Here is a 119,871-nt window from a genome sequence, read left to right on the forward strand (position 1 = left end):
CTCTGTCTCTATCCAATAATAAATAAATTAAATATATATGTAATATAATGTAAGATATTTTAACATTTCCATATCAGAAAAATCTACTAAATCCTTCAAAAATCAAATAAAAATCAAATCACATTAGCACACAGACCGCAGGTGTGACATGATACATGCTTTGGGAAAGTGGAAAGGAAGCTGAGTGCAGCCACGCTCACTGCTCAGGACGCCACTGTTTCCGTTACAGCTGCCCCAAAGCCAGGGCTGCATTCTCTCTGAACTTGACACCTTTTGTTCTGAAAGTGAAAATCCTCACCGCATAGCTCTCAGTTCAGGACAAGAAGTACTTGTGGGGATCTGTTTATTTATTTATTTATTTTAAAAATAGACATCCTAGCTTCTTTTTTAAATTATTTATTTATTTTATTTTTGAGAGAGATTCAGAGAGAGACAGACACAGAGAGAAACACCAGAGCACTGCTCAGCTTTGGCTTATGGTGGTGCAGGGGATTGAACCTGGGACTTAAGCGCCTCAGGCATGAGAGTCTGTTTGCATAACCATTATGCTATCTCCCCCACCCTATTTATTTATTTTTAATGGAAGAGAGATATACAGAGGGAAAGATACGGAAAGAGTCTGGAGAACTGCTCAGCTCTGGTTTCTGGTGGTACTGGGACTCAAACCTGGACCCTTTGGTACCTCAGGCAAGAAAGTCTTTTTGTGTAATGTTATGCTGTCTCCCCAGCTCCAGTGGAGATCTATGAAAGCATGGGCTCCCTGCACATACAGAGTGCCTGATATACAAGGACTCAACACATGCAGACTCTCTTCCTCATGTTGGTGTCATCTAGTTGTCCTGGAAACTCACTCCTGCTGTGGGCCGGGTGGGCGCGCCTGGTTAAGTGCACATAGTACCATGTGCAAGGATCCTGCTGTGGGCCGGGTGGGCGCCTGGTTAAGCACACATAGTACCATGTGCAAGGATCCTGCTGTGGGCCGGGTGGGCGCGCCTGGTTAAGCGCACATAGTACCATGTGCAAGGATCCTGCTGTGGGCCGGGTGGGCGCGCCTGGTTAAGTGCACATAGTACCATGTGCAAGGATCCTGCTGTGGGCCGGGTGGGCGCGCCTGGTTAAGTGCACATAGTACCATGTGCAAGGATCCTGCTGTGGGCCGCGTGGGCGCCTGGTTAAGCGCACATAGTACCATGTGCAAGGATCCTGCTGTGGGCCGGGTGGGCGCGCCTGGTTAAGCGCACATAGTACCATGTGCAAGGATCCTGCTGTGGGCCGGGTGGGCGCGCCTGGTTAAGCGCACATCGTACCATCTGCAAGGACTTGGGTTTGAAGCGCAGCTCCCCACCTGTGTGTAGGGGGGATGCTTCACAAGTGGTGAAGCAGGCCAGTGGGTGTCTACCTTTCTCTCCCCCTCCTTTCGTAATTTCTCTCTGTCCTATCTAATGAAAAGTGGAAAGGGTGGGGGAGGAACAAAAATGGCTTCCAGGAGCAGCAAATCTGTAGTGCTTGCACCGACCCCCACTGCGAACCCTGGTGGCTATAAAATAATTTTTAAAAAAATCATTCCTTCTGCCACATGATTGCAGTCAATAAAATTCATTAAAATTCATAGTTTTTACTTTACCTCCCAGCCCACACCATAAAGAGGTACCGTAGAGGACTCTGGTCTGGCACTCTTCAGTCTGGGTCTCATTTGATCAGTCAGTGGTGATTGCTTTCCTTATCTACGCTTGTTTTTCTTGGGGGTGGAGGGGCTGCTGTTGTTCTTCTGTTTTCTCTGTCAAGGATTCACTTCTAGATTCATGTTCTTCATGTGCAAGTTGCCTAGAGAGCTCTCAGAGAAGGCGATTTCTTATTTTATTAGGCAACAGCCACTCATCTCAACCCCGCTCAGGACTCCTTGTCCTGAGAGCCACACACACACTCTCCATCTCTCTTTCTCCTGTCTCTCTCTCCCTCCAGGTCTGTTGTTGCTTTGTTTCCTTTTTACAACTCCACACATGTCTCCCCACCGCCATGCTCTTTCACTCTCCGGGAAACAAAGCCATTCCCAGCATTCTGCCTCAGAGCCAGTGTTCAGCAGACAGCTTCTTTCAGCTCCAGATCTTTTTTTTTTTTTTTTTTTAATTTCTCTATTGGGGAATTAATGTTGTACAGTCGACAGTCAATACAATGTCAGTTTTCCACATAACAATACAACCCCCACTAGGTCCTCTGCCATCCTTTTCCAGGACCTGTACTCTCCCCACCCCACCCACCCCAGAGTCTTTTACTGTGGTGCAATATGCCAATTCCAGTTCAGGTTCTACTTGTGTTTTCTCTTCAACTTCTGTCTGAGACAGCTCCAGATCGTCTTTCTCTGGGCCACAGTCCTTGCTTTCAAATGACAGTGGGATTAACTGAAACACACACACATCACACTGACCAGGGTCTTAGGGATGAGCAATGTCTCCATTCCAGACGGACCTTTTCTTTTTCTTACTTTATTTTATTTTTAAATTTATTTATTCATTCCCTTTTGTTGCCCTTGTTGTTTTATTGTTGTATTTATTATTGTTGTAGTTATTGATGTCGTTGTTGTTGGATAGGACAGAGAGAAATGGAGAGAGGAGGGGAAGACAGAGAGGGGGAGAGAAAGACAGACACCTGCAGACCTGCTTCACCGCCTGTGAAGCGACTCCCCTGCAGGTGGGGAGCCAGGGGTTCAAACTGGGATCCTTATGCCGGTCCTTGCGCTTTGTGCCACGTGCACTTAACCCGCTGTGCTACCGCCCGACTCCCCGGACCTTTACTTTTTTAAAATTTATCTTTATTATTTTAATATTGTGTTTATTTTTATAGAGACAAAGAGACTGAAGGAGAAGGTAAGACAAGGAGGGTGAGGAAGACCTGTAGCACTGTTTCACTACAGGTAGAAACTGGGGGCTTGAATCTGGGTTTTTTTTTTTTTTAATTGGCCCTCCAACAAACATTCATTCATTCATGAAGAATGATCCACAGAAAGAGAAAGAACCAGATATCACTCTGGTACACGTGCTGCCATGTCGGGAAATTGTTAAGCCAGCTCCCCCTGCTCCACCCTGCATTCCCGATACTATGGCCTATCTACATAATCATTGTTTTGCCTGAAAGATCCCCACCCACTCCATTCCTTTGATCTATCTTTCAAGACCCTCCCTGCCTCCAGGGTATCATTAATCCCACCAGTTAAAACCCTTGCACAGTTGCTAAGGAAGTTTCTACCTTCCCAGCGCTCTTTCTCCACCCCTTTCCTAGCCATTTCCATTTCTGACTTGTCACTTCCGGGTCTGGCCTTTAAAAGCGTTGCTCTCTGATCAATAAAGACATTGCATTGCCACTCCATCACGAATTCGAGTCATCTCTCCAGCATCGCTGAGTGAGTAGCAGCCCAGGCTGGCTCCGGTCGAGTTCTCTCCAACCCAGAGAGTACGTGCCAGGGAAGAGGCATCCCCACGCTAGCCCAGCACTGCCAGGGATTGAACTCAGGACCTCATGCGTGAGAGTCCAGTGCTTTATCCATTGCGCCACCTCCTGGACCATGAATCTGGGTTCTTGAGCACTGTTATGTGTGCATTAAACCAGGCATGCCACTGCTGGGCCCCTATCTATTTTATTTTATTTTTTATTTTAGTAAGAGAGAGATATCAACCAGAGACTGCTCATCTCTGGTTTATGGTGGTGTGGGAGATTGAAACTGGGTCTTTGGAGTCTCAGGCATGAGAGTTCTTATTACATAACCATTGTGTTATCTCCTCCACCCCAGGTTGACTTTTTCATTCAAGTAGAGACAGACAGATAGAAAGGGACAAACACCACAGCACTGCGGTTCCTTCCAGTGCCATAGAACCTTCCTTGTGGTGTTGGGCTTGAACCTGGGCCTACCCGGTGATTCCTTTCTCCGGCGAGTTCTAAATACATTTATTGTGAGTGCTTTTTTTGTTGTTGTTGTTACTTTTAAACAATTCTTTTGCTTTTCTCTATGTATGTCATAAGGAGAAAAATAGAGTGTACAGATAAGCACAAAGAATCCCAACATCACTACCTGAAGACTCCCACAAAATGCTCAGTGGGATCACCTCTCCCCCTCCCATTTGTTTTCCTGGAGGATACCCTTTGATCAAAATCAACAGTAGGAAGGCCTTGATGTCAGTCCGTGTCGGGCTGAGCTTCATTGACGGGAGACAGATGACCAGGGACTCATGGTTGAGCTGTACGCAGTATCTCTTTATTCATGCAGGACGCAGCACAATCTATACCAAGCTAGACTAAACTAACAACTAACTAAAACAAACAATGTTGTCTTTATATATACTTCCCAAGTAGGGTGTGAACAGGATGTGACGCAGAGAGGGTGGAGAGAAAAGTGACTGGTGAAAATCAGGGTGTGACAAGGAGAGGGTCAGGGTGTGACAAGGAGAGGGGGTGGAGCAGGTGAGAATTCTACCACTAAACCACCAATGCCCTGGAGGGAAGGTGGTGCTTTATGTAAATGTAAAAGTGATTTATGTAAATAGACGGCAGTGGTTATGTAAATAGAATACAGTGGTTATGTAAATAGAATGCAGTGTTAAGCAGGGGGGATTTAAACCAAATGAAACAGAAGGGGGTTTTAAAAGCAGAATTAGAAGATACCAACAAGTCCGCATTATGATTTGTTTTCATTTAGCAAGACGAGACTACAAGCCTCTTAGTCAAGTCCATGTTCACACCATGACTCCCAGCAAGGAATCCAGTGTTGATTGTCACTCAAGGGGAGGGAGCTGTGCCTCTGGGAAGTTTCTCCTGTACCAGAAACACACCGACTAGGTGGGTGCAGAATGTTTTGAAGCAGCTCATAGTCACGAGTGTGTCTGACCAGGACAAAAACTTGCCTCAACCTGTCCTTTTAAACAAGACGAAGAAGGGGGGAAAAAAAGCATCAGAACAGGCCACAGATACTAAATGTTCAGTAGTGGCCAGTGGATAAACTTACCACCTTGTTCATCTGTAGCACATTGACTGTTACTTTTTTTTTTTTTCCTCCAGGGTTATTGCTGGTGCTTGGCGCCTATACCATGAATCCACTGCTCCTGGAGGCTCCCCCCTTTTTGTTGCCCTTGTTGTTTTATCATTGTTGTGGTTATTATTATTGTTGTTATTGATGTCATTGCTGTTGGATCAGACAGAAATAGAGGAGGGGAAGACAGAGAGGGGAGAGAAAGACAGACACCTGCAGACCTGCTTCACCGCTTGTGAAGTGACTCCCCTACAGGTGGGGAGCCGGGGGCTCGAACCAGGATCCTTACGCTGGTTCTTGTGCTTAACCCGCTGCGCTACCGCCAATCCCCAACTGCTACTTCTTTATAAACTTGTGGGACCACCGTGGCTCTGCAGAAAGGCCTTCATGCCTGAGGCACCAGAGGTTCAGGTTCAAACCCATTAGAAGTGGTCTCTGGTCAAAGAAAAAAGAAAAGAAAGGAAAAATAAAAAGAAAAAAAAAGAAGAGAAGACAAGAGAAAAGAAAAGAAAAAAGAATACACGATACTGTAGGGGGCTGGACAGTGGTGCCCCCAGTTAGCACACACAGTACTAAGCGCAAGGACCCAGGTTTGAGCTCCCCCTCCCCACCCACAGGAGGAAATCTTCATGAGTGCTGAAGCAGGTCTGCTCTCTGTCTCTCTCCCTAGCTCCCTCTCCCTTCTCAATTTCTTTCTGTCTCTATCCAATAATAAATACATTATTAAAAAACTTTATAAAACCCTTTTTTCATAAACCAGGAGCATCTTTAATTGCCAACAGACATTCATTTCAATTTCTCATTTTAAAAATTAGATAGTGTTGGGCAGGGGTAGATAGCGTAACGGTTATGCAAAGAGACTCTCATGCCTGAGGCTCCAAAGTCCCAGGTTCAATCCCCTGCACCACCTTAAGCCAGAGCTGAGCTGTGCCCTGGTGAAATATAAATAAATAAATATTTTTTAAAAGGAAGGAAAGAAAGAAAAAAGAGACCACAGCACTGAGCTTATTGTTGTACGCCCTGTTGTACACGGAGAAGCAGGGCGCTGTCAGTGAGCTACTTTGCTGGCCCATCCAGGTGGCCATTTCTCTTTTCAGGACAGAGGATGACAGAGAAAGGGAGAGACCGAGAGACCAGGCAGGTCACTGTGACACTGCTCCCCACTCGTGAAGCTTCCGTGCTGCAGACACGCCCACAAGCGTCTGTGCTTCACTGGCGGCCATTTGCCAGCCCCACTCACCTCATTTTTAATGCACTAGAATTTAAGAGAGAAAAGAAGAGAACCTAAACGACCTGAGGACGTGTGAAATGTGTGTCCTGCAGCGGGTCGCAGCTGGAAAGAAAGAAACAGAGAGAGAAGTCTGAGATCGGCTGAACTAGCCCAGTCCTCTCGTTTCACGGTGAAGGACTAAGCTCAGTGTGCAATTTTGCAGTGTGCAATTTTTTTAAAATTTATATTTATTTATTCCCTTTTGTTGCCTTGTTGTTTTATTATCGTAGATATTATTATTGTTGTCATCGTTGTCGGATAGGACAGAGAGAAATGGAGAGAGGAGAGGAAGACAGAGAGGGGGAGAGAAAGAGAGACACCTGCAGACCTGCTTCACCGCCTGTGAAGTGACTCCCCTGCAGGTGGGGAGCCAGGGGCTCGAACCGGGATCCTTAAGCTGGTCCTTGCGCTTTGCACAATATGTGCTTAATCCTCTGTGCTACCACCTGACCCCCCAGAAAGTGCTTGTTAAAGTAAGAGAGGACCTGTATCAGAACCACCAGGATGCTGTTAGGAGACTTAACTCTCAGCACGTTCCCACCTGCAGGACAGGGAGAGAGAGCCCAGCTCTGTGGCCATGCTCAGCGCCCCATGACTTCTGGCGTGGGGTTTCCTAGCACCTGTGCATTCCCAGCTGGCTCAGTCACGATGCGGGGTCCTCATGGACATAGGTGAATGTCACCCTCCTGTGCACAGAGTCTAAACACACCCTCCCTCCCTTCTTCCTTCCTTCCTCTCCTCCTTTCTTCCTTGCTTCTCTCTCTCCTCCTCCTCTTACTCCCCCTCCTTTTAAAATATTTTTTTCTATTGATTCAAGTTCCAGAATCAAATAGGAGCACCACAGTGCCAGACAAAGTCTCACAGATGGTGGAGTCGTGCTTCACCCTTTCCCTATCTCTCTCTCTCTCTCTCTATCTAAAATAAAAAGGAGTGAAAACAAAACAGTTGACCAAAGAGTGATAACATCATTCACATGTGAGGTTCCAGCACCACCAAAAAAGAAAGTAACAATGAGATGAAAGAAAAGAATGAGAAACTTGCCAGACTGTGCGCTTGTTTTATTGCTTTGTATTTATTAACTGTTTAAAAACAAAGTTAGAGAGCGACTTGCCCAGACCACACACATGTTACACGTTTCTGGGCCTGATGCACATGCATGTACACGCACACACACACACGCACACACACGCACACACTCTCTTCTCCCCCTCCCTGTCCCCCTCCCCCTCCCCTTTTCCCCCTCTTACTCTCTCTCTCTCTCTTTCTCTCCCTCTCTCTCTCTCTCTCTCTCTGTCTCTCTCTCTCTCTCTCTCCCTCTCTCTCCTTGGCCAGGATCATTTCTCACCCAGATCGGCCCTGTGAAAGTGACCTCCGTGCTCGCACGCCCCTTAGCAGAGAATTGGTATCCTATGCAGTCTCTCTTGGCGCTGAGAGATCCGGCAGGTCATCAGAACATCAAATACTGAGACAGGGGCTGACCCCTCCTTCTGAAACCTCTTTGAGCGCACGGCCACCATTCTATGAATCTCATCCCCTTCGACTTACTGACTGGCGTTTTAATTTGAAAGAGGGCTGCAGGCCTGAGAAACTTCCAGAATGGAGTAAATAAAACAGAGCTTGACATTAAACTTTTTTTTTTAATTTTTAAAAATATTTATTCCCTTTTGTTGCCCTTGTTTTATTGTTGTTGTAGTTATTGTTGTTGTTATTGATGTCGTCATTGTTGGATAGGACAGAAAGAAATGGAGAGAGTAATGGAGGGGGAGAGAAAGACAGACACCTGCAGACCTGCTTCACTGCTTACAAAGTGACTCCCCTGCAGGTGGGGAGCCGGGGCTTGAACCGAGATCTTCACACGGTTCTTGCGCTTTGCGGCACCTGTGCTTAACCCGCTGCGCTACTGCCTGGCTCCCGACATTACACTTTTTTTTCCCCCTCCAGGGTCATTGCTGGGGTTTGATGCCTGTATTACGAATCCACTGCTCCTGGAGACCATTTTCTCCCTATTTTTGTTGCCCTTGTTGTTTATTGTTGTTGTTATTGCTGTCGTTGTTGTTGGATAGGACAGAGAGAAATCGAGAGAGGACAGGCATACAGACACCTGCAGACCTGCTTCACCGCTTGTGAAGCGACCTCCCCCTACAGGTGGGGAGCCGGGGGCTCGAACTGCGATCCTTAGGCTGGTCCTTGCATTTTGCGCTATGTGTATTTAACCTGCTGTGCTACCGACCAGCCCCAGCGTTAAACTTTTAAAAATGCTGAAAAATCTGTCTCGCTCACGATGGCAATAGCACCGGAAGAGTGGCCTGGCATAGGGCGAGCAACAGCGGACAGAGTTTCATGGCGAATTAGGTGAATCAGCAATTGTGACGTGAAATGCTCTCACACACCTCTGTGGTCAGACATATGTTAAGAATGAAGGCAGTTAGAATGGGTAATCAGCTGTACATACCATGTTGCACATACAGACATTTCTGAGCTACGTCACATCCAGAATAATCAAGTGGCCCAGACAGAAAGTTCGCCACTGTGCAGAGTGAGGACCAGGCTTTGAGCCACCACAAAAGGATGCCAAGCAAGGCTGAAGTGGTGCTGTGGCAGCTGGTCTCTTTCTTTTTTATCCCTCTTGGTTTCTCAACCTCTAGCTGGGAACAACAGCAGCAAAGCAAGAGTCCCTAATTCCAGACTCCTAGTGACTTGGAGACAAAAAAAAAAAAAAAGTAGTTTATTGCTATCTTTAACCACTGAGTTTGCTCTTGCTCTTACCACCTAACAATAGATAGTAAGATGGCTTTGAGTGGTAGAGGCGTAATTACAAAAAGAAACAGACAAATCTCTAGGCCTACCAGGAGATTCTCTAAACCTATACCGTGCATTAAGATATGTAAACTCAAAGATAATGATACTGTTAGTTCTTTTTAAAAAATCATAGTTTTAAAGTTATTTAAAAATCTAGTAGTTAGGGGTCCAGCGGTAGTGCGGAGGGTTAAGCACACGTGGCACAAAGCTCAAGGACCGGCATAAGGCTCCTGGTTCGAGCCCCCGGCTCCCCACCTGCAGGGGAGTCGCTTCACAGGCGGTGAAGCAGGTCTGCAGGTGTCTTTCTCTCCCCCTCTCTGTCTTCCCCTCCTCTCTCTAGTTCTCTCTGTCCTATCCAACAACGGCGACATCAACAACAACTACAATAATAACTACAACAATAAAACAACAAGGGCAACAAAAGGGAAAATAAATAAATATAAAAAAATTTAAAAAACACACCTAGTGGTTATTAAAATCTTAGGTACCATGCACTTTGCTAAATATTTTGATTACCTAGAATATTGTGCCAAAAAAAAAGAGAGCATATATATTATTTCTAATGTAAAAGAAAGATAAAATATACTGATTAGCTATAAGGTAATAAAGCAAATCTCAATGTATTTTGAATAGTCTCTTATGCTAATCACTAGCTCTACTAAACACAGTGCAATTGAGTTAAAACCCAACAATAAAAGTGTCTTAGTCCAGATTAAAAAATTTAGGGGGCCAGGCAGTAGCGCAGTGGGTTAAGTGCACATGGCACAAAGTGCAATGGCTGGCATAAGGATCTCGGTTCGAGCCCTGGCTACCCACCTGTAGGGGGGTCACTTCAGGCACAGTGAAATAGGTCTTCGGGTGTCTGTCTTTCTCTCTCCCCTCTCTGTCTTCCCCTCATCTCTCAATTTCCCCCTGTCCTATCCAACAACAACAATAGCAGTGGCAACAATAACAACAACAAGGGCAACAGAATGGGGAAAATGGCCTGCAGGGACAGTGGATTGGTAGTGCAGGCACTGAGCCCCAGTGATAACCCTGGAGGCAAAGAAAAAAGAGAAGAAAATTTAAATATTTACTAATAAACAAGTCACGATTAAAATATTTATGTAGAACTGAGCCATGAGAGTATTACTAATTGTTACCAGAGGCTTCTAAAGTTTTATGTGAGGGAAATTTGTAATCTTAAATGTATTTATTCAAGAAAAAAATGAAAATCAACAAATCATATTCAGTTCACAAAGCAAAAGAGATATGTATGATAGACCCAAAGAAGAACAAAGGAGGAGACAAGAAGTTAACAAAATAGAAAGTAATGACACAAACAAAAATAGGAAAGAAAGGATTGACAAACTTCAAAGTTAGTTATCTGAAAAAGGTAATTTTAAAACTAATGAAATTCATCTAAGCTGAAATTTTCTGCAGTTTGAAAAACATTGTTGGAAAGGTAGGGAAAAATGGAGAGTAACCATATGCAAAATACGTATCTGAGAAAGGACTTGTATCCAGAAACAAAATCACTTTCAAAATAAGAAGACAAGCAAAGCTCTTTAATGAGGAAGATAAATGGATGGCAGATACGCGAGTGAAAAAAGTCAGCAGCAGCATCACAGTTGGAAACAATCGGAATACCCTCCCTCACATTGGTGGGTGAGTACACAAACTGCCTCCTCCACAGGGAAGAGTAAATACTATTCAGTCATAAGAGTGCAGCACTGGGCTTAGGCGGTGGCGCAGCGGGTTAAGCGCACATGGCACAAAGCACAAGGAGCAGCATAAGGATCCCGGTTAGAGCTCCCAGCTCCCCACCTGCAGGGGAGTCGATTCACAGGTGGTGAAGCAGGTCTGCAGGTGTCTGTCTTTCTCTTCCCCTCTCTGTCTTCCCCTCCTCTCTCCATTTCTCTCTGTCCTATCTAACAACGACATCAATAACAACAACAGTAATAACTACGACAACAATAAAAAAAACAAGGACAACAAAAGGGAAAATAAATAAATATTTTTTAAAAAAGGGAAACACTTACACACACCAATATGGTGCAAGTCCTGAGCACTTTACTGTGTCTAAGAAGCTAGACGCTAAAAGCTATGTGACTACAGCACTATATGTTATCCTGTAAAAAGTGTAACTATGAAGGCTATGTGACTACGGCACTATATGGTATCCTGTAAAAAGTGTAACTATGAAGGCTATGTGACTACGACGCTATATGCTATTCTGTAAAAAGTGTAACTATGAAGAAGGAATGTGGGGGCCAGGCGGTGGCGCGCCTGGTTAAGTGCACACATTACAGTGCGAAAGGATCCAGGTTCAAGCCCCTGGTCCTCACTTGCATGGGCTTCATGAGTGGTGAAGCAGGGCTGCAGGTGTCTCTCTGTCTCTCGCCCTCTCTATCTCCCCCTCTTCTCAATTTCTCTCTATCTCTATCCAATAATAAATAAATAAATAAAACAAAAATATATAAAAAGAATGAATGAAAACAAATCAGTGGTTGTCAGAGGGCTGGGAAAGGGATTAACTACAAAAGAATTGAGTGTGTGTGTGTGTGTGTGTTTGTATGTAGGAATAATTCTACTTATATATCCTGATCATTGTAGTTCCATGGCTGTATGATCATTTAATACTGAGAATGTGAATTCTACTATATGTAAGGGTTTTGTTTGCTTGCTTGTCTTTTTTTTTTTTCGTCAGGACTTTACACAATACCATCATTCTGGCCGACTCTTTTATTTCTTCAGGTGGAGGGGCCAGGTGGTACACACCCTGTTGAGTACACACGTTACCAAGCATAGGGGCCTGGGTTCCAGCACATATTCTCCGCCTACAGGGGCATACATCATGAGTGGTGAAGCAGAGCTGCAGATGTCTCTTTCTCTCTCTCTCTCACCCCTCCTCTATCTCCCACTCCCCTCTTGTTTTTTTTCTTGCTCTCCCTCTCTTATCTCCCACTCCCCCCTCACTTTCTCTTTGTCCTATCAGATAAAATAGAGAGGGGTGGTGGAGGGATGGGGGAATAGCTGCTGGGAGAGTGGGTCTGTAGTGTCAGCACTGAGCTCCAGCAGTAACCCTGGTGGCAGAAAACAAACAAAAAACAAGTGAGAGAAAGGAGGAGAGACACCACAGAACACTCCGCCACTTCTGAAGCTTCTCTGCCTGGTGCTCTCATGTGGTGGTCCCTGAGGGCTTGAGCCCAGGTCTATGAGAGACATAGCTGTAGTCACCCCATTGGGTTTCCTGGTTCTCATTGTCACCAGGGACGTGCTGTAGAAGCCGTGTGTGTTACGTATTCTGAGGTTGTTTCAAGGCAACACGGTCCTGGTCTGAACTGGGTGCAGTCAGAAAGGGATTTGGTGGAATGTTTTTCTTTCTTAGCTTGGAGACACCTTCCTCACGGCCTCTGTCCCTAGACGGTGATGACACCCAGAGTGTGCTTTGAGACCTTTCAGGGTGCCTTCAACAGCCTTTCACCACAGAGCTCCAGTCTCCACACCCCTGCCAACACTGCCTCTTCTCCAGCTCGTAGAACTGGCCGAGATCACAGCCCCTTCACATCCGTGATCATTGCACAGGCTTTAAGTCAGTCTGCCTCCCCCTCTCTGTCTCTCTCTGTCTCTGTCTCTCTCTTTCCCCCCCCTCCCGTGGCCTGGCAAACTCGACTGCTTCAAACTCTACTGTTTCAAGATTCGGCTCAAATGTCACTTGCTCTGCAAAACTCAAGCCAACAATAATGCCATAGCTTCCTCCTTCCCTGGGGTGTCTCCCTCCTCCTCACTTGCACAGTTCATCTCTCTTTCTCCTGCCCTTCCTCTGTCCTTCTTCTATGACTAGACAAAATGCTGAATCTCTGCTGGGTTTGAGAAACCCAGGGTGACCCATGAGGCCTCAGTTCAGTGACAAGATCATGAAAGATCTTATCTTGAGGACCTCAAGGACTAAGCAATGGCTCTATTTCCAATGATCCAATGATGCAAGCCCAGCCCCCAGCCCCAGCACAGACCCAAGATTTTGAAATGCTCAAGGAATATCTGTCTGCTGGAATCAGTTATGTCCCCCACTCCTGCCAAAATATACAATCAGGTCCTAGCCCACAACGCCTGTGAATGTGACCTGATTGGAAGTAATGGCTTTGCCGACATAAACAAGTTGAGGTGAGGTCACCCTGGTCTATCCTGATCCAAGTGTGGCATCCTCAGGACTAGTGGGAGCTGTGACACAGACACTCAGGGAAGATGGTCTCATGAAAACCGAGGCAGATGGTGGGTGTGTCTGGTGGGAGTGAAGTCAGCCACCAGAAGCACAAGAGGCTACGGGAAATTCTCTCCCTGGAGCCTCAGAGGGAGGACGGTTCTCCTGGCTTCTTGATTTTGGACGTCTTATCTGTAGCGCTTTGAGAGAATACAATTTTGTTACATCATCATCATCCTCATTACCTCCAGGGTTATCGCTGGGGCTTGGTGCCTGCACTACGAACCCACTGCTCCTGTGGCCATCTATTTGATTTTTGAGAGACATTGAGAGGGAAGGAGAGATGGAGAAGGAGAGAAAAAGATAGACACCTGCAGACCTTCCTCACAGCTTGTGAAGTGACTCCCCTGCCCCCCGCAGGTGAGGTACTAGGGGCTGGAGCTGGGATCCTTGCCTTGTGCAGGTCCTTGTGCTTCATCCTATGTGCGCTGAATCCAGTGTGCTACTGCCTTCCCCCCTCCATTGCTTTCTTTCTTTTTCTTTTTTTAAAATTGTTTCTATTTATTGGATAGAGATAGCCAGAAATCAAGAGGAGAGGGGAAGATAGAGAGGGAGAGAGACACTTGCAGTCCTGCTTCACCACTTGTGAAGCTTTCCCCCTGCAGGTGGGGACCAGGGGCTTGAGCCTGGGTCCTTGTGCACTGTATGTAATATGAGTGCTTAACCAGGTGCGCCACTGCCTGACTCCTCTCTTCCTCTCTGTCTTCCTCTTCCTTTCTAGATTTCTCTCTGACTCTATATAAAATAATAAATAAATAAATAAATAAATAAATAACATCTTAAAAATAAAATCTAAAAAACCCAGCCCCCCCGGAGCAGTGGAGTTGCAGGCACAAAGCCTCAGGGAATTCCTAATGTCAACATAGACAAATCACCTGGTTCGTGGCGGCCTGGTAGAGCAGTCCTGCGAGTCTAGTACAGAGCCCAGGACTCAGTGCTCCTCAGTTCTGGGTGACATTCCTCCTCATCAATTAGGGGCCACATCTAGTCCAAATTTCAGTTTTCCTTTTAACAACCCAGAGACCCATGTATCCAGCCACCTATGGGTCAAAGCCACCCTTCCCGGACTGACAGAGGACCATCGCCTCATCCAACACTAGGTGGCGTCCGAGGGTTGAGCCAGCTTGGCTCTGTGTGCTGACGTGGTGTGTGTGTGTGTGTGTGTGTGTAGTGTGTGTATGAGTGTGTGTAGTGTGTGTAATATCTGTGTGTATGTGTGTGTAGTGTGTGTATGTGTGTAGTGTGTGTATGTGTGTAGTGTGTGTAGTGTGTATGTGTGTGTAGTGTGTGTACTGTGTAGTGTGTATAGTGTGTGTAGTGTGTGTATGTGTGTAGTGTGTGTGTAGTGTGCGTGTGTAGTGTGTGTATGTGTGTAGTGTGTATGTGTGTAGTGTGTGTATGTGTGTGTACTGTGTAGTGTGTATAGTGTGTGTAGTGTGTATAGTGCGTGTATGTGTGTGTAGTATGTAGTGTGTGTAGTATGTGTATAGTGTGTGTATGTGTATAGTGTGTGTATGTGTGTGTAGTGTGTATAGTGTGTGTAGTGTGTGTAGTGTGTAGTGTGTGTAGTGTGTATAGTGTATATATGTGTGTGTAGTGTGTGTATAGTGTGTATATGTGTAGTGTGTATAGTGTGTGTAGTGTGTAGTGTGTATAGTGTGTGTAGTGTGTGTAGTGTGTGTGTAGTGTGTGTATGTGTGTGTAGTGTGTGTAGTGTGTGTGTAGTGTATAGTGTGTGTAGTGTGTGTATGTGTGTGTAGTGTGTGTAGTGTGTGTAGTGTATAGTGTGTGTAGTGTGTAGTGTGTAGTGTGTGTAGTGTATAGTGTGTGTAGTGTGTGTAGTGTGTGTGTATAGTTTGTGTATGTGTGTAGTGTGTGTACGTGTGTAGTGTGTGTAGTGTGTGCATGTGTGTGTAGTGTGTGTATGTGTGTGTAGTGTGTGTGTAGTGTGTGTGTAGTGTGTGTAGTGTGTCTATGTGTGTGTAGTGTGTGTATGTGTGTGTAGTGTGTGTAGTGTGTTTGTAGTGTGTGTGTATGTGTGTGTAGTGTGTGTAGTGTGTCTATGTGTGTGTAGTGTGTGTAGTGTGTCTATGTGTGTGTAGTGTGTGTATGTGTGTGTAGTGTGTGTAGTGTGTTTGTAGTGTGTGTGTATGTGTGTGTAGTGTGTGTAGTGTGTCTATGTGTGTGTAGTGTGTATAGTGTGTATGTGTGTGTATGTGTGTGGTGTGTGTGTAGTGTGTATGCTATTTAATATTTACATCAATGACCTCCCAAAAACTTCTTCAAGGAGGTTCATCTACGCTGATGACATCTGCTGTGCAACTCAGGCATCCAAGTTCGACATCCTCGAGGAAACACTCACGAAAGACATGTCTCTGATATCTGATTACTGTAAAAAATGGCGACTAATCCCTAGCACTGCAAAAACGGTATCATCTGTTTTCCATCTACACCATGCCTCGGCCTCGCGTGAGCTTAATGTGCAGCTTGGCGATACGAGAATCCAGCATGAAGCCCAGCCAGTCTATCTTGGCGTTACTCTCGATCGCACCCTGTCATTTCACGAACATCTCATAAAAACTGCAGCAAAGGTGGGCGCGAGGAATCACATCATTGCAAGACTGGCCAGCTCCTCATGGGGCGCGAGCGCTTCCACACTACGATCATCCTCTCTGGCATTCTGCTATTCCACTGCAGAATACTGTGCCCCAGGATGGTTCCGTAGCCCCCATGTCCACTTGGTCGATTCCAAATTATATTCCTCCATGAGGATCATTTCTGGAACCATCCGTTCCACCCCGGTTCCATGGCTGCCAGTTCTTAGTAACATCGCCCCGCCAGATATTCGTCGGGATGCGGCATCATCTGAGTTCATTTCCCACGTCTATGCTCGACCGGATCTGCCAATATACGCGGAGATCTTCGCCCACCCTGTCCGACGCTTGACGTCTCGTCACCCAATCTGGTCCCCTACGCCTACACTGAACTTCTCTTGGAAACAGAGTTGGCGGTCAGCTGAGGTAAAGAACAAACACCTCATCACAGACCCCTGCGAGCGTCAACCCGGCTTTGACCTAGCACGTTATGATCGGGCCCTCCTCCATTGCTATTGAACAGGCCATGGCCGGTGCGCCGCTATGTTCCATCGCTGGGGAGCCAGAGATGACCCGAACTGCCCCTGCGGCTCCAGACAGACTATGACCCACATAGTCAACGACTGCCACCTCTCCAGATTCAAAGGAGGTCTCGAAACTTTACATCAGGCTCAAACTGACGCTTCTTCTTCTAGCGTTTGCCCTTCTTCTGTAGCCAGTCAACAGTGTCAGGTTGAGCCTGATGTCAAGTTTCGAGACCTCCTTTGAATCTGGAGAGGTGGCAGTCGTTGACTATGTGGGTCATAGTCTGTCTGGAGCCGCAGGGGCAGTTCGGGTCGTCTCTGGCTCCCCAGCGATGGAACATAGTGGCCTGACGCTGTTGACTGGCTACGGAAGAAGGGCAAACGCTAAAAGAAAAAGAAGTGTGTGTGTGTATGTGTAGTGTGTGGTGTGTGTGTGTGTGTGTAGGGATGGGGCTTGCCCACCCCCACTACCCCAGATCCTGTGCGCTCTGGGTCCAACTAAGGGGACTTCAGTGTGTGTGTGAGATGGGCTTCCCCACCACTCCTAGCCAAGATCCCAAATCCAAGAATCAGACACGCAATGCCTTTCAGTTCTTCCCAGAGAAAGTGCCTTTTGCTCTGTCAGAGAACAAAGATCGGGGCCTTTCCCCTACTGTCACCTAGTAACTTCAGTGGCTTCGGAGTTGGCTGGCATGTTATAGGTGGCCATTATTTTCTCCTTTCTATTTAAAGGGTAGGACAGAGAGAAACTGAGAAGGGGGGAGATAGAGAGGGAGAGAGAAAGACACCTGCAGACCTGCTTCACCACTTGTGAAGCAGCCTCCCTGCAGGTGGGGCATGGGGGCTCGAACCAGGATCCTTGTGTGGGTCCTTGTGCTTAGTACTATGTGCACTTAACCAGGGGTGCCACTGCCCGGGCCCCCTCCGATTCTTTATCATGATCCACTTGACTCTGTCAGCCCACACCTGTAGAACCATCTCATTCTTCTGGCTGCCAGTTGCTTCCAAACGCATTGTTCTGACTCCGTGACTTTTTAAACAAACCCTCCTTGCGTGACTGGCTTTTAAAAATCTTAGACATCCTTCCTTTAATGTACTACTTCCTGATCCATCTAACCAAACTGGTTTCCACAGACAAGAACCAATCCCACTGGCTTTCAGTTTCTTGAAAGCTTCATTGTATGAGAGAGATGCCAGAACACTGATCCAGTATGTCAGGTGTCAGGGATTGAACCTGGGGCTTCACACATGCAAGTCCTCTTCTCTGTCTGCTGAGCCACCCCCCCCCCCCCCAGCCACAGCAGCATGGATCTTGCTCCTTTCTGTATTTTCCTTTTTTAAAAAATTGTTTATTTATTTATTTATAATTTCTTTATTCGGGAATTAATGTTTTACATTCAACAGTGAATACAATAGTTTGTACATGCATAACATTCCCCAGTTTCCCATATAACAATACAACCCCCACTAGGTCCTCTGTCATCCTTCTTGGACCTGTATTCTCCCCACCCACCCACCCCAGAGTCTTTTACTTTGGTGCAATACGCCAATGCCAGTTCAGGTTCTACTTATGTTTTTTTTTTTTCCTGATCTTGTTTTTCAACTTCTGCCTGAGAGTGAGATCACCCCATATTCATCCTTCTGTTTCTGACTTATTTCACTTAACATGAATTTTTCAAGGACCATTCAAGATGGGCTGAAAATGGTGAAGTCACCATTTTTTACAGCTGAGTAGTATTCCACTGTGTATATAGACCACAACTTGCTCAGTCACTCATCTGTTGTTGGACACCTGGGTTGCTTCCAGGTTTTGGCTATTACAAATTGTGCTGCCAAGAACATATGTGTACACAGATCTTTTTGGATGGATGTGTTGGGTTCCTTAGGATATATCCCCAGGAGAGGAATTGCAGGATCATAGGGTAGGTCCATTTCTAGCCTTCTGAGAGTTCTCCAGACTGTTCTCCACAGAGGTTGGACCAATTGACATTCCCACCAGCAGTGCATGAGGGTTCCTTTGTCCCCACAACCTCTTCAGCATTTGCTGCTGTTACCTTTTCTGATGTCTGACATTCTCACAGGAGTGAAGTGGTATCTCATTGTTGTCTTTATTTGCATTTCTCTGACAATCAGAGACTTGGAGCATTTTTCATGTGTTTCTCAGCCTTTTGGATCTCTTCTGTGGTGAATATTCTGTCCATGTCTCCCCCCCGTTTTTGGATGGGGTTATTTGTTGTCTTGTTGAATCATTCATTTTTTAACTTTATTTTATTTGATTAGACAGAATTTTTGAGCAGAAGGAGAGATAGAGAGTGAGAGAGACAGAGAGACACTCGCAACCCTGCTTCACCACTCGTGAAGCTTTCCCCCTGCAGGTGGAGACCGGGGGCTTTGAACCCAGGCCCTTGCGCACTGAAACGTGCTCTTAACCAGGTGCGCCACTACCCAGCCCCCTTTCTGTATTGCTAGTATCTAACACAGAGCCAGCACAGGGGAGGCGCTCAACACACTCTAACTGCTGATGCGGACGGACGCATGAGCGTGTAAGTGTTCTTGCTTCCAGGAGTGTTGTGAGTCTCCCAGACCCCAGGAGCATCAAGACCTGGCAAGGCCGTGGTGCTGTGCCCTCGGAGACACTGGAGCGCCTCCCCTGCAAGCAGTCCCACCAGTCCAGTTCACGCTTTGCACCTTCAGCATTTGAATTGCTCGGGGAAGAAATAAACGAAACTGAATCTCTTGGGCTCTGCCCTGCGGCTCTTGAAGATGCCTTCTGTCTTTCTGTGGGTGCCCGAACACTTCTGTTCTCACCCCAACAGCAGTTCTCTAAGATGAGGTGAGATTTGGTTCTTCCCCAACACCAAGCAAAATAACAAACCCTCCCCTGAGCCTCTATGTGTTTTATGTTGCCGTCTCTGCAGAGATAGCCTCGTCTTTCACCCTTCCCGCTCCCTAATGACTCTGCAAACAGAAACTTGAGAGCTCTGGACCAAAATGACCTTGAACAAGGAAGGGCTGCTGCCTCCCCAGTTGGCCGCAGTGCTGTCTACCCATGTTTTCACTCCAACCCATCATTCAACCAAGTCCTTTTCCTTCCTCCCCCTTCCTCCCCTCCCTCCCTCCCTCCCTCCCTCCCTCCCTCCCTCCCTTCCTTCCTTCCTTCCTTCCTTCCTCCTCTTTTTTTTCATTTCTTTCTTTTTATTAACACATTATAGGGAAGGAGGGAGAGAGGGAGAGAGAGAGAGAGAACCAGAACATCGGTACATAGCGGATGCCAGGGTTGACCTTAGGACCTCACACTTTATTTATTTACTTATTTATTTATTTTTAATTTATTTTCCCTTTTGTTGACTTTGTTGTTGTTGTTGTAGTAATTGATGTCGTCGTTGTTGGATAGGACAGAGAGAAATGGAGAGAGGAGGGGAAGATAGAGAGGGGGAGAGAAAGACAGGCACCTGCAGACCTGCTTCACCACTTGGGAAACAACCCTCCTGCAGGTAGGGAGCCGGGGCTCGAACCGGGATCCTTACTCAGGTCCTTGCGCTTTGCACCACGTGCGCTTAACCGGCTGCGCTACTGCCCGACTCCCCAGGACCTCACACTTTCAACCAAGTTTTTTTTTTAGTTTATTTAGAACTTACCATTTTTCTTTTAGAAAATCTCTCAACGCAGTTCTCCTCTGCCTGTGGCATCACATCCACTTGTTTAGCATGTCACCCACAGCCCCGTGGGCTGCCCTCCTCCCTTCCTGGCTAGTCCCCTCACTGGCTCCCTCGCAGCTGGGCTTCTGCCCACACCATGGAGAGTCACCAGGGTGGGAGGGAGCCGGGGCTCGAACCGGGACCCTAAACTGGTCCTTGTGCTTCGCACCACTTGCTCTTAACCCACTATGCTACCACCTACCTTTTAAAATGCCCTGTCACCAAATAGGATCATATTCTGAGGGGTGGGAAGCAGAAACATCTGCATTACCCATTTGGGGAGGGGCTGGGCATCATCCTTCAGTTCATAGTACTGATGATTCTGAGAAACAGCTTTTTATTTTCTCCAGTCAGGCAGATGGAAATGACAATTAATACTTCGTTGTTCTTAAAAAAAGGCACCGTGAGGAACTGACTGTTCCTTCTCAGAAGGCAGATTACAAGTTCAGAACAAAAGATCATAACATTTATACAGCTCCTTGTGCTGCAGCCGAGGGGATGACTCAGCATGACTCAGCAGCCAGAGCACAAAGCTTGCTCGCCTGGGGCCCTGGGTTTGATCCCTAGCACTACCAGAGCCAGAGCTGAGCAGTGGCTTCTCTCCCACAAGATCAAGACATGCATTCTAAATTTCCTGGTGACTACTTCCTCCGAGTCTGGGGAAACTGTGCTTTAATTTAAAGAAATCTCTAGTTTAGTGAATAGGGAACACGTTACTTTTTAGACTATTATTATTTTATTGGGTTGAGACAGAGAACTTGAGAGGGTAAGGGGACATAGGGAGAGAGAAAGCCGCATAGAGCACTGGCCCACCACTTGTGAAGCTTCCTCCCTGCAGGTAGGGGCCGGGGTCTTGAACCCAGATCCTTGCACTTGGTAACATGCACTCAACTGGGTGTGCCACCGCCCGGCCCCTCTGAACAGGGTATATATTGATTTACAAACAAAGTAACAGGTACGATTCCACGCCATTCCCACCACCAGAGCTCTGTGTCCCAGTCCGTACATTGGAAACTACAGTAGTTCTCCCAAGGTCACAGATATGGGTTGACTATTATTTCTAGAAGTATTTGTCTGCCTATATATTTTTCTCAGATTTTGTTTTATTTTATTTTTTTAATTTTTGGTATTATCTTTATTTGTTTACTGGATGGAGAGAGCCAGAAACTAAGAGGGAAGGGGGTGATAGGGAGAGAGCAGGGAGACACCTGCAGCCCTATTTCAACAGTTGCAAAGCTTTCCCCCTGCAGGTGGGCCCAGGGGGCTCAAACCCTGGTCCTTGTGCATTATAAGAAATGTGCTCGGGCTGTAGCGCAGCAGGCTAAGCACACGTGGTGCAAAGCACAAGGACCGGCGTAAGGATCCCAGTTCCAGCCCCCGGCTCTCCACCTGCAGGGGGAGTCGCTTCACAGGCGGTGAAGCAGGTCTGCAGGTGTCTGTCTCTCCCCCTCTCTGTCTTCCCTTCCTCTCTCAATTTCTCTCTGTCCTATCCAATAAAATGGACAAAATGACCACCAGGAGCAGTGGACTCATACTGCAGGCACCAAGCCCCAGCAGTAACCCTGGAGGCAAAAAAAAAAAAAAAAAAAAAAGAAGTGTGCTCAACCAGGTGCACCACTCCCCGGCACTTTTCCTCATTTTTCCCTATGGTCTTAACTTCTCTTGCTAACTCACACCTACATCTGTTACTACTTCCAAGTGTCCTTCCTATTTCCCTCTTCTCTCTCTGGGTCCTAACAGAATTGGAGTTCAGGCCCTCTGGTCATCTTCTCCTAACATTTCTTCCCCTCTGGGAGTAGGGACCAAGTTTCTTTTTGGGGAGCAGAAGGTGGGAGTTCTGGCTTCTGTGACTGCTTCTCCCCTGGACACGGGCGTTGGAAGGTGGATCCACACCCCCAGCCTGAATAGGTAACATAATGACTTGCTTCCCAATACGGAGTGTGTAAAAGGTGACCTTTCCTCCCATGCCTGTCCCCGCCCCAGATGCACCAATGCTGTCTATCTGGATCTACTCTCAGCACAGGACAGAAAGTACATTGACACTGTTCTTATCTCTTTTCTGCACACACCTTGCTCTGCACCTTATTTTGTCAGTACAGCAATGTAATTTCAGATCGGCCCATACTGCTTGAATCTTTTTTTTTTTTTTGCCTGCATCCATTTTATGCTTGAATGAGTCATACATAATCATCACATATTGGTTATTTAGATTAATTTCAAACTTTGGTTTAAGACAATTGCAATGAGTAGTTCATATACATGACACTTCATATGCCCAAAGGAATGTGATCAAAACCAGTGACCAGATGAGGGACAATTAGAGCATTGAATTAAACAGTGATGACTAAGAGACCACATAGATAAGCTGAAGTCTGAAAGGCATTACTTTATCAAGCAAGACAAATAAAAAATCATATACCATACCACCAGATGGAAAGTAACCAAAGAAGACACAAGAAAAATGCTCCACATCACGTGTTAAAGAAAGGCAGATTCAAAGGACAGTGAGATACCAGCTCACACCAGTGGGAGCAGTCTACATCAAAAGTCAGAAACAAGTGCTGGTGACATGACGGTGAAAAAGAAACTGGCATACCGTTGATAGGAAGGGATGTCAAGTGGTGCAGACACCGTGGAAATTGGTATGGCTATTCCTTAAAAAAAAGAAGTGGGTGGGGTGGTGATGCACCTGGCTGAGCACACATATACCATGCACAAGTAACGGGGTTCAAGCCCCCGGTCCCCATCTGCAGGGGGAAGCTTCCTGAGTGCTGAATCAGGGCTGCAGGTGTCTCCCTTGTCTTTCTCCTCCTCCCCTCTCAATTTCTCTGCCTCTGTCTGAAAAAAATGAAAAGGCCATGAGCACCAGGAGTGGTGGATTTTCCTTGCAGGCACCTAGCCCCAGCAATAATTCTGGTGGCAAAAAAGGAATAAATATAATAATAACACCGTATGACTCAGCAACACCGCTCCTAGCTGTCTATCTGAAGAACATGAAAACACTAATTTGAAAAGCTCTATGGAACCCTATGTTCATAGCTGTGTTATTCACTATGGTTAAAATATGGAATCAACCTGAATATCCAACAACAGATGGCTGGATAAAGAAGTTGCTTTCAAGTTCAGAATCTACTCACTGGAGAACCTACCTGGTCCCCACGTGTTTTTTTTTTTTTTTTCCTAGTACATTCAGAACATACCATATGTAGCCAGTGGAATACTATTCATGCATCAAAGAGCATCTCTGTGTTATTCAGAACAAAATAGGGGTTGGGGAGACAGCATGATGGTTATGTAAACAGCTTTCATGTCCAAAGCTCTTTCAATCTCTAGCATACCACTATACACCAGAGCTGACCAATGGTCTGGTTAAAAAAAAAAAAAATTTAGATGGGAGGTGATTAGGTTAAGTGGAGAAGTGAATTAAAGGGCTGGGTGGTGGCACACCTGGTTGAGGGCATATGTTACAGGAGCCAGGCTTGAGTCCCTGGTCCCCATCTACAGAGGGTTAGCTTCATAAGTGGTGAAGCAGGGCTGCAGGTGTCTCTGTCTCTCTCCCTCTCTATAACGCCCTTCCTCTCAATTTCTGGCTGTCTCTATCCAATAAATAAAGATTAAACATTTTTAAAAAAGCGAATTAATGGTTTCATTAATTCCATGAGATTCCTTGCCTGAGGGGACTTGAATATATACATATATATGGAAAATTTCACTGGGAATTTCTAGGGCAAAAGTAATTTGGATTTGGGCAAGATAAGACATCTCCAAGACAGGCATGGGTCCCTGCAAAGTCTTTGATGCCAAAAGTGCATTACAGGAAGGACTTGCAAACCATCCCTTTCCACACGGAGAGGTTATTTCAGATTCCCATGACATCCCAGCACCTCCTGAAAAGGGAATTTCCTAACACAAGAATGCCCAGAGGCCGCTTGAACTGTCTGAGCCTGGCGTAGCAGAAGACTCTTGACTTGGCAGGGCCCGGAGAGGATTTGCTAAATGTGGCCTTCCCCACAGTGCGACTGTGCTGGGCAAGCAAGTACTGACTCTAGCAAATGCAGCTTGACTGCAGGATAAGCACTCAGTGAGCTACCTCTTAGCCCCTAAAAGGTAATTTCTTTACAGGAAATAGAGCATCTGGAAAAAAAAAAAAAAAGACTGGGGAGCTAGCATAATAGTGCAAATGACTTCCAGGCTTGGAGGTCCCAGGTTCAGTCCCCAGCACCACCGTAGGTCAGAGCTGAGCAGGGCGCTGGTTAAGAGAAAAAACAAAGCAACTACTATCAGTAGAAGGTAGAATATAAGTTTCTTTCTAAAAATTTAGAAGTGAATATGTATTACTTGAGCAGTGTGGTATTTTTTGCTATTGTCCAGGGAACTCAACTTTCCAAAAGGTGAGGAGGGAGTTACTCAGGCCCAGGTGCTCTGGCTCTTGCCTCCAACCTGAGGCTAGCAGAGAGATTCTCCCAGCAGCTTTGCAGATTTTTAGTCTTATTTATAAAATGGAAACAATGACAAGACCATAGGATAAGAGGGGCACATTTCCACACAGTGCCCACCCCCAGAGTTTCATATCCCATCCTCTCGTTGATAGCTTCCCTATTCTTTAACCCTCTGGGAATATGGACCCAGGGTTATTGTGGGATGCAGAAGGAGGAAGATTTGGCTTCTGTAATTGCTTCCCCGCTGAACATGGACAACCATACTCCCAGCGCGTCTTTATACTCCCTGCTTCCCTCATCTGTCATGAAAATGGAACCACCCCACAGCTGACCCCATGCAGTCCACTGAATCTGCTTATCTTGTATTTTCTTTTCTTCTTCTTTTTTTAGGTTTTTTTCTTAATGTGGAGAAACAATTCTTGTCTTTTTGTTTTGTTTTGTTTTTTACCAGAGCACTGTTCAGCTCTGGTTTATGGCAGTGCAGGGGATTGAACCTGGGACTTCAGAGCCTCAGGCATGAGTCTCTTTGCATAACCATTATACTATCTACCCCTGCCTTCTTGTGACTTTTTGAACTAGGCCACTCTGCATAGTTCAAATGCCTCCTCCTCCCCGCCCCAGGAAGTACAGGGCTACTGATAATAATGGCACCTGCTTTAAGAAGTTACTGTGGTTACACAAGCTTATCCACACAAAATATGCAGAACCCAGGAAGGAACTTCAAAAGTATGAGTTATCATCACCGTTTTTTCTTTTTAAAATTTTATTTAATTTATTTTTTTTATATTTATTAATTTTCCCTTTTTGTTGCCCTTGTTGTTTTATTGTAGTTGTTATTGATGTCTTCGTTGTTGGATAGGACAGAGAGAAATGGAGAGAGGAAGGGAAGACAGAGGGGGAGAGAAAGACAGACACCTGCAGACCTGCTTTACCGCCTGTGAAGTGACTCCCCTGCAGGTGGGGAGCCGGGGGCTCAAACCGGGATCCTTATGCCGGTCCCTGCGCTTTGCGCCACCTGCGCTTAACCCCTGTGCTACCGCCCAACTCCCCGTTTTTTCTTTTTATCCCACCAGGTTTGTTGCTGGGGCTCAGTGTCTACATGAAGAATTTACTGCCCTCTAGGAACCCCCCTTTTTTGAGGTGAAAAGGAGAAAGGAGATAGTATAATGGTTATACAAAAGGACTTTTATGTCAGAGGCTCCAAAGTTCCAGGTTCCATTGCCAGCACCATATGACAGAGCTGAAGAGAGCTCTGGTAACAAGAGAAGATGCTACTGCTACTACTATGCTGCTGCTACTACTACTACTACTACTACTACTACTACTACTACTACTACTACTAGTATACCACTATACTACTACTACTACTACTACTACTAGTATACCACTATACTACTACTACTAGTATACCACTATACTACTACTAGTAGTATACCACTATACTACTACTACTACTAGTATACCACTATACTACTACTACTACTACTAGTATACCACTATACTACTACTACTACTACTAGTATACCACTATACTACTACTACTACTACTAGTATACCACTATACTACTACTACTACTACTACTACTACTATACCACTATAATACTACTACTACTACTACTAGTATACCACTATACTACTACTACTACTAGTAGTATACCACTATACTACTACTACCGCTACTAGTATACCACTATACTACTACTACTACTACTAGTATACCACTATACTACTACTACCGCTACTAGTATACCACTATACTACTACTACTACTACTAGTATACCACTATACTACTACTACTGCTACTAGTATACCACTATACTACTACTACTGCTACTAGTATACCACTATACTACTACTACTACTACTACTAGTATACCACTATACTACTACTACTACTATTAGTATACCACTATACTACTACTACACTATACTACTACTACTATACCACTATACTACTACTACACTATACTACTACTACTACTACTATACCACTATACTACTACTACTACACTATTACTACTACTAATACTACACTATTACTACTACTATACTACTACACTATTACACTATACTACTACACTACTACTACTATAGTACTATTATACTACTACACTATACTACTACTACTACTAGTATACCACTATACTACTACTACACTATACTACTACTACTATACCACTATACTACTACTACACTATTACTACTATTATACTACTACACTATTACACTATACTACTACTATAGTACTACTATACTACTACACTATACTACTACTACTAGTATACCACTATACTACTACTACTAGTATACCACTATACTACTACTACTATACTACTACTACACCACTATACTACTACTACTACACTATACTACTACTACTACACTATACAACTACTACTATACCACTATACTACTACTAGTATACCACTATACTATACTACTACTACTAGTATACCACTATACTACTACTACACTATACTACTACTACTACTACTACACCACTATACTACTACTATACCACTATACTACGACTCCACTATACTCCTACTACTACTATACCACTATACTACTACTACTACACTATACTACTACTATTACTATACCACTATACTACTACTACACTATACTACTACTACTATACCACTATACTACTACTACACTATACTACTACTACTACACTATACTACTACTACTACTATACCACTATACTACTACTACACTATACTACTACTACTATACTATACTACTACACTATACTACTACTATACCACTATACTACTACTACACTATACTACTACTACACCATACTACTACTACTACTATACCACTATACTACTACTACACTATACTACTACTACTACTATACCACTATGCTACTACTACTACACTATACTACTACTACTACTACTATCCCACTATACTACTACTACTACACTATACTACTACTATTACTATACCACTATACTACTACTACACTATACTACTACTACTATACCAGTATACTACTACTACTACACTATACTACTACTACTATACCACTATACTATTACTACACTATTACACTATACTACTACACTACTACCACTATACTACTACTACAGTACTACTATACTATACTACTACTACACCACTATACTACTACTCTACTCTACTACTACACTATTATACTATACTACTACACTACTACTACTATAGTACTACTATACTATACTACTACTATAGTACTACTATACTATACTACTACTACTATTTTATTACTATTACTATACTACACTACTGCTACTATACTACTACTACTCTACTATACTACTACTACTATTTTATTACTACTACACTGCTACTATATACTACTCTACTATACTACTACTATTTTATTACTACTACTATATACTACTACTATACTACTACACTACTACTACTATACTACTACACTACTACTACCACTATTACTACTACTAAGTGGTCCAGGAGGTGGCACAGTGAATAAAGCACTGGACTCTCAAGCATGAGATCCTTGGCAGCCCATGTATCAGAGTGATGTCTGGTTCTTTCTCTCCTATGTTTCTCATTCGTAAATCAAATCCTACCCCACCGCTGGTGAGGACTTAAACCGGGTCCCAGCACCACACTGTGAGGTTAGCCATGTGGAGAAAGCTGAATATGTCGAGGTGGAAAGGTTGCTGCCAATAAGACAGGCCGGCAGAACAGAGCAGCTACAGTGGTGCAGGTACGGGAGGGTGTGCAGGTTACTGTAGAATAAAGAATAAATCAGCCTGGGCCCTGGGCTGAAAGTCAGGTGTTTCTCTACTGCTACTTCAGTAGGAAAACGTCTTACGATCATCTGGGCTCAGTACAGGCACCAAGAATCCACCATTCCTGGTGGTTTTTTTTTTGTTTTGTTTTGTTGCCTTTGTTGTTTTATTGTTGTAGTTATTATTGTTGTTGTTACTGATGTTGGATAGGACAGAGAGAAATGGAGAGAGGAGGGGAAGACAGAGAGGAGGAGAGAAAGACAGACACCTGCAGACCTGCTTCACCGCCTGTGAAGCAACTCCCCTGAAGGTGGGGAGCCGGGGGCTCGAACCAGGATCCTTACGCCGGTCCTTGCGCTTTGTGCCAAGTGCACTTAACCCGCTGCGCTACCGCCCGACTCCGGATTTTTTTTTTTAAATAGAAATTGAGAGGGAGCCAGGTGATGGTGCACCTGGTTGAGCACATGATAGCAATGCATAAGGACTCGGGTTCAAGCCCCTGGTTCCCACCTGCCGGGGGGAAGCTTTGTGAGTGGTATAGCAGGGCTGGCAGGTATCTCTCTGTCCCTCTATCTCCTCTTACCCTCTTGATTTATGGCTGCTTCTATGCAATAAAAATTTAAAAAAATTGAAATTGAGAGGCATACGGGGAGTTAGAGAGAGAGACCTGGGGAGTCGGGCTGTAGCGCAGCGGGTTAAGCGCAGGTGGCGCAAAGCACAAGGACCGGCATAAGGATCCCGGTTCGAACCCCGGCTCCCCACCTGCAGGGGAGTCGCTTCACAGGCGGTGAAGCAGGTCTGCAGGTGTCTGTCTTTCTCTCCTCCTCTCTGTCTTCCCCTCCTCTCTCCATTTCTCTCTGTCCTATCCAACAACGACAACAACAATAATAACTACAACAATAAAACAACAAGGGCAACAAAAGGGAATAAATAAAATAAATATTAAAAAAAAAAAAAAGAGAGAGACCTGCAGCTGTACTTCACTGCTGATGAAGCTACCCCTCCGTAGGTGGGACTGGGGACTTGAACCCAGGTTCGTGGTAGTTTGTGCCGCCACCTTGGCGGCAGCAGCCCACAGGAGCCTGCAGTCACTGCTGCTAGTACACAGAAGGGGAGGGGAGGAGTATTTTACCAGCTTGGAAAAGCAGTGATGGGGCCGAGCAGTGGTGCAGCCAGGGTCATTTCTGGCTGCCCCTACCCCGCCCCCACCCCCAGCTACACTTGCACTTCCAGCATATTTCAAATCCCCCGGAAGCCCTGACCACAAGGTCTGTTCACGACTGAATCTCAGCAGAAGCACAGCGGTTGGCACAGAGAGCACCTGATGTGAGAAGAAGAGCAGGTCCGCTGGCACGCAGCTTGTACCGGCCCTTCCTGCCCTGGAGACGGGCTCCCTGTGCCAGCTTGTCTGGTCTTTAGCAGGAAGCCCCTCTCCCCAGAACACACACATTACCCCGCCGTTGGACTCTGTCCCACCTGGAGTTTCTGCAGAAAGGCAAAGATCACGTATTTCACAACTGCCTTCATAAGAACTTTTTTTATTATTATTTTTAGAAATGCAGTTATATACATAGATTAAAATTAAATTAAACTTTGTACAAATATTAAAATACTATCTTCACACCCACTGCAATGTACAGGATACCAGAAAAAACATATAAGATAAAGCAAACCCAAATGATTGTGACATCCTGCAGTCGATGTGCCATTTAAAACCATTTTGAGTACCATTCTGCAGAGGATTCATGGCGGTGTGTTAGAAGCTAGGGCAGGGCATGGTGGGCCGCCCTGCTACCTATCCTCATCTGTTTCCTCTTGCTGCCGGGCAAGTGCTTTGCCACGCACCCCTCCAGCTAACTGCTGCCGGGCAGAGGACTCCATCTCGGCTTTTTCTCCACAGTGTGACCAGGTTTAACGGGATTCAGAGGAGTTGTTTCCCAGCAAAGCTGAATTTGCTGCCTTTCTCGCTGGGGAGCCAGCTACTGTACCACTCAGTCTACCCAGCTGCCAGGAGAAATCCTCTCTGCCCTCAGTGGCCACCAGTGACGACTGTCCCCGCCATGAGCCGTGAGGACCCCAAAGACCAGCTCCCCACTCGTGTCTTCCGCATCTCCCCCCACCCACCTCTGGCCCTTCATTCCCTCTAAGGAAAAAGAAAAAAGGATGTGGAAGTATCTGCAGCATGTTCCACTCTGTCCGTGAAGGTGTTCCTTGTGGAGGGAAGTGACAGTGTTATGTGAAAAGCTAGTGGTCTGGGAGCTCAGCTGGGAACAAGAGGCTGAAGGCTGGATGTCATCCTTCCCCACGCCACCATCAACTAAGCAGGAGAAATATCCCTTTGTCTGTCTTGCCATCCAGTGTCTCCACTTTAAACATCTTTAAAGCTGGAGCAGGGAGAAAAGAGGGCAAGAGGGGTGGGGAGACAACATGAGGTTAAGCTGTCTGCAAGCGGAGTGTCAGTGGGACGCAAGATGAGATGATGAGATGAATGCCTCGCCAAACGGAAGGACTCCCGAGAGCCACTCCATTCACAGCCCATCCCCAGTGACACGGGCAGAGAGCACGCAGAGCTGAGAGATGGCAGAATCTGCTAGCTAACGTAAGGCATTGCAAGGGACACACATTTTCAAGGGATTTTCACTATAACGGCCCTTTGGAAGTCTCTGGAACGTGACTCCTAGTTGCCAGGATATAAACCTTCACTGAGTCAGCTTGTGTGTGTGTGTGTGTGTGTGTGCGTGGGGGGGATGTAAAAAAATGAGCCCAACCCTTTTTGTGACAGAGAGAAATGGGGTGAGGGGAGACACCTGGAGTACGGCTCCGCCACTTGTGAGGCTTGCCCCGCGGGTGCAGACGATCTGACACGTCCCCCAGCGCTGGAGTTCACTGCTGGGCTTTCTCAAGAGGCAGCAGGGAAGGCAGGCTGTGGGCGGCTCCCACCTGCATCGGCGCCTTTGGAAGCCCCATCCAGCAGCCTGCTGCCTCACGCCAGTCTGTCTCTCAGCCAGGCCCCACCTCACGGCAGCTGGAGGCCCTAATTCCCGGCGAGGGACAAAGCCCAGAAGCCTGGGAAACCAGCACATGACTGATGGTCTAACAAGTTGCTTTTTGGGGGCTGGGGGTGGGGAGGCTTATGAGATGTGAGAAGTCTGAGGAGAAGTCCGCAGCAGCGGGAGGGAGGCCTGGAGCAGGGCAGGGGGGTCCCATTTAGCCTGACTTCTGCCATGCGGGCAAGTCTGGGCTTGTGTCCCCCAGGGCGGTGTCAATGGCAGGCAAACTGGGAGAAGAGCTCAAAAGGAAAGCTTTCCATTTTCTTTCTTTCTTTTTTTTTAAGGGCCAAGTCAACCACTTGTGTGGCTAAAATAAACCCAAAACAAAAAGCATTTCTCCTAGAGGGGAAAAGAAACACCTAGAGTGATGACATAAAAAAGGGTTAGGTCTCCCATAATTTTTTTTTTCTCGAATAGAGTTCAGGTTTCAGAATTTCTAGAAGATTGGAAACAAAAGCTGCAGGCTCAGCAGTGAGACTCGGGATACCCCACCATGTGTCTTTTTTTTTTTTTTTTTTTCTGAGCAGGAAGGGAAGTGCACGTCTGTGGCTTGGGGTGGGGGGTGAGGCCCGGCTGGGCTCAGTGCCAGCTGCAGGCGCACCCAACAGACGGGCTCTCCTGGGGCCAGAGCACAGCCCCGTGCTTCCCCTCAACACGTGAGACTCCAGCCGTCTATTCTCCCGCACCACCTCTGCCCCTGCTCTAGTCTTTGGGCACAGCATGTGAGGGCTCCTGGGTGGGGAGGGAAGACACGGGAGTGGCCAACGGGCGTGGCAGGCACTTCCCTTACTTACCCTGAGAGGAAGACTACTTGTGACAGCAAGAGGCCTGGGAGTGAGCAGTAAAGTGCTTATGTGAGAGTGGAGGCAGGAAGCTGTGAGGCCGTCTCCCTCCCCGCTGAGGCCACCATGCTGAGGGCTACCCTGTTTAGGTCTGGTACTGAAAATAGACTGGGATACTTATTGGCTTTGCCACCCCAAACAGGCTGGGAGGAGCAGAGGGCAGAGGTGCAGCATAGGGTCAGCTTCAAGTTTCCTAGCCCCGGTACCTCCAAAAAAAAGAAGAAAAAGAAAAAAAAAAAAAAAAAAAAAACTCCTTAATGCCACATGTACTGAAGGTGCCAGTAGCCTGGCTGGGCTCCTTCGCCCCAGTTGTGCCAGCGTTCTGCTGGGGGCAGAGGGTCTAAAGCACCGAGACACTCCAACGCCAGGGCCCCGTTGACCCGCTGCGGGCCAGCAGGGTGGGGTGCATGCCAACTACCCCTCAGCCCCTGCCCGGGGTGCCAGGCAAGAGCGGGAAGTTGTCTGTGAGCTGTGAAGTGTGGAGGCGAGGGGGGCAGAAGTGGGGAAAGCAGTGCAGCAGGATGCTTCCTGGCACAGGTACTAAGGCACGTGACTGTGGTGAGGACTCTCGGACTGGCATGGAGCTGCCTGCAGCTGCCCAGGGGCTCGGCCTGTGCCTCTCGGGCCCCTCGGTTGCCATGAGCCTGTGACGGGGTGACTTGCCCTGACCGCCAGTCATCACGTGGGCTTCTGCAGCATCACAACAACCCTCCTGCGGCAGGGATCAGCTGCTTCAGACCCTGGTGGGAGCAGAGCCCGAGCTGCCCAGGCTGAGCAACTTCCCCTTACATTTCAGGGGGCAGAAAACACCCCAAGCAGAAAGCCGATGCCGGGAGGAGGAAGTCAGGACTTGCATGTGAGGAAGATGATCACCACCAGCCGCCTGGCTTCCCTCCCTCTTGGGATCCTCTGCTGTGTCCTGGGAACTCAGCTGTGTCAGGAGCTGGCTGGTGCCCGAGGTACGGGTGGGGGCTGTGATGGCTTTGGCATGCTCCTGTTACGTGCTCTACCCGCAGCGAGGAGATGTGCTACTGGCGTCATCAAAGCAAGGCCCAGGGGCCTGCTGGCCCCAGAGTCACTCTTGGCTCCACGGCTCTCAGTTCTGGATCTGCTCCTGCTAGTGGTGGTGGTGTCAGTCCTCAAAGGACAACGGCCAGCCCCAGGCTTCGCCCGTGAGTGGCAGGAAGCGGCAGTGCGGTCACTCAGGTCTGCAGGACTGCACTGAGCCTGCATGTCAGGGAAACTCTGGGGCTGGGGAAGGCACAGGTAAACACAGAGGTTCTCAGGTCTATAGTGGGGGCTGCCGCCAAAGCGCCGGCTAGAGGGGACCCAGAGGGTGTAGGGAAACATGGGTTCGATCCAGCACATTCAAATATTTCCCCAACACAGATGCAAAGGCTGGGCCAGCCAGAAAGCCAACACCCCCAGCTTTCCAGAAGGTAGATGGTGAGAATCTTCCTTGAGTTTCTAGCAAGTTGTACCTGAAAGCCATCTGAGATACAAAGATACACAGACACACAGGTGGCAGCTCAGGTATCCAGGTAGGGTGGCTGGCGTACAGGGTGCTCGACCCACAGGAGAGGAAGGAAGGGTGAGGAAGATCACTGTGGAGAGGAGAGCGGCCGGTGACGATCCTCCTCATGCTTCTTTCAACAGCGGGATGTCTGCAGGAAGAGGAGGGAGGGAAGCACAGTGGTTAACTTCATGAGGTCTGTGCCCGTGGCAGGGGTCCCCTGCTGTCTTGCTGTGCACTCATGGGTGCTGGAGATTCAACTCCGGGACTCATGCCACCTTGCTAGCTGAAAAACACAGGTTTTACCGTGACAGTCTCAATATTAAACTCTCTAGACCTGAGAAAGGCGGAGGTGCCGGGAGTGTCGATTTTATTCTCTGATGCTTTGCCAAAAAGGACGTGGAGTCACCAGGGCGCGCGCCTCAAGGCGCTGTGGGACACACAGGGCTGCGGAGCCAGGTTATCTGGTCTCGGATCTTAGCTCTGCCACTTACCAAGGGCTCTGACCTCCTGAAGCCTCAGTGTCCTCATCTGCCACTGAGGGTGGTAAGGCAGTGACCCTGTCTACTTCTTAGAATCACTGTGGGGTTTGACCAAGGCAGGGCAGGAAAGTCAACCAGCACAGCGCCGGGCTCTTTAAAATGAAGTGGTAGAAGGCTCTACAAGTGAGAGAGGCTCATTTTCTCTGTAATATGACCCATGTCTCCTTGTCTTTCCTGTCCTTTCAGAACATAAAGATCGTAAAGAGAGAGATCCACCCTCGTCTCCAACCAGCTGCCACCCTTTGATTTAGTGGCCCCGCAGCTACAAATAGTTGCAAAGACTCCAAAGTGTCAAAATTCAAGCTGTCATAATAGTGACTACCCTGCCGGGAGGCCTGAGGGTAAAATCCCATTTTCTGGAGCAGCAGCTCAGGTCCTCTCCTTCCCTGCATCCAAATCCAGCCAACATTGGAGAGGCTCACAGTCCCTTCTCACTCCCAACAAGGATCCCGGGCAGTGAAACTTTCACAATCAGCAGAGACCACCTACCGTCTGTGTAGTCTTCTGACGCGAGGGATAAGAGACTCTGTATGTCGCTGTTTTCGGAGTCGGGGCCTTCTTTGTGCGCAAGTCGGCTGCTCCCTGAGCCGGCCACCCAGGAGGAAGCGGCTGCCTGGTGCACCATCACAGTCTCTGAGTGCCGGGAGCCCCGGGCTTCACACAGTCCAGACTGTGCTGGGACCTCCTCCTGCTCACCTGCCGAGGAGCAGGCCCCCTGGTCCTGCAGCTGCGGCTCCCTCGGCTCGCTCCTTCCACTGGGCCCAGAGCCTTCTGACAGCACGATCTGCACTCGGGGGTCGGCAGGTGGCACACAGTGGCCAGAGCTGCCGTAGACGGCCTCCTCGTACGACGGCAGTGCCACCTGGACCCCGTCCACCACGATGGAGACCTGGTCCCCAGACACTCCCTGGTCACGCCTACACCGAGGAGAAGAGAGAGGAAGAGTGAACATAAGGGCTAAGAGCACGATGCAAACAGCCGTCACTTCTGAGCATCTCAGACGCGTCAGGCACAGCACTAAGGGGAGTATGCAGCTTCCCCACCGAATCCTCACCGGAACCCTGCCAGGCGGGCACCAAACCGCAGGTCAGATTCAGACACTGGGAGGCATGTGTAGCCTCTGCTGCCCAGAGAAATGGTGCACGTGCTATGAGCACCACGGCTGAGGGGCCCGTGCGGGGGCTCAGAGGTCATGGGAAGTGGGGAACTGGTGGCAAAGGGCGCAGAAAGCAGTGTGTGCTCAACGATTACTTCAAAAAGGAAGTCTATGTTTTTTGGTGTATACATATGACATTTTAAAATTTTCACTCAAGTCCGGTGAAAATCAGCCAGTTCTTTTAACAGACATACTAGTTTAAGTGCAAGGGGCGGGATACTCCCTAACTCAGATGAACTGACAAGTGGAACCACTTGACTTTCTGTGGAACAAGCTAATTCTTTAAACAGCCTCATTTAAAATCTTCTTCAGCCTGGTTTTTGTCTATAAATTCCAAGCCCGGAGCATCTCCCCAGGGCAGTTTAATTGGTTCCTTTGTGCCTGCGACTGACAACAGTGAGTGATTACGAGCTCCCAACCAACGAACATCCACTGTTCTTTCCCAGGAGCTGACAGAGTGAGAACAGCCGTGTGAGAGAGAAGCCCTGAGCACCCCCAGGGCCAGCTGCTCATCACTTCCCACCTCCCTCCAAGCTCCCCCGCACTCCGGGGTGATCTGTGGCTAAAGCACCAAGCTGGTCAGAGGCGAGTCGAGCCGTCGCGTCTGTCTGTGTGGGGCACAGTGCAGCAGGGGCCGCGCCAGACGCATGTCAGAACCACTTGGGAAGGTTTCTGTTTTTCTGTCTGTTTTCACTAACGCCGGGGTACCACTAGGAATAAGTCAGAAAGTCACGTGTCCGGGCTACCACCCCAGAGGTTCTCGTTCAGCTGGGCCGGGGTAGGACATGCAAGTCTGGACTCCTGACAAGTTCCCAGGTGGTACTGCTGTCACTCCTGTGTGACTGAGGTTCAAATCCAAGTTCTGTCATCAGCTAGAGGGAAGGATGATGTTGAGTGGACGGCATGACTTCCCTGAGCCTCAGTTTCCCTCTCTGCACCTATATTGTGAATACTGAGACAATTCTGTGCAAAGCCATAAGCACAGTGGCAAGCACATTCTGAAGTTTAACACATGGGCGTCTCCCCTCCCCCCGCCCCACCTTTTTTCTGGACACACAGACCAGCAGAGGCTGCAGGGTCCACCAACAAGGCCTGCGCCCTTCCAAGATGCCCGCCTCCCAGCACCCTGGACTTACCTGCTGTGGTGGAAAGATTTCAGCTTGGGCTGCAGCAGCACAAACAGCACGACAAGGAGGAGAATGAGCGCCACAGAGCTGGCGGTAGAAGCCACTATGGACAGGGTGGGGACCCCGAGAGACGCGTGAGGATCTTTATCTGCAGAGAGAGATCGCCACAAGTCAGGGGGGCTGGGAGGCAGTTCATCAGCTAGATGTAGGCCATGAGGCCCTGGGTGAGTCCGCAGCAGACAGTGCTAACGAGAACTCCAGAGACGGTGAGTGGTGATGCTTGGGCACCCCTCCCCTTCTCCCTCCCTCCTCCATATCTCTAGGTATATAAAATATAAAAAATGGGCCGGGGAAGTCATTCAGGCCCTTGGTTCATTCTCCTGTGTTGCACTAAAAGTGCTTTGTGCCAAGACAACTGAGACATGAACCCCAAAGATGATTTGTCAAAGACGGCCCCACCCCCCCCGACACACACACACACACACGCACACGCATACACACACACACACACACACACACACACACGCACACACACACACACGCTGCCATGCGGAGACGCACTGTACCCCGGACAAGTCTTAGAGTAAAAGTGTAGGTTTCTTCCCCACTCAGAAAGGGGTCATTCCCTTTGTCTTATTCCTGAACCTCAAATTCCCTTTACCTCAAGCTGTAGCAGAGCACCTGGCACCTAAACTCACCTATTCTGTGCATGACAAGCACCAGATGGTTTCACTTTTATGTGGAACCTAAAGAACTGACAGCGGCCTGGGAGGTGGCAGAGTGTATGAAGCACTAGACTCTCAGGCACGAGGTCCTGAGTTTGGTCCCTGGCAGCACGTGGACCAGAGTCATGTCTGACTCTTTTTCTTGCTGCTATCTTTCTCATTAATAAATAAAATCTGGAAAAAAAAAAACCTTTCTGTAAAAAGAAAAGAAGACAGAATCTGAACTTGCAAAACAAACAACAGAAACAGTCAACTATCTCTAAGACTGAGCACTGTGGTGGTTTAGTTGGGAAGGTGGGCGCACAGATCTTTGCTGGGACTGGGGGGGGGGAGGACTAGATCCTGCCGCCACCTTACAATCTTATCCTGTAAACCACCATGAAATCATTAATACAAAAGTTCAATCAAGTCAGCTAGTCCTGAAGGCTTTGCTTTTGGAAACTGCTCCTGATGCTGTTCTAAACAGGTGGTTAGGAGACATCCACCATTAAAATGAACACAGCAATTCAGGACCACAAGCTCCACGCACACTGTCTCCACACGGCAGGAGAACTCTTAAGAACCGGGCTGTGATAACTCCCTTGTCTGCCTAAGGTCCTGTGGCTCTAGCTGTAAACTCCTGGCCGGTCTCCATCCTTCTCTGGGGCATCACTGTCGTCAAGTCCAAGTGAAGCTCAAAGATGGCTACACGGCACACACTTTCCTGCAGGCAGCTGCGTCTTCCTGTCATGCACAACAGGAAGACGGAGGCCAGGAAGAGATGTTGTGTAGCTGGAAAGTGGTTCCAGAACACGAGTCTGCTGTCATGCAGAGAAAAGGAACAGGAGCACTGGGCTCCAGGCCTAGCACAGCGCAGAGGTCCCCAGCACATAGGCAAACAGGAGATCCCCAAAGCCAATGGGACTTCATAGAGCAGCACTGGCCTCTCAGCAAAGCTACTGGGTCCTCTAGGGTCTCAGCAACCCCAAATGCCTTTCACAGGGCCAGGGAGACAGCGTACAGGGTAGGTGTGTGACTCGCCGTGCATGCAGCCTGGCGTCTTGCCCTGCACACGTGGGCGCAGCATGGCACAGGGAGCAGCTCTGATATGTCTCCCCACCCCCAGCCCAGGAGGAGTGAAACCGTGCATGTGCATGACTGGTTTCCATACAAAACAAAACAAAACAAAACAAAAAAAACAAAGCAAAACAAAAGCACAGTCTCTTTAAAAGAAACATGAAATCCCAAAAGGAGGGGAAGCATCAAAAGAACTACACTGTCCCCAGAGCACAGAATGTTCTGGAAGAAGCAGAACCATTTTCTCAGTTCACAGGAATCGGACACCCAGCAGCCCCCTTCGCAAGTGTTAAGCTGACCCTCGTTGAGATGGCAGCTGATCTCCATGGCCGGCTTCCATTCACCATCCTTACACGTCAGGTACTTGTAATCGCCTTTCAACATGTAGCCTTCGGCACACAGGTACTCGATGACACTGCCAGAATTCAGGGGGTCTCTGCAGGGTCGGGGGTGGCAGATGTAGCCACCATTCTCTGGCTCCGGGGGCAGGGCACACACTGCAGAAACAGAAAGGGCATCAGTAGAGAGGGGAGGTTTCCAGACGGAGTCCTTGCCACCAGAGGAAGATGGATCTGAGCACACTGGCGGGAAACACAGGAGCAGAGAGTCAGCCCCCTGGGAAGGCTGTTCGCTGACAGAACTGAGCGTGTCGCTGACAGAAAGGGAGGCTTACTAGCAACAGAGAACATCTGTCTCGTGCTCTCCCTGCTGTGCATTGGAGCTACATCCATGTTCAAACAGAGGACTGGCAAGGTACTGAGTCTACAGTAACCTAGCACGTAAAGTGATTCTACAGAGCCCTACGAAGGGCCTGGGGTGTGGCCCGCAGGCAAAGCACACGCTTTACTGTGCGCGAGGTCCTGGTAACACGTGGGAGCGCCGGCCGTGAGCAGCACCCATGGAGCCCCACGGAACGTGGAGCAGTATTCTGGTGCCTCTGTTTCCCTGTCCTCTCCCCACAGCCCCTCTAGAAACAGAGAAATTGGGCCGGGGAGACAACTCAGTGGCACTGCTTATATGCAAGACCCTGAGCCTGTTCCCTGCACCACACAGAAAGTCTAGTGAGAGACAACACATCAGAGTGAAAGGCACTAAAATACTACTAGCCTGCCCAGGAGAGCTCTCAGCCTTTCCCAGTGTCAGTACCGGACAAGTCAAATGACAAGCACACGCTTTCGTGGCCTCTGAGGGAATCCCTAACAGGTTCCAGGGAGAACGCCAGGGCCCCAGCACACTGTCACTTCTTGATTAGTTACTACTGGCATCCTTGCCTCCACCCCACAGTATCTATTTTCTGGGTATATCCCCCTTCTGTCTCATGGCAGATCTGGAAGCAGAGCCGGGCCTTCCGATTCTTAAAGCCTGTGCTCTTTCCTTCAGAACATACTATTTATACTCCAAGAACAGTGTGAGGATAAGAACTGCCATCTCTTTATCACTTCCTCTGCAAAATTTGAGTGACTGGGAGTCAGACCACAGTGCCTCTGTGAGATCAGGGGCGCCCACCACTCTCAAAAGACATGCCCTTGAAGCCTCTCACCAAATACCACCGTTGTCAACCTGCACACTGCTAGCAAACTAGCTGACCGCAGGCCAGGGGAAGGCTCCCTGTCCTCAAGCTGCTTATTGCTGAGATAGTGAGAAGGGGTTCCATTTTCAAAGAGCCTTAAGACAAAGCTGGGAAAGATGTGGGATCCAGAAGTCTGGGCAGCTTTTTGTGGAAAGTAGATGAGTCCAAATAAGCCTCTTCCATCTCCTCTTCAATCTACTCACCTCACCCAAAGTCTGAATAGGAGGGAGGGACACAGGCATAAACACTCTTTCTGATCCCCCCCCCAGCCCCCCAGAGCACTGTTCAGCTCTGGTTTATGATGGTGCAGGGGAATGAGGCTGGGACTCTGGAGCCTCAGGCAGGAGAGGTCGAAAACACTGGGAAAGGTGCTGTCAGGCACGAGCTGCTCATTCTAGAATCACCCCTTTCCTGGGCATGTCTACCCAGGAAGCCCTGCAAGATCTACAGAGCAACTTAGCACTCAGTTTCATTTCAGTTCAACCACTCCTCAGTGGGGTTGATTTAATTCAGGAACACTGCTAAGCTCTGTAAAGGGAAACAAAGATAGCCCCTCAGACAAGTAGCCCAGAGACACAGCAGGCGGCACAGCTACATTTCAAAATTCACCTTATGGTGACTGATTTTGGTTTTACATATTTTGACTAAGAACATTTGCCCTTGTAATTCTAGTTATAAATATATTTTTCTATGGGGGCCGAGAGATGGCGCATCAGGTTAAATGCACATAGTATGAAGCCCAAGGACCTGCACAAGGATCCTAGTTGGAGCCCCTGGCTCTCTACCTGTAGGGGGGGCGGGTCACTTCATAAGTGGTGAAGCAGATCTGCAGGTCTCTCCCTCTCTCTCTCTCTCTCTATCTCTCTCTCCTCTCTCAATTTCTCTCTGTCCTATCAGGAGCAGTGGAGCCTAGCACTGAGCCCCAGGGATGAACCTGGAGGAGAGAAAAAAAAAGAAAAAAGGCTACTCCAGGCACAAGGGAGAAAATACAGGGAGGCTTCAGAAAGGAAAAAAAGGCACAATTATTTTGATACTAAGAACATCTTTAGAGCAAAACAAAACCCTCGCTCGCCCAGTCAAATAGCAGAGTGGAAGTCCTGGCAAAGGGCAGGCATTTCAGCGGATGTTCACGGTGATGCCCGGGGTTGACAGGAAAGGGAAGATGAGATAAATCATTTAGAGGCTTCCGGAAGCCACGACTCTGGCAAGAGGCTGATCTCATCTGTGCAGCAGGCTCACTCTCTGACAACGCCAGGTCCACAGAGGGAGATTCAAGCTGTGTTCTTGACCCCAAGAAAACAGTGAGCTCATTTGATTTGGCAAAGGTTCCTAATTGTAAAAAGAGGGAGCAAGCCAGAAGACAGAAATTTTTCAGGAAAAAAAAATCAATTAGTTTTCTTTCTGTTTTCCATTATCCATCTCAGCCACTTAGGTCTCCAGGAAACATTGTAAGCAGTGAGGTCACTCTGCAGAGCCTCTCAGGGAGCCTGGCTCAGCGCCAGGCACACAGTAGTTACTGGGCGAAAGATCGCCCAGCCAACTGGCTGAGAGTGCAGGACAGAGCGGCACAGGCCCTAGAGCCAGGTGACAGCCCCACCTCTGAGCTGCCCCAGTGTAAAGCTCGCAGTACAAGCAAACAAAGACCCTCACCCAGCCCTCCTAAACATGTTTCAGACTGTTGTTCTAGAGATCAGTCTTTCAGGAGAAAAAGACAAATTAAAAGCCAGCAAACCTTAAGAGTCCGCAGAAGGCAAATCAAAACAATGTCCGGGAAAGGCCATGGGGCCACAGTGTTCAGTTCAATTCAAGTAGCTGAGCCCTTTCAAAAGGAGGTGTGGGGAGCAAACAATTAAGCACCCAGTACATTTTAAAAGGCTTTCAACAAAAGAGGTTTCTGGATGAGGATAGTTATCAAGAAAATCCAACACTTCCCAATCATAGTGATCAAGAGTTTTAAAAAAAGCAAGGATCTGTCAGTGTTTACTTACAATAACGCAGTTTGTGGACTGAAACAAGTGGGGCAGTATTTATAATACAAGCAGGCACAGAAAGACAGGTAACTAAGGCACTGAAAGAAAGGATGATGGGAGAGGTAGGGAGAACAAAGAGGCTCCCCTACACCACACCAGAACAGCAGCTCTAGTTCTTAGGGACACAGATGAGGCAGTTCATAAACGCTCCTGTCTGCTGGGTAATTTCATAACACAACCTGAGCAGATGTTACAAGGGATATTCTCTAGGAGAACCACATAGGACTGTGCTGTCAGCAAGTCTAAAATCTAATGAGGACACAATCAACTATTCATGTAAATTAATGTTCAAAGGTGCCCGCGATTTTTTTTGCCTCCAGGGGCTCGGTGCCTGCACTACGAATCCACTACTCCTGGAGACCATTTTTGTTGCCCTGGTTGTTATTATTGTTACTGTTGTCACTGTTGTTGTTGTGGCTGGATAGGACAGAAATCGAGAGAGGTGGGGAAGACAGAGAGGGAGAGAGAAATATAGACACATACCAAAAGTAGACCTGGAGAGTTTGGGACGTCTAGCTAGTCTATATGTGAAAGGAACAAGTCACGCGACCTATGAAGAAGATACTAACTCAAATGAGAACTCAAAGAAAGAAGTGGTTCTTCTCAAGAAAACTGGTTTCTATTGAGTTCCCAAAAAATGTCAGTAAGAACAGTTCGTATTTATTGATCACTTACTCTACACCAAGCACCAATCTAAGCACATTACATGAGTAACTCATTTCAGCTTCAGAAATAACCTATAAAACATAAACATTTGTTGGGGCCTGGTGGCTCACCTGGCAGAGCGCACAGGTCACCATGCACCCAAACCTAGCTTCAAGTGCCCAGTCCCCACCTGCAGGTGACGGGGAAGCTTCTTCAGCAGTGAAGCTTCTTCAGCAGTGTTGCAGGCGTCTTTCCTGTGTCTCTCACTGTTTATAAAAGAAAAAAAGTCACTGTTCAGAGCAGGGGGTTCACACAAGCTCCAAACCCCAGCTATATAAATCCTGGTGGGAATAGAAATGATAATACAAATAAAAATGCTTGTTTACAGTCAGCCAAGCAAGCAAGGGTCAGAGTTAGATTTTGGACTCAGGAAGGCAGACTTCCTAATTCATAGCTCTGAGGAGTGAGTGAGTGAGTGAGTGAGTGAGTGAGTAAGAGAGAGAGAGAGACAGACAGACAGACACAGACATGTTCAGAGAGGGAGGGGAGAAAAGGTAGCTTATCTTTTCATATCTACACCTCAGGCAAAGAGGGGAGCCTAGTGACAGATCATCTGAGAGCTGAGCTGCCTGAAGACAGAGGTCCCTGGGTCTGCTTTTAGCATGTGAAAGTACTGAACTAGATGACTTGAGGTCTTGTGACGTTGGTAAATCTGTCTAGAACCGGTTGGATGGTCAGCCTCAGGACTTCCTTCCTACTCCAGGCTCCTAGATAGATTTGTTCTACTCATAAGGTTCTGCAGATGTAGCGGTTTTGAGCTGAGCACAGGACGTGAGATTGGTGAAGCCTCCTGTCTGTGCAGCAGCTACTGGCTCAGGGGGGCATCTTCTTTGGTTTTCTTCTCAGCCAGGACTTCACGACTCCAGGCTGATTTTTCAGGTGGAGGAGAGAAACACTCCAGCACTGCCGCTGCCTCCAGTGCAGTGCCATGGAGGCTAAGGTTCGAACCTGGGTCCTGGGCATGACTAAACAGGTGTGCTCCCACATGAGGGAGCACTGCAGACCCACGTGTGCGGAGGAGCAGTTATCTGAGGGCTGCTTCTGCCCACGGCTCTCACAGGCCGTCTGCCTTCTGACCCAGACTCAAAGAGTCAAAGTCTAAAACAGGCTGCAGTGAGAGGGATGAGATGATTTCTCACGCCGTTTGCAACCTTCCTCTCCTTTAAGGCAGACCTTCCCAGCAGTCAAGACAGGAAGCCCATTGTCTAACCAGAAACCTTTTTCTCAAGAAAACTTCCCACACTCTGGGAGAGGGCCAGCCACAGACAGTTCAAGCTTTTCCCAGGGTGTGGTTCTGGAGCTGGGAGGGAGAAAACCCATGGCTTCGGCTGCCCCCACACCCCCCTCAGGTCCCCACTGCCTTTTGCCTGAGAGGTACGTTCAACAGCCTGCCCATCTGGTCTTACGTCTGAGTGGCTCCTCTGCCTGCCGACCAGGGAAATGTTAGCCATCAGCTTCCGCACTGACCGTAAGGAGGAACATTAGGCAGAAACCAAAGTTCTTAGTCATCCAGCAAGAAGAACTGTTGTCTCCTCTGCATGGGAACCTTGAGTGGAACCCACCCACCTCTCAGCATTCAGTCCCACGGCCACCCAGTCCAGAAGGTTTTCCCAAAGAGAAGTGTCTGAGGGAATCCGGCAGCACAGGGTGAGGTCTCCAGGCATGAGTCTACGTCAGAGCAACTGGTCTGTGAAGTGACTTTATTCAACATGTGAGCCTGGACCAGCTCTGGCTGTACTGTTGCCCTCACAGTCAGCACAACTCTGCAGGTAAAGCAGCGGATGGGTCCATCACGCTGTCCAGCAGCCGCAGCTTTGTAACCCCACTGTGTGCTCAGGAAGCTCTCGCCCTCTCTGTACATCTTCACCATGTGGCTGTCTCTGCAATTACTTCCTCACAGGTCAGCCCTTCCCCCGTCTCCCCATGTCCCTACCCACTCACTCAAGCTGCAGGGCAGGCATTTGTTCTGCTCGTTTTTGAAGCCCCAGTTCTTGGCACAGAATCTGGCAGATTTGTACATACTTAGTAAAAAACCGACTTGACTTGCAAAAAATTGCCCACAAGTCAAGGCAGTTTTGTTTTTAACTGCACAGGGCAGTAGGATTTCTGATTTCTGATGAGTCAAGAACAGATATCCCTTGGCATGACACCACTCCCTTTCTTCAGACTGATCTTTAATCAAGGAAATGTTCTCCTAACGTACAGGATCAGGGCCTCGAGGAGGTCTTGGGGGTCACACCGCTCAACCAGGGGCCACTGTGCGACTTTCTCAACTACCTTAACTTCTGAGTCTTACTCCACACAGCCAAACCTACCTCTGCAAATGGTTTGAGGAGTAATACAATTGCAAATTTAAAGTGTCTTGATCATGGCTGGCATCATATCAAGCCCTGGTGAACTTTTCAAATAGCAAACAAAATCCCTACACCTCTGATTTTTCGAATGGGGTGCGCCTAGGCTTTGTCTAACAAAAGAACAGGGATGATTGCAGCAACTTCTGGACATCTGGAGGTAGAACAGGAGAGCACTGAGGGGCCCTGCTGTGCACACCCCCACTGCTCAGCTCACTCCTACTCCAGCTTCTTTGCCCTCTGCTGACAAATGGCCCCCATCTGGCCTGTTACCCTTTCACCTCTTATTCTAGCTGCTTAGGGACCCAGGGGCACAGGCTGACAGCTGCGGCTGCGGCTCGCCCACTGTTAGTAACTGCTAAAAGGAGGGCGTGCAGAGGATCACTCCACTTTATCCTCCTGGTGCAAAGGTCTCACACAGCACAGTGACCTCCAGAGCAAAACCCAGGGCCGCCTCCACCCTCCCCGGCCCTGATACAGTGGGAAGACAGCAGAGCTAGCAGGCTCCATGTACAGAGAGAACTGTTACTCTGTGCCCTCTTGAGAGTGACAGTTTAAAGGGCTCAGGGAAACCAGATGGGCAGGGAGATAGCAATAACGTTACGCTGAAAGGTTTTCATGTGTGAGGTTCTGAGGTCCTAGAAGACAGAGGTAAGCAGTGCTCTCTCTCTCTCTCTCTCTCTCACACAAAAGCAATAAATAAGATAACAATAACAGTAAGAAAAGTGGGTGGCGTTTATTTCTTCATCAGCAACTGCTACATGCTGTTGTCATTACCTCTAACGAACCTGCACATGTTTTACGTCCTCTTCCTCAGAATTCCCTGCCTCCAGGGGGATGCAGGCTGGTCCTCCACACGGAAACCCCTAGAAGCTGCTTAAGGCACTGACCGACGTCAGAAAGGGAAGTGATTACAGGTAATGATTAATGCCTTTTATTTTTATTTTTTGTCTCCAGGGCTGTTGCTGGGCTCGGTGCCTGCACTACGAATCCACTGCTCCTGGACGCCATTTTTTCCTTTAGTTGCCCCTGTTGTTTGTTTACTGTTGTTGTTATTATTATTGCTGTTGCCACTGCTGTCGTTGTTGGAAAAGACAGACAGCAAGAGAGGAGGAGAGGACAGAGGTGGGGAGAAAGACAAGACACCTGCAGACCTGCTTCACAGCTTGTAAGGCGACTCCCCTGCAGGTGGGGAGCTGGGGGCTCGAACTGGGATCCTTGCACCGGTCCTTGTGCTTCGTGCCATGTGCACTTAACCCGCTGCGCAACTGCCTGGCCCCCATGATGAACGTTTTTAAGTTTGACGTTTCAAATGGTGTTGGTCTCTTGGGTACAAAGGGCAGAGTTCTAGTTTCAGTTCCAAGAATACCATCTAATAATTAAGGTCTGATGCCAAGTCCAGTGTCATACACATATGTAGAGGCCTTTAAGAAACAGTGAAAACAAATACAATGATCTCCACCCTTAAGGTCAGAGTCGAAGTGAAGCAATTAATGTTTATCACCAGGTACAACACTGGATGGACTCAACTCCCCTGCCCTATGAGGATGGTGGTATATAAAACCCAGTTTGTTCTGGCGAAAGAACTGAGGCTTTGAAACATGCAGTAATGGTCTGAGGTTACACAACTATTAAATAGTGTTAGAGTCTGGATTTAGATGCTGATTTAGATGCCTTTCTCCCTATTATAGGGAGATGCTGATTACAGATGCCACTGGAAGATTTTACCTACAAACCTAGAAAACCTTAAACAAACGTGGTGGTGAGGTAGACAGAGCGCATGTGGACAGAAGCTGCAGTGGCTCCTGCTTGGGAGGTATGCCGACTGCGGACTTTATTTAGGCCCAGAGGACTCAGCTCCTATCTTACGTGGGACCAGGTTTTCAGAGGACTCAGCTCCTATCTTACGTGGGACCATGTTCTTTCCAGAAGGGGGAGTGGGGTGGGCTGGGTAAGTAAGCACTAATCTGAGTGCCACAAACAATGGAACTATTCAAGGATCACAGTTACAGATTACAAGGGGGAGGACATGGGGGGCATTTTCAGCTAAGAAGACAAGTCTCTCAAGAGGAATATGGACAGGGAGACTGTCACTGCATGTGGAACGGGGGTGGAGTCTAGAGTGAACCTGCTTATCTGCCAGTTACTCAGAATAAACAGGGTCCCCAGGGCATCACTGGAAAAGTCCAAAATGAAGCTCTGTTGTTCACCTCCAAATGCTGAGTCAGGTAGTTTTTTTTCTTCTCCTAGGTGCTTAGCGATCCACTGCTGCTAACTAAAGCAAGCACAACTGCCAAGAAGGAGAAGCAGTAACTGGGGAGCACTAGGTATGGACACAGCCGGAAATATGCTGAAGAGATGGCCTACTGCCAGCAAATGCCAGTAACTGAGAGGCAGAGGTTAGAATACTTCCATCTCTTTCTCTCTCTCCCTTTCCCTACCTCCCTCCCCTTCGTTATTCCTTCAAATCTTACTTAAAAATATCTTTTTTGGTCTCCAGGGCTGTTGCTGGGCTTGGTGCTACAAATCCACTGCCATTTTTCTCTCTCTTTCTTTCTTTTTTTGCCTCCAAGGTTACTCGGTGCCTGCACTACGAAGCCATCGCTCCTGGAGGATATTTTTCCCTTTTTGTTGCTCTTGCTGTTGGATAGGACAGAGAGAAATGGAGAGAGGAGGGGAAGACAGAGAGGGGGAGAGAAAGACAGACACCTGCAGACCTGCTTCACCACCTGTGAAGCGACTCCCCTGCAGGTGGGGAGCCGGGACTCGAACCAGCATCCTTGAACCTTGGCCTGAGAGTGGTGGGACTGCACACGAGAGGCCCAGCCCCCGTGTCGCACCCACAAGAGAAGCTGTGCTCCACAGAGGACTCCTAGCAGGCCCACTCCTCCCAGGCGGCAGGGAACATCGCAGACGCCCCATGCTCCCCTCCCGTGCACTCTTCCTTCCTACATACCCCTCCCTGAGAAAGTCATACTTAAGATCCTCAAGGATGTTTGGAAGAACAGCAGTTCTCTAGCCAGCCTGTGGTGGGTCCAAAGCAGGGTGCCTGATGCTCATCTCCAGAACTGGCTTCCACTTGGTTTCGGCCAGTGTCGACTTTCAGCCCGGCTGCAGTGCACCACCTCCTTGCCACCTCCATTACTCAGTGCACAGACGGGTGAGGGCGGCCTACGCTGTGCCTTCATCTGTCACCGAGGCAGGTCTCTGTCCCACTGCCTCCATGAGCCTTTCTGACTGCTGGACCTTTAACTCTGGACACCACTTTTCACTGAACAGGGTCCAAGATCCCCGGCCAGCACAGGCACCTGCAGCACCCTGCTCATTCGGCCTGTTAAAAGACATCTCTGTCCAAATGCTACAGAGGGAAACAGAAAATGCTGTCTACTTTTCTGTTTTCCAAATAGTGGATTTAATAACCTTCACCAGGAAGTAAAGAATATTTGCAAGTTTGATTCTTTTTATCTCTGACTTTTGCTCTTCAAAAGAAGGTCCTTGCCTTAAATATCAGCTATGCACCTGTCATGTGCCAGGTTGGTGATAGAAATTTAAGAACCATTAATGATTTGTTTCTGTCTCTGGGGCAAATTTAGGCAGACAGATAAGAAATCCCAGTCAAGAGAGAAATATAAACATATATATTTTTATTATTAAAAATACTAATTTTCCTTAATGTCTCTGTGCTGTGGATAGCTGGTGGTAGGGGGTACTGGGGGCCAAACCCAGTCTAATGAAGTATTGTTATTAAATGTCTTTTTAAAGAGAGAAATATAAAGAAATCCCAGTCAGGTTACCATAATAGTGAAATCTAATATTTTCATTATTTTTTATATTTATGTACTGGATAGAGACGAGGTAAATCCGGGGCGGGGGGGAGATAGAGAGGAAGACAGACAGAAGGACACCTGCAACAGTGCGTCACCACTCGTGAAACTTTTCTCCTGCAGGTGGGGGCTGGGGGCTTGAACCTGGGTCCTTGTGCTTTTTGACATGTGTGTTCAACCAGTTGTGCCACTGCCTGGCCCTCATGAAATCTACTATTTATTTCTCCAAGTTCATATAGGATTATATTTTCCTATTTTTTTCAACAAGTTTTTATCAAATACCAAAGTACGATGATAGCTGATGGGAGGAGGAGAGGAAGATAAAAAAACAAAAGATACAAGTCTATTTTCTGGAAGCTTAGCTGTCTACTAAGTGACCGTAATAACCGTGTGCTAGAAATCTCCATGGGCTGCAACGGGAGGTTCCCAAGAATCCAGTGGGGAAGGTCAGAAAGGACGGGAGAAATGGTACTGAGGACTCCAGTTCTGGGGTTACTAAGCTGGAGGCCATAAAGATTAAGGCTGTGAGGTTTTGACAAGGATAAAGGGAAGCAGAGCACCATGGGGCAGATTACACGTGAGGAAAGCGCAGAGCACAGGCAGGCACCATGGAAGTAGTGTGCTTCCAGAGCTAGGACATGGCCGAACATTTAGGGACTTGGGCTGGTTCCGGAGGGCGAGGGTCCTGGCTACAACACTAAGGGGAGGCAGATGGAGGGCTTGTTCTTCCTTATAATGAGACTGGAAAAATCTCTCTAGGCCTAAAATGAAGTCTTACTATTTATAACAAATGCAAGTGCTGATCTGCCCGGACAAACCAACAATACAACCTGCCTGCTTCCTCTGAAAGCCACCGCTAAGGGGACCGCGTGTGCTGACGTGTTGGCACAGACCCGGGAGGATGGGGGCAGGTTTCAGGTGATTCAGCATGGTCTTCAAGCTCGCAGAGGTAGGGATGGCAGGAGGAGGGGGGACGGAGGGACTGGAGGGACTGGAGGAGAGGAAAGAAACACAAAGCTATCCTGTAGTGGGTCTCTTCCCAGGGTGCTCTCACGTGGCGGCAGATGGCCTGTGCCCAGAGGCCTGGCTCTCAGAAAGCAGCTGCTCCCAGGTCCTTGTTCTAACAGCTGGGGTCACAGCACCTCTCTGCACAAGCGGAATGCCAGGGATCAATGGGCTTCATTGTGGCCGCATGCATGAGCTCTTACGTCCAGGCATACGCCCCATGCTGGCCTGGACAGGGGTGGGGAGACTAACAGCACACGCTCTGAAAGACTGTACTTGCAAATTAATGGAGAGACACGGTATTACAGCTCCATTTTATTTCAGTTACCTTGAATTTGCTAGGGAAACTACCAAGATGTTAGTTATTTGGGGAGATAAAGGATCTTTCAAAAATGAAAGTCAACTATGGGTGGGAGCATCAAATCATCAAATGAAAATCACTGTCTTCCTCCTCTTCCTGCACAATGCATGGAGGAATCTGGCTCCATCATTTCATGCAAAAACAGGAGGCATGTTTCATGTAGCAGAAAAAGCAGATAAAATGTATAAGCCGTTGTGTGTGTACACAGAGGAGTGTAAGTATATGATTACATAACTAGGCACACTGAAGTATTTATCTTGCTGAGACTGAAGGCTCTCCACTCAAAGACATTCCACCGAAGTTGAACGGGGAAAAGGAAAACAGAAAATAAAGCATCTAATTGCAATTGTCCACACAGCCAGACAGCCCCAGCTGGTGCCCCAGCTGAGTCCTTAATCAACACGCGGTGACGGCACGTATGAAAGATGCTAGATGCTTACCAGTGCCACGCCATGGCCAGCTAACATGGAAAAGGCCCACAGCACTGCCAGAATTGGAGCTGTTTTTCCTCTATTATTCAGTATAACAATATCCTGGTGGGAGAGGTTGGTTTTCCCTCCTTGAAAAACCTTAACTGCTTAAAGTACATACCCACAGAGTTGAGAATTAATATTGAAGGGAGGAAAAAAGTTCAGTCTAGGAGCTGGTTTATTTTTTGGTGGTTGCTTTTAATCTCCCCTCCCTTTCCCCTCTCAGCCCCTGACTTGGGGTGTCACCAGTCAGAGAGGCTAGCGATATTTGAACAACCTGTACTTTAAAATTTAGAGAAGCTTGTCAGCTTGTCTGACATCTTAAAGGTCTTAGGTTAAATTTCTCTAAATGCAAAGAAGATGTCAAATTATTATAATAAATGAATATAATGGCGAGTGAAGGCATCCAGATTATAGGTTAACAAGGAGTATATTATAAAGTAATAACTCCCACAGTTCTGGAAAGGTGTCTTACACTTACAATGGACTTTTTTTTTTTCTTTTTCTTTTCTTTCTTTTTTTGTCCCTGGGGTTACTCTGGGGCTTGGTGCTTGCACCATGAATTCATGGGGGACACCCTCCCACAACCCCCTTTTTCCCTTTCCTTTCTTTTGTTATATTAGATAGGACTGAGAGAACTGAAAAGGGAGAGTGAGAGGAGGAGAGACGCCTGTAGACCTACTTCACTTGGGAAGTTTCTCCCCTGCAGGTGAGGCGTAGGGGCTCAAACCCAGGTCCTTCTGCTTGGTGACAAGTGTGTTCAATTGGGTGTGCCACTGCCCAGTCCCCTACAAAGAGGGTATTGCTTTCACATGGTGTTTAGTCACATCAGAACCTGGGTATAGGCAGTTCCTTCATTTCCCTGAAACGATTCTCCTGGAATCAAGTAATGGGCTTACTTATTACAAGTCACATTCTCTGTCAAACAAGACCATAAAATACCTAGCAGTATTCTCTCTCCTAGATGTGAGTTTTGGATAATAAAACTAGGGTATTTTGTATACTACCCTTTAATTCTGTACATTTTTTTTTTTCTCCACATAACTAATCAGGGTCGTTGACTTAAATAAGAGTCAGGGACATTAATAATCTCCACTTCTGGTACACTCACTGAATTTCAAAGTCCTTTGCCTGATTATATTACCTTCAGAAGCACTACACTTCTTATATCAACAATTAGCAGTGTTATTTTCAACCCATCCCTAAAAAAGATTTAATTTTTGTGCAGTGGCAGCATCATAGTCAGTGAGACTTATCTGAGGCACAATTATTGCTACTTGAAGAAAAAAAAAGTTCAGAGGTGTTGAGTCAATACAGCTGAATAGGCTGGGTTTCCCCTAGACAGACAAGGAACAATGCATGGAAAAACATGCATAGAAGCAATCTTTTTAAAGCAAGAGACAAACAGCTCTACATTCAGAAACTGTGATACAGAAAGGCACTCCCCACGAAGAAGATACCCTGCCCAGACCTAACAATAAAATAACAAGCAGAAGAGATCTATGTATGTGAGCTCTGGTCCAGTGAGCTGGTGGCAGGCTGTGCCAAATTACTGGCATCCCGATTTTATTTCTATATTTTTCTAACACCCTAAGTTGGGAATTTAAGTGTCATAAAGAGGCCACAGAAGCTTGCCGGAACTCTAGTGAATGCAGTCACACTGGCATTCAGGTGGAATCTCAGTGCTCAGCCTGTCAGAATCTGCATCCCAGCACACCCAGGGCCCCAGAGCACGTGAACCAGTGTCATAACCTAGTCTCAGACTTCTGCTGCATGTTCAGTCTGAATCCTGACCAGTAATAACCTAGTGACTGTTGAGTACTTAAAACTCAGAGCTTCTTGTTGATACAGATTCAGGTTCAAACAGCAACCCCTGCCCACATCCTCAGAGATTCAAACACAGTGAAAAAAATAGAGGAAATTATCTGCAATTTAGACAAAAACTGAAACTGGAGGGAAGCCCAAATCCAACATCTATCTATGCAAACATCCTAAAGAGAAAGTCATAACTGTGGCAGTGATGGGGCTCACCAAAATGAGTTCAGTGGAAGAAAACTTTAACGAAGTCAGAAAAAGTATAGGAAGTCATCATAGATCAGAGAGCTAAGGAGTACTGCAGCTTAAGCTAACAAACACAGAGAAGAGTCCACTGGCATAAAGACAGAAGCCAGAGATCACAGGGGTTAATTGGAGGACAGGAGAAAGGAAACCAAAATAAATTTAAAAAATGACTGAAATAAGTGAAGGGAACAGGAGAGTTAGGGACCAGCATAGAGGAGTGGCATTTGCGTCATAGGGATGCCGGGGGAGCAGAGAGTAAGGACCATGGTTCGTTTTGGAAGAAGTACTAACTGAGAATTTCCCCAAGGGGAAGGAGACAGACCCTCAGATCCAGAACGTTCTAAGAGTTCCAAACAAAACAAATGCAAAGCCCACTAAGGCATGTACTGGCAAAGCTCAAACAAAATGAGAGCATTTTAAAAGCAGCAAGAGAAATTCCTGCAGTCCCTTATAAAAAAACTCCCAAAAGACGAACAGCTGATTTCTCAACAGAAGCTCTGAAGGCCAGGCAGAACTGGCAGGACACTCACGTTCTGAGCAGACAAAGCTCTCACTTGTGAATACTCTATCTAGCTGAGCCACCATTCATGTTTGAAGAAGTGGTGGAGAGCTTTCCAAACAGTTAAAGGAATTCATTACCAACAAACTAGCCCTATGAAAAATACTAAACAAAAATATAGAATGAGTTCACACATAGCTTGTAAATAAAGACATAAAGCAAGCAAAATAAACGGGATCAAAAGAAGATAATTTTGGACTGGGCTGCAGAGCTGTGGCTACCAGAGGGAACTCGGGAGGCGAGCTGGCACACGGGTGGAATACTGGTACTTTGCTGATGGGTGTGGTGCAGTAACATTTTTTGAAGAGGTGTGAAATTGTTCTTCTGAAACATTTATCGTCTTGTAAATCAAGGTTACCTCAAAAGCAAATTACATGATTTAAACACACACACACACACACACACACACACACACACACACACACACACCCCTCCAAATATGAAGGGGCTGCTCCAGCATAGATGGGTACACAGATGGGGCCGGCAACAGTGCTCAGGGCAGGCTGCTGGCTGGCATGCAGCCACCCCTCACAGCTGCTTTTGAGGCTCTTTCTCAGCTGCTGCATAAAAGTCTGGATTCATTACACAAAGGTGTTTGGGGTGTTGAATTACAACATACCAGAGGACAGGTTGTTCCTAAAACAAATGTTTAAGAGTTGACTGCTCAGCACTACTTCAGAACTACCACATGAGGTATCAATTTTGAACCCCTTACACCCTGACTTCTCCAGCCCCAAAAGGTCAAGAATCATTTCAGTTAGCCTGTATAAAATATGTTCTTAGGTAAACTCAGATATACACAAGGAATGTGTCCAAGACCAAGGATCTTTGGCACTCAACAACAAACACACACACCTGCACTTTACAAAGAAATCAAGACTACATAAAGAGCTCAGAAGTTTGCAAGACACAGAAGGGAAGTCAAGCCAGTCAGCACCTGGCACAGGCCTGTTACTCAAACTGACAGCTCATCTTGGATTTTCCCAGTCTACATGCCTTGTTTTAGAAAAGGCTTGTCATTCACGCAACCACAGATCCTTGGGAGTCTTCACAGACGCCTCTAGACAAACCTGACAGTGGAAAAATGTTAATAGCACAGTAGTTCCTTCCCAACTGGTGAGCAACTTGGTCCATAGCGAACAGATTCAATGAGCTTCACAGACCTTGCAGACAGACAACCTCCTCTGGGCTAGTCCATTTGTACTTGAGGCCTTTCTGCAAAACCAGACACAACCACACAAAAGTTGCAAAGCAACTGATTCTTAACGCTGACCTGACACCTTCTCCCCCAACCCACCCCCATCAATTTCTCCATCCAGCCTCGGTCTTGAGAAGGACTGAGTACATGAACAAAGGATGCAAAGACCAGGACCTTCTACAAATGTGATCAGAGTCCTGGAAACTCAAGTTTTATTAATCAACTGTGACTATGTAGTTACTATGAATGTTTTTGCTTTTCTACAGCAGTTTATCTACAAGCAACCCCAAACAGAATATCTGGGGCCTTGCAATCTTCAAGAAAAGAAGGAAATAGCTCTGATATATATATATATATATATATATATTTTTTTTTTTTTAAAGTTCTGATATTTAAAAGCAGTAACATGAGGTAAAAACTGAAGGCTTACGATGGCAAGCTAAGTGTTCTCCCTGGCATCTCTCCTGCAACCCCTGAACGCAATTCTCAGTGGACAAACCAGTGCTGGCAGTAAAGCATTTTCCCTGTCTGTACCTTAGCTTGGCAACGGACTGGGATAACCCCCAAAGAGAAAATGCTCATTTCCCAGGAAAGCAAACCTAAACTTTCCACTGTCCATGGCATGGGACTGTCCCAGAGGGTTTGGGATGGGGGTCATCAGGGAGTGGCTGGCAAGCCCGAGCAGAAACTGGTATGAAAACTGCTGTTTGGGGGCTGGGTGGTGGTACACACAGGTGAGTGCCCGTATCACCGTGCAGAAGGACTGAAGCTCAAGTCCTCTTGCTGGGAGGGGAGGGGGATGGGAGCTTCATGAGTGGTGAAACAGTATTGCAGGTATCTCCCCTCACCCCTCTCAGTTTCTCTCTTTCCATCAAATAAAAGAAGGGAAGAAAAAAAAAAAAAGAAAGGGAAAAATGCTGCCAGGAGCAGCAGACCCATGGTGCAGTCACCAAGCCCCATTGACAAGCCTCGTGGCAATAAAAAAAAAAAAATTAAACTAAAAAATAAAGAAAGAAAACCAGGCAAAGCACTGTCATTAATTTCTGCCTTCAGAGAAACAGGCTGCACCATCCTTGGCAACCATCACTTCTCTCCTTCTACTGGAAACTGATGGAACTTGCCTTGTGCGTGACATGTCTATGCTGGTTTGTTTCCACTAATAAAATCTTAACAAAAAATGAGTTTTCCCAGTTTTCATTTTTCACACCCAGCAACTACTAGACAGATTAGTCCATTAGGAGAAGCACTTCTTGATTGGCGCTCTTTGATTTTACTTACAATCCCAAATTGCCTTGCTTTAAAAACTGCTACAGGGCACAGGGCACAGGGCACAGGGCACAGGGCTACAGGGCACAGGGCACAGGGCACAGGGCACAGGGGAAGGCAGTCAGTGTTGCCAGGGACTTGGGAAACAGTGCTCTACCTTGAAGCGGGCATGACGTGACTGGTGTGAACTGGGCCCAAGAAGGAGTTCCTAGTCAGTCTCATTCTACCATGACCAGCTGCATACTCACCCCAGTGACCCCTGGGGAGATCAACTCCGGTTTGAGCAGGGTCTGTCCAAGAACCCAGTAAGTGGTGGGTCCAACTTAGCCAGTAACAACTTGAGGACCTAAGTTTTTGTGCCTTGCCTGGGGGAGCTGCTGAGGGCCACAGGCCACAATCTCTGGGGAGCCAGGCTCACACAAGTCCTCCTTTCTTCCTAGATCCTAACCGTGCGACTGCCTCCCAAGCACCAGGGATGAAGCCACCTCTCCCTCTTACTCTCCACCTGGAAAACTGTTCCTATTTACCACTGCAAGTTAATCTTCCCACATTTTCCCCATTATTCTCTTTGGAAAATATCTGAAAGTCTGCCAATATTGTAGAAATGTCTAAATGTTTATGCTGAAGATGCAAGCTTCTCCCATAATTTGGCTTATTCCATTTCTTCAATACCAAGTCCCAATGGACTCAATCAGTCATGATTATGGGCTCAGTCCAGCCCGCTGACTCTCTTCTCTTTGTTCTTCTTCTTGATATCCTCCACTTCTCCCTCCATCCACTCAATCCTCACTCAAAATACAAGGTCTGATCTTAGTGTACTCTTCTACAGGTAATTCCCTCCTCTGAAATCTAAAGAGTGCCCATGGTTACACAACCTAGCACTCAAGATTCCGCTGAATGAGTGCGACATTTAAATTGGGTCTGTCTCTTCAGAGTCCACCACATCCTTCATGAACACATGTGAGGCCCTGGATAAGTGACCTGGAGGGGCCTGAGTCCAAAAGGGCTGGTCCCCTTTCAGCATGAACTGATGAAATGCATCACAGGACCCCAGCTCCTCCTTCTGAGATGACTTTCTCTCTCCCGCATTCTACTCTTGAATCTAGTCTTGGCAAACACTGAGATTGTGCCTGCAGATAGCTAGCATTTTAGTTTGCATCAAAGCACTGAAGGCAGGGTTTCACAACACCCACACCCCCGCTTCAGGCTCCAGAGCTCTTCAAGGGCACCCTATTTAAACAAGAGACGTGGTGTATTTTTGGGAAACGATGAAGCAAATTCCCGTAAGAGGAAAGCAGAAATTCCCCCAAGTGCAGAAAGCTTCTTGGAAGACAAATATTAACAGCTTCCCTGCCAAGGAAGAGAATAAGGATCTGACATCTAGGCTCTTTAATCTTGGCAAAAAGAACAGTAAAGAGGAGAGGTAGGGGTGTGTGTGTGTGTGTGTGTGTGTGTGTGTGTGTGTGTGTACACACCAACAAGAATTCCGCAGTTCTCAGAACTAGAGGCTAGTCTCGTGCTCCATATGATAATGCCCAGAGTGCTGTAGGGAGTTTCCCACTTTCTCTTACCTTAAACTACAGGAGTGATTCTAAAAATCTGACTGTGAGCACAATACATTTTGCATATAACAGGAACACTACTATTAGAAAACAAATACACAGAAACGCCTCTGTTGGATAGTAAACCTTTTTTAAAATAACCATACTTAAAATGAGTGTGTGTGTGTGTGTGTGTGTGTGTGTGTGTGTGTACATACAGACTGGCACATGCAGACAGCTCAGTGCTATAACAGAGGCAATGCATGCCTGAGGTCTGTAACAGGTTCAATCTTCTGCACCGCCATGTAGGGTTGAACAGTTTTTTGGTTCCTTTCTCTCCGTCACAAATATAAATAAAAAATAAAATTTTTAAATGGGGAATTTTGTATTCGTATAGTTAGCTTTAGTATAAGAGTTAGTTTTCTCATTTATTCCAGTGTAGGGTTGATAGTTGGAGGCACTAACTAGAGCAGGAGAAAATTCTTATCATTTTGCTTGATCTAAGTACATCTCATATTTCACTTTAAAAAACAAGAGCACAATGGTTATGCAAACAGACTCTCAGCCTGAGGCTCTGAGGTCCCAGGTTCTATCTCCCACACCACCATAAGCCAGAACTGAGCAGGGAAAAAAAAACACCCCAAAACCAAAACCTACTATTAATCAAAGATAGCAACATCAGTTATGTAGTCAAGTAAGAAAGCAAAGAACCAGCCACAAAAGTAATCTCTTGGATCCCTGTCCATCTGGTCTAATGCTTCTATATACTAAAGCAGCTTTGGTAAGTAATCAAAACTCACTTCAGTTTGTCTTTTCTGAACTTGCAAATTGTTGAATACTGCCTGTTTGTCTAGAGCAGAAGAAAGTGTGCAACAGTTAAAATCCTAGCTCTGCTCACATCTGCAACACGAATCAGAGAATGACTCTTCCTTTTTACTGCTGCCTTACCTGCTAGTGACTTTTCTCAGGAACTGATGCAGAGATCTTAAACAAGCTGCCACGACAAGTCGGTCCACTCAGATGCAGTACTGCCGTGAACCTGCCTGGCCAGCCCGGCCCCGGCTGCACTGCACAGTTCCTTCCTGTTCTCATGCCCTTCGCCTGCTGGCAGTCTTTCAGGCAGAAAGAAAGTCTCTTTTCTTGGCACCCAAGCAGATTCCTGCTATAAAGTTCTTTTTGAAAAGAAGTTAACTCTCTCTAATTTGCATCACTCATTAATTTCCAGGGTTCATAAAATCTTACTTTTTAGGCTACTGACGGCTATGCAGGAACAGGTGCGACTAAATAGAAAGAGCGCCATGCACACGTCTCTCCTGGGCAGGCGCTTTCTGCTGGCAGCATTAGTGCACAGCTGCAGCTCGGTCCCACCTGTTAAATGTGCCAGTTTAACAATAATGTTGACTTAATGTTTCTAAAAACAAGCAGGAGCTAAATTGAGGGACCAGGCACTGTCATCCACCTGTACAGTGTGCTGCTTCCTAGCAGGTAGCACATATAAGACGACAATTTATCAGGTAGGCTGGGAAGTGGCTTAGTGGCAGATTGATTCGCTTGCACGAGGCTCCACGCTCAATCCTGATCTCCAGCGTCACATCTGGATGGAGTGGTGTTCTGGTCTCTCATAAAATAAACACAACTTTTTAAAAAAAAATCTTCTTTTCTTGTAGCTACTAAAGAACTGGGCTGGCAACATGGTTAAGAGGCAGTTGTATAAGTACAATTTATGGAGAAGGGAAGGCACTGGTGAGTTAGAAGGCCCCAAATGAAACTAAGACTCATGGAAACGAACTGAGTCTTCATTTGGAAAGGCTGGAACAGTGGAGACTTAAGATGAAAAAGAAATCGTCCTCGGGCAGGAGTAGATGGCATAATGGTTGTGCACAGAGACTCTCGTGCCCGAGGCTCCAAAATTCCAGGTTCAATCCCCTGCACCACCATATGCCAGAGTTAAGCAGTGCTCTGGTAAAATAAATAAATAAAAATTTAAAATAATTATTTTAAAAAAAGAAAAAGAAATTGTTCTCCAAGAATATGGGTTTCGGCTTTTGGGGTCCAAGAGTCAAATGGCCTCCTCCCAATAGATGGAAAGTGACATCTGAGAGGGACAATGCAGTGTAAGCAAGGCACTGGGGCACTGCCACGGTGTGTTATGGGAGTGCTAAGATAGGCAGGTTTCAGGGCAAGACAGGAAAGGAAGGTGCCGGAGAGAAAGCTGAAAGCATCGACAGGGGTAATATTTGCTTAGTAGCAGACTTTACTACATGCTTTATAGCAAATCTTGAGTTCCTACTTCATTTTCTGGGGGGGAGGGTGGGGGATATCATGCCAAGCCTGAGATCTGGAGAGTTATTCTAGCAGCAAGGCCTGCTATTTATATTCCTGACAGCAGTCAACTAGCTGGCTATTTACCTGCCCAGCCCAGCCCAGCACGGCCAGGAAGAAGAGGCTGGTGCTTCTGTGCTAACTAGAAGTGTGAGGTGAAGACTGGGGGCCCTTGGGTCTGTGTGTGGGGGGGAGGTGTGTGCTTCCAGAACCTGCTACTTACCAGGTTCCTGGTCACCTGGACAACAGATTACAAAGAGCAAATGAGCCCAAGGATAAGAATGACAGTGTATATCATCTCCAGGACAGAGTGCTTGCTTTTATAAAATGCTTGGAAACTCTCTAGAACAAAAGAGGCTGATGATGGTGCCTAAAATTCCTGCCAGCCTTACCTATCTCCCTTCCTTATCACTCACTCTTACCCTGGAACGTACCAACAACAACAACAAAACCCTAGTATAGTCATAGGCCCTTTGGAATATAACTAAAATAGGCCTACTATCTACAGAATGGAGACCCCCCCCCCATCTCGTCATTTGAACTGTTCAGCCTTTGGGTTCATGATTAGTCAATTTGTTTGGCTTTATATGTTGACTCTTTTTTCAGCCACCAGGTTCCAGATGCTAAGATGATGCTAATTGGACTTCCCTGGGCAGATGACCCCACCAATGTGTCCTGGAGCCCCGCTTCCCCAGAGCCCTGGCCCACTAGGGAAAGAAAGAGACAGGATAGGAGTATGGATCCACGTGTCAACACCCATGTTCAGCAGGGGAAGCAATTACAGAAGCCAGACCTTCCACCTTCTGCATCCCACAATGACCCTGGGTCCATGCTCCCAGAGGGATAAAGAATAGGAAAGCTATCAGGGGAGGGGGTGGGATGAGTTCTGGTTGTGGGAATTGTACCCCTCTTTATCCTATGTTTTTTTTTTTTGTCAGTGTTTCCTCTTTATAAATAATAATAATAATAATAAAAAGCTGCAGAAGATTAGATGTGAAAAATGCTCCATTCAGGCAACACAAATATTTCTGGGATGCAATGCCAACCATAAAAATACATTTCAAAACTTCTGGGGGAAAACAAGTCCATCTTACATTCTGGGCAGAAAGGAATTTCCTAGCAAAACAAAGAATACTCATTGTAGAAAATAAAAATGCTAATTAAGTTGATAGAATAAAGTAACAGTGGTTCTCAAAATCCTTATTTACAAGTTCTTGTACATTATTTTAAAAATTTATTGCATACCCTCCCCCAAGTTTTTGTCTTTGTATTATATCTATCACTGCCTGCCACTGTTTAAAACCGGTTTTAGATCTTTAGAAACTCACTTAAAAGCCAGTAAGCCTACTAGTGCTACTACCAGAGTGATCATGCCAATACATGTCATGTAGCCTCTGGGAATCCACTGCATCTGTGAAAGACTGAGTACAAAGCAGGCAGAACGTATCTTAGCATTAATATTAAGCAAAGTAGTTTGAACCGTGTCAATCCCTAAAAGCACTTCAAGGACCATAAAGAGCCACCGTGATAGAGAAAGTTAAGAGAATCTACGGACTGGGAGATAAAAAATTAGGGCCCCATGGAGATTTCATAGTGCCATCCACTGTAGCATGTATTTAAAATTTCGAGGCTGAGGGGGAGTCGGGAGGTAGTGCAACAGGTTAAGTGCAAGTAGCGCAAAGCGCAAGGACCAGTGGAAGGATCCCGGTTCAAGCCCCCAGCTCTCCACCTGCAGGGGGGTTGCTTCAGAGGTGGTGAAGCAGGTCTGCAGGTGTCTGTCTTTCTCTCCCCCTCTCTGTCTTCCCTTCCTCTCCATTTCTCTCTGTCCTATCCAACAACAATAATAACTACAACAATAAAACAGTAAGGGCAACAAAAGGGAATAAATAAATATTTAAAAAAAAACATTTCGAGGCTGAGGAGAGAGCACTGGACAATGTTTCTGAGGCAGGATGTGCTAATTCTCTCCAAGCTAGGAGCCCTCTACTCTGCCAATACAAATAGCAAGAAATAAAGGCTGAAAGCAGGGTCAAACTCAGTCTGAAGAAGAGCAAATTCTTCTAGGACAGTGAAAACATTCTGCAGCTGACAGCTAAACTCTAGAGAAAGTGCACAGAAGGCAGGGGAGAGGGGAAGGACTGAAGTGCTCTGTCAGGATATGCTATTGGCACAGACGGTTTAAGGAGGGTCTCTGCAGATAGCCTTCAGTGAACCCAAGTCCTAAACACACTTAACTAAGTAAGTATGTGTGGAAGGGGCGTGCAGGGGAGAGACAGAAGGGAGGCAAAGGAGAATACACAGAAGAAAAGGGTAAACTGAAATCAAAAGAGAGAGAGAGATAGGCAAATACAACCTGCCCATCTGGCAAATATTTACACAAGTCTTCCCTGTGCACTGCTCACACACTTGAGAATGTGGAGTATGAATCTGGTGAGCCAGCCTGTGAATTCTCACATCTGAGTGCATGATTCCGGAGTCGAGATTATGACACCAGGGACGTTAAGTCACTCCTCTCTAAACACAAGCTTTGTGGAAGCAGGGTAACTGCAGAGCTCGGAGACTCACCTTCTGTAAGTCAGTTGCTATTTAGGATTCTGATATAATACAACTTAGGAACAAACCTGTTTACACCCTCATTGGAAAAAAAAAAAGTAACAAAGCAAACAGCAGGTGCTTTACTCAGGGGAAAGATGACGGAGGCCAGGAGGCATTCAGGAATCCAGGCTATCAGAGCTCAGAGTCCCGGAATCCAGCCTCACTTGACCTTCGAGCAAAGCACAGAGCCTTACTTACTGTTTGTCAGAGGCAGTGCTAAGGTCAGTGCCCGAGACCCCCAGCTGAGGATCCTGCTCCTCGTACCATGACCCTGCATTATATGAAGTACTTCAGTGCTTTACCAGGGATATGCAGAATACTATCAGCAGCTGCTATGGGCCCTCCAACACTCCCTGGACACACTGGAGGTGATATGCAGAGGCAGGTGACAGTGTGATGCAGAAGTAGTCACTAACCAGTCTAAATGGGCAGACTTAAGAAATCCGACAGCTGCTCTCTGCTTCCCCGTATCCCAAATCTACTCTGAGCCTGCTTTGCTCGCTTATGCCATGACCCTCCCTTACTGCCAATGGAGATTCTGGCTTCTCAGAGGCAAATGGGGACCTGTTTTATAATCCGACTGGTCTGAACTGACCATATGTATGTATGGAGAAAATTCTGTTAACATTACTCCCTTTCTCTTTTTACCATCAAGAATGAAGCACTGACACATTTGAAGGTCTAAGCTTCCAGTTTAGAATTCACAGATTTGGGCTTCAAACTCAAGACTTGAGATTCGTGTGGAAATCTTCATCTTGTATACCAAAGAGACTATTACATGCCATTCTTCCTGTCCAGGGAGGGTAGAAGATTAACCACTTAGTGTTAGCTGAATGCTCTGAGCAATCCAGAAAAGAGATGTTGACTTACAAAATCATCATTATGATCTCTTTCACGGAAACAGACTCAGTGGTTGCCTAGCACTTTTGCATAGATCATCTCATTAAATTCTACCATTCACTATTTTAATTATTCTGTTGTTACTAGTAGCAAAATTTCTGAAGGCCGAGGAGGAGGATTTCAAAGCTTCTAAACTGCCTAACAAGGTACTGAGAACAAGAGCAAGAAAAGATTACTTTGGTGAAAGTCTCTAAAGAAATCTGAGGCATACCTTTGCTGGAAATCACAGTTCGCTGCACCACAGCCCCAACAGACGGAATCACAGACAGTCCTTACCCTATACGCCAATCACTGGCTGCCCCCTAGCACACCCTAGAGTGCAGCCAAATATCCTAAACGCCAGTGGCTCCTCCATTCTTCTGCCCCCAACCCATCTGGAACCACCATATTCTCCAGCCTCCTTGTGGAACTCGTGACTAGAGTTATGTACCGGACTACCTGAGTAAGGACCTTGGTCACACATTATCTCCCGTCAGGTGACTGGCCGAGGCAAAGGAGAAGACAGAAGAGTAGAGCCTCAGGACCTACCTCTCCTGAGAGACCCCTCGCTGTCAGGAGCTGGTAGTACAGCCTTAGTCACTTTCTGTTCCCCTGGGCAAACGGGAGTCAGACTGCCATTCTTGTATTCCGTCTTCTCCCACAACCTGCAGCAAACTCAGCCAACTTCTCCAGCCCTCTTCACTTCCTTGTTAGACTCATTCAACCCATTAACAGGTGTTGTGTTTCTTCTCAGCTCCTTACACCATCAGTGCCAAGTTTGCTCTCTCCTTCAACTAGGAAAGGCACCTCGCTCCCTGGGTGCTTTCCCCAAACTGCGTTTGGTGGTGTCAGCCCTAAGCTCCCAACTCTTGGCTACGGTTCGATTTTTGGTTTTAAGGTTAGATCTTTGAAACGTACTCCAAAGTAGAGATTACTCCTTCCTCCATCAGGGTAAATGGAAAACCAATTTAGGGTACGTAGTATGGCGCACTACTGAAAGTTCCCAAGGAACTGGCACGCGGAGTTCCAAAGGAAGGAGTGGCCAAGACGTACAATACAGGTACTCCACTAAGTCTGTCCCTCTCCTTCCTTCAAACTGCCCCCACAAAATGGCTGCATCTCCCCCCCACACGTGACAATAACAACACTGCACCCTCACAAAGTATGCTGTCATCTCAGTTCCAGATACATGAAAACTCACCAACATCAACTCTGAGCAACTTGGTGAGAAATTACACAAGCTTTATAAAAACTCCCATCAGCCTGTCTGACCAGGAGGCGACATGGCTCACTCGATGATGCCGTCTCGCTTCTCTGCTCGGTGGCTCCTACTCACCTTTGGCTTTGGTGTAGACCTCCTCCTGTGTGCCGCAACGACTTCCTTGATGACAGCATCTGTAAGAGCGGCAGTCTTGGCACTCAGTACGTCAGAGTGCTAGGCCGGCAGCTCTGCTCTCCTGCTGGTGTGCACCACAGCTCGAGCGCGGCCCTCCTCTCATGGCTCACTACAAAGACCACGGCTCATGTGGGAGTTTCCAGTCAGCACCTGGTGTCAGGAAGTCCTCGACGGCACTGTGTCTCTCCCAAGACCCTTCACGCCCACCTTATGTCCACACATACTTGGCAGGCAAGTTAATGCCACTGATGGGAATACCAAACAGATCTGTCCTTACAGCAAGTCTATAGGATTTATGTAATTTATGTATCATGCTATGTAGAACGAAGGGTTCAGTCCCCTCTAAGCTGAGCTGCCCAGTCTCTTCAGATTAAAAATGGGGTTTTAGGAACTAGAATTTCAAGCACACTGCAGTCAACGCTTCAGAACAGCCACTGGATCCCAGTCGTTTCCACTCACAAGGGCTCCAGCAACTGTTTCTCTGAGTAGTATCATGGCCTGGCTCTGAACTGCCCTGTGCACAGCACCTCCTGAGGACTCAGAAATAAGCGAGGGGGCCCCACTGGCTGTCGTGGCTCACAGACCTTACACACGAGACAATTCATAATCCTGCACATCCCTGCCAGTGATGCCAACCTCCAACCCCAAGCAAGATGTGCTTGTTGTGTACACTTGTGATGATTACTGTTTGGTGATAGCAAAGAATAAAGAACTAACACACACACACAATCAGATACTGGAGCCTATTTTCAGTAAGGGATAGGAAACAAAAGCCCATATAGCCTGCTGAAGTCACCAGCTGGCCCAGACGGCCACTAATGCGGCAGCTCTAAGCAATAGCAGATGGTCGCCAAGAGCCTTCGGGGGTTGCAATGGCTCAAGACACCACTGGGGGCTCTGCAATCTGGTCTCCAAAGTAAGATCAATCAGGAAGCAGAAACACCCAAGGCTCTCTCCTCTATACTCCCACACTTTGCTGTGCTGAGACTCGTGCTCAGTAAACACCAACAGGCAGCTCCTGACACCCACCCGGTCCTTGCCTTGTGTGACAATCCCAACAACCATCTCGTATGCCTCCCACCACTCCCAGAATGAGTGAGGTCAAACTGTCAGAAGTAAGCCGGTGACAATACACGTACAAGTCCAGTCCTGCCCTGCCCTGCCCTGCCCTGCCCTCTCCCATCCGTGTGTCTCCTCCATGTGGAGAGCAATGGCTAGTCCTTTGGACGTGATAAGCCGCTGCTTGTTACTTACATTAACAGAGACTACAGCCTTTTTTTTTTTTTTTTAAACCCTGCCATGTACTTGGTCATAACTTGTTGAAACATACTTCCTGGGTTGAAACACCTAAACCACACAAAATACTTTTGTGAATTAAAACAAAATAGACAAAATAAAACAACAACAACAAAAAAAACTGGCCAAAAATAAATCCTGGAGATAATGTGCCGTCATTTCTGAGCTCTTTGTTCCACTCTTCTTGCTTATATTACCAGGCCTGCACTGCTCTGAGCCCGCTCTCTGAGGCAGAAGGAAAGGTGCCCAGGCTCCAAAGTAGGCAGGCTGTAGGTGAGCTGTTTGCCTTAAGTCCTAAATGATCAAAGAGTTTTACTTATAAGATCTGGCTACCAGCAAGGTTACCGAATCAAAGATGTTGAACAAGGCAAACATACTTGTCTCTAGGGAAGCAAACTAGTGTAGGTGAAAAATGGTGCTGGAAAGAAGAAATTCTGTTACAAATAGCTAAGATAAATAGGAGACAAAAGGATCTCCAAAAGGATAGAAAATAAAGTTTCCTGTTTTAACTACGAATTCTACCTAATATATTTGGGAATCTTTTAAGATGTAATCACTCAGTCATGGTGCTTAGGAAAGAAAAGAAATGGTATCTTTAAAAGAACAAACCCTGGGTGTTTTTCCTTTTCTATGATTTGTAAAATTACTCCAAACTGGTCTGTAAATAGCAGCTATGAGGAACCCCAGCTCTGAAGTGACAACAGGATGAGGAAATAGTTTCTTGTGAGATTACCTCACCAACTCCTTGGCACCAACATTGCTCTTTTTTCAACATTTTATTTATTTATTATTTATTGGATAGAGAGCAACAGAAATTGAGAGAAAGGGAAAGAGAGCGATACCTGTAGCACGGGTTCACTGCTTGTGAAGCTTCCCCCTGCAGATGGGACTGGGGGCTTGAACCCAGGTCCTTGCACATTGTGACATGTGCTTGGCTCAACCAGGTGGCCCCAACATCACTCTTCTCTACTTGTCTCCATCTGTGGGATACCAATATGTGGTATCTGAGGTTTATGAATACACTTCTGAAAGCAGGGATCTAATTTGATTCAGTAGGTACCAAATTGAATCAGACAAAATTTAATAAAAAATAAATAAGGAAGTCCTTCTACCCTGACTCTCTGAACTAATTAGTTATAGACTCAGGAATGTAAACTGTATCATATTTTTAAACTCTAATCTTCTAACCTGGGATTTACTTTTTTTTTTTTGTATGTCAAGCAGTATCCTAAGTATTTATACACACTATCTCATTTAACCCCTGCAAGCATCAAGGAGGTGCTGTTATCATGCCTAACCTAGGGAAATGTGAGGTCAGGACAATTAGCCAAGAAACAAGAGGCAGCTAGAAATATGGGCAGTATCAAATGTCGGCAATCGGACTCCAGATTCCACGCTCTTAAATCATGCTGCCTCTCTAACAAAATAAGACAAAGACTTGGAGTCTAATGACAGACATTACACTGAACTGAGCCAAACCAGAAACCTCTGTGGAAGTCCTTACAGCTCCATCACTCTGTAGGTGATATCTATAACTCCAAAGTATTTGTGAACTGAATTCTATCCCACTTAACAAAACTATGTGGACAAAAAAAAATCCTAGAGGTAATCCTTTATAATAAACGCTTATAATCTTAATCTAGTCTTCTGGTAAATTCAGACTTCGTGTGTTGAGCTGGCTCAGCCTGATGTAGGTGAACCAGTGTAGGAGAGGACAGCAGCTGGCACCATCAGCACTTACAGCACACCGCTCACAGGTTGTCTGTAAACACTACTGTCCCTCCGGGTCTTAGGTCCAAACATGACACTGGCTAAGGTGACTCCCGATCTGGTCACGATGCGAACAGGCGGGCTCATTAGCACATTTCACCTGGGATGGGAGAGCCAGTTAGGATCCTGAGTGACACAGATGAAAGGAATCTCTTGAGGCGATGCAGAGTTCACCTGTGAACCTCCCTATAATAATTAAAGCCCCTGGATACTAACTAGTTTTTCTTTTTTTATTAGCATGCTATAACTCCCGTTTCCAAAAACTGCTCAGCAGGTAGGAGGGATAACCTTCAAACTTTCCAGGTAGATAAGGGTAGTAGGCACCTCTGTGCAGCAGTACAATCTGTAACACATGTGCAAGTCAGCTAAGTGTTCAGTTTGGTGGGCTTGTGATTTCCTTTTGTTACAAAGTTACAGGGCAGGGCTCAACCATGTGTTCTTAAGCGTACTAAACAAGACAAAGCAATTAGCCTTTAGAGTGTAATTTCTCAATGTCTTTTCATGGCACCAGGATGTAACAAGCCCTATGACCCATCTGAGCCTCCTACCACAATCCCCGAGTCTTTTTATAGTTACAGGTAATTACACCACAGAGGGATTACATCACTTTGCCAGCAGGGTCTGCAGCTGAGAGGAAGATGTTCTGCGGATGTTTTGGGAGCTACACACTTACTTAGCAAACAATTTGCTATGGTTTCCATTGTTCCTTCCCAAGAATAGAACCATCTTGGCAAATCTTGTGCCTAAACTGGGAACTAACATTCTAGAGAAGCAAAGAGACAGCCAGAGAGAAACCTGGCAGCCCACAGATGACTCCTGCATCCTTTATCCAGGGGGGAAAAACCCAAACTGTGATCTTTTCTTTTCCTCTGTCAGAATAATCTTCTGGAGGCTGACTTGACTGCCTTTAATAGGGTAGCACGAGCATCGGGTCTGAGAGGCCTGCCCCTCAGCACAGATAAGTGTGGTTCTCAGCACACTCAGGTCCCAGCAGCTTAACCATGCGTGGGTATCTGTCTCTGGCAAGTTATCTGCTTCCTCTCCGTCTTGGCTAGAAAATGGTGACATAACAATCTAGTTTACATAAGTCTGAAATGGGATGGTCACAAAGGCTAACACATAAGCAGTGTCAGTATGCATGCATCAGTTTCCTGCCAACCGTTTCCTCTCAGCTCAGTGTGTCACTTCTGTCTCCAGGTCTCCTCTGAGATGTTGTGGTGAGTAAGGGCTGCGGCCTCTCAACAGCTCTCTGCCAGAGCCGTGTTAAGGGCCCAAGTCATGCTGTCCCCTGAGCACCTGGTTCTTAACGTTCTCCATCTTCTGTGAACATTAACTTCCATGCCTTTTTACCTTGTGCTCTACTCCCAGCACCGGGTCTATGAAAGGGATGCTCTTGTTCTCTCATTAAGTCAGTACATTTGAAAATAAAACACTTTTTTTTATGTGTTAGTGGGTCACTTAGGTTGAGACTGTGATCCTATTCAGCCATGAAGCTATGAGCATTCTGGAAGGCAGAGGGAGTCCCTGAGGTAGACACGCTTTCCTCAGTTAGTAATGCCTGACCCTCCTCCTAATCCCTTACCTCCAAAAAGTAAGCCTGCAGTCTCAGCTTTGTTTTTTTTTTTTTCCTTTTCCTCCAGGGTGATTGCTGGGCTCGGTGCCTGCACCATGAATCCACCGCTCCTGGAGGCCATTTCCCCCCCTTTTTGTTGCCTTTGTTGTAGCCTCGTTGTGGTTATTATAGTGCCATTGTTGATGTTGTTCGTTATTGGACAGGACAGAGAGAAATGGAGAGAGGAGGGGAAGACAGGGGGAGAGAAAGACAGACACCTGCAGACCTGCTTCACTGCCTGTGAAGCGACTCCCCTGCAGGTGGGGAACCAGGGGCTTGAACCAGGATCCTTACGCCGGTCCCTGCACTTTGCGCCACGTGTGCTTAACCCGCTGTGCTACCGCCCGACCCCCAGCTTTGTTTTTTAAAGACAGCAAAAGCTGTCATCTGTATTAAGTCTCCTGCCCAGATGACTCAATGGTAGGTGACATGCCAACTCTGTTGTTGTTATTTGGAAATTACACTCCTCATCTTATATGCCCAGTGCCCTCCGATCACTTTTATTAGTCTACACAATACTGGTCTAACATTCTTAAGGATCTTGTTTCTGTTTTATAGGAGCCACAAAGAGGTCAAACGATTTGCCCAAGATCAAATGGCAAGTGTCTTAAGATCACAGGGAATGGGAAGGGGCGGAAAGATTTGCAAGAGGCTGCTACAGCTAGGATCCTAGCTCCTCTCTAGCCCAAGCAAAAAGGCCCGTTAAGGCAGTATGTGGATAGGCTTTTATTTCTGACCCCCCCACGCCCACGTTGTGCCCTCCTGTGAAAAATGAGCTCTGCTTCCTCTTGCTATTCCTAAACAGAAAACCTTCAATATTCTTCCCATCTCTGCTAAGGGAGTGACTGAGAGGGAAGCTGGATCCAGTGTGTTGCCTCATACCATCTCCTTTATAATTCAATCACCAGCTGCAGATAAGAGAAGCCATGATGGAAAAAATTGAACCCCAAACATGATGTGTGCCCAGAATTGCAAGTGCCTCTTCATTAGTGATCCTTTTTTTCCCCCTCCCCGCTAAGACTGAGAAAACTATGACTAGAGCTAGGGGACACTGTGCAGACAAACTGGTCCCCGGAGGGCACCCACTTAACTAAGTGTAGCAGGATTTTCAGTGGTGAATGTGTATGTACACAGAAGCATAGTCAAGGTCTACAAGAAACCACTGGGAAATGAGCCTGTGTATTTTACAAGCACTTCATTTTTACACGACTCTGTAACATGTCTTCAGGCCAACTACAGGAGAAAGTAAGAAATGCAAGAAGAGGGGCCCTCAGCTGAAACGAACTACCTTTCTTCAACTTCGTAGTATCAGAGAGTCTTGGTTTCCTGAGAAGCTTGCCTAGCATGCTATTCATGGCAGGTGGAGCCATACGGGTGTGCTTCCTTCGAGAAGCCACTTCAGAGGGAAAGGAAAGCCCTGGCGGACTTGGAGCTCTAGATCAATGCAGTGGTGCCTGTAAGCATATACAAGCTTTATTTTTACCTGGACCATATGCGCAGTCCTGACATATGGTGGGGCCTGGGGCAGATCTGGAACCTTCTGCATGCTGTCCCATGAGCTACTGCTGTGCCATCTTCCCAGCACACACACACAGGTGTCACACTAAGTAGAAAAGGCCTGGGAGGCAGAGGAGGGAGGATTCTCTGCAGGTGGGGGAGGAAAAGAAAACAACAGAGCCAGCTCTCTCACCCTGGTCTAAGCCCACACCATACACAAACATTTTTCCACTGGAGAATGACCTTCTATGCAGTCAGTCTGGGCCCATCAGTCCCTGACAACTTATTTAAGATACCAAATGGAAAGTTGAGAAGGTGTGAGGATGGGAGGAAGCCGAAGCAGAGGCCTTAAAAGAAGAGTGGTGGTAGGAGGGACAACTTAATGAAATTAGTGCAGGTAAAGGTACAGACACTATTAATGTCAAGTGATAAGCTGGTCCTGTCCTATAATTAGCTGCAAAAGGAACCAGGGATGTGGCTTAGTCGCTGCAAAAAGCCCCTGCCGTGCATGCTTGGAATCCAGGGATTACTCTCCACACTACACAGGAGCAACAAAGGCGGAACAAATGGGGCACCAAGGATGGCTCTGTGTTCTCACTTGTGCTGTTTCTCTCTCAGTCTCTCCCGGGAATAGAAGGGGCGGGGCGGCGGTGCACCGAGTTAAGTTCACATATTCTGAAGCACAAGCACCACGCAAGGATCCCAGTTCCAGTCCCTGGCTCCCCACCTGCAGGGGAGTCGCTTCACAAGCAGTGAAGACAGACACAAGCAGGTCTGCAGGTGTCTGTCTTTCTCTGCCCTCTCTACCTCTCACCTCTCAATTTCTCTCTGTCCTATCCAAAATAATAATATTAATAATAAAAATAAAATAAGATTAAAAAACAAACAACAACAACAACAATAACAACAACAAACCCCAAAGCCAAAACAAAAACAAAAACAAAACAAAACCAAAACCAAAAAAACCAAAAAACTCAGCCGGCTGGCCCTGCTTCAGTTTTGTCTTTATAGTTCAATCTTGCTTTCCTGGGGGGGGGGGGGGGCAGCCACTAGTGGTCCTCTTGGTTGTGCCATAAGCAAGTTAGGCTTATGAGAAAGGTTTGAATTACGTGTCAGAAGAGGCAGAAGAGAAAGAGGTATGTGGTTGGTGGGGAAAGCTGTGACAGAACAACAACCAACATCAAAACTTGTTTCTCCCAAAAATTCAGAAAAAAAAAACAAAACAACCACAAACATTAGATAAGGCTGCATGATGACTTGTGCATGTTAGTTAAGTGGGCTGCAGAAGCTGGTCGGAAAGGATGACCGAGATGTGGCTGAGCTACAGAGAGTCTGCCCGCTGCAAACACAATGCCCTCGTGCTCAAGTTTGCAACCAGAATACAACGGAGCTTCCTTTCCCTGCGTCCCTGTCCACAGAAAACTACCACGTACAAATCTCTGGTGAAGCTCTGTACGGGCCTCATTACTTGTGAGTTCAAACACAGCTGACTGGGACCCTTCCAGCTACTCAGAGATCGAGGGAGATTCCAGAGCAGAGTCCACAAGTCTATGAAGAAGAAGGCTAACAGGTCTTGAACACCACATGGAGAAAAACTACAAGGGTCTTCGAGACCACCTAAATCCCAAAGGTGCTCTCGCAGCTGCATTTCTACCATGTTTGAGGGCTTCTCCGGTTCAGTCTTCAGTCAGGAAGTTCATAGAGTCAAACAAGTAAAGACTCTGGGAGGTGGCGCTTATCCTCATCAACCACTTCACTAAGTAACAGAACGGTTCAGTGACTTGTCCAAGATCACCAAGTCTGCGGTGTCAGCCACTGGGTGCTGCTTCCTAAATTATAATACTTTATCTCTGTGCTTATTCTGAGAAAAAGCCCAGGAAAACAGGGACCTGACAATGACCTCTTGTGCTAATCCCAATCAGTCATCACAAGTGCCCCGCGAGGCAGGCGCTGTTACTATCCTACACTGCAGCTGAGGGCTGAGGCTCACAGAAACAAGGAGACTCTCAGAGGTGGCGGGCAGAAGGACGGGGCTCTGAATCCAGCCGTCTCGTTCTTGCGTCTTTACTTGTACACGACACTCTAGATCCTACACCTCACTCCGGCATATTGTTAGCGGAAGAGGGGCCATAATGTCTCCACCAGCAGTCTCCGGGACTCCCCTCTTACAGCTGTTCCTGAGGTCTCTTGGTGCCTATCCCCACCTCACTGCCCTCTGCCCCACAACCGTGGGGATGGGACATGGCACGCCAGCCGACAGGTCAGGACTCACCTGAGGCAAGGCTGTCTCCAAGAAGAGCGCTAAAGATCACCAGTGGGAAGAAGAATCCATGTCCCACAGAAGCCGCAGCAGATGCTGAGATGCTCTTTGGTGTTATCCCGCCATGGCACATCTTTTATCCGTCCAGGTTATTTTAAAAATAAAAAAAAATCCTTTTAAACCAGAAGGAGGAATCCTGAAGTCTGTCAAGGGTAGACTCACCTACAAAGAATGAAAAAAACAATTTAAAGTGAAAACTTGACCCACACATTAGCGAGAACTCTGATAAGGAGGCCACGGCCACACACCAGGCTGAAAGAAAGCTAGCAACTGAGTCAGAGCACACAGGTGGCTTTTCAACTCCCACTTGGGAAAAGCGCCAAGCTCTACAGCAGGCTGCTGTCAACTTTAGAAAGCCGGATTCCAGCGACAGGACCAGGAGGAGAGAGCCCCTCACCGGGAGATGGGTCTGGGGTCTGCCAGGCACAGCTCTCAGAGCAGCTCGCCTGCCTCCAGAGGCCCCAGCAGGAGGGGGCAGCTGCTGGCACAGAGCTGCTACAAGCCCCAGCCAGGCTTCGTTTCTGCTACTTGGGACTGGGAGCAAGTTCAACCAAGCCAAGAAGAGGGGGAGGGGAGGGAGACAAGCAAGAGAGCAGGTGTCTTAAAAGGGAGAAAAATACACTGCACAGAGAAGGAATGCAGCAGCAAGCGTCAAGGAAGAGGCTGGGGGGTGGGGATGGGGGGGTCTGGTCTGATAACCACTCAGAGTCTGGATGAGCCCTGCAGAGCTGACTCATACCCAGCCAAGAATCTCAGAAATGGACTAATTAATCAAGGCGCAACCCCAATACCATGAGCCCAGAGGCCACACCAGTCTGTTCCCGACAAGAAGTGGGGAGAGGAAGAAGTGTCATTGTTAACTAGCCCTACCACGCAGTCCAGAGACTCCAGAAGGGTAGAAATGCGTCACAGTTAAAAATGTACATATTCATCCAAGGGTGAAGACCTGTAAAAGTTTTTTTTTTTTTTTTTCAACATGCCTTAAGGGAAGCAGCCAGCTTGGTAGAGAATGTGATCTTACTTACCCTACTTTCTAGCTATCTTCAAACAATTCCTGGTCATTTCATCTTAGCAAGGCTTTATGTACCTAAATAATAGAACCTGGCACCTACAATCCTCAAAATGCTCCCCCAGACTTGCCTTTAACACCCATTGGAAAGCCTTGACTTAGGTCTGTGCTCCCCTTCCGAACAGAACTGCTGCAACTAGCAAGGAGCACGATTCAGGGATTCAAAAGCAGAGTTAGCCGGTGGGTCCTCAGACCCCCCCCCCCCCCCCAGGAACTGTCATGGGCTTAAGTCTTCAGCCTGCAGCTTTTACCCAGGCCCCCATCTTGAGTCTCTACACTGCTCACAGGAATGGCTCATGGAAAGATGTACCAGTGGAGTCTGAGTGACCCCGCACAGTGCACAAGGCTGTGTGAGTGTATGCCTTTTTTCTGTGGCTGAGGAAGGTAGTCTGGATGCCAGATTTCAAATCTGCTTCCTCTGTTCTGATTTTTGTGGCAAATTATACAACTTCTTTTAGCCTCAGCTTCCTTATCTGTAAAAAGGAGACGACAGTCATGATACCTTTGGCGGGCTGACGTAAGGAGGATCAGACAAAGTGATACAGTGTCTGGCATTTGGTATGTCCTCAGTAAACACTGGCTATTCTGCTATTATGAAAAAAAAATTTTTTTTTGTCATTGGGGTTATTGTGGAGTTTTTTATTTTTTTAAAAGCATATGAGGGAAACAAACAGGGAGAGGAGGACGAGACTACAGCAATGCTGCCAGGCGGTGGTGAGGGCTTGCACCCAGGGTAGCGATCTGCCTGCTCTGCCAGCTGAGCCCCTCAGCCCCACTGTTACGTTATTAGAAAGACTTGGCCTCGAGCATACTGGAGCTCACCAGGCTCCATCTCTGTGTTTGACAGGCACCAACATGAGGTCTGAAAAACATTAAAGGACGTACCCACGAACGACCTACCAGGCAGTCACTGCTCCTTGAGCCAGAAGTCAGTGGATCATTGGGGACGACACCTGCTTGTGTCATCAAACAGCACGTGCACAACAAGTCTTTCAGTTGTGACTAACTGAGGTCGAGTCAGGGTGTGTGGTGACTAAGTGCTATTATGTGCACGAGAGGTGGTAATCAGGGAAGGCTACTTAGAAGAGGTGACAGAGTAAGCTGACTTGCTAGAGGCTGTACCTAAAGTTTAAAGGAGATGCTAGATTCAGGAGGGTCAGAACAATAGGAGCACAGCACTGTTGGCAGAGAACAGAGTTAAGAGTAGGCTAAACTAAGGACTTTAAACTTTACCCTAAAAACCAAGCGAAGGGCTGTAAACAGGGAAGTTACAGATTCATCTACGAAGATCAAGCTGGAAGTTTAGAAGATGCCGGCGGTGAGGGGGTGGCCAAGTAGTAAATTTCATATGTTACAGTCAATGGGAACTCTCTGGAGTACAACTTGACAATATCTGCCCCTCAACTACATGTGTTCTCTCACCTCTCAATTCTACGTCTAGAATGTGTCCTCATATTGTATGTGTGCAATGACATACACAGAGGACACTCACCACATTAGAATGGCAAGAGACTGAAGAGGAACTCACTGAGTTGGCATGCACCCTAACAAATATACCTTGCAGTCATTTACAAAGAACCAGGCAGGGTGCGGGTAGACAGCATAATGGTTATGCAAACAGACTCACGTGCCTGAGGCTCCCAAGCCCCAGGTTCAATCACAATAAACCAGAGCTGAGTAGTGCTCTGGTGAAAAAACAACCAGATAGCTTAGACTACCCTAGAATGGGATGACTTCCAAAATCAGCACATGAAGACCAATTTCTTAAAAAAGTATTTATTTATTCATGAGAAAGATAGGAGGAGAGAAAGAGCCAGCCATCACTCTGTGCTGCTGGGGATCGAACCCAGGACCTCACGCTTGAGAGTCTAGTGCCTTAACCACTGCGCCACCTCCCGGACCACTGTGTGTACACATTTTTAAAAGACGTACCATACAGCTCTAGCTTTTCCCTTCAGAACACAGATGAGCAGGAGTCATAGGGAAAAAGAAAAACCTACATTCACCCTTCTGATTTTCTTTTCCTTGAAACAAGTACTTAATGAGACACCCCCATGAACCAGTTATCCCCTCAAAGGCAGTGGGCCTTTTCTGTCTCTGTCTACCCAGAACAGCAAATACTGTGCGACTGCTTTGTTCAATGGGATATCATGACCACAGTAAGAGGAGGAATACTATCTTTATTAAGCCATGGTTTAGACTCTGGGGAAGGAACTAAGCTCATCTCTATTTCCTTATCTGCAAAAGGACCACTACTTGCTTAAACATCTCACGAGTCTAGTGAGGCTCAAAAGGGACAAAATATGAGAGGTGACTCTGGGAAATGGAAAGATTCAAGATTTTTTTTTTTTTTTTTTTTTTTTGCCTCCAGGGTTACTGCTGGGGCTCAGTGCTTGTACTCTGAATCCACTGCTTCTGAAAGCCGTATTTTTTCCATTGTTGTTGTTGGATAGGACAGAGAGAAACGGAGAGAGGAGGGGAAGACAGAGAGGAGGAGAGAAAGATACCTGCAGACCTGTTTCATTGCTTGTAAAATGACTCCCCCTGCAGGTGGGGAGCTGGGGGCTCGAACCGGGATCCTTGCAACTGTCCTTGTGCTTCACACTATGTGCGCTCAACCTGGTGTGCTACTGCCCGGTCCTGATTCAGGTTGTTTTATTAACAGTCTTAGCCAGAAGCCAAGCCAGCTGAGGAAAATCTGAGAAATGGCTCATAAAAACAATGCTGACAAGCAGGGTAGATTTCTGATGTCATGGACAATCTGTAACAAGAGTCCACAGAGTTTACTTGCTTTTTTGTCGTCATAGATGCTTTTGTCAATCAAAGACCTTGCTAAGATTAAAGATGTCCTGGGCATCTTTTTCCAAACTGGCTCAGTCTAGGGAGGCAGCAGGAGGAGGTGAGGCCAAGGGGCCAGGTGGTGGCACACCTGGTTGAGAGCACACGTTGCAATGCGCAAGGAGGTGAGGCCAACAGGAAGCATCAGGAACAGCCTTCCGCCTTGACATCCCACCTAGCATGGAGATCTTCAGCGTGGTCGCTTGGGGTCCTTGCAGACGAATTGTGACCATCCTGAAGGGGCAGGTCACTGTGCTCTCCTGAGCTCGCCCTTGTGTGGGCAAAAGCTGACTTGGTCAAGCTTGGTCCTCATGTGCTGAGAAGGTTTCTCTAAAGTTTTGTGAAACCAGCCTACGTTAACGGTAGTTTTTAGGAGAGATTGAGTCCTAAGACATGACCTACCTCTCCTCTTAGGAGAAGGTGATGGGTAGGTAAAACTAACATTTTTCTTGCCTCAGACATGTCTTGGGAAGGCTATGGTGGTGGCAGAGTACAGAATGAGAATTTCTTCCTTTGCATAAAAATACTAACCAACCTATATTGCTAAGAGATGAGGAAGACACTAATTCAAGAAATGTGGACTGAATTTGACAAGTTAAATACATCTCGAAGTGTAGAGGTAAAAAGTTCTCTTTGAAGTGCAAAGATCCTCAGAGATGTGTAGTAAGAGAAGTTAAGTATCACAGGGAAACCTTCCCTCCCTTACTTTTTATTAAACCCTTCAATATTTCCTCTCTTCACTCCCACCCACTTTGAAATGGCCAGGCCATAATATCACAAGATATCTTAACACCTTCATTTACTACGTTCCCTGTGTGGACACATGCTTCCTTCCCCGTCACTAGTCTCTGCCTTGCACTGCTAACCTCTGGAGTGCTTCCACACACACAGCTTCTGCTACTGGACCTTGAGGTCCTGGAAAGCAGAGTGCTACTTCATTTCATTTTAATCTCTAGCTCTACAGCCCCAAATACGCAAATACCAAACTCTTATTAAAACCCACCTCCTACAAATCACAAAAACAGAACTCAGCTTTCCTCATGAGCACATAAGCTGAAGCAGGGCAGGTGGGTAGCAAAGTCTTTCTGAATATAGCACCGCTGCTCCCCAGCGGTCAGCTCCCGAGACCTCTCACACACAGGCTCCGGCTGTCGCGTTCCTCTGCTCTAGTTCTCAGGCTTCAGACATGAGGAACAGCAGACACACTCCCAAGGCTTCCCTTTACCCCCTTCTAACGTTCCTTTTCTGGACATGAACGCACAGGAGTCTCCAGTGGTGGTTATGCATCAGTCAAGTCATCTATTTTCCTTCTCGGCTCCCGTGATCCTCAAACACCCTCCAGTTCTAAGGAATCTGAAGTGTTTTCTAGGGAATAGGTGGGGCCCAGAAGCTATTTCCTCTGAAAATATCAATCAACAAAAGTTCTGAGTGGAAAGAAGAAACATTAGGCCCATCATCTTCTCTGTTCTGAGTAAGTCCTTTCCCCTTACACCTCGAGACCTATCCTAACGCCTGTCTCCCTCTGCATTTCGGCCGACTCAGAGGACTTCACTCTCCCACTGAGAGCTCAATCCACCAGCACGTTTGTATAGACCATCTGTACACAGTGTTCCCAAAGTATTTTCCAAAAATAACAAATGGCTAAACAAAAAACCACACACACACACACACACACACACACACACACACACACACACACACACACACACTGCAGAACTGCAGAAGTGCAGAACTGGGAGGGGGGACAGCAAGAGAGAAAGAAGAAAAATATGAGAAGATAGGAGGAAACAAAAGAAGACAGACTCAAGATGCACAGAAACCAGAAGAAGGCACAGCTTCACCGATGGCTGGCCAGCTGAACTAGGACAAGCTACTTTTGCCTCCCAATGCCTCTGCTTCCTCACCAGGCCAATGGGCAACGTCCAATTGTATCTCTCAAGAAGCTGGATCATGGAAAGATTCTGAGAGATAAGCCCAGAAACTTTGGTCTGCTTAGATATTACCTAGAGCAGCTGATAACATCTAGAGAAAGGTTCCCCCCCTCCAGTATCCCACCCGTAAACTGGATAAACAATACCCACTTCAAAGGGTTTTCATGAGGTAGAAATCAGATAAATCGGGAAAGCACAGGACAGTGTCTGGCACTGCAAGCACTCAAGTAAGTATTGGCGGAGGCCCTTCCTGCTCTAACGGGCTTCCTGCCCCCTCCACTGGACTCCCAAAGGGCACAGTTTCAGCGGGGTTGAAAATATATGCCTTGAGGGAAGGGGGGGGAGAACCAACAACAGAAAACATATACCCCAAGACTAGACTCAAAACACGAAAGTTAATTCAGCAACAGAGGTGGGTGGGTGGTGGTTTGCCCAGTAGAGTGCACGTTTGATCATGCACAAGGACGGGATCCAAGTCAGCCTCAGTCCGACAGGCAGGAGGGAAGCTTCGCGGGCTATGAAGCAGACTTGTGGGTTGTCTCTCTATGTTTCACCCTCTACTAAAAAAGAAAAGCAAGCAAGAACAGTCGGTAAGTCAAACAAGTGAATCTCCAAGGTCCTCAGCCATGAACCTTTAAAAATAAGTTTTAAAAGTAACACTCTCTTCTCCCCAAATAAAGTAACTGTGTACTATAGAAAGCAGTACTTGTGTTCAGGGGAAATGCAGCTCTTCCAGCCTGGGTACTAAGCTCCAGAATGGAAGAACATGTTTATGTGCAGAGTACACGCATGATACAAAGACACACAATGGAACCCAAGAGCCTTAAAACTCTTCCTCTTGATTTAGCACCACAAAGAGTTCCCTGCAACTTTTTTCCACACAGAAGATCAAGTTTAGTTACATCTCTCCTGGGATAAAAGTTGCAAACGTGGCAGATCCTTCTGAGTTCATCACAAGACCTCAGGGTGAGGTGAGGCATGACTAGGAGATAAAATGGGAGAGCACTTGCTCTGTGCGTGTGAGGCATGCGACCAAGCACGCTCTGGAGTCTGACCTTCTTGCACAAAAACATCTACCTGAGCCAAAAGTGGGGCAACCGATCACATCCCCACCAGGCCCCTCACAGTTAAGCGCTCGCTGCTCTGACTGCGGGTAGTAATGCCCGCAGAAACATCAACTCTGCTTCTTCCTGTGTCCCAGGTACTCAACATTTCCGAGCTCATGTTAGGGAGAAGAACTAAGCCAAAACATATGACCTGTATAGGAAATACAGGGTGACGAAGTAACAACAAATATAAAACAGGAGGGGAAATTCCAATAAATGTAGAAAACTGGCCAGGTAACAACGCAGATGCTTGGCAGAAGCAGCTGTGATTGGTGGCTAGACCCCAGAGATATATCTTATACGTTATCAACTCCTTTGCTTGGTTCCTGTCAGAGCTGAGTGAACAGGGCTTCAGTACCCAGTTGGTCAATAAGTCTGGAGAGCTGATTGGCAAAATCTGACTTCTTTGGGTCCTATGTTTGTGGTAACTACACTACAGCTCGGCAAATATTTACTGGCTATCTTAATGCAAGGCTTAGGTGATCGGAGATGAAATGGGATATAGTTCACTCACAAATCTACGTGAGTGGAATTACATGTTTATCTATATCTTACTGGGAAGTCGCTCTAGAGGCCCAATAAACAGTTTTTTTCAAAGTGCTGTAAGAGTGGGGAGGAGACAGGAACAAATCCTTCTGACTAGAGTGAGGATCGCGTTCCTATTTAATCAACTCTCAGGACAGGAAACATACTTAGTGTTAAGTTATAAAGAGACAAGATGAAGAACATGTCACCAAAAGGAAGGCAGAGAGAGAGAGAGAAATAGTGATGATTTTATCTGCTGAGATCCACTGAATGCTGCTACCTGGCAACAAGAAGTAAGTATCTGTCCTTATATTTTCATGCAACTGAATGTATAGGTGCTAGATTTTGCTTTATTTTTAATTTTTTATATTATTTATTTTCCCTTTTGTTGTCCCTTTTTTGTTGTTGTTGTTGTAGTTATTGTTGTTGGATAGGACAGAGAGAAATGGAGAGAGGAGGGGAAGACAGTGAGCGGGAGAGAGAAAGACAGACACCTGCAGACCTGCTTCACCACCTGTGAAGCGACTCCCCTGCAGGTGGGGAGCCGGGGGCTTGAACCAGTATCCTTACTCCAGTCCTTGCGCTTCATGCCACGTGCACTTAACCCGCTGCGCTACCGCCCGACACCCTAGATTTTGCTTTTTACAAGTACTTGGCTGTACACAAGACGCCATACCCAGGTTCAATAAAGCAAACCTAAGGGAACTGGCTGATGCAGTTCTGTGGACTGCTTTGCAGAGGCCCCCAAGTGGGATGGTATAAACAGGTCTGTGCCACTTCCTGGTTCTCAGGCCTCCTGTTACATTCCCAGTTAGTCTGGGAAAACTGCCTATTTAAAAATAAACAAGAAAAATTACCAAAAACTCCAACCATAAGCCACTCTTTCCTCTATTTCAATCAATTCTATTGAAATTAAGAGGTGTCGAGGAAGAAATGAGACAAAAATTTTCCTGTCAAATAAAAAAAAAGTATTCTCAGAGCTCAAGGTCAGGAGGCTTAGATTCTACTTGTGGAAAGCGTGAACCCAACAACATCTTCATCTCTGTGTAACAGTCATCTTAATGTCTGTTTTTTTTTGTTTTTTTTTAACCCCAGTACAGTTATCCAGTGGTTCTGGATCTCAGTTTCCTTACTTGTGCTTATAAGGTAGCACTAAAAATAGCTCACTGCCTGCAACTTAGTGAATTATCGAAATGATAGTAAAATTCTTAACATCTATCACTATCATTGTCATCATCATCTGAAAATATTAGATGATGATTACTTAAAGAGCTTTTCTGGCTTCAAATATGATTCTTTTAAAAAGCTACGTTCTCTCTCCTTTTTAAAGGGACTGAGCAGAGAGGAAGATAAACTTGGCAAAGCGCCACTGTGACAAACTGACCTTCAGTATTTCTGTTAGAAGCACTAGGACAGAGTCAGTAAGTCCACCAGTGAGTACGAGGGAGTGTTTCACTCTCCCCAGTGGAAAACTCTTGTCTAGTCCTAGCATCGAGCCCATAGCAGATGGTAAACGCACCTACAGCCCAGGTCTAAAATGAATCCAAAAAGAGAGAGAAGACACAATGAAGGCAAGGGTACTGTGTGTGTGGAGGGCTGCTAGGGGGTTGAAAAAGACTGGGAGATGGAGGTGGTATATGTGTTATAAAGCTGTCCCTTCCCGGTTAACCCCAGGGTTTCAGTTATGGCTTCCTGAGCTGTGCACACAGTGCCGAAATCTCTCCGTGGAAGTTCTTCTGTACTGATACCCCACATACTGTGGCTGAGCAAAGCTAGGGAGAAGATGGCAATGGATATTAAAGAAACATCTGCTGTTCAACAACAAAATGTGCTCGGCCTCGACACCTCTGCCCTTAAAACCTCTTCTGCAGAATGTGAGTGCGAACAGTCAACCCAGTGGCAGAGCTTTCTCCAAGAATATGGGCCTGGCTTCTGCTATCTCCTTTCTTTCTGCTCACCAACCATTTTCTCCTGAGGTTCAGGTTCAAGATTCAAGGAACAGATTCTGCACCTCTGTCTACTGACTCTTGCAAGTAGGCTCACTCCAAATGTTCACTCTGCTCTATAAGTTCCAAGATGTCTCATTTACAACTATACCATGACTTTCTGTTCTCTTCCTCACAAATGACACTAATTTGCTGTAAGCAAAGTTGAACTGTAAGAGGGAGAAGGAGAATCGGGAACTTGTCCACTCTTGTTCCCCTTTATTAGTTCCAGCTCCTGTTCCTACCCATCCATGCCCTTAGAGCACCCTGTAATTAGCTGTACAGATACCCTCCCTGACAAGGCCCGCATGCTCCAGTTATACCTCAATCATACTTTATACAAGGTAGGCTCAGAATGAGGGCCAGCATGGAAAAAGAATCTGATTAATTAACAAGGGACAGTGCCTAAGTTTCCAAAGAGCCTCAGATTTAATCTCAAAATTAATAAAAGTGCATGCAAAGGTATGATGTTCACCTAACATGCTAGAAATTGTTAAGAGGGATTATGATCAACACAGCAGATGAAAAAGAAACAGCATAAATTAATGTGAGAACTGGATATTTCTCTCAAGCCACGGCACCTAGACTGAATGAACACACATATTCTTGAACAACTATTAACTTCAACACACGTCTACCTCAGCTAGATTCAACACACATGTCTACCTCAGCTAGATTCAACACACATGTCTACCTCAGCTAGATTCCCCAAGTGCTAATGGTGGGGAAAAGCACAAGCCCTTAAAGAATTTACAGACTACCCAGGAGACAGGCACACATACAAGTAACTACAATACGAGGCACAAAGTAAAAGATGGAGACCAGGCAGCTGCAGTCAGTAAAGTGTACCTCTTACAATGTGCAAGGACCTGGGATCAAGCCCATTCCTCATCTGTAAGGGCAGTAAGGAAGGACATAAAGTAAAATAAATAAATAAAAATAAAAAACTCTATGAGAGGTATTTATAGAGCAATCTATATGGCTTTAGAGTTGTGTATAATGGGAAGTGAAATTCTGGTTCTGTTGCCTCTTACAGCGGTATACTGCTTTTTTGTTTGCGTTTCTGATTTTGCCACTTAATCAACTTGAGACAACAGCACCTATTAATGTAGGTATAATGACCTAAAGAGTTCAAACATATTTTGAAGAGTTTAGTAAAGTGTCTGGAACAGACTAAAACTAAGTAAGATGGATGTATCATTGCCTGTAAGTAATGCCCCTCTACTCTACCACCTGGTCTAACTCATGGGTAGGCAGCTGAACACACCTGCTATTTGCTCAACTGTGTATTAATTCAGTCAGTCGCCGAGATTAAACGGGACTATGAGCAGGAGGTGCATGAAGGAGGCTTAAAGGACACACATACGTGCATGTATCTGCCAGAATCGTGATGAAGCAGACAAGCAGGCTTAGACTAGAAAGTGCGGCACAAGGATGCTGCCAAAGTCACGAGATTTTATCATTTACATAGCTTGACACGGAGGCAAGCTACTTCTCGGCACCGTGTATACTCAGTAAATTCTGAGAAAACAACATGGCTTGAACCTGGTTAAACGCTCAACAAGAACAACAAAATACCTGACGGGGGAAGCGGTCGTGCAGCCGGCCAAGCACACACATAACGCTGCCCAACACGCTGGTTCAGACCCTCTGGCCCTACCTGCGGGGGGCAAGCTTCATGAGTGGTCAAACAGGGCTGCAGGTCTCTCTCTCTCTTCCCCCTCCTACCTCTATCTCATTTTCTTACTCTATATAGAAAATAAATAAAAATGTTCAAATGAATATCTGAATGGATTCCCATTCTTCAGCAAGTGAACTCGGAAGCAAAAAGATAACCACTTTAAAAACTGGTCTTAAGTGATGGTTTGAGAGATTTCTCCCTCTGGTGATGACAGAATAACAAGGACCAGATTCACTCTTTCCTTAAGCAACGAGACAGTCAAGTGAAATATATGGAATACGGGCTTTTAGATACTTGACCCTAGACAGAGCAGAGTAGTGACCTCTGAGAAAAGGCCAAGAAATGCAGTAAGCTCTACTATTAGCGCTCCCAGTCAACGGGACAGGAAGAAGGAACCTGAGAGAGCTCGGCCATCTCACTGAGGAGATAAGGCTGGAAATCCGGAGAAGCCAGAGCGACTAGAATGGGCAAGACCGGATAATTTAAAGAAGTGCAGAGAGGAAAAGTTCCAGAAATAGCAAAGGGGTCTGTCTTCCTGAGTTTGACTAAGTACTGATCTGTGCATGTGTGTAAGGTAACCTGGACAGTTTGGGAAGGACTAACGCAGAGAAGTAGATGATACAACCCCCAGAATTCATAAATAATTCATGTTCTTGCCAGCCAGAAAAGCTTCTACTACACAGGGCACTGGAGGAATTTTCACAAGGGCTTTGTCTCAGTGTGGCATCACCCAAGGCGGCTGCTGCTGCTGCTGCTTTTTTTTTTTTTTTTTTGCCTCCAGGGTTATTGCTGGGGCTTGGTGCCTGCACCACAAATTCACTGCTCCTGGAGGCTGTTTTTCCCCCTTTTGTTGCCCTTGTTGTTTTTATCGCTGTTGTGGTTATTATTATTATTGTTGTTGTTGATGTCGTCGTTGGATAGCACAGAGAGAAATGGAGAGAGGAGGGGAAGACAGAGAGGAGCAGAGAAAGACAGACACTTGCAGACCTGTTTCACTGCTTGTGAAGCAACCCCCCTGCGGGTGGGGAGCCGGGGGCTCGAACCCGGATCCTTACGCCGGTCCTTGTGCTTTGCGCCACGTGTGCTTAACCCGCTGTGCTACCGCTCGACTCCCTAACAAAGGTCTCTGAACCTGCCCTGATTAGGCTTAAAAAAAAGCAAGTCTGCAAAGAATCAAACTCATTCCAAGTTAACCATTTGCTTCTGAGGACAAAGTCTCCAACTACTTACAAGAATGCGGAAATTCCCAGCACAGAGCAATATAAATGTCTAGTCTCCAATAAAAAAATAACAGACGTGTAAAGAAGCAGAAAAGACCTAAGTCGTAGAATAATCAAGCAGCAGACCTGAACGTAATGTAAATGCCAGAGGGAGCGGCCACTCAGGTCAGGATCTCTATTACGAATATACGTTCCATGTGTCCGTGAGGAGGGCGTGTGCATGACGACGAGCAAAATCAAGACCCAAGCAGCTCACCCAGAGCACAGAGTGCAGAGCACGCAAATGTGACTAGCAGCTAGACTGCATCGAAACAGACACCAACCAGGGTCCAAAGTTTCATTTGAAAGTCTCTTTCCTTCCTTCCTGCCTTCCTTCCTTCCTTCCTTCCTTCTTCTTCTTCTTTGCCATCTTATATCACCTAAGAATTCTTGAGAGCTGGGCAAAGAGGCAAAACACTCAATAAGCAAATGCCACAAGGACGGTGGGGGTCAGCAGCTGGAGCAAAAGCAAGCGTGTAAGACAGGACTGGGACAGAGGACAGGGTGTGGAAGCAGAGCCCACCTAGGAGTCAGGGCCCTGAGGAGGACGCAGCTGCTCACTCCATCCCACTCACAGCCGTGAGCAGCCGACAGCCCAGCCCCAGGCAGCCGGCAGAGACAACGACCTACAGGTAACATCTGTCCCTCCTCTAGGGTTGGAGCTGGGGAGGAGCAGGACAAGGTCCAGACCCATCCCAAGCAATACCCTGAGTGTCTCGAGGGCGGGGCCTAATGCTTCGCCATAATAACCTTCAAAACAAAGCAACAATCAGCGTCACCTAAAATTCTCTTGTGCCCACGCACAAGTCACTGGAAAGATGCCCTGGTGGTTTCTGCGAGCTAGCTCACCTAGCAGAGCGTGGGGCTGGCATGCCTTAGACACTTCTCTCTCCATCTCTCTCCACTCTTTCTGCCTATGTAATATGAAACATATTTTTAAAGACCTTATAAAAAAAGAAGAAAGAATGCCAAGATGTTGTGGGGATCGGGGCAAACCTGTTTCCACAGCCATGGACCGTGTGCACATAAACCAGGCAACTCACCAGCCATCAGGGTGATACAATGGCGACAGCAGACAAACTGCCCGCAGGAAGCTCAGGGTAGGGTCAGGAAGAAGAAGGAAACAAACAGATGGGGATATGGCAGGGCAGTAAGGCAGCACGGAGCAGGCTCAGCTGACACTGACTGTACAAGGTGTGTTAGGCAGACAGAATGGACGGGCAAAGTGGGAGGCGGATGCCAAAGAGAGGGAACAACGTGGGCCAGAGCCTGGAGGCAAAAGAAAAGAGGGGACTGCAAACCGCACAGCCTCAGTCCTTGCTCCCCTGGTCACCTTCACCGGAAGGAGGTTCATGACTGACACCCAAGACCTCCAGCCCGCTCACACACACTGCATGTACTGAGTGAGCAGCACTCTGGCTGTTCTCTCTCACATCAGTCTAGAAACGTTTTTCAATAAATGAAAGAAATTCGAGAGCCTTTTGTAAATTCCGATCAATTTACTTTAAGTCTTGGAGACCGAGGCCTCCGGAAGGGCCACGACTTGCCGATGGTCGTAAGTCTTAGTGGATAAACCGACACTCAGCTCCCCCAAGTCTTCACTGAGCCAAGTCCCCTCAAGTCCTGCTTGGTCAGAGTGTGAACAGGGTGGGCAGGCAGAGTGACACGCCAGCACTTTCCACTGCACTCTACCAGTATGAGGATCCAGGAGTGGCTCGTGCCCAGGCCTCTGACTAGGACGACCAGAAACGCAGTCTCCAGGAATACAGCAGTTCACTGGAAACCAGGAGAGGAGGCAGCAGGCACACACAGCACTCAAGCGTAGCTGCTGCAGTCGTCTGTTTGGGGGTAAGGGTGGGGTGGGGAGGGTTAGGGCAAAGATGGGTTCTTGTTATCAGGCAACACAGAAACAGGAAGTGAGTCTGAGTTACTGCCGAGACAGCAGGCTTAGCTAGGACTCGCCTACCTGTTTCCCCAGGAAGCCCTCCCCCCACCTCCAGGTGCTCACATTAACCTAGCTGTGAGAAGCAGGCATTCCACAGAAGCCAGAGACGGACTGCCACCCCAATCTCTGCTTTCAATGGCACTTGCTCTGTGAAGGTCCCTCAGGCCGACAGCCTGCCACTCTGTGTGATACTGTGGACCAGAGTAGAAGAAAGCACTTGTTAGATTCTATATTATCTAAAAAGAAAGCAGTTATATAACCACAAAGGAGTGTTTCTCAACTTCTCATAATGAAAGAAAGATGCATGCCAACAACAAGCAAATTGGTAAAAATTGGAGAGCAAGAGGTTAAGGGGCACGAGTCTTGTCCCATTTACTAACCTCCTTTAGATGCCTGGTGAGTCTTGGCTTCAAGGCTTGAAGCACCTGGAATGCCTAAAAAGTTCTAACTATCTGTCAGAAACTTTTTATTCACATAGCCCTCAAATGCTGCCTCTGACCCCATACCCCACAGGCAATCACCAGGGCTGCTCCCAATCCACATCAGTCCAGGAATCTACACATGGTCAGTCAGGGCAAGAAAGTGGATTGTCAGAAAAACCAACGTACTGTCAGAGAGTGGAAAGTCGTGTTTGACCTGGTTCAACATGGGAATGACTGGGGCAAGTTGCAGAGGAGTGTGGGTAGGGTGGTCTGCTTTTGGGAGGGGGAGGCACACCCTCGTCAGACTTCTCTCTGCCACACAAATAACCCTTCGGAAGGTGCCATCCTTGGAGCCAGGAGATAGCTCAGCCAGTAGAGTGCACACTTTACTATGCATGAGACCCAAGTTTGAAGCCCAGTCACCACAGGGAGCACCATGCAAAGGGAAACTTTATGGGAGGTGGAGTGGGGCCATGGTGTCTTCCCTTCTCTCCAGCCCTCTGTCTCAGATGAAGGAAGGAAGGAAAGAAGGAAGGAAGAAAGGAGAAAAAAAAGAAGGTCTTCTGGGAGTGATGGAATTGTGCATGTAGAAATCCTGAGCATTCCAGAGCCCTGCCCCACTGGGGAAAGACAGAGACAGGCTGGGGATATTGATCCACCTGCCAACACCCATGCCCAGCGGAGAGGCAGTGTCAGAAGCCAGAACTCCCACCTTCTGCTCCCATGAAGATCCTGGTCCACACTCCCAGAGGCATAAAGAGTATGGAACCTTCCTGTGGAGGGGAGGGGATATGAACTCTGGTGGTGGGAGTTGAATTGTATGGAATTATACCCCTCTTATCTCACAGTCTTGTCGATCATTATTAAATCAATAAGAAGAAATCCTGAGCATAAAATAAATATGTAAGTAAATAAAGGTGTTTCCCTGAAAGGCAGATGCAATTCTGATTTCCAAACCTCACAGTTTGGGAGAATTTCTTGTTTTCCTCCTCTGCTTTTGAAAACAGATGAATGGTCCCCTAGGGGAAAACAGCTGTAAATACAAGAGAGTGTGGAAAAGGAATCCTGCTGAGAGTTCCAGAGGAAGCTTTCCACTACTATAAAAAGCTTGTTTGGAAGAAGCAGCACACCCATCCTTCCCACCCCCCCAAAAAAAAAACCCCAGCCCCTCCCCTCGAAGTAACATTTAGGAAGGCAACTCTGCTCTAATCCAGTGCTGTTTCTTCCTCTACTCGATACGGTGACAGTGCATTGAATTAGTGACTTCTCTTTCTGGGAGCCTTACAAAGAACTAGATAACCCCAACGGTACACTTGCTACTGTCTCCTATCATCATCTTCTTCTTCAGCACTAAACTGCTGCGGACGTTGAAACAAATTTAAAAGATGACGCTTTTAGGCAAACTGAGGCCACAGTATTTACTAGCTGATGACAGAATGGGGAGAGAATGCGATTCCAAGCCAGACAACCTGGCTCCTGCACTTTATTCCCCAAAAGGAGCAGCACTCTGCAAATACTCGGGATTCTGCGAAGTCATTCCTGGCTTGTCATACTCCTCCATTTCAACAGTGATGAAGCTGTCCCCCAGCAGTCTACTGCCTAAAAAACAAGACCTAAAAGGTGTTCCAGAGAAATTCAGGAGACAAGTATTTGGGCTGCCTTTCATTTCCTACAAGCTACAATTAATTGATTTTGTTTTTGCAACCCTGCTTCATACCCAGAATCCCAGTGAGTTCAGATATGCCCTATAGTTTGGAACCGTTTTGCTGGGAATCTCGTTGGCTTAAATTGATGCCAGATTACAAATGTTACTAACCTGTTTCACAGGACTAGGTGCATCTGAGAAATGAAAGAATGGAGGGAGAAGTTAGAACTATGCTTATAATTCTACCCAAGTTCAAAGAGGAAAACACTGTTTTCCCCTTCACTTAACCTTCTATTATCAGGGGGGAACTGCAACCTAAGTCTTCAGGTTCTATCACTGAGAAGACACAGAAAATGGAAGACAGTGTGTTTTGCTTATTTTTAATGGCACACCAAGGTTTTGTGACTGTGTGACACTGCTTGTTGTTCTCCTCTCCAGTCTGAGATGGAGGTGCGGAGGAGAGATACCACAACCGCATTAGTAGCTGGAGCTCTTACGTGGTGCTGGGAGCTCAAGCCTGGCTCTCTACTGGGTGAGCTCTCTCCTAGTTCCAGAAGACACTGCTTTTCATTTAAAATTCTATTACTAGAGGGAAATATGCAACATAAGTCTATGACATCTTCCCCCAAGTGACAAAGCAAAGAAAGAAAAAGTGTTTGCATAATAGACTCAAATTCCCAAACATCTCAGAGGAATTAATGTACATAAACCAAACCCTCAGTCAGGCCTGCTAGCTACTGCCCCTAACTGTTCATTCCCGTAAGCTATACGCCTCCCTACGGCTACGCACCTCTCAAACACGCCTTATGGAAGAATTCACCACACACACAATTCCCCCAAATCTTGGCCCAGACATTTTCTCCACCTGAACCTGGAAAAACCTTAGAATGTAACAAGTGCTCGGAGACAAGATTACTTCTGCTTTTTCCATTTTCACTAGGCCTTGATCTCCAGAGCCCTAATATTCCCGGATGGTCTTTAGTCCATCACCCCCTGCCCTGATCCAGGTCATTCAAAATCCTTTGGAACCACTCTCTCAAAGATCACCGTTCTCTTCCAAGATCATCCTAGTCCACCCCATGCATAACTGTTTCCTTCCAGTCCTCTACATGTCACTTTCAGAAAGTACCTAAGACACAGGCACCAGCCCACCAGAAACTGAGTACAGAGTTGGGAAGGTTGTGTATGGGAACAAAACACAACAAGGCATGCAGCAAGATAGGAGGATCTATTTCAGCACTTCATGTGGGTGCAAAAAGAGCGAGATCATGAGGTATGAATAACCGGCACATAAGGAACAGCCAGCAGCTCCTTGTTATGGACGAGAGAAAGGGGGGAAACAATACAGAAATGGCCATCAAAGGGAGCCTTAAAGCGGGGAAGAAATGTCTTTAAGTCTTGAGGGCTGAGTAAGTATGGAGAAGGAAAGAGGAAAGTTCTGCAGGCTGATAACTAAAATAAGCATGACAGTGGAGTGAGGGGGAGGCACAGACAAGATGGAAAAATAAGGAGAAGGCCAAAGCTCATAAAGAACAGGAAAAATTTTCATTTGCAATCCTCACAGGAAAGGGCAATTTTTATGAGTTCCCTAATATTTCTCACATAGCAGCCTAATTACTCCACAAAGTATTAAGTACCCAACCAGTTGACAGTCAAAAAAGAGGTAGAGAAGGGGGCCGGGCGGTAGCGCAGTGGGTTAAGCGCACATGGCGCAAAGCGCAAGGACCGGCATAAAGATCCCGGTTCGAGCCCCGGCTCCCCAGTCGCTTCCCAGGCGGTGAAGCAGGTCTGCAGGGGTCTGTCTTTCTCTCCCCCTCTCTGTCTTCCCCTCCTCTCTCCATTTCTCTCTGTCCTATGCAACAACGAGCGACATCAACAACAACAATAATAACCACAACAAGGCTACAACAAGGGCAACAAAAGGGGGGAAATGGCCTCCAGGAGCAGTGGATTCATAGTGCAGGCACCGAGCCCCAGTAATAATCCTGGAAGCAAAAAAAAAAAAAAAAAAATTGGTAGAGAAATTCAGTTTTGTATCAGTAGATAATAGTCAATGAATGTTAAGTACAAAACACAATCTAATCCAACTCCACAGTATGGACTAGAGGTCTGCTGTGAGGAGCACCAGAACATGTGATCCTCTCCTTATAGAGGACCTCTACCATGGCAGGGATGGCAAGAGACGGCAAGGGGTGGCAAGGCCAACACATACACAGAGCTTCATTCTAAGTCTGGCCAGGCTGACGGTGACATATCTACAAAAGGACTGGTAGGGGCTGACTACTGACTAGATGAGAGAAGAGTGAAGTCTAACACATAACTCAGGGGCAGCTCAGGTTTCCGTTCTCAGATGGTGTCATCATCTTCAAGCCAAGACCTGGGCTCAATGAAAACCAAATGCTAAGGTCAGTCAGCTGAGCCATTTGGGCTGTTTCTGGGAGTGAGGGTTAAACATTCCATCTTTCCAATCTGCCCAGTGGGTTCCCCCCCACTAGTGATTTCTAGTAATTCCCACTTGCAAAGGCATGCAGGGGACGCAAGAGAAGTACAGACAATTCTTTCCTTTCACAACAGTGATAAGTACCTGACGGTCCTGCACTGAACTTTTACTGGAAGTTCTTACTCAGAGAAAAAAGAGAAAGGGAGACAATTACATTTTAAAGGCCCTGAAGTAGTGTTTTCTCCTTAGCCAAGAGTTTTTCTCCCTGGCAGCATCTGGGGGACGGGGTAGTGGTAAGACGCAGAAGTTTCAACTGTGCGAGCTACGTTGTCAGGTCTTACAGAAAAAGAAGGACCTAATCCCTAACTACCAGGCTGATGTGAAAAATGACCACAAAGCTGGGAGATCAGCATCAGCAGGAGCCAGGTCAAGAGACAGTCTATCAACAGGCAGCCAGCTGGGGCTGGGGCCAGGGGTGTTGCTACGTGCTTGTCCCGAAATACAGGAAGCAGACAACAGTGCTGGAAGGCTATGAGCCCATGTTGGGCCAGCCCCTCTGTCTGCACCCACTACCCTGTAGCCCCGGACCAACCCTGACCACCCAGCACCGATGGCAGGGAGCAGCCCAGAAACAGGCCGTCAGTGGCGGTCTGAGGTAGGAAAGCCACGGGTGTTTTTTCTCTCTGCGCAATTCGGAATGATCTGCTATTTCCTGATTTTTCTTGCAACAAGTATAAACATGTGATTTCTTAACTGTTTAGACAGGTTAATGGAAGAATTTAAGACGCCCACCTCTGCAGAGCAAAAGCGTGATTTAGCCCTCTTTCCTAACCATTAAATAAAAACAAGTGGGGGAAGCGCCAGGCTGAACAAGAAGGACTGCTGGTTAGTGTGATGCACCGTTAGACATCCTTTAAGCGAGCGCTCTCCTGACACCTGCAGCAGATCCTCATTGTCACCTCTCCACACGGACACCCGAGGAGGCTGGATCTGGGTGGTTTTGTCACTAGCAGCACATGAGAGCTAATAATAATATCAACGACGTCACTGTTTTAAGTCAACTTGAACTGTTCACGGCCTAAACATTTTCTGTCCGGGGCCAGCAAGATAGCTCACACAGGCAGATGTCTGCTCTGCAGTGCCCCCAACCCAGCTGTGAGCCCTGTCCCATGTCTAGGCTAGGTGCTAGGGTATCTTTCCCTCTTTTTCTAACTCCCCCCCCCAAAAAAAAAAAAAAGTCAGCCCAGAGAGTGACTGCACAGTAATGACAAAAATAAATAAATAAATAAATAAATCATATATCTGATTTAACAATCCTAAAAGGCAAGTACTCTTGATATATGTCAGTGGTCTATGTCAGGCCCCAGCACTGCATATGTGAGAGTTAAGTGCTACACTGGTCTCTTTCTCTTTATTCTCCCTCATCATGAAAATAAATTCGTCTTCTAAAACAAAGTTTAAAATTAGAAAGAAAACCAAACAAATCAATCGGGAGAGTCTTCCTCCTTCCTTATAACATGACTTTAGATAATACAATTAAATCTTCTCTCTCTCAAAAAAGAAAAAAAAAGTTAAGGAGTACTGCAAATTACCATCTCTGTATCAGGACAAAGCACAAAGGTCAAGTAACCTGCCCAGGGTCCTGAGGGTAAGGTTACACACTAAGCAGTCTTACCCCAACACATGCAGTCTTGATGGGAGGTCACATTTAATCAGGTCACTGCAATTATTAAAATTATCCTATATTTATTATAAGAGACAAATTTTCTGAAAACAGGAAGCTTTGAAGTTTATTCACTTCGCTTCTTGAGGTTGGTTTGAATTTAGCTACCCAGTTCTGCTCCAGAACACAAGTAGAAGGGAGCTTGTTTAATATCCGAATGCCAGGAGGGACCCAGGAGGGACCTGATTCTCAGGGTGTAGAGAGTTAGGACATTCTAAAGCATAAGCAGAGAAACACTGCTTTGGGGCACTGTAAGAATCTTCTGGAACCAGCAACATTTGGGAACTAGATCATTTACATGTGGACAGTGTATACCTGCAGTCAAAGGCCATTAAATAGCTATTCACAGAATAGAATGTAGTGACAACAGGAATTCAGAGACATCTGAAATTACTTTCTCCATAATCTGCATGTATGTTATTCCCAATTTTTCACATGTGAAACAACCTGATTACAAGTTGCCTAAAAAAAAAAAAAAAAAAAAAAGTTTAGGGAAAGTGGTGAAGCAGGGCTGCAGGTGTCTTTCTGTCTCTCACCTTCTCCAGCCCTCCCTTCCCTCTAGATTTCTGGCTGTCTCTATCCAATAAATAAAAATAAAGATAATAAAAAAAAAAGTTTCATTCCCAGGTTTTGGCACCCCTGAGAGAGAGAGAGAGAAATTTGAGACTAGAGAGAGAACTCAGACTGTCATGCCTTGAAAGCCTCAGGCATGAAAATCTGTTCAGTCTCTGGTTATTAGTATAGGCCAGAGCTGAGCAGGGTTTTGGTAAAAAAAAAATAAGCAAACAAGGAGCTTGACATGAGATAACTACCTGGCACATGTTTATGAAGCTCTAGTTAATAAATATATTTTTTAAAAAGCCTAATTTCTTTGAGTAAAATAGATACATTGCATACAGATGATCAAATTAAGATGTCCGTCACAGAAACTCCAGCAGAAAAGGGTTGAGAGGAGAGATTTTTTAAATGTATGTCTTTCAAAGATCTTGACACATTTAGAAATTAAATAAAGAAGCACTTGTAAGCTGGTGAAACAGTGTAATAGTTAAGCAAAAAAAGACTTCCATACCCTAGGCTCTGATTTCCAGCAGTGGCAACCCAGATTCAAGTCCAGGCCCCACCACACTGAAGGAAGCTCGGGTTCTGTGGTCTTTATTCTCTGCCTATTTAAAATAAACAGGGGCGCACTGGGCTAAGCACACATAGTATGAAGGGCAAGGACCAGTGTAAGGATCCCGGTTCGAGCCCCTGACTCCCCACCCGCAGGGAGGTCGCTTTACAAGCTGTGAAGCAGGTCTGCAGGTGCCTATCTTTCTCTCCCCTCTGTCTTCCCCTCCTCTCTCCATTTCTCTCTGTCTTGTCCAATAAAATGGAAAAAATTACCTCCAGGAGCAGTGGATTCGTAGTGCTGGCACCGAGTCCCAACAATAAAATAAATAAATAAAAATTTTACATGAACGTAGAGCTCTATACTTAACAAAGTACTTTATTTATTTATTGGATAGAAGCAGAGAACATGAGAAGGAAGTAGAGATAATGGAGGGAAAAAAGAGAGACACCTGCAGCACCATGTCACCACTTGTGAAGCTTTCCCTGTTGTAGGTGGGGACCAGTGGCTTGAACCTGGGTCCTTATGCAATATACAGTGCGTGCCCTACTGGGCGGGTGCACCACCTCCAGGCCCCACTCTACACTTTCTGAAGCAGTGTGAATTCACTACTACTATGCTTTGTTTTTGAATTAGCCATTGAAGTTAGACAAGACAGAAAGTTTACCGCAAGAGGAAAAGGAAGTAGCCTGACAACTCGAGTTTACTCATCAGTGTCCCTCCCCTTCGTGAGGTAAGAAACCCAAATCTCTGTATACCAGCTTCCACGTAGGCATACTGGCCGGTGTTCACTCAGTGTTGAACTGGAATGTACGTAGAGTTGCCCATGCTAAACACTGCTTTGTGGCGAGGAGTTAGAGAAGAGACCAGAACCAAAGTGGCTATCCTAGTCATGGTGAACACATAAACAAGATGATTACTTTCCCAGTTGCTCTTCACTCATCGCTGAGAGAGAAGGGGGCATCTGCAGAGCGGAAGTGGCAGGGGTCACTTGGAGGGCAAGGGCTCACAAACTGGAGGCAGCAGAGTCCGAGGACAGCATAAAGGGCGTCATTATCCAATTCTCACTGCGACAACGGTGGGAATTCTGAAGTGTGATGTTTCAAAGGCAGAAGCTAAAGCTGCCCTGGCTAGCTAAAATGGGAACTGCCTTCCAGCAAAGTGCAGACCAGCCTATAAATACCTGGGTCTAAAAGACTTCCTGAGGGGCCCACCTGTCACCTGCCTAAAAACAGAGATCACATGGACCTTCAAGTCCCAAACAAATCCCACAGAGCTTCGTTCAGGGAAGAGCTCACATTATACAACAGTACAGCCCATCTGAGTAATAATTCATGTTTTTCCTTTTTCTATGTTGGTTCATTTTTATTAACCAGCCTCTCCTTTCCAATTTATCTTCACCCCAAAACTGTCCACTTCAAAGCACATCCCCACTGAAGTTCCCACTGGAACTGCCCTCTTCTCTCTAGGCATTTGCTCTGTTCCCCTCGCCTCCTTGTCCTCTACCCCGACTTCTTAAACCACACAGATTTTACCTGCTGTGAAAAATAAACACAGGATTCGGCATCACTCCAGCCGTGGTTTTAGTTCTGAAATATTAAATCGTAGTGCTAGACCTTTAAGAAGTTTGTTCCTGACCTATAAAGTGAAGACACTCAGGCACATCATCTAGGCCAGTGGTGGTACAGAGCGTGCACCACTTTCTGCCTTGCCCCACTCCCCCACTGAATCTTTAGGCTCTGATACAATCTTCTTGGTATTTTAGCTGTTATATCCAGATAGCTTAACCCAAAGGAGGGACAGATATGATGAACATTTTAGTTATCAGGGCAGCCAGACCAGGCACATGGTCCCACTACAACCTTCAAATTACACTAGAGTTACTGTACAACTAGCTCCCCACCACAAGCAAGCACTTTGGTAAGGAAAAAAAAAAGGGGGGATCGGTTGGTATACTGGGTTAGTGCACATAGTACGACACAAGGATACCGGTTCAAGCCCCCGGGTCCCTTATCTGCAGGGAGGTCGCTTCACGAGTGGTGAAGCAGGTCTGCAGGTGTCTATCTTCCTCTCTCCCTCTCAATTTCTCTGTCCTATCCAATAAAATTGAAAAAACAGCCACCATGAACAGTGGATTTGTATTGCCAGCATCAAGCCCCAGCAATAACTCTGGAGGCAAAAAAAAAAAAAAAAGGAGAGGGAGGAGCAGCAGCCATAGCTGAGAGTCACTTCTGGACAGAAGCAAGGAATAAAGGCCTCTGTAAGGTAAGGGCAGTGTTTCCACATGTGACTAAGACCCCAAAAGGAAGACTTCCATAATTCCACATTTACATGTAAAATTCTTTCATTAATGCTAACAGTAAGAACATCTGCCAGTTTTACTATAAACACCATCTGGTTCATTTCTGATAAGGCACAAGTCAGACTTCTCAGAGGCCAGGGACTGCCTAGACTGTGGTCCGCAAACGGAGACATCCTATAAGACAGCTCCAAGGCGGCGTGCCCCTCCTCTCCCTGTTGGTGTCCTTAAGCCATGCCTGCAAGTTCATGGTTAGGCCTGAAATGAACCAAGAGCTTGGTTCTTTAGTAAGTATCTTCGCTAAAGCTTCCAGTCATTATGCTTGAAAAAACAGAATTCAGATTGATGAGGTTTATAGTGAACAGTACTTACATACTTTTACCATATTTGGGAGCTACTCTCTGCTCTGATCTACCTTTCTAGTCCTATTCCCAACTCTGATACTACCATCTCCCCATACAGTACTTTTAGCCCACCTGCATGTTAGCTGTTCGGCTCAGGCAAAATTTAGTAAAGTCATGGGCTAGTTGAAATATGCCTAAAATAGACTTCCTAGCTTCTTACAACATAAAGACCCCAAATCACATCTGCTATATTCTTACCTTTTGGTTCCTGATTCTGAAACAATTTGTTATGCTTTGTATCTTAATGCTTTTCAGCTACCAAGTTGCAGACATTACCATGACACCAACCTGACTTCCCTGGGCAGATGACCTCACCAGTGTGTCCTGGAACCCCACCTCCTCAGAGCCCTGCCCCACTAGAGAAAGATAGAAACAGGGCGGGGGTATGGAGCCACCTGTCAACATCCATATACAGCAGAAAAGCAATTACAGAAGCCAGACCTTCCACCTTCTGCTCCCCATAAAGAATTTTAGTCCATACTCCTATAGGGGTAAAGAACAGGGAAGCTTTCAATGGAGGGGATGGGATACAGAACTCTGGTGGTGGAAATTATATGGAATTGTACCCCTCTTATTCCACAATCTTGTTGATCATTTTTAAATCACTAATAAAAACAGAATTAATTTAAGCAAATCTATCCTAAAAAGCCAAACAAATACTACAGAAATATGATATAAACAGCCTGAACAATCTGTGTTTTAGAGGGTTTTTATAGACTAAATGACAGGGTTGTTTCTCTACTCTAGAGTCCTATTTTGTACTTAGCTAAGATTGTAACAAAACCCTTCCAAGTCTTAAAGATACTCCCAGGACTGTCTTTGCCAGTGCAAAAGTGAGCCCTTTGATGCCCTTTATGTTGTCCTGACTCCTTGTTGCTTCATAGATTGTGAAAGAACAGTTCTGTTCCTTCCGCTACTTCCTCTTTCTTTGCAAATGCTCCTTCTCTTGGGGAAGAAATGAAGTTTAACAAAGAACATGACACCCGAATGGTTTGGAACAGAAAGGGTTCAGAGAAACAAACAGTAAGGGTAGTGAGTGGTAAGGAGTCTACCATCTACCAAGTCAAGAGGGTGTGGAAGTGGTAAGGAGTCTACCATCTACCAAGTCAAGAGGATGTGGAAGTTAAAAAAAGAGGAAATAAGCCCCAATTTCTTGCTCTTCTGGCTGTGGTTCACATGTCTTCGAAAGTAGAGAAAAGGAATCAGGAAATTATGCACCTGGTCACAGTGCACAAGGATCTGGGTTCAAACCACCAGTCCCCACCTGCTGTGGGAAAGCTTCGCGAAGCAGTGCAGAAGGTGCCTCTTTTTCTCTCCCCCTTTCAGCCTCCCCCTTCCGTCTCAGTTTCTCTCGCCTCTAGCCATAAATAAACTTAAAAGGAGAAAACAGAGAAAAGACAAGGTCCTCAGTAGACTTTTTTTCTCTCCCACTCTTACCAAAGTGAACCTAGATTATGCCTTCTGCCAGGACCAACAATGTGTTTCACACCCACAGCCCTGCCTAGTGCTTTATGTCCACACACCTAAGAGATGGCAATGATTTACCAGGTGAGCTGACAAGTCAAGGGCTGAAATACAAGGAAATCCCAAAGATATCAACCCATTTCTTCTGTTAACTCAACATCTGGCCTTAAAAGAAGTCAGCAAAATGACTCTTTCTGTAACTCTGAAAGTGGACGTTACTTTCAGCATCCACTAGTATAATTGTGGGGTGGTAGCTGGCACAGTAGATGCTGAGCATATATGCTAGGCAGCAGACTCACTACTTTCCATGTGCCTGGCAAACACCCTGCATGCCAAAGACACTACTGCTAATCCCCATTTTCAGTTGAAGAACGTGAACCTAACAAAGAGATTTACCCAAAGTCACACCGCCAGATGTCCACTTTAACACTACGCACTGGTAAGTAGCTCACCTGGACAGGGTGCTGCTTTGCCAGGTGTGCGACCCAGGTTCGAAGGAGGCCACTATCACATTCAGGGAAGTTTCGGTGCTGTGGTCTCTTCCCATAACATTCCCCAACCCTGCCTCTTAACCTGCCTGTCTCTGTCAAAAAGACTTTTTTTTAAAAAAATTAACACTACAAAAGCAAATGTCAATTACTAATCAATGCCACTTTGTCCTCACACAAACTGCCATTAGGGTATTTTCTAGGTGTCAGACACTATACTGCTTTGAGCAGCCCATCTGAGGGGCTGGCGAAACAGCCAGAGGTCAGGCCTGTGAGGGCACCTGCAAACCACCCTGGTTCAAGCCCCTGGGACTAAACCCGGGATGTGAAGGCACACGGGGAAGATCGAGTGCTGTGGTATCTCTCCCTCTCTCTGAAAAAGTTAGCTACAGCAGTGAAATCCCTGCAACAACAAAATTAATAAACAATACATAAATAGCCTAATTGATCTGGCTTTCATAACACTCCCATGAGGCACTTTTAATATCAATAAACTGTTTAAGTTACACATGCCAACAGTGTAAAGTTCAAATAACACAAAAGGTTTAAGAGGTTGTTGTTTCCAGTTAGCCTTCATCATTCCAGAGTTCCCCTCTCCCAAACACCCCTTCACATTTTGGCAGCTTCCCTACAAGAGACAGGGAGTAGTGACATGAGCATCTCCATTTTACAGATGAGGAAACTGTAGATAAGAGATCTTAAATGTGCCTGAGATTCATGGCTGGCAGAGGCTGGACTGAGATTGAAAGCAGAGTCAGTCTGATTCCAAGAACCACTTTCTTCCACTGCCTCCTCCCACTCAGGGTCCACTTCTTAAACAATCGTCCATTTCCATTCACCACAGGAAGAGGGGAAACTATGCCTGGCCCATAGCCAGTCTTACTCCTCCACTTTCCCAAGTAAATTGAAAAACCAGACAGAGAAGCCCAGGCACACCCTGCCCCAGTAACAGCACTGCTTTATGCTTCTTCAGATGTAAGCTGTCGTGGAGGGAGAGGAACTTTTTAATTTTTTTGGTCACCAGGAGACTCTGGTTAACTGACATATGCATTTGTCTCCAGGGTTATCTCTGGAGCTCAGGGCCTGTACTACAAATCCACTGCTCCTAGAGGCCATCTTTCCCATTCTTGTTGCCTTTGTTGTTGCTGTCACCATTGCTGTTGTTGTTGGACAGGACAGAGAAAAATTGAGAGAGGAGGGGGAGAGAAAGATAGACACCTGCAGACCTGCTTCACCGCCTGTTTAGTGACTCCCCTGCAGGTGGGGAGCCGGGGGCTCAAACTGAGATCCTTACGCCCGTCCTTGTGCTTCGTGCCATGTGCGCTTAACTGGCTGTGTTACTGCCCGGTCCCCTCTGGTTAACTGATTTTTAAATGTGGAGTTAGAAGGTATAAAATTATTGGGTCCTGGAACACCGGAACACTCTAAACCCCAGATGTTTAAATGAAGGACACCCCCCAGAATATAGTCCGTTTCTACTGAAGTTGCTCTGACAAGAAAAAAGTTTAAGCCCGAAGCCTTCTATTACAGACATATTTGAGAAATAAACAGAATGCTGTCAAGATAGAGCTATGTTTGGGGTACTCCTTCCTATCTTTCTTTAATCTCTTTATTGAGGAGATGTTGACTGGTGAGACTGGTGTCCCAGGGGCAGTTTCTGATCTCCCCAGGACGCGGGCAAGCATACCCCATCCACCAACCTGTCAGCGCCTTCCACTATGGGGCACAGTGTCCCACCACCGCCAGCCTCTTCACACCTCTCCCCTTTGGAACCCCTCCCTGGATCTGCAGCAACAGACCACAGCTTACTGATGATTCATCCTGCAGTTTCCCTTACTTTGGGGAACTTCTAATTTCCTCACTGCCCACACAGCACCAGGGAACATGGATAGACAAACAGCGTTCTGGTCACTCTCCTCATTTTCCCTTCTCTTTTCTCATCAGCCGATAAACATTAGGTTAGAGAGGGGACTCGGTGGTCTCATGCACACCCAAGGCCCTGGGTTCCACTTCTTGGCACTACATTAAAAAAAAAACAATATCGGGGGTCGGGCGGTAGTGCGGCGGGTTAAGCGCAGGTGGCGCAAAGCGCAAGGACCGGCGTGAGGATCCTGGTTCAAGCCCCCCGGCTCCCCACCTGCAGGGGAGTCGCTTCACAGGCGGTGAAGCAGGTCTGCAGGTGTCTGTCTTTCTCTCCCCCTCTCTGTCTTCCCTTCCTCTCTCCATTTCTCTCTGCCCTATCCAACAACATCAATAACAACGATAATAATAACCACAACAATGGTAAAACAACCAGGGTAACAAAAGGGAAAAAAAATGGCCTCCAGGAGCAGGGGATTTGTGGTGTAGGCACGGAGCCCCGGCAATAACCCTGGAGGCAAAAAAAGAAAACAAAAAACAAACAAACAAAAAAACCCCACAACTACCTACATTACTGCTACCCATCTACCAGCACCAAGGTTCTGAAACCTGGTCATTTTACTGTTGCTCATATGTAGCTCAAGAAAAGGAGTTCACACTTGTACAGAGTAACCCTTCTCTTCATGATCCACATTTTCAAAAGCATGCAGAGCTCTTCAAAGATGGCCCGTGTGATCATATTTTCTAATTCCAGAAGTAACAGAAACACCCCCAGGAGAGGTCAAATCTGGACAGCAGAAACCAGCCATCCTGTGTTAACCACTTCCTAGTTTGTAGCCAAGTTCACAGCGAATGTCAAAAATAATACATGAAGCAAATAAGGTCAAACAGTAGGTGCAGTAGTACAAGCTAGTCTTAGGGTGTGACAGATGCTTCCGGAGGTTTTGTTTTGTTTTTAAAAGAATGACAAAGTTTGAGAAATAAACTATCTGTCCAAAAATTAACAGGGTGACTCCCTGGCCTTTGGATCACATTTTTGTTGTTATTGGTTGTTTTTTTTTTTTTCCAATGGGGCTTCACTGCTTCAGGCCAACTTCTTCAGGTAGAAAGACAGAGACACCAGAGCACAGAAATGTCCTTGAGCGTGCTGGGGGCCAAGTTTAAACCTGACCATGGCAAACCTAGCACATTAAGGGATGACAATTCTTAAGGGGCCCTGCAGTTTGTTTTAGCCTTGCTAAATAATTTTAGACGAACTCCAATACTCTCTTTCCTTTACCACCTCCCAATGCTAAGGTTTTTTTCCTATCAGAATGAGTATGGTGGGAAGAAAAAAGTATGTAAGTAATATATATATGTACACACACACACACACATCTCTAATGTCTTCTTTCTAAGTTCATCATTAATGCTATTCTTTCATTCCTTGTCATCAAGGCTCGTGGCCTCAAAGTCACCTTGCCACTTCACCCTTTTTAATTCTTTTTTAAAAACTTAAAAAAAAAATTATTTATTTATTTATTTTCTCTTTTTGTTGCCCTTGTTTTTTTTAATTGTTTTGTAGTTATTGTTGTTGTTATTGATGTCATCGTTGTTAGACAGGACAGAGAGAAATGGAGAGAGGAGGGGAAGACAGAGAGGGGGAGAGAAAGACAGACACCTGCAGACCTGCTTCACCGCCTGTGAAGCGACTCCCCTGCAGGTGGGGAGCCGAGGGCTTGAACTGGGATCCTTATGCCGGTCCTTGTGTTTCTTGCCATATGTGCTTAACCTGCTGTGCTACCTCCCAACTCCCTATTTTAATTCTTTACACCTGTGCAATCACTTAAGAACCATCCATTTAGTCCAGGATCTGACCATAAAGAAATGAGCAAGACAGTCCCTGACCCATAGAGTCTCATTTCTCCTATTCCCTTGCATAACTGCTCACATGTGCCTGCTTATGTCTCTCGCCCCTTACGATGCATTATTTGTCTTATGAGCAGGAGACAGGGACACCAGAGTGCCACGCCAGTACTTGTGCAGCAGGGATCAAAACTGGGGTCTCACGCATGCTAGTCCCACTGTCAACTCCCTGGGTCACCTGTTTTTCTCTACTTTAAAAAAAAAAAAGTGGGGGCATTCCACCATTAGAAAACATTACCAATTGAAAACATTAAAGCCAGAATCCTCACACCAGATCAAACTCCAAGAGCTATCTCACTGTGCAGAGAAATATGGTTTATTGTGCTGCTGGGGGTGGGGGTAGGAATAATTCTTCAAGGCTGCTTTCCAAGCCCTCCTTCCAAGCACACCTCCTGGTGCTTGCTGGATTGGAGTCACTGTCAAGTCCGGGGCAAGTCCTTCAGATTAGTTAAGTTTTACACAGCAGATCCCTCTAGCCTACTCTTGAATGGGATGACCTCTGGCTACTCCCCCAGACCGCTCCAGGGGCAAGTGTCTGTCCATTTTGTTCTAACAACTGTCCACCGTGCGTTAACTGAAGGCATTCACTGAGGACTTGCCCAACACGTGACTAGATTTACTTCCTTTTGGTTTCTGCAGCAACTAACTATCTACCCACCTCCCAACAGCCTGGCTGTGCAGCCTGACCAGATTATCAGCTCACAAATTATTATGACTTGAAGGTGCATGTAAAGAGAGGAGGAGGAGGAGGAGGAGGAGAAGGAGAAGAAAAAAGCAGATCAATGAACTCTTAAGAAATCCAGAGCTTGCTTTTCTTGCCATTCTGCTGTGTAACAAGCAAACTCCCCACAGGACAGAAAGAGGAGGGTGACAGCCTTCTTGGGACAGAGTTTCTACCTGGAGGCGGACGGAACTCAACAGCTGATAAGGAGAGGTCAAATCTGGACAACAGAAACCAGCCATTCTGTGTTAACCACTTCCTAGTCTGTACTCAAATTCACAGCGAATGTCAAAAATAATACATGAAGTAAATATTTAAGGTCGAACAGTAGGTGCAGTAGTGCAAGTTAGTCAACAGACCACTGGTTAATTTTTTTTTTTCACCACCAGGGTTATTACTGGGGCTCAGTTCAATAGGACAGAGAAAGATTGAGAGAGAATGGCAGATAGAGAAAGATAGACACCTTCACTACATGTGAAGCAGAGCCCCTGCAGGCGGGGAGTGGGGGGCTTGAACATGGGTCCTTGCGTTTGGTAACATGTGCACCTAGCCAGGGCACCACCTCCCAGCGCCCCCACTTGTTAAATCTTCATAAATGTTTTCTGGTATGCCAACCAAGAGGGCAGCACCCACGAAACACACAACGAAGGCTTTTCAAGATGGGCAAGCCAGCGTCTCTTCCTCCAGCCCAGGGAGTTTGTCTCCTTCCTGATCTGCTACAGTTAGAAATCTGTGTGCATGTTGCATTTTGACGGATGGCTGATTCCACATGAGATAAGTGTGAGAATATCACAACTGCAGTTGTGTAGGTTTGGGATCTGCTAGGGGGACAGAGATGTCTGGGACATCGCCCAGACAGTATGTCCCAGTTACTGGGCTGTTCTATTATGTCTAAGATACAACCAGCACCTTCGGCTGACCCACCTTGCCAGAAGGAACCCAAAGGGAAAATGACTCAGAGAACACACACACCATCTGTCTAGAGCCAGGTGACTTTTTTTGAATTGCAAAGAAGCAGAGCACAGAGACAAAATAGTTAAGCAGACACAGCCCTAAACAAACCACATCTATTTTAAGAAGAGTTCTTCTTCAGAAAAAGTACATTTAAGATTCATTTCAAGCTGGGAGATGGCTTATCATTCATAGGAAACAGACTCAAGCCCACATGGGAACACCACACCACAAAGCTCTGGTGCTGTGATGTCTCCCCCTTTTTTAATTAAAAAAAAAAAGTGCAAGTGTTGGTTTGGGAGAGAGCGGTAAAACCAAGCATGTCTGAGGTCCTGGTGCCAGGAAAGGAAGGAAGGGAGGCAGGGAGGGAGGTAAGCTACCTCGTTCCTGATGTTAGGGAGATTGGTACTGCAATAGTTGAAACTCAGAGCTTTAAGCCTGAGTTCCCAAGTTTGGTCCCCAGCACAAGGTATGCCACAGTGATTCTCTGATTCATTCTCTCCCATAAATAAATTTGAAAAAGGAAAAGATATATCTCCTTTTGTAATTTCACTATTAAAGCTATGACCACAGAAGGAACATGAATTTGTCCCTAACTATATGAGCCACACACAGCTGGCCTCCGAATTCCCTTTCTTAAGATAGACCCAGAGAATAAATAAGTGATCAATCCAGGGTAGAAAAAGCTAGGAGTGGGGCCGGGTGGTGGCGCACCTGGTTGAGCGCATGTGTTATAGTGCACAAGGACCCGGGTTCGAGCCCCGGCTCCCCACCTGCAGGGGGAAAGCTTTGCGAGTGATGAAGCAGGTCTGCAGGTGTCTCTCTGTCTCTCTTCCTCTCTATCTCCCCCTTTCCTCTTGACTTCTGGCTGTCTCCATCCAATAAATAAAGATAATAAAAAATTTAATACATAAATATTTAAAGAAAAAGCTAGGAGTCAGGAATTATGATTTCTCTCCTGGCCCTGTCATCACTCAGAGAAAAAAAAGCCTCTTACCATCTGTTTCCCATTTGTTTTTTTGATAAAGTCAGAAGGTAAAATGAGATGGCCCTCAAAGTCCCAGCTTTCTAACTCCGGCATTTTATAAGCATACAGAAGCCTCTCTTATATTTGGTTTACAGTATAAGGAGTTTTGGTAACATCTGAATACCAGAGTCAAGAATTCCAGTTTTCTCCCCACCTGCAGGGGGCACGCTTCACGAGTAGTGAAGCGGGTCTGCAGGTGTCTATTGTTCTCTCCCTCTCAACTTCTTTGTCCTAGCAAATAAAATAGAAATAAATAAATAAATAAGAAAGAAAATATGGTCGCTGAGCGTGGTGAATTTGTAGTGCCGGCATCAGGCCCTAGTGATAAGCCTGTTGGCAAAAACAAGTAAATAAATAAATTAAATTAAATGAAAATATCCCGGTTTTCAGGCCGGAAGGAGAGAGCTCTCTTGACAGAGCACACCTCTCACCGTGTGCCGACTAGGGCCCTAGCACACAGGGGCACCCTGGGGGCACAGACTTCATGAGTGGTGGAGTGAAGCTGTGGTAACTCTCTCCCCCTCTCTAAATAAATAAATAAATGAAAGGAAAAAAAAAGTCGCCTGGAGAGACTGCTTGCAGTGGTACCATGCATGCATGAAGCTCTGACACCACTTAAAAAAAAAAAAACCCCAATCTCCAGATTAAGATTTATTCTGACTGATTAAAGACTACATTACAATAGGACTGACTTTTAGTGTATTTTCGTGTGTGTGTGTGTGTGTGTGTGTGTGTGTGTGTGTGTGTACCATCTGTACTCACCAAAGCTGCCACCACACCAAATGTAACCCTCCACCTATTTTATTGCTCCTCTGTCAGATTCAGATTTCTTGTCTCAACCCACTCTGCCTTTTGAGACCCCTAAGATTTTGGAACAGAATTTGCATTTATAGGTTAAGTCCACTCCAATTCCGAAATATTTCCTAGTGAACCGTGGCAGGGTTGTTCAAGGTTGCTCTCATACATACTTCTATACACACACACACACACACACACACACACACCGTTGGACTTGGCTCTAAGTACAGGGACCTGGTATGGGTACAGACGAACACAATTCAACTTCCTCGTTCTTGGCCCTGTGTCTGTCCCACGTGTCTCGCTGGGTGGAACCAAAATGACTCTCTGATTAAAAAAAAAGCGGGGGGGGGGGGGCGAGGAAGGAGCTGCAGGAGCAGTTACGGGGAGCTCTGGAAAAGTCTCTACAAGCAAGGAAATCAAGACCAGCTTTTAATCAAGAATGCCTGCTGAGGAGAGAGTACAGTGGTTATGCAAAAAGACTTTCATGCTTGAGTCAATCCCCGGCAGAGCCATAAGCCAGAGCTGAGCAATGTTATGGTTCAAATAAGTAAATAAAATGCCAGTGCATCCAATTAGGGCAAGGGCAAAAGGAGATCTCGCATTATTTCAGTCAGACGGCTGGGATGATGTAAAGCCACTCAGGGAGATCCTTTAGAGGAAATGATACCCCTGCACCACCACCTGCTCTCTGTGCCTGGGGTGAGCTGTATTTTTAATCTTGGGTGCAGTTGAGCTTCGGCAGTAAGGAGAGCCTGACGTGGGCTGTTCTAAAGAGCATTCTTTGTCAGATCCACATCTAAACCACATTCACACGCCCTCTCCCTTACCCCTGCTCTCGCTGACTCTAGTCGGTAAGCATTCTAGCAGCAGCTTCCAGGCAGGTGCACAGAACTTTAGCATACAGTTCTCTCACAAGGAAAGGGAAAATTTCCGAAAACTACAAATTACATTTGCTAAGGAAGGCTCCGTGGGGCTCACGGTGAAATCTTCTTTATAAAACACAAGGGTGGTGCACCTGGCTGAGCACACATGCTGATATGCAAAGATATAGGTTCAAGCCCCCAGCCCCCACCCGCAGGGGGAAGATTCACGTAAGTGATGAAGCAGAGCTGCAGGTGTCTGTCTGTCTGTCTGTCTGTCTCTCTCTCTCCCTTCCTCCTCTCTTGATTTTTCTGTTTCTATCCAACAAACAAAACAGAATTAAGAAAACAAAACACAATGACCATGGTCCGGGCGATGACAGCTCACCCAGGAGAGCACATGCTTTCCTAAATGTGACAGACAACTCTCAGTGACTCCCCTTTGCCTGGTGTTCGAAAGTGGTGGTCAAGGGCTCGAACCTGGGTCTCTGCACCTGGTAAAGTGTGTGCTCTACTGGCGCGTTACCGCTCAGCCTCTGGAGCAATCTTAACAGCACTAGAGAACCAAGGGCCTGGCTTTAACTGCTCTTCCCCGGACTGCACAAGCAAGCAGGGCACCGACCCCAGCTGAAGATATGGATGAGCCTTTAGTCACCCCTTAGAGTCAGCTCAACAAGAAAAGCAGCACAGAACTGGTGTGTGGGGACCAGGCAGGGTGCACCCGCTTGAACAAGCCACAGCGCACAAGGCCACACCTCAAGCCCAGGTCCCCACTTGCGGAGGGCAGGGAGGGGGGGCTCAGGAGAGCTGAAGCAAGGCTGCAGGTGTGTCTCTCTCTTTTTTCTATCTATACTCAGTAAACAAACAAAAAAGGACATGACTGAAGCCCTTTAAAAAAAAAAAGGGAGACAACTGGCATGCGTAACAATTTGCATGTGTGAAGCCCTGGATTCCATCTGCAGTACTGGCAGTACATGCACAAAAGTGAAGCTCTGGTCTCTCTTACAATACTGAAATATTCTACAACACAGGTGACCCTCAACATTATGCTCCAGTCAATTATGAAATAACATATATATGACTCCGCCTACAGCAAATGTCCACATGAACTCCAGAGAGAACCTAGAGACTAGCAGGGGAGGCGCACACTAAGGGGCAGGGAGTGACTACTGGTGGAGTTTCCTTCTGGGGAAATGTGACACAATGCCCTAAAATTAGATTATGGTGACATCTGCGTGATTCTGAAAATAAGCTAAATTCCACTAAACTGCACATTTTTAACGGATGAATTTTATGATACAGAATTTATATCTCAGGGCCGGGGGTGCACCTGGTTGAGTGCACATGTTACAGTGTGCAAGGGTCCAGGTTCAAGCCCCCGATCCCCACCTACAGGGCGGAAGCTTCATAAGTGGTGAAGCAGGGCTGCAGGTGTCTCCTTCCCTCTGTTTCTCTCTGCCTTTATCCAATAAATAAACAATAAATTATGCCTCAATCAAGCTGTTAAAGAAACATGAGATGGACGAGTGAGATACAATAATGGTTATGCAAAAAGACTTTCAGGCCTGAGGCTCCAAAGTTCCAGGTTCAATACTGTGCAACACTATTAAGTCACAGCTTAGTAGTGTTCTGGTCTCGGTCTTTCTCTCTCTCTCTGCATCTTTCATTAAAATAGTGTATTAAAACACACACACACACACACACACACACACACACACAGAAAACTTAAATCATCCTGTGGCAAACTTAGAAATAATCTAGATGTTCTAGGGTATTAACAATCACAACTGATCTATCTGATGGAAGATCAATTGTGAAGCCATCAGAAATCACTTCATAGGCTGAGAGGTGGTCCGTACCTAGGCAGAGCACACACTCCACCATAGGAAAGGCCCCAGGCCCGAGCCCCGAACCCCGAACCCCGAGCCCCAGCAGCACATAGGAGGACCCAAAGAGGGAGAGTTGAGAGTGGCAGAGCAGTGGTCCAGTATGTGTCTCTCTCTCCTCCTGGGGTGGGTGGGGGAGATCCCACAGGCACAAAGATGTAGCAAAAACCTTGGCAGCAAATAAACAAGCACTTAAGCCTAGCAGCCAGGGGGGCAGCTCGGCCGCAGGAGCAAAGCCTGCACGCATGAGGCCAAGCTCAATAACCTGCACAGCAAGTGCCAGAGCAAAACGCTGGTCTCTTCTCATAAAATACAGCTACTTTCATCTTAAGAAAATGTTTATGTTACATTAAATAAAAAAACAAAAAGAGTTCATGATTGACTATCCAGTGGTTACCAACTAAAGGACAGATAAAAGGAAATAAATTCTAGTGTTAAGAGGTTAAAATATGAGCTGGCAAGATAGCTCACCTAGAAGGGTGCCTGCTTTGCCACCTGTACAACCCAGGTGTGAGCCCCGCCTCCACTGCCCTGGTACTGTGGTATCTTGTTATTGCTGCCATGGTTGCTGGGTAGGACAGAGAGAAATCCAGAGAGATGGGGAATGCAAAAGGGGGAGAGAAAGACCTGGTTCATGGCTTGTGAAGTGACCCCGCCTGCAGGTGGCGAGCTGGGGGCTCCTTCTGTCTGTTTCTAATGGGGGGGGGGGCAGCCTGTAATCACTGAAGCCTTGGTGATGACAATAAAAAGAAAAGATGACAGGGGCTGGGCGGTAGCACAGTGGGTTAAGCGCATGTGGCACAAAGTGCACAGACTGACATAAGGATCCCGGTTCGAGCCCCCGGCTCCCCACCTGCAGGGGAGTCTCTTCACAGGCTGTGGGTGAAGCAGGTCTGCAGGTGTCTGTCTTTCTCTCCCCCTGTCTTCCCTATCTCTCTCCATTTCTCTCTGTCCTATCCAACAATAGCAATGACAACAATAATAAAAATGACAACAAGGGCAACAAAAATGGGAAAAAATGGCCTCCAGGAGCAATGGATTCATAGTGCAGGCACCGAGCCCCAGCAGCAATTCTGGAGGCAAAAAATAAATAAATAAATAAATTAATTAATTAAATAAAAAATTAAAAGATTTCTTTTGTAATAGATTTATTTGCTTATAAATAAGAGTGGAGGAGGGGACTAGAGCATCATTCTGGCTTATATACACTGGGAATTGAACTTGAGATCTCATTCCACTGTCCCAACGCCCAGGCCACCATTTATTTTAATGAGAGAATCCAGCGCACTGATCGGTTTTGGTGTATGGAATTGTTAGGGATTGATTCTGGGACTGCTGAGTCTCAGGCATGACCGCAAGTGATAGATGATCTCACCAACCTCTTGACAATTTTGTTTAAAAGAAGTAGCTCAGTGGTAGAGTGCAGGACTTGCATGTGTACATTCCTGAATCCGATCCCCAGCACCATATATGTCAGTGATGACTTGGTCTCTCTCATTAATAAATATAATTTTTGATTTATTTGATGTGTGTGTGTGTGTGTGTGTGTGTTTGTGTGTGTGTGCGTGCGCGCGTGTGTGAAACTGAGAGCCCAGAGCGCTGCTCAGATCTGGAATTATTTAGTGCTGGGGTTTGAATCTGAGACCTCTTACATGCAAATCCTGTGCACAGCTCTTCCCAGGGCTCTATTATCGATGATTAAAAAAAAAAAATCACCCTTAAAGCTCCCCTCTGTGTCTAGACTGTAATCTAAAATGCAAAATAAGCAAAACCACCTGGTTCTCTGTTTCAAGTTCCCTTTTTAAAATTTCTACCCACTTAGTTCACTTAGATTAAATGAGAACAGCTCCAAGAAAGGAGGAATAAACCTTCCTATCTCTGTCCCTTCTCGGAAAATGTTCTTAAAAACAAAATTTTAGCCAGGACAAATTAAAGGGCAACCCCATATTCTGATAATATATCAGTGTGAGAGACGGCAAGTCAGTGCTGGCAGTAGTTTGGATTTGGAAAGATTAGGTGGTCCCCTTTCTTAACAAAGAACAGAGCAGCCTGAGAGTTTGTACAGTGCCGCAACTCTGAACCCACACTACCTGAGTCCTGAGTTTGACCCCTGGCATCACACCAAGATCATGTGCTTGGCCTCCCTCTATTTCTCTCTTATGGAATACATACATCATTCAAAGATAAAGCAGGGGGGCTGGGCGGTAGCACAGCGGGTTAAGCGCACATGGTGCAAAGTGCAAGGATCCCAGTTCGAGCCCCCGGCTCCCCACCTGCAGGAGGTCGCTTCCCAGGCGGTGAAGCAGGTCTGCAGGCGTCTCTCTGTCTTCCTCTCCTCTCTTGGTTTCTCTCTGTCCAATCTGACAATAACAACAATAACAATAACAACAACAAGAGCAACAAGGTTAACAAAAGTGGGAGAAGTAACCTCCAAGAGCGGTGGATTCGTATGTACTGGAGGCACCAAGCCCTAGTAATAACCCTGGAAGAAGAAATAAAAAAGGAAAAAAGGATATAAAGGTGAGGTAGCCCGATGAAAAAGAATGGGAAGGAAGAACATCTTGAAAAGAATCCCAAAGTCACCTCTTCTCCCCACAACTTTTGCGTCCAACCTCCAACTACATGAGAAAAGAACCGAAATCACTGATTTTTTTTTTTTTTTTATCACAGAAGATTCTCTTTTGAGTAACAAAAGAACTAACAGTCACCACTTCTACCATCTGCAAACTCACTGAAAACCTATTACTGTGATCAGAAAACCCAGCCTGCTTTCCCCAGCCAAGCGGTAGAGCCACGCTAAGAGAAAAATGCTGAGACGCGTATGTGTGTGGGCAGGGTCCAGGGGAGACATCTGAAGGCACACTGCTACACTGCTTGCTATCTGGCAAGCCTAAGGCTCTAGTTAGGGTAGTGACAGCACAGAGAACTGTGTCTGTTTCTTCTTAAGAAAATGCTTCCAAACACCCTGTTTATGTAGATACTGCACACATTCTTGGCACGCAACCAGCAGATGTATCAAGAGTGCCTTGCTCTCCTTTTTTTGAGATATAAGAACCATGGAAAAAAAGAATGCATCACAGGTAACACCAACGTCCAGGAAGCCTTTATTCAGTTCTCACCACGCTGCTTCATTTTCTGTTTCTCTACCAGTTTCTTCAGAGACTCAACTGTCTCCCGGCCCTGACAGTAGCTAATGAGCCTTTTAGGCTGAAGTGACCCAGTTTAGTGCTGCTACCTGTGTAACAACAGAGTGGAGACTTCCACATTCAGATAAGAATCAGAAGACGAGGGAACAAATAGAGGAACCTTTTGGTTTCTAGGCCAAAGGACAGAAAGAAAAAGAAAAAGGTCACTCTCACAGACGTGTGTGAGCGCAAGGAAAAGGAGCCGCCTACAGGTGCTGCGCAGTCTTCCCGCTAAAACTTGGGCCTTCTAAGAGGGTAGGTAGCTCTTTGCTCAGCACCTCTACTTTGTTGGATAAAGTTTTTTTTTTTTTTTTTTCTTTGTACACTGAAACGCTCATGAACTCACAATTATCCAAGGCAGCAAGGCTATTGCCTTGAATCTGAGTCATGGTGGAGGAACAGATCTTCCTTCTCAAGGACCGCCACCCCATCACTGTCTGGCAATTGCTCTGTGGCTCTCAGCTCCACGGCTGTTTAGCAAACGCGCCCGCCAATGCCATCGGCACCCCCAGGCCAGCCACACACACGCCTCTGGCCGCCTTCTTCACTCCCACTGATGTGGAAATAGCTCTGCCAGCAGTACAGTCATTATTTCTCGCTGCTCTACATTTCAAGTTTCCTGCGATGTAGCAAGATAACTTAAAGAATTTAATTTTTCAAAAAGCATTCAGGTCAGAGGAATAGTTCACCGGTAGGGTGCTTGCCTTGAAGTGCATGTGTCCATGTTCGAGTCCTCGACTACATGAAGCGCCAGGCTGCTGGTCAGCTCTGGTGTCTCTCTCTCTGTCTGAATGCAGCAGTGGCCTGGGAACTACGACATCTTATCTATGTGAGGCTGGAGCTCATCAAAAGCACATAAGCAAACAGATATTTAACTGACAGGGAAACAGTGCAGCAGCAATGCAGAGGCCTCGCTCAGGTTCAATACCCAGCACCAACAGCCAGAGCTGAGTAGAGTTCTGGCAAAAAGAGAGGGAGAAAGAGAGAGAAGAAAAAGACATTTGCTGAATGAAATCTCACTACAATAGAATATGTGGGTGTTATAACTATATAAAAGTCATCTGGAGGAGAAACAGGGGAGTCTTTTTTATAACAGATACAGTTATGATTTATTCCAGTATTCTCTTAAGGGTATCTTTAACACTCAAGACTTCATCAAAACAGTACTTGTTTCGAAGAAAAAAAAATACGAAGAAAAGAAAATGGGAAAGGGGGAGCTGGGTGGCACTGGGCAGCAGCAGCACTGCAGGCATGAGGGACTGCAGGCATGAGGTCCTGGTGTCAAGTCCTAGCACCGAATATGCCAGAGTGACGCCCTGGTGCTCTCGTTTCTTGTTGATAACTAGATCTGCTCGTCTCTGGTGGTGGTGTCAGGGGTTTGCAGGGCTCAAACCTTTGACCTCTTGCATCTAAGTCCTGTGTTCTACCACCCTAGTCCAAACAAATCCATTTTAAAAGACCGGGGTTCAAGACCCCCAGTCCCCACTGGCAGAGGGAAGCTTCACACGTGATGATACAGTGTTGGTTTCTATCTTTCTTTCTCTTTTTCATCATCCCCTTTCCTACTGATTTCTGTCAGAATAAATAAATAAATTATTTTATAAGTAAAATATTTATAAAAATCTTTATAAACTTTATAAATAAATATTTTTAAACATTTTTATCTTTATTTATTTATTGGAATAGAGACAGCCAGAAAGCAAGAGGGAAGGAGGAGATTGAGAGGGAGAGAGACAGGGACACCTTCAGTCCTGCTTCACCACTTGCAAAGTTTCCCCCCTATAGGTAGGGACTCGGGGCTCGAACCCAGGTCTTTGTGAATGGTGATGTGTGCATTCAACCAGGTGCGCCACTGTCGGCCTCAAATAAATTATTTCTAAAAATAAGAGTTTTTTTTGTTTTTTTTTTTAACTTCGTATGTGTAGGTTCCAAATAGGAGATCACATACCCACACAGAAATTCAGTAAAATGCTTCATGTGTGGAATTGCCCGGCTGGTCCTAGTGGATCTGAATCTCTGGTCTCTGCTGAAGCACGTCCAGGCTGTGTGCAGACATTACAAGCCCGCTGCTAGGGGCTGAGCTCACGCTGACGCTGCTGCTGCTGCCTCCTTGGTAAATGGAAACTACAGGAGAAAGACAGCCACCTGTGCCTCTAGCCTTAGCGCCCTGCAAGCAGCTCTGCCGGAGATATTCACCCCCCAGCTCACCTGTTTTGGTTTAGGAAGCGTGATTATATGTCCATTAACTCTTCTAAAAAATACTATTCACTCTCCAAACCCAGACAAGGGATCAGCAGTTACCTGACTGTTCAAGACCTAGGGGTGTGGATAAGAGAACAGAGAAAGATCCGAAACAATAGGCAAGTTTATATCCGCGCAAGAAAAGCATGGGAGTAAAACACTGCGCAGTAAACTTGAAAGCGCTCCTCCCTTTGTAAGAAGTCCGGCGCGTCAGCCCCTCTGCATGTGCTTGTGCGTGTGTGCCTGGGGGGGTATCGCTGGCATGGCTGCCATGGCAGCCGCAGAGGAGGAACTCCCTGCCCTGAGATGCGGACCGACAGGACGGAGACCGGCCAGGAAACCAAAATGCTCAGGCCTCTCTCTTCCCGCACCAGTGTAGCACTTCATTCCGCCTCGCACCCTCTTCTGCCGCTCTGAATGCCAGACTGAGGATGCAGGCTACATACAGCAGACTGCGCGGGGCCACCAGGTGAGCTCTGAACACTCAGACAGTGCAGGGTGCAGGGTGCAGGGTGCAGGGTGCAGGGTGCAGGGCAGAGGCCGAGCAGGCCCACCCTCAGGATCCGAGCGCCTGTTCCCACCTGGCTGTCTGGCTGTGGCTGAGAACCTGTCTAGTGAGTGCTGTTCTGCGGTAATCCCCGAGCAGTTATTTGGTGACAGAAGTGCTGTCTTTCAGCTCTCACAAGAACACTGTCCTCTACTTAACTCACAGCACAGACGTTCCTTTAGCAATGAATGGTCACCAACAGAAATTAGCTGCATAAACCCAAACAAACCGACTTAAAGACTGAATTCCATGAGAGCCTGGCTGTGGCTCTCTATTCCAGGAAGTGTCCCCCAAACCTATTCCCCAAACCTCGCAGTGCCTGGCATCCACTCAAAGTCACACGAATATTCCTGAGTGCTGGCTGAAAGGATGCATGCGCAAAAGAATGTCGTGCCAACGTACTTTGTGTGCTTCTGGGAGCTGAGGTGCTCACTAGCCTTGGAGCAGACTGAACACGTACCCCTGAGAAGCTTCTAGCAAGGCTCCTATTTGAGCTGCACCAAAAGATAAGCCAACCAGAAAGCTGGCAGTGCGACCCAGCAGGGATGAGTGGGCTCCATGATAAGCCAGCGCCTGTGACCTTGGGCAAGTGAAGAAGTCTGACTTTGTGCTCTCAACTGGAAAAATGGGAAGGGCTATTTTTACCTCTCACAGTTTTTCTTTTCTTTTTTTTTTTTTCAGTATTTATCTATTTAGTTATTTTCCCTTTTGTTGCCCTTGTTGTTTAACATTGTTGTGGTTGGATAGGACAGAGAAATGGAGAGAGGAGGGGGAGACAGAAAGACAGACACCTGCAGACCTGCTTCACCGCCTGTCAAGCGACTCCCCTGCAGGTGGGGAGCCGGGGCTCGAACCGGGATCCTTAGGGGGTCCTGAGGGGATCCTTAGGCTGGTCCTTGCGCTTCGCGCCACCCGCGCTTAACCCGCTGCGCCATGGCCCTGCCCCTCCTCTCAGTTTCTTAACTGAGGTCAATACGGTAAAGTTCTCGGCCGGGGAGCCGGTCGGGGTGGCAGGTGACAGTGCTCCTAGGCGGCATCCTCCAGCTCCAGCAGCCGGAGCTGAGCTGAGCAACGTAGATGAAAAAGCAGCGCGCCGGGAGCCTGCATCGTGGTTCTGCAGGAGGCTTTCATGCCCGAGACTCGCAGCTGCGCACCAGGCTGGGTTCCCAGCACCACCATCGGCCAGAGCTAAGCAGCAAATTATTATTCTCATCAAAATAATAATAGTAATAATGATTTTTTAAACATTAAAACACACAGGGGGCCAGGCGGTGGCGCACCTGGTGAAGCACACATATCAAAGTGCGCAAGGATGCAGGTTCAAGCCCCCGGTCCCCACCTGCAGGGGGGAAGCTTCACGAGCGGCGAAGCAGGGCTGCGGGTCTCTCTCTCTCTCTCTCTCCCTCTCTCTCTCGCTCCCTTCTCAATTTCTCTCTGGCTCTATGCAATAATAAATAATTTAAAAAAAATGTTAAAACATCAATTAAAAAAAAGAAGAAGAAGAAGAAAAAGCACCGTCCTTCACACAGTTTAGTAAACAGCAAACCCTCCTGAACTCCGTCCTCTCGTCACCACGGTCGCTTTATTTTAAAGACTTTATTTTCTCTCTTTCACGGAGAGAGGGCAGGAGACAACAAACCCTCAAAGTCTGCGGAAACTTGCCTCGCTGGCTGCATAGGCTTTTTTCTTTTTTCTTTTTCGTTCAAACCGCCCAGGTCCAGAAGGTTCAGGACTCAGTGCCAGATGCATGTCACCACTAGCCCTGGGCGGGAGGGACAGACGGGGGGGGGGGGGACAGTCTAGGTGTGAAATCGACAAAACAGAGAGAGAGAGGGAGAGAGATGGAGGGGGAGAGAGAGAGGGAGAGAGAGAGAGAGAGGAGTGTGTGCGTGTGTGTTGCACGGATTCACTCAGCTAAAGAAACGAAACCAGCAAGAAACGCAGACAGACAGACGGACAGACAGACGGGTGGGGAGGGTCCGCAAAGCCGAGACCCGGCAGCTCGCTAGGGAACAGGCGGCCGCGGGAGAAGTTTGTCTGTCTGTCTGTCTGTCTGTCTGGGGGGCCGGGGGGCTACAGAGCAGCCGGGGGCTCCGGGGCTCGCCCGCTCGGGGTCCCCAGCCGCCGCCGGGAGGACGCGGGAAGCCACTCGGGAGGACTCTGCCCGCCTCCTCCGCGACCCCCGACCCCGCGACCCCCGACCCCGCGTCCTCCGACCCCGCGTCCCCGGCCGCAGTGACCCCGCGCCCCCCGGCCCCATCCTGACGTCCTCGGGGTCCCCGCGGCCCGACTGACAGCCGCCCGCCCCGCGCCCATGACAGCGGCCGGGCCCCGCCGCGATGACAACTCACCGGGCGGCGCGGCGACCTCCGGGAGGGAGGGGGCGCTCGCAGCCTCCGCGGCGCCGGGGCGCTCTCGGGGGCGGGGGGGGGGTCGAGGCGAGGCCCCGGGAGCGCGGGGCTGGGCGGGGAGGCGGCGGGGGGCGGCGGGAGAGGCGATCGCCGGCTCGGGAGCGACGACGGAGAGCGCGGACCGTAGCGGCGGCGGCGCCCGCGTCACTGGCTCAGCTGCGCCGCGCGGGCGGGGGCGACCCGCGGAGGGGCGGGAGGGGGCGGGGCCAGGCGCGCACGCAGCAAGCCCCGCCCCGTCGGCTTACGGCGGACAGTACGCATGCGTCGGCGGCGGGCGCCACGCCCCGCGGGAGGCGACGCTGGGGGGGTGGGGGTGGGGGTGGGGGTGGGGGGGCGCTTAAAGAGACAGTGACAGCGACTGCGGGGCGGGGAGTGCAGCCATGCGCAGCGTGCCGTGTAGGTTTCTTCCTGGTGTTATTATCTGGATTTGAAAGTTACTGTAATTTTACAGAAAAAAGAAAAAAGGTTTACTCTCAGGTTCCTCTAACGCTGATCGAATCTCTGGTCCGTGTTGTAGCGGAGGCAGGTCTTTCTCCCCCAGGAAAGCAAGTGCTTTTGAGCCTGGGGAGATAGCACAGTGGTTATGCACACACACCCTCATGCCTGAGGCTCCAAGGTCCCAGGTTCAGTCCCTCGCACCACCGTAAGCCAGAGCTGAGCACTGCTTTAGTGAAAAGAAAAGAGAAAAAAAAAAAAAGCAAAGTAAAAAGCATTCTTAAACTTTGCAGCTGGAAACCTTCTTAATTGCCACCCCCTCTCCCACCTGAGATGGTGAGTGTGGTTCAAATGGACATGCTTAAAAACAAACAAAAAAAAGCATATTTATTAATTTATTTATAGAAACAATAGTCAATCCCTATCCGTGACCTTGGGGGAACTGCTGTAGCTTCCAGAGGAGGGATTGGGGACAAAACTCTGCTCTGTCGGGAAGGGTGTGACATTATTACCCCCCCCCCCCCCCCCCCGTTACCTTGGGATTCAGTAAATCAAGATTAAGTCCCTAATAACATTTAAAGTAAGTAACAAAGATAAAACAGTGAAACATGCAGATTCCTGCCCCACCACTGGTCCCCCGGGCCCAGTCCAGCTGTATTTGAACCTGGGCTCTGCTGCTATTTCCCCACAGGGTGCAGAGGAGCAGAGGGAGCAGACCTGCTTGTTGTCACAGTCCTGGCTGGGCCCTGGAAGGCTGTGCCACTTGTCACTTACGCATCTGTCCTGGGAGATAAGTCGCCTTTGAGGTTTGTACTGGACTTCAGCCCCAGGATGGTGATGACTGTGATTTGCTTTGTCATTTTCTTTTGTCTCCTTGTGCCCCAGGGTCTCAGTGCTGTGCCTGTCCCTGAGGACTTAGATAAACACCAAAGCTGTAGTTCTGGTCTGGCAGGCGTCTCTGCTAGGGAAAGATAGAAACAGGTTGGGGGTGTGGATCCACCTGCCAGTGCCCATGTCCAGTGGAGAAGCAATGACAGAAGCCAGAACTCCCACCTTCTGCTCCCCATAAAGAATGTTGGTTTATACTCCCAGAGGAATAAAGACTAGGGAAGTTTCCAATGGAGGGGATGGGATATGGAACTGTGGTGGTGGGAACTGTGTGGAATCACACCCCTGTGATAACCCTACTCCAAACAATCTTGTAAATCAATATGAAATCACTAATTAAAAAAAAAAAACATTAAAAAAATGCCCTTCGGACTAGGACACTGCCCTCCAGGACAGGCTTCTCACCTATCTTAGTTCTAGTAAGTTCCTGCAACAGTGCGATGAATGCACTGGGCTTGTCCTCAAGTTTGCTACAGCTAAGCGAGCAGTATATTTCCTCCAAGAAAACTTTCCCCTGGAGCCTGGCCGGATCCAGTCAGGATCTGGTCATTGCTAGCTGTTGCTTACGCCCATCCTGCCCAGACTTGCTCAGCCTTCTTTCCCCCTTGTCATTCTAGCCTAGGCTCACCAGAATAGGCAGACGTCCCTCCCAGCTCACCTCTCCCCTACCCCCACCCACCCACCCTTGCACTAGGACTGGGATGCCCACACCCCTAGGAGATTAAAAAGCAAAGATCTGCTTGGGTCTGCAGTAGAACTCAGCAAACCTGTAAGTCACAGAACATTCCAGGCAGGCAAACCCCAGCACCGTCCCCCCCTCCTCCTTCTCCCTCGAGGTGACATG

The 119,871-nt window shown here is 46.9% G+C and overlaps 1 protein-coding gene and 1 long non-coding RNA gene across 3 annotated transcripts; one reads left to right on the forward strand and one right to left on the reverse strand.

Annotated features, from left to right (window-relative positions):
* Positions 1–29,856: 29,856 nt before the first annotated feature.
* Positions 29,857–117,860, reverse strand: SUSD6 (sushi domain containing 6). Its single transcript, XM_060175560.1, has 6 exons — positions 117,645–117,860; positions 72,930–73,139; positions 38,649–38,846; positions 36,578–36,716; positions 34,775–35,202; positions 29,857–33,894 (listed from the first exon to the last, which is right to left on the reverse strand). The coding sequence occupies exons 2-6, from the start codon at positions 73,048–73,050 to the stop codon at positions 33,869–33,871; spliced, it is 912 nt and encodes a 303-aa protein (XP_060031543.1). The 5' UTR covers positions 73,051–73,139; positions 117,645–117,860; the 3' UTR covers positions 29,857–33,868.
* LOC132533503 (uncharacterized) lies at positions 45,639–48,547 on the forward strand. Of its 2 annotated transcripts, none has more exons than XR_009545394.1 (3): positions 45,639–45,922; positions 46,697–46,821; positions 47,256–47,956. It is a non-coding gene; the product is annotated as an uncharacterized LOC132533503 (long non-coding RNA). The 2 variants fall into 2 exon arrangements; XR_009545395.1 differs by lacking the exon at positions 45,639–45,922 and adding an exon at positions 48,285–48,547 and having other exon boundaries at positions 46,485–46,821; positions 47,256–47,404.
* Positions 117,861–119,871: the final 2,011 nt, after the last annotated feature.

This window comes from Erinaceus europaeus, chromosome 16 (genome assembly GCF_950295315.1).
Source record: "Erinaceus europaeus chromosome 16, mEriEur2.1, whole genome shotgun sequence".
In the NCBI taxonomy this organism is placed as follows: domain Eukaryota; kingdom Metazoa; phylum Chordata; class Mammalia; order Eulipotyphla; family Erinaceidae; genus Erinaceus; species Erinaceus europaeus.

Excerpts from the sequence above, each read along its gene's own strand:
- SUSD6 (XM_060175560.1), bottom strand. The coding sequence starts at position 73,050 with ATGTGCCATGGCGGGATAACACCAAAGAGCATCTCAGCATCTGCTGCG. Across the intron at positions 38,847-72,929 it reads TGGAGACAGCCTTGCCTCAG|TGTGTGCCCTGCCCCCGGAG; the intron begins GTGAGTCCTGAC and ends CTGTTTCTGCAG. Across the intron at positions 36,717-38,648 it reads CAGCTGCCATCTCAACGAGG|ATAAAGATCCTCACGCGTCT; the intron begins GTCAGCTTAACA and ends CTCTCTCTGCAG.